Genomic DNA, 128,867 nt, shown 5'->3' with positions numbered 1-128,867 from the left:
ATAATTCTTCAACCTGCTGTTTTATTCTAGACAATATACAAATGTTTTACTTACAAAATTTGAATTTTGGTTTTTTCATTCCAAAATTTGAGGACGATTTTAAAGTTCAATTTTTTTGCACGCAGTACAATATATCATTTGTCTAATATTTAAGAATTGAGAATGAACGAAGAAATTTATTTTTATGATTAAAAAAAAACACCATTGTCTCACATAACCACTAAAGAAATTGGTTTATCTTTTTTTTAAAACTGATTTGTATAGGTTTTCAGCTAACTTTCTTAAAACAGCTTTAAAAAATATTATATAGAGAAACCAGTTTTTCTTTTTACGCTACTTACTCATCGCTAAATTTCTCAACACTCCATTAGCCTTTACAAAGGGTGTCTGCAATTTTTCATAGACAGACATCATTTGCAAATGGCTCTTTTGATTAAAACAAAAAGGGATAGTGTAGTTAGTTTTTCTCAATCTGAATTTAAAAAAACATTTTTCTATTCTTCTAGTAAAATTTTCAAAGGGTCGGTCTAATCAAAGAGAATTTTAGTTAGCGATTGATACTAAAGAAATTGACAGTTTTTGTTTTTGAAATCGGTCATATATCTCTCTCTTTATTTAATACAACAAAAACCACAACTATAATTTCTAATGAAAAAAAAAACAATTATTAACCACTAATAACAATTAATAACCATTAAAAAAACTATAACCATTTAACCAATTCTGTCAGTATCAACAGAGAGAAACAAAATTTTCAGGATAATTGACTTTTTGCCCCAGTTGCCTGTAGATTTAGGGCATTTTAAACGCATTCAAACTTTTTCTTGAAACAATTTAACTGGTCCAATTTTTCATTATTTTCTAGAACATCTTTTGTTTGCAATCCAAGCTGAAACTTGTTTTCCAATTCTAACAATTAGAAGTAATAACATAAAGTTTAATCTTTCAAGTTACTCTCAAACAAAGTTTGTAGCAATTAAATCAGTAATGTTAACCTTTCTTTTTTGTAAATTTTTTGTAATAATGACTTTTCGTCCGAAAGCAGTTTGTCTGAGCTTTCGACTTTTTGTCCAAAAGATAGATAAGCAGGTTAAACCATATAAACTCTGACTAAATATAACAGTAGTTCGAGGATTCAATTCAACTCTTTTTTCATATATAACGACAAATCTGAAATTCGGACGTACATAACAACGTATAAGCATTATCAAAGATAGCATGTGTCAGCAACGATCAAGGCAACAAGTGAAACTTAGACGGCAAGATTTTTTGTTGTTCATATAACAGGTTTTTTTGTCTGATGTCATTGACGTCAAAATCAGTTCGTATTCAAACGGCAATTGTCTAGAAAACTTAAAAATATTAAGCCAAAAACCAGCTTAATCGATTCATATAGTGGTTATATTTACTTAAAATTAGGTTAAAAATTTTTTTCGGAACTTTCTATGTATATTAGAACGTTTTATACGCATTTAAATTCGAATATAAATACTCAATTCTGATTGGCTAATAATTCGTTCATTTACTACGTAACAAACCAGGAGACCAATTAAAGGCAATTTAGAACTCACTCCTCAACTCAACACACTCCTCATCTCATATTTGCTCTAACTCAACCAAGCTCGTTCGATATCACTTGAGATCTCCCAACGCTTCCACCTCTCTCCTCTAGGTAACCCCTCCCAGGGTAAACCCTCCCCGTCCTTCTAATTTATACTCTTTTCTCTAAGCCTCAGCTAAGTACTGACTAACCCCGGTCAGCGATCACAAAAATTCCTTGATTTCATACTGGGTCATGTATGATTCTTAGTAATCATACTAAGTCACATATCCATACATCAAATCAAAGACACTCCAACCCGGAAATACGACCAACCACCAGTCATTTGAGAGCACTTTGCCCGACGTTAGACTTTTGACGAGTGAACCGTCGACGTACGTAAAACGGCGGAGCGCGCGACGCTGTCGGAGCCGTAACTGAGTTCCACTATCCAGGCGGTTGGGTAGTAACCCCTAGGTTTGGTTTCTTCAACTATCCAAACCAAGTCACCGGTCTTAAGGTGTTGCTCGGCAGGCGTCTGCCACTTAGAGCGTCGGTTCAGCGTCGGTACGTACTCTCTGATCCAACGGGACCAGATCGCATAAGCGTACGACTGCGCACGGGCGTAACGTTTACGATGGTCAAACTCATTATTGCCGACAACAGACGGAATACCGGTAGAGTATTCTCCTAAAAGAAAATGGTTGGGCGTTAAAGCGTTCAAATCGCACGGATCAGCGCTTAAGGGTGTTAATGGACGCGAATTGAGAGCATTCTCCACGAGACAAAAGGTGGTATGCAGTACCTCATCCGTGAGGCAACGCGTGCCAAGAATAGTATACAACACGCGTTTGAAGCTGCGTACCAACCTCTCCCAGACACCACCTTGATGTGGTGCGCTGGGTGGATTGAATCTCCACTTTATACCTTTGTGAGCGAGCTCAGTTGCAATGTTGACAACGTTCCACTTTTCAATACTTTCTCGGAGTTCTTTCTCCACTCCAATAAAGTTAGTGCCATTGCCTGACCAAATCATGGCAGGTGTACCCCTACGTGACACAAACCGCTCAACTCCCATAACACAAGAACTGAAACCCATGGATGTAACTATCTCGACATGGACAGCGCAAGTAGTGAGACAGGTGAAGAGGAAGCCCCACCTTTTCTCAGTAGTACGGCGGACAAAAACATAGAATGGCCCAAAGTAGTCGACGCCAGTGCTCGCAAAGGTAGGCGACTGGTAAGCAAGTCTCTCTTTAGGTAAGTCGGACATGATTGGTCGCATAGTAACAGCTTGGAATTCACGGCATCTCAGGCAGTGTGCTTTGATGGAACGTAAAGACGATCTTAGTTTCAGTACTGTATAGTGTTACTGCAATATTGATCTTAAATATTCGACGCCTTGATGAAAATGCTTTACGTGGGTATGTTCAAGGAACAATTTTACAAACGGATGACGTGCATCTAAGATGATTGGGTAATTTACGTTAAATCCAACTTCAATTAACCGCTTGATGCGGCCCGAGGAGCGGATTAGCCCATTTGGACTAATAAACGGTGAATGTGGAGCAATTCGGCTACTCCGTTTAACAGATTTATTGTCAAAAAGATCTTTTCTTTCGGTTGCAAAAGACTCTCCTTGTGCCAAATACTGTAGATGACGTTCGGCTTTGTTAAGCTCAGTAGGGTCAGTAATGCTACCATCGAGGTTACGGTAGCCGGCATGTTTTGGCAAAAACCGGAGAACGTAAGCGGCAATGCGCAAGTACTTTTGATAAGAACTAAACTTATCAAACGGAATATTGAAGGAACGGGAGTTATCTGTTTTTTGACAGATGTAGTCAAAGATACAAGGTCTTCTATAGTGACTGCTTGGTTGACGCCAAGTTTGATGGTTTTAATGACGTTTTTGTTCGGCACAAACGGGAAACGTGAATTAGTTAGGAAACGGGGACCTTTGACCCAACTGCTTAGTTGCAAAATTTGAGCGGACATTCCACGTGTGCCAGCGTCAGCTGGATTATCTTTAGTTGCGACGTGGTTCCATTGGTCAACGCTGGTTCCATTGGTCTACTCCAAAATTTCACAAACGCGGTTTGCAACAAAGATTGGTTGCTTTTCGTTAGAGTTTATCCACTGAAGAACGGTCGTGCTGTCTGTCCACATGAATACTTGGTTAACAGTTACAGTAAGTGCTTGAATAATTTCGTTCTTCAGCCGAGCGGAAAGTAGAGCTGCTTGCAACTCCAGTTTTGGGACCGTCATTACTTTCATTGGTGCCACGCGCTCTTCCCACAAAACAAACGCAAGCTCTGTTTTTACCTTGCCCGTAGGAGTTGTTACTCGGGCTCGAAAAAATGCGACGGCACTAAAAATATCCTGGGAACTGTCACCGAACATGTGCAATTCTACATTATCAAAGGGTCCAGTAAAGTAACTTCGAGCAATTTTGATGTTCTCAAGCTTTGGCAAGTCCGCACTCCCAGCCAAAATTCTTCGAACCATGTCTTGTGGGAGCTCGTCGTCCCACTGATGTCCTGTGACACGCCAGATGTCTTTTAGGAGCAGTCGCGCACCGACGGTAAACGGTGCGACAAGACCAATGGGTCAAAGACTTTCGAGACAAGACTTAGGACCAAGCGTTGCGTGATAGCGCAGCTTGTACCCCTACTCAACAATAACCTTGGGCTCAGTAGATTGAGAGGAACCATCAATTCGGTCAGCCAGATTTGGTACATTGCATGCGAACTTTGTAAGCTTGAACCCACCGAGATGGAGAAGATGTACCAATTCCTTCGATCTATTGATGGCTTTCTCTGGAGACTCCACTGAGTCAAGATAGTCGTACATGTAGAAATTTTCAAGGACGGCTTTTGCAGCTTCGGGGTAAAACTTGGCATTGTCTCTCGCAGTGCGTTGTAATGCATAGGTGGCGCATGTGGGCGAGTCTTTAGCCCCGAATATATGGCGGGTATATTGATACACTACAACGTTAGTTGTGGGGTTCTACCGCCACAGAAAGCGAAGTGATGTTTGATCTGATGGTAACACGCCAACCTGTAGAAACATTCCCTCGATGTCGGCGGAGACGGCATATGGATGTTGTCGGAAGCGAAGAAGTACGTAAATAGGATTTTGGAGCAGATAAGGGCCAGTGAGCAAAGATTTATTCAGTGAGGCTCCATGAAATTTTGCTGCTCCATTGAGCACCCTACGCACCTTACCTGGTTTGTTTGGGTTTAAAATCGGATGGTGGGGTAGGTACCACTCTTTATCAGACCGGCTCTCAACCTTGTGAGCGTCCGGAACCTCAATTACATACTCCTTATTTAGGTACTAGTATATTTCTCTTCCTTGATGGTACTAGTATACTTCTCTCTAAGGTCTTCATCGTTGGCCAAACGTTTTTCGAGCGATTTTAGTTACACAAGGGAGGAGAAGTAATTACTTGGGAGCTGGATGTTGTCTGCTGCCCACAGCATTCCGACGTCGTATCTCAGGCCATTGTGTATGGTGGTACTCTCAAGGATCTCGTGAGCCCTTGCGTCTGCTGCAGATCTGGAGTTGACCTGCTTGATTGCCCCGAATGATTCAATGTCGTACCATGACTTTACTTGACTTGCTAACTCATTGTCATGTTAAATATTCACTTTAAAGCACGTTGAGCTTAAAAAAGAACTTGATGGTAACGGACCGCTTAAGACCCAACCTATGGGTAAGCGTACGGCAACGGGTGAACGCTTCTCATGGGCAGAGAATTATTCTAACGGGCGGATGGCACGATAAACGTCTTTTCCGAGTATCATCTCAATGTCTTTATAGGAATATGTCACGGGATCAAGGACCGCTAAGTGTGGGTAAGTCTCTTGCAGGGCCTGTACATTAATTATATCAGAGCCGACGTTCAGACTCTCTTTAACGAAAGGGTTGATGGTAAATGGTTCGAAATATTGATGTTCTCTTGGTTTCACGGTAACTTCAACAATCCTAGTGTCAACTACTTCTTCGGTATTAACACCCTTGACAGTTAGCTTTAGTGCTTTACCGTGCAACCCGAGTCTCTCTGCGAGACTACCGGCCACCCAAGAGTTACTGCAGGCGGTATCACACAATACTAAAGCCTTGGTATCTAAACCGGACGAATTGACCAACTGCAATTCCGTAACCTGAAGGAGCCCCTTAACATCAGTAACAGATGACATTGTTGCGGTCTTATTAGATGGCTGTTGACTAGTAATTGCTTTACTTTGACCTGTGTTGCCAGAAGACTGGATAGTATTGGGATTTGTTGACTGTTTTGTTGCGAAAACATTATCTGCTCCATGCAACAGTGTGTTATGCGAACTATTGCACCCCTCTGCTCGGCACTTTCTTGGCTGAGGGCACTGGCGGAACGTGTGGTTGCCCCTTAAGCACGACAAGCAAAGTTTGTTATCCGCCACCAACTTAGCTCTCTGGGTTGGAGTCTTTTCCTTGAAAACTCGACACTCCCATAGCCGGTGGTTACCTTTGCATACAATGCACCGAGAGTAAGTGTTTGTGGAAGAAGATGGAATTTGCTTCTTTGTGTCCCTGGTTCGGTCCCGGTTCGCGGCACCATATAAACTCTGACGAAATATAACAGTAGTTCGAGGATTCAAGTCAACTCTTTTTTCATATATAACGACAAATCTGAAATTCGGACGTACATAACAACGTATAAGCATTATCAAAGATAGCATGTGTCAGCAACGATCAAGGCAACAAGTGGAACTTAGACGGCAAAATTTTTTGTTGTTCATGTCATTGACGGCAAAATCAGTTCGTATTCAATCGGCAATTGTCTAGAAAACCGAAAAATATTAAGCCAAAAACCAGCTTAATCGATACATATAGTGGTTATATTTACTTAAAATTAGGTTAAACAACTTTTTCGGAACTTTCTATGTATATTAGAACGTTTTATACTCATTTAAATTCGAATCTAAATACTCAATTCTGATTGGTTAATAATTCGTTCATTTACTACGTAACAAACCAGGAGACCAATTAAAGGCAATTTAGAACTCACTTCTCAACTCAACACACTCCTCATCTCATATTTGCTCTAACTCTAACCAAGCTCGTTCGATATCACTTGAGATCTCCCAACGCTTCCACCTCTCTCCTTTAGGTAACCCCTCCCAGGGTAAACCCTCCCCGTCCTTCTAATTTATACTCTTTTCTCTAAGCCTCAGCTAAGTACTGACTAACCCCGGTCAGCGATCACAAAATTTCTTTGATTTCATACTAGGTCATATATGATTCTTAGTAATCATACTAAGTCACATATCCATACATCAAATCAAAGACACTCCAACCCGGAAATACGACCAACCACCAGTCATTTGAGAGCACTTTGCCCGACGTTAGACTTTTATGTTAGGTTATGTTTTTAGCAGTTGATTATCTAATTCATAAATTTTTTGGAGTTCTCAGAAAAAGAGCGTTTTTTCTTACAAAAAATGGTTAAATTGCATTAGTTTTGTAGACACATTCGTAGCTCCAGCTTCAGACAACCTTGAAAAAGTATCCTCAACATGAAAGCTCTGCGTAATAAAAATTCATGTAAAAATGTATGACTAAAGGTTATGAAATCATAAAAAGATCTACAATTATACAGTTTAAACTCATTTTAAATTTATATTTTATCTTTCTTTTGAGAAAAAAATTCAAATTATTTTGTTAGGCGTTGTTGCAAGTTGTCCTCGTGCCAGCCTGAATTGGTAGTTTGCTAGTTGGTTACATGTCTCCCCGCTCAATGGGTGAGACAATAACGTTATGAGCAAACATTTTTTGTTCAGATCAACTGACAGACCGTCAGAGTTAAAACCGCCATTGTCTGCAAAAACAGCCGCTCTGATGGGTTTTGGTTGCTGATGGGTTCTTTCCGTCACCAACGATTTTAACGAGACATTGCCAAAAGCTTGTGGAACAAGCTCAAGAGAACCTCTCATGCAGCCTGTCTTTACAAAGCTTGTAAACTGCTCTCTTTGCAGCTTCAAACTGGTTGGTGGCAGTGTATCGTACGGTGTATCGTACTGCTGTCACAAAAAATTTCCGGAACGTTTCTTATGCTACCAATGCTGTTTACTTGGGGAAGTGCTCAAATTATTATTCAGATCTGCCAGATCAGTATTGAAATAATCAGATCTATCTGCGTTGATAAAGGAGTACATCATTTGCGCAAAAAACCCTGTACACATCCGTTTAAGACAGCTCCATTGTTTTTGGAAGCAACAGCGAGCCCATAGAGACATGACATTGATCCAGGAGTTTTGTTCAGACCCAAACGGCACGTATCTCAACTTTGATTTGTGGCAGTGACCGATATAGAAAAGACCCCAGGAAAATATTTAGATGGATTTCCATCTTCAGTTGTACCATGAATTTTTATTCGTTCATATTATTTAGATTCAACAACAACATTAGCTCGTTCTTTACGTTGCAAATTTCTCCAAAACACAGACATTCAAAACCAGAAATGTTTGCGTATGATTTAGAAAACATTCATTACACTTGGAAAATCAAGATGGTTATTTTAGTTTGGCCTAATTGTAACTTTCCCTTAGTATTTAAGAGAAAACAAATAAAATCAGAAAAAGTAATAAAAAATGAGAAGAAACAAAATTCATATGATTTCAATAGAAAAGTCAGCCCTTACAGAATTTCTGGAAGTAAATAAACCAACAATAGGGCACAAAAGTATAATCATGAGTTCAGCACTTTTTCACTGAAAAACCAACTGTTTAAATAAACAGAAGAAGTTGATGAGATGATAGGCAATTCATAATTCAGTGACACAAAAACACCGAATGCAGCTGTTCTACGTGTCTGATTTTTTTTTAACTAACTGTTCATAAATTTCATTAGTTGAAACAGTTAATGTTCCGACATTGCTTATCCATATTCTCTCCTTAAATATCTGCCAACTTAAGCAAAACAAACAACAAATTAGACTCTGAAAACAAGTTTTGTCCAACTTTTGTAAAAGAAAATTCATACACTTAGATTCCTCAAGAAACAAAGCTTTATGAATATCCTGTTAATCCTTATCCCCTTTTTTAATTATTTAAAAACTTGCATTCTCAAATAGGACTTCTCAAAAATCAAAATTATATGGCCAAAAACAAAATCTAGTTGAGGCAAAAAAAGACCTCAAATACGCAACTTCTTTGAACAAAAGAGTGTGTAGTACGAATTCAGCAAAAAATGGTTAAAATCAATTTCGACGAAGACAACTTATTAGAAGACAACTGATTAGAAAATCAATTTCGAGGAAGACAACTGATTAGAAAGGAAGAATGAAACAAACAATTTGGACCAAAATCAGTCAGCCAAAATTTTCAAAAAAGGGTTATTTCGCAATACAGAAAACAATTTTGAAATGTAATGGCGGCAAAGCTAAAAACAGAAATCTTTTAAAAAGCAAAGTAAAAAACCTAACCACAGTATCAAATCAAAAACAATTATGATTTTTTACACTTTCTGTAGAGGAAAATACATTTCAGTACAGGGAAATGATTTTTCACATATACATTTTAAAGTTTTCAGTACAAGCAGACAAATGAAAATTGAAAAAAATTGAAAATTTGAAAACAAGCTTCAAAAATTAACTAAAAGTTTCCAAAAGTTAATTCACTAACTTATGTTTAACAGTCAGTAATTTGACCTACAAACCACTTAATCGCTGCAATTAACGAAGGAACCTACAAACCACTTAATCGCTGCAATTAACGAAGGAATCTGGCGAAAAGTACTTTTATAAAGAACAAATAACAAGACAACAACGAAAAAGAAAACTAATACGGACGAAACTCAAAACTCCAGATTTTTCTTATGCAAATTGTCTTCAGAAAGAATTACCTGAAAACAGACGTTCTCAAAGTCATCAAAGGATACTATATTAGCCTCAAACAATAAAAACTTAGAATTAATGACTCCTTATAGTGCCTAATGGCCGTTTCGTTAATGAGACATACTGATGATACGACAAAAAGAACAACAAAATATCGATGGCCAACCAAAAATACATTCTATCGAAGCCAAAAACATGTAATCGACAGATAAGAATGTATAATTTTAATTTAAAACTCAATGAAAAAATTTTGGTAGCGTTCTTCAGCAAGATCTAGAGATAAGAAAACAAAAAAAAAACAAGAAATAAAGGCAAAATGCAAAAACTCACTAAAATTTTGCAAAAACCATAGTGTCAAAGGCAGAAAACTAAATAAAACATACTGAACAGGCCAGTACAGATACTTTATGCCTTCTAAGAGAATTAATATTTTCTTCTTAATCATATTATCAATCGGAGTTTAAAAAGAAAAACTGACGACAGAACTCAAAAACAAAATTTTACACCATATTTTAGAAAAAAACATATATGAACAATAGGTTGAAAAACAAGATTATTCTGGTTCGCTTATGCCTTCTTAAACCGACAATGAGAACTTTATTTATTGATAATAGTTGACTCGGCAACAAAATTCACAACAAATACCAGTAAAACTTAAAAAGTGAAATTGCAAAATTATATATAACTTTACGCTTTGAGACAAACACTTTTAATTGTCACCGAACTCACAGGTTCAGTTCGATTTCTCATTGACGTTAAAAAGTCGATAAACATAAACATAGAGTAGATCCCTAATTTTAAGGTAAAACTGCTATTTAGTAATTAATGAAGTTATGGCTATACATACATCCATGTAATCGAGTGTTCTGATTGACCGGTACATCCCATTTGTCTTCAGTTTTCGGTTCTTGGAGGAAATGTCTTTCGTTCTCAGTTCAAACGTCATCCGAACCCAACTCACCCACGCTTTCGTCTTTCCCGCAGTGAACAAAGCTGCGAGCGCGTTCTTCAGTACTGCGTTAAGCGTGTTGAAGCTCTTAGGGGTCCATATGTCAGCTTTGTGGCTAAAATAGCACTGATCAGAAACTTTTCTAGGAAGTGGAATAATTTACCAATTGAGATCCGAAAAGAAAAAAACTAAAATAAAATTTAAGGAGAAACTAAGCAGCGAAATGGTCAAACTGCATGAACGTGTTCCAATAGATAGACAAGTAAGAGGCTTTAGGAATTTTTCTACTGAAGTATAAAGACCAAACTATTCATATATTTACGAGGCGATTTTGAAAATGTAAATATTTAATCAAACGTTTTTGTTGTGGTTATAACTTTAAATTTACATTTTGAAGATTTAAAAAATGTAGCGAGACAGTGAAATATTGGGTAGTATTTTTACGGTAATTGATAATTGGAGGGGGAGGGGGAGGGGAGGAGGAGGTTGAGGGGTAGGGAAGGGGGAGGGCTAGCTTTACGGGCTACTAGGCTGGGCTGGGGCCATAACATTATGGGGAAGATCCGATCTTTCAGACCACACAAATTTTGCTATTTTGCAAAACCGATAGGTAGAAAATAACAGATTAATGACAAAATTTTGGTTTTTATTGCAATAATAAATAACCTACTCGGGGGGTAGGATATTAGACGAAAACTCGATTAGGCAAACGCAATTTTAGTATTCATTAGAATTTCGATTTAAAGTTTTATGGACTTTAGGTGAACAAGGGGGCTCGGTAATGTCCGCTTGCAGATAATGTTCCGACGCCGCTCATTCACATTTTGATTTAATTGTCTACCAAATTAGGAAGAGATAGAAAACTTTTTTAAAAAATTTTTTATCGTTCATTAAGCAACTAAGTAAAAAAATAGGGGGCTGATGAGACTTGCAATCAACGAGAGCGCCGGACAAAACCAAAAAAAATAAATTAATGGCAAATAATAATTGCGGCCAAAACTCAATATCTCTTTTTACAAGAAGCATTTAATAAAAATTGAAAAAAGCAATCAGATGAAACCTGAACTGAACAAACTAAGCTGTATTTTATTCGATAAGATATGAGACCTGCCATTGATGAGACTCGGTAACTGGTCGACAAAGAAGCGCAAAAAAGGCAAAGTTAAAAAAACAGGCTTCTATTTGTGAAGACAGCCAATTTCAAATTGATTGTAACCAATATGTATAAACTCGGCTCATTATGAAGGTTAATTCATTCCTCATAGGAAACAATTGAGACCTGTCATTTTTCATAATGTCAGAGGACAAAAAAGAAAGCGGTGTCGCAACCGCTAAAACCATATTCTATTGATGGACAACAATGTATATCTTCGAATGAGCGTTTTTTACGCCGACTGGGCCACCCGATTACTGAGTTAATATTGCAAGGAAACAAAAAACTAAGAAAAAGGAAAGTATCCAAAAATCATAATTTTTCTATGAATATAATGGTTGACAAAAACAATATAATCATTGAATTTTGGTTCACTAGAGAGAATGTGGGACCTGCATTGACAGAGAACACGCTACAAAATTGACAGAAATGAGATAAAAGTGACACGGCTCAAAATTCCAATGATATTTTTTAAATCATATATTTAAAAACTGAAAGAAACCATAAGCAGTTAACTTAAAACACACAGAGAATATTTTGCAACCTCAAAGAAAGCACACTGTGCTTAATTTAGGTTAGACTGAGTCATAAGACGACAAAACATAACAAATACAGACAGAAAAGAAATTTTCAGAAACATGATATCGATACCAGTGTAGAAGCCATTAAAACTATGAGACATTGAGAAACGTTTAAAATTTTAAATAAAAAAAATCAAATTTTTTGATTGGGTCTTATTTGTTTTTAATTGGGTCTTCTTTATAAAGGGTCATTTTGGAAAAGACAACAAAAAGAACCACAAATAATGACCGGTATCGAAAACTCTGAAAAATTTTATGAACAGATTTCTAAGCTCTAAAAACAGAATTCAAAACTTAACCATCCGCAACAATATTTCTCAAAGCAAAATCAAGTAGGTGACACCTGTCAATATTGAGACCAATTTGCCTGTTGACGACAATAAGAACAAAAACTGGGGAAAAATTAATTAAATTAAAATAATTGAAGTCATTGATACCGTTAGCTGCAAACTGGAATCAGTAAATACATTCCTTTAAAGATCTATATATTTTGCCATACGACTCCAAAAAAGACGACAATTAGAGGAAACAACAAAAAAAAGTACTAAAAAATTTTTCAAGAGAACGGTTTCGCAGCCATTAAAAACATAGACTATTGATTATAATTTATACAATTTTTTGCGCTTTCTTTCGAAACCTCTGTACTTAGTATTAACTTAATTTTACTTAAATTTTTACCTTAATTTGAAAAAGGGAGCAAACAGCAAATTAAAATATAGACAAATATGCAAAAATCGCAAAGCTTTATCAATTTTTGTAGTAGGAAAGTCAAGAATCCTTCGGTTAAATAAATAACCACTTTGAAAAGCAACTACTAGTTCACTTGGAATAGTTCGTGCTCTGTATATAATGCGACTAATCTACATGTGGACAGAAACAAGATAAAAATTGTCAAGATCAGAAATTCACTAACATTTTATAAAAACAATTGTATTGAATGCCATAAGAGGCTTTTGATAATAACTGAAAGCGTTCCATTGTTCTAATTTTAGCTCCTAAATATCCTATTCGAATCTTCGATTGATATTTTATTATGAACTAATGAGGCAAAAAAAAGAATGGCAAATGAAGGAAAAAAAAGAAATCAATTAAAATTTACTAAAACACATCGTCGTAGCCGTAAAATTATGAATTTTTATCTGAATATAAAATCATATGACCTTAATTTGTTGTTTATGAGACTTGTTGCTGATTTGAAGTCATTATTGCCAGTAATTACCTTAAAAATTATCAAAATGTCAAAATATTTTAAAAAAGATAACGCCCTAGTGTTGTCCGAAAAACTATTGACTATGAAAAATAAGACGAGTCCAAACTGGGCCCTTATTTGTGTTTTCAAAAAAGGCTAATAATTATTCCCTAAGCATGCAAAAGAGGTTGATTAGCAATTGAAATGTTTCAATAAAGTAAAATTAAATATTGCGTTTTATAAAAAAATTAAACTAATTTTTCAAAAAATCTGCAAAAATTTAATTCCTGAACACTCCCATTGAAAACAAAAACACAACTAACCTTTTTGGAGTTTTCAAAGAGCTTTACAGTGGATTTGAGATCTCTAATTCAGGCATGCTTAAACGAAGTGGGATAAAAAAAATCATATTTGGAGCCACTTTTGATTTTAAAAAAGCTGAAATTCGAAAAGTTTAGCAAGAATATTAATAATAACACTCGGATAAAACCTATATGCACGCCTCCATTTTCTGTAAAACGGAAAACTAACAACAATGTTGTTAATAATTTTGGCAAATTGTAGCAAAATTGACTAAAAATTGGTCAAAAAATACGGAAAATGAGAATAAAATAATTCCGTCTAATATTAATAAAATTTTGAACCTCGTTAACTCAATGCAAAAACGAAGATCAAAAACTATAGGTTTTAACTATAGGTTCTACGTTGGACGAGATTTCTTATGATACCAGTCTCAACTCTCTACGATGAATATATGGATCACCCAAAATTGACTAAACAGAAAAACATTTGAGTATATTTGAGTATATAGTTCCTCCCCGCACAAGTGGGTCGGAGCAAAACCAATTAAAACACTTAAAGACGGTACTTTAAATTCCATTTGACACAATCGGTACTCAAGTGTCCCTAAAAATTGTCTCTCGATGTTAGTAGCAGTCAAAATTATCTACTTTTTTAAAATTATAAGAGCTTTGCAGCATTTCAGTCTGGCCCATTCATAAATTATAGCAACATTTTTTTATATGTTCTCTACACTTCTCGCCTATTTTTGCCATCTTTTTTACCGAATATTACAGGGGGCTAAATAATGAAATAACAGTTTGAAAAAGAAGAGCAATAGTACATTTTACATATACTTTGCTAAATCTTTTTTATATAAAGACTATTGTTATATTGTAGAGACAGCGCAAAATATTTTATAGCGTCAAGTTGATCTTGGAGTACCGTCTTTATGTGTTGTATTAGGCATTTGTCTAAGGTCCACACAGATTTGACCAATGACTACAAAAATTGTGTTCGCCTAATCAAGTTTTCGCCTAATATATCATCCCCCGACCTACTCAGCAAAACGGATTAAAGTATTACATCTTTTTTTACCAACAGAGACTCAGGCCTTCAAAGGACACGAGTCATGCTCTTCAAATCCCTGGACCTCTCTCACACAAATTACAGTTCCGCTTTGCTTTCTGCTTTGACTGAACAACAGTTTTTTTTTAAAAGAATGCAGCAGCCATCTAAACTGGAGAATAAAAGTTTGCTTTGTGAGAAAAGGAAGAGTTCCACCCCTGGACAACCAAAGCGCGAAACAGTACCACTACTTTGTTTGTGTACACCGTGCGTTACGTACCCAACCGCCCCTGTTACAGAGCACGTGTCATTGCATTAGTAAATACATTTTTATATAGTTTTTTTTTCAAAAAAAAAAAACAAATAGAAAAAAGAGCTTTTGGAGATCTGTTCACATTCTGAACTCTGTCGATATCTTTATCTGCAAGCAATCAGAGATGCAATTTGACATTTACAACAAGTGACTGGCAGCTTGAATAAATTTTGGAAAAAATAACAGATAGTGTGTATTGAATCACACATTATTTTCGGAGCAGATATTAATTGTTACTGTCGTGTTTTTGTAAATCAATTTAAAGATTGAACAACTTAGAACACCTTGATCTTTTCCAATTGTCATCTTCCCATGAAAGAAGATCGGAAGTTCAAATATTTTGTACCAATATCAGTATTATAGAGTTTCTCTTGCTCGCTACACCGTAACCAAAATTGGTTCCAAAACTGACTTTATGGAAATAAAAAAAGAACTAAGTCTTTGCTTTCCACTGTTACTATTTGCTTTGTGTCCTTGTACCACTTTTAACAACTGCTATCCGTAGCAGGCTGAAGACTTGCTTGTCTATAGCCAAGTTATAGAACTGCTTTTGTTGAGACGGAAATTCTTGAAATTTTTTATTTTGGCATGTGTTGTTAACAAAAGCTCATCAAAACTTTGATTGTTTCAACAGGAGAAAAATTTTGCATCCTGAGCAAATAAACGAGGTGAATTCAGCACAACTGAAGGAGTGTTTGTTAGTTTTGAGTTTTTCATTTACTGGATAAGTCGGATTTAACTGACTATTCTAATCTTTATGTCAGCGTTCTCCAGACCTTTTTTTTAGCAATTTGGTTTTTGCTGATGAGGGAGTTTCTGAAGCGTTTTTTAGTCCTTCAGAGTGTAGAAGTTGAAGACTGGAAAAATAGGCCAAAGTTGACCGATTTAAAAATCAAATTTCTGCCGTATCGGATTTCGAACCGAGCTTTCTGAGTTCTGACAAGCCAAATAAGTTTTTTTTAGTCAGTCTACTATCTTGGGTTAATTAACTAATTGCGGAACAGTCACCCAGATTGCAATACCTACAGTTGCTATGTCGTTATTGGTACAATTAACAAGACAAGTAATTTCACCCTAATTTGTAAGCGAATACCGTTTAATGGTAATATAAGGGCTGGAGTACTCCCATTGGGACGTTGCTTACGCATGCTTTTCTTTTTGCCGCTATTGAGCATTTGCTACTTACTACGCTAGATGAAAATTCTTGGTAGTCGTTCAAAGAACATATATGGTTTCACGAAAGACATGCAAAAATTCTTGGTATGATCTTGCAATAATTAGTAAGAATGCGATATGATATTTTTAAAGTTAGTAAGAACTATAAAGTATCTTTGTATAATTAGAGATCCTTCTAAGATTGCTAGAGTTCCTAAATCTCAGTTTACGTCTATTGAGAAGACTTTTTGAAACTGTTGCAACTGTTGCTGCAAGCTCAATGATAGGGATCTACGAAGAGTCTTCCTCAAGGACCCTAGTTAATGATATGTCATACTAGTTAAGGATACTAGTTAATGATAAAATTTAACTTTAAATTTAGTTTTTTGCCATTTGTGCTTTCGAAAGCAGAGCCGAAAAGCCACAATTGATTTTGGTGTTTTAACATGAAATCAGTAAAAGCTAATTTCAAATATATTCTTGAACATTACGTTTACAACGGTTCTACGGGTGACTTGTAAGAGAGTCGAAGTGAAAAGAGCCGATTGAAAGAGAGCCAAAATTTTATTTAAATTATTGGTCGATAAATTAAGATAAACTTTGCAGCCTATTAAATTGGCTTCTGACATGAGAGTACCAATATTTCAACCAATCATAACCGAGTATTTGAGAAATGAAATTTGAATACTTTCCAGTAAAAGAATCAAAGCGGGTTAATAAAAAATTTTCCTGAAATTATTGCGGGCCATGGCCATGCATTAGAGGCTTATGGGACTTGATATGAAATTATCACAACCAAACATGAGACCAATTAACCCACTTAAGTACTTTTCTTGGTAATCAACTAACAATTTAGGGTAATTAAAGACAACTTTTTGTTTTCGGCTCTTTGTAAATCAAGTCAGGTTTCGGCGTTTTCTAACGTCGGCTCTTTATAACCTCGGCTCTCTTGCACGTATCAGTTCTACGTTGGTGCTTTAATAACGAATATGAAATTTCCAACTCTCAGAAGTCATATTTGGAAGTTAAATGCACCAAATTTCAGTGAGTTTAAATGCCTCGTGCGAGTCTTATTATACTTACACATTTATTTAAGCAAACTCAATTTCTGGGAAAATATTTAATTATTTATATTTAGGTGACGTACAACTATGCCGACGTAATACTATGCCGATTATAAGAGCGCCAAAAATTTATTCAATTTTTATCTTTATAAATTTCTTAACCAGTCATGTCATTTTACGGAGATGACGCAAAAATATTATCGGCCAATCAAAATCGAGAACCAATTTCGGCATTCTGATAAAACTTATTGTTAATTAGTATAAGAAATTTGCATATAGACAAACATTAAGTAAACAGTAGTAATTGCGGGCAATGGCCATGCCTCAGCGGCCCGTGGGACTTGATATGAATCTATCACAACCGAGCATGTGATCAGTATACCCTGAATTTTTTTAAAATTTATTTTAGATCCTCTTGAATTCGCAGAAAGACTCTTTTCATTTTCTCGGTACTCTTGAAATAAGTTTCACTTTCGGCACTCTTAAACGTCGGCATAGTATTACGTCGGCATAGTTGTATGTAATCTCGTAATCTTATAACTATCAGCTGGTTATATTCTCATAAATTACTTGTTTAGAAATCTTCAAAAAGGAAATGTAAGTGGACAAACTAACTCCTCACAAACTTGAGTAGCATCAAGAATGGAGTGCACGTATGTTCTGTTGAGAAGAAAACAGTATTTATTTCTATAAAGTTGAAACCCAACAGGGCAGGTCATTTCCTCTCCACGCCGACTCTCCTGAGCGGTCATCGATCCATTCTGTCTAGCACCTAATCCCATTATTGTTTTCACGTCCGATCCGCAGACCTGTCGAATCCCAGCTACCGCCAAAACGGAGAGGCACAGAATCGAATAGAAACCCATGACACTCGGATTCTACAAAACAAATTACATAATTGCAATTTTGTTACAAATTAAACTTTTTTTCTATTTTTTGTTCAATGGCTAGGGAAGTTTCGCCATTTACTTTTTGAAGGTTTGAATGCTGCTTAATGATTTTTACAGGGTTTCTCAAAAAGTTCGAACATTCCATTCCTCGCTAACACAATGAATAATTTATTATTATTATTTCAGAACTTATTTCACGACTTATTTCAGAATTTACTATCCAAATTGCAAAAAATTGAGCAATTTATCAGCCCTAATTGCATACTTTTTAGCAAATTGTACGTTTCAAACTTTTCAATCAAACAATTAAAATGGCGTTCTTTTTAGAAGTTTCTAACACAAAAAAAAACTTAATAACCTTTACAAATCGGCCTCCGAGAAATTCGATAAATAGATTAAAATGGCGACGCTTTACTTGAGGGCGCAGTTTTATACCTCAGAAATATACCACATAACAAACTAGTTTTACATCTGGCCCAAAATGCGTTCAGAATCATATCTTCATTAAAGGGTGTGGTACAACAAAGTGAACAGAACAAAGTCAAAACATGTATAACGTTCCTGAGTTCTGATTAAAAAAAGGGCTTACCTTTGAGCTTACGCAGCGGGCGGGCAGACATTAAGCCTCTATTTTTGGGGCGTTATTTTATTTGTTCCTTTTTGAGGACAAACAGTCCAGCTGAAAAATCTCCACGACCAAAAATTTTATTAAATCGACTCAGCAGAAACGGAATACATGAGTCTAATTGGGGTGGGTATTTTGGCCGCGCCGAAACAGTAAAGGGAAAAAAAACAAAAAGTACATATACGGCGCAAAATTTTTCATAATTTTATAAGCACAGATTTGAAAAAGTGCGTGAGGCAACCATTATATTTGTAATTTTAAAATTCCAATTTCATGAACGATATGCAAAACCGTTAATTTCTCTACTCAAAAACACTAACGAGATCTCTTGTTAGCAGAATTATATTTCGAAACAACGTACGCCGCAACAGAAGATTTGTTCGGTAGCATCTAGATTTGTATGAATGCCTGAAAAGTATCTGAGGCATCAAAAATTCGCAACAATACCTCAAATTGATGTTGAATTCAATTTCACAAATTTTTTGTAACTCGCGAGATTTTACACGATCGTGGTACACTAAATCATCCCGGAAGTCGCCAATAATCGATGAACAGCCGTCTAGTGACATCATTTATTGAATATATATATATATATATATATATATATATATATATATACATATATATATATATATATATATATATATATATATAATAATAACAATAATAATAATAATAATAATAATAATAATAATAATAAATTGTTCTCGAGTAGGATGTACATTTGTTTGCAACACATATGGTATGAATTATGTACCCAAATAACAAATCTACTCGACAAGTCATCAATAGGTCCAAAAGGTCCTAGTCTAGCGATGAACAGTACCATTACTGTAATCAAGATGTGAATGCGTGGCGTATCATGTTAAGAGAAAATAGGAGGAAACCTCAAAATCTTATTATGAATTATATGAGATCTATGGAGCTTTTGCTAATAAAACAAAGCAAAAAGTTCTAAGTTGTCTACGAAAATATTGTCGCTGAAACTAGATAAGAAATGCTTAAGTTCTTTTGCACTCAGATGTTGCACTTCTAAAACAAAATTAGGATAAAATTTTAAAATGAAGTTAAGCAATTTTCGTATTCTTACTCCTAATCTTTTAGGACCTATATATATATATATATATATATATATATATATATATATATATATATATATATATATATATATATATATATTTATATATATATAAATCAGAATACAAATTAACACACAATCATTAAAAACGTGACAAACGAAAACGTTGCTCAATCTCAACATCAAACAATTGTCCGTTGGAATTAAAAAATTATTAATATTTTTAACATTACTGTCGTCCCTCATCAGTTGGAACAACCACTTCAATAATTTAGAAAGAGTGATTAGCACGCTATTTCAACCCGGCAAACTGGGTAACCTAAACGGCACAGAAAGAGGTACAATTTTCGTGAATGAATCCCGTTTTTACTGAACAGTTGATGCATCGATAAATTTTTCACGATCGCCATTAAAACTTATGAACAGCCGAGCTTTGAGAATTTGTCTCCAAAATGTTAGATGGTACAAAATTAAAAATCTCTACGAGGAAGCAAACAAGCAATTGGGCAGAAAATTTTAGATAAATATAGCCAACGTTGATTTTAATGACGATAATATAGACAAAATGTAGTCTGTAGTAGAGCCAATTCACAAATTCTTCTTCGGGTCATTTTTCCTTTGGACAAGAGCGAAACTAAACGTTATTTAGCAGGGCAGTATTTTGTAGAAATTTAGCCCGCATATGACACAAAAATGTTAAGCCGAATGCAAATAGAAAAGCAGTTGAGACGTTTTTTGCTCATTTTTCTTTCAGATGTCAGACACATACGATGCTTCTCCGCTCATCCTCTATGCTATAAACATATGGCTGATAACTCGCCTATTAAATTTGGGGTCACATAAATATCATTTTATTTTGTGTCTCATTCCATCGTTTTTCTCAGTTCAGCCAGCGGCACAATTCGTTAAGTCTTGACCGCTGAAATGATTATGGAACACAATATAACCCAAAAAAATACTACTGTTACAATATGAGGATTTAAAGTTAGTCAGGATCAGCAACTGCACCCTCCTTTTTCATACCTAGTCATTTTTTCGATGCTCTACTGATTGCATTAAAAACATAAACAATTTTCAAACCAGGAAGTCATCCTATAGAAAGCTGCATGCGTTTGGCTCGTTTGTTTTATGATTCAAGTCAGCGTAGCACTTTTGTTTTTTTTTCTGAAAATGAGAACAAATTTTGATAAAAATTTGTTTGTCATTTTCGTTTCTTAATTTTTTTCATATTGAACTCCAACATCGACACTTTTTTAAAATTGACCAGGTAATTAGGATTTTCATATTTTTGGTATCAAATAATTTTAGTAATCAGGCCGAATAAGCTGTTCAGCCTATGATGAAAAATGCAGAGCTAAGTTGTGAATAACGTTAATATGAAATTGAGCTCATAAGAACGTTATTTCACAAACAACACTGTCTTCTTTGTTTCAATGCTCAACCGGCTCCAGACAGTTTCTTGTTCCGTTACTAACTTAAAAAGAGCGGATTGAAAAAAAAATAAAGAAACTCACTTGCACAAGACTAATTGTTGCAGTTCATTAATACTATACAACATTAATAGAAATGGTTCCATCACCACAATTATGTGGAAGTGTCACATTCTAAACTCAAACTCCTTTCTTAAAGTGCTTTTCTCGAGGAAATTTATGTAATTATTTAACTACTAATTTTTTAAAATATTTAGTCCTATTTTCTTGATCTATTTATTCTACTTTTCATGAAATCTGAAATTCTGACTAAAGTATTAATTTAATCGGGACGGGAATTTAATCGATTAATTTAATCCTATTTTGATGACTATTTCACAAAATATAGCCCAGCGAGTGATGTCCCCCCGACATCATGAATTATCGATTATAGCTCATAAACTCGCTCATAACTCATACGGGTTTTTACCAATCATTGCACGAATAACGGTAACACATTTGAGCTAACTGATGGCAATATTGGTTCAGTGGCTAGTTTGTAAAGAAGCATCGAAATTAACATATTTGGGTCATTTTGTCTAGATCCATATCCTGGCTGATTTGGTACATTTTGGGCGAAACAGGATCAATCGGCGCTTGCTGGTGGATAACAGGGCCTCGGGACAGCAAGGGGACCCTAGATGCGCTACCCACCCTTTTTTTACAATTTTTCCTTTGATAGGAAGGCTCGCCATTTGGAAAATCCTGAAAAAACAGGTATGGTCGATTTTCGGCTAAAATTCGGCTCCAAACGGCTGAAAACGGCTCAGAAACACCTGAAAACGGCCAAATATGGCCCCTGGTCGCCCTGTGTGACCTTCCCGGGTCGCCCTGACTCACTTTCTATCAGCTGGTATCAGTTGTCAGACGCCCCTAGAAAATGCATATGGAAAAATGCAAAAACCGTGTCATGTTGCGAAATTTTTTGGGATTCGAAACTTTCTCTCGAATTTTTTTGAAAAATTGCTTTTGACTTGGGAATCAACTTGCAAGTGTAATCCGTCTTGGCAAAGACTTATAAGACTTGCAGACATGTTTTTAGACGTGAACAGTACTGATATGTGCTTGTAGACTTGCAATTTGACGTGCCCAGTACTGATCTTGACTTGCAGTTCAGTCCGGGATATTTCTCTGGATTTCTGAAAAAAATCAATCAGGACGATCCACCATCTAGTCACATTATGTTAATGTTGCTAGATCTGTAAAGCTTGCAAGTTCTTGAACCATGAGCTTTTTTTCGACTGGGACACTTATCGGCGCGTCTCAAGGAATTTCAGCGCTTTTTGGATAAAAAATAAGGTTTGTTAAAGCGCTGAAATTTTGATCTGGTTAAGTTTATCTCATTTTTGCTTTGAGTTCCTTTTTAGGAATTGCGTGTTATAGGTTTGGTAATTTTGTTGAGTATACCTCTTGAAAAATAATTTAGCAGTGCCAAAAAACGGACATGAATAAAATTGAGTTTTATTTAAACACTTCAACTGTATCAAAATTGAACTTAAAAAAGTTTTTGTTTTTCTCTGTTCGGCATTTTAGAGGTAGTTCTTTAGTGAATAGTGTTCGTGATAGTTTCTCCTCTGTCTCTTTGATTCTATTCCATCATGACCTTAAAGAAGTCGTCCCATCCTATGACTCCATCTCCATCACTGTCTGCTATCTTCACTATCTCATTGATCTCTTCGTCTGTTATTTCCTCTCCCATTTTCTTAAACACCAGCCTGAAAATTCAACTCCTTAGTTAGATGTCTATCTAGACAATCTTGGTTAATGGTAGCATTAGGGCTTTTTCTGGACTCGACCGTCCAGAAAAAATGAGCTCGACCGTTTTGATCGAGTACGAAAATACCCTGTATGAACCCTTTTTTCGTTGACTTTAGCTATGTTCTTGGCCGTGCAATTTGAGCCAATCGTGACCCTCAACTCTACTTATTTTTCTAGTAAAATTTAGATCTTGAGTAGGGTTCTCAGTCAGTTCAAACGACGAATGATTCAATTCACAACACACGAGACACATTTTGACAGTGCTGCCTCACAAACGGATTTCCAATGCCAGCATGTTGTAATGGGGAATGATCAGCTCAATTGAGCCCCTTGAAGTTAGTTTTAGGGTTTCCCCGTTTTTTTGGAAGGGGCCGGCGTGATAAAAATTTTAATTAATCTTCACGGCCAGCACATCAAAATGACGTATTTGTAACTAAACACCTGCGACGCAAAACTAGCATACGAGGCAACATTAAAAAAAGATGTATCGCTTTTTCTTTCCTTCGTTTTTAACCCTTATCATTTTACTGCAATTTTAATTCTCTATATAATTGTAACAATCAATGATGAAAATTATGAATACGTGCTAGAGCTTGGGTTCAGATTTTTGTTGACATATTTTAATACGGGATACATGAGTTGACGAGTTTGCGACGTTGAAGGGTAAATATGAGAAAAGATAAGGTTTATGTTTAGCCGGCTCGGTAGTTTTTGCGCCCGAAATGGTTCAATTTTTTACGTTTTTTTGTCATATTTTCAGTCTTTGCTAGCAGGGTAAAGAAATAATGCTTTCCGAAGTTCATAAAGTGCTTTTTAAAGCCATAAGACTTTTTGACGGTTTTCCCGCTTTATGTTTTGGTAAAACAAAATTAACCACCCAAAAGGATGGCGATTTTTCCAATTTCGTTCAATTTGTTTCTGAAAATTTAATAGTTTTTGGCATTTTTTGAGTTTACCGATTTTAGAGGTCAATTAAACTGCTTCAGGGTGTTAAAATAGGTAACTTGAGTCTCTTGAGAAAACTTATTGGTTATAAAGACAGTATCAAAAATTTTATCAAGTTTTAAATAAAATTTGCATTTTTTTATTTTTTAGTCTGTGACGTTTTTTGAATGTTTTGACCTTTATGGGCAAAAAAACTTTTTGAGACCTTAAAATGGTTACTGGATGGTCTGTAGAGACAACTTATTGGTTATGAAGATAATAAAATCAAGAATTTTAGCAACTTTTTAATAAAATTCGCAGTTCTTTTTTTTAAAGCTGGCCATTTTTGTGTTATGTTGAAATAGTTTTAAAGATATTTGCTTTGGAAACAAATGTTTTCTTTCAAATTTAAAAACTTTTTCGAGTTTTGGCTCTACAGAGAGGAATGAAAGAAGAGTTTCTCGAGAGATTCTAGTGAACATGAAATCGTTTTGATGTTACAAAAATCACGAATTAGAGCGACTTTTCAATATTTAAATTTTTTAAAGTTTTTTAAATTTTTGTTTTCGAATTTTTTAGAGGCCAATAAAACATTTTTTTTTCGAATGAAATCATGTCAAGGAAAGGCTTAGATGCCAAAACTTTTTTCAAAGCTTGTGCTCGGGTTAAATGATAGACTTCAAATGATTAAATTTGGCTATCAGGACTTTAGCTTTAAGAATTTTAGCAATGTCAAAATTTTTAGTTTTATCTAAATATGTGAGACTGTTCGGCTGCCGGTCAGAGACTTTGTTCAATACGTGAGACTTTTTTCAATCGTCCTGTTGGTCAGGTGTAGTATTGTTTAACTTTTCAATCAACTTATTTCTGGATTATTTTGTAGTGAGTAGATTGTCAAAAAAGTCAAAATTTCACAAAGCAGTTGCGCTGACCAAAAAAATCTAAGTCTATTGTATTATTTCCGTGGAAAGTTGAATTTTACAGCTAAATTCACTGCAACTCTAGCAAAAATCACCACATTCACCGCTATTGTTATACATTCACTACATGTTGTGTACGCTTTGCGGTGAAAAATATTTATTTTCAGCGCTCTTCACCGCAAATCAATCAGTGGCTACCTTCAGTGTAATAATCCTCAACCCGGGCTAGGTGGCAAAATTCTGAGTTAATGAAATTACACCTAAATTTTGCTGCAGAATCAACTTTGTTAGGTCTACGCAAAATACAACAATAGCTAAGTAACGCAATCTTGAGGAATCATAGCTAAGCTCCCCGCCCTTCCTTTTGAATGTTTTGACCTTTATGGGCAAAAAAACTTTTTGAGACCTTAAAATGGTTACTGGATGGTCTGTAGAGACAACTTATTGGTTATGAAGATAATAAAATCAAGAATTTTAGCAACTTTTTAATAAAATTCGCAGCTCTTTTTTTTAAAGCTGGCCATTTTTGTGTTATGTTGAAATAGTTTTAAAGATATTTGCTTTGAAAACAAATGTTTTCTTTCAAATTTAAAAACTTTTTCGAGTTTTGGCTCTACAGAGAGGAATGAAAGAAGAGTTTCTCGAGAGATTCTAGTGAACATGAAATCGTTTTGATGTTACAAAAATCACGAATTAGAGCGACTTTTCAATATTTAAATTTTTAAAGTTTTTTAAATTTTTGTTTTCGAATTTTTTAGAGGCCAATAAAACATTTTTTTTCGAATGAAATCATGTCAAGGAAAGGCTTAGATGCCAAAACTTTTTTCAAAGCTTGTGCTCGGGTTAAATGATAGACTTCAAATGATTAAATTTGGCTATCAGGACTTTAGCTTTAAGAATTTTAGCAATGTCAAAATTTTTAGTTTTATCTAAATATGTGAGACTGTTCGGCTGCCGGTCAGAGACTTTGTTCAATACGTGAGACTTTTTTCAATCGTCTTGTTGGTCAGGTGTAGTATTGTTTAACTTTTCAATCAACTTATTTCTGGATTATTTTGTAGTGAGTAGATTGTCAAAAAAGTCAAAATTTCACAAAGCAGTTGCGCTGACCAAAAAAATCTAGGTCTATTGTATTATTTCCGTGGAAAGTTGAATTTTACAGCTAAATTCACTGCAACTGTAGCAAAAATCACCACATTCACCGCTATTGTTGTACATTCACTACATGTTGTGTACGCTTTGCGGTGAAAAATAATTATTTTCAGCGCTCTTCACCGCAAATCAATCAGTGGCTTCCTTCAGTGTAATAATCCTCAACCCGGGCTAGGTGGCAAAATTCTGAGTTAATGAAATTACACCTAAATTTTGCTGCAGAATCAACTTTGTTAGGTCTACGCAATATACAACAATAGCTAAGTAACGCAATCTTGAGGAATCATAGCTAAGCTCCCCGCCCTTCCTTTTGAATGTTTTGACCTTTATGGGCAAAAAAACTTTTTGAGACCTTAAAATGGTTACTGGATGGTCTGTAGAGACAATTTATTGGTTATGAAGATAATAAAATCAAGAATTTTATCAACCTTTTAATAAAATTCGCAGTTCTTTTTTTTTAAAGCTGGCCTTTTTTGTGTTATGTTGAAATAGTTTTAAAGATATTTGCTTTGGAAACAAATGTTTTCTTTCAAATTTAAAAACTTTTTCGAGTTTTGGCTCTACAGAGAGGAATGAAAGAAGAGTTTCTCGAGAGATTCTAGTGAACATGAAATCGTTTTGATGTTACAAAAATCACGAATTAGAGCGACTTTTCAATATTTAAATTTTTTAAAGTTTTTTAAATTTTTGTTTTCGAATTTTTTAGAGGCCAATAAAACATTTTTTTTCGAATGAAATCATGTCAGTGAAAGGTTCAGATGCCAAAACTTTTTTCAAAGCTTGTGCTCGGGTTAAATGATAGACTTCAAATGATTAAATTTGGCTATCAGGACTTTAGCTTTAAGAATTTTAGCAATGTCAAAATTTTTAGTTTTATCTGAATATGTGAGACTGTTCGGCTGCCGGTCAGAGACTTTTTTCAATACGTGAGACTTTTTTCAATCGTCCTGTTGGTCAGGTGTAGTATTGTTTAACTTTTCAATCAACTTATTTCTGGATTATTTTGTAGTGAGTAGATTGTCAAAAAAGTCAAAATTTCACAAAGCAATTGCGCTGACCAAAAAAATCTAAGTCTATTGTATTATTTCCGTGGAAAGTTGAATTTTACAGCTAAATTCACTGCAACTCTAGCAAAAATCACCACATTCACCGCTATTGTTATACATTCACTACATGTTGTGTACGCTTTGCGGTGAAAAATATTTATTTTCAGCGCTCTTCACCGCAAATCAATCAGTGGCTTCCTTCAGTGTAATAATCCTCAACCCGGGCTAGGTGGCAAAATTCTTGAGTTAATGAAATTACTCCTAAATTTTGCTGCAGAATCAACTTTGTTAGGTCTACGCAATATACAACAATAGCTAAGTAACGCAATCTTGAGGAATCATAGCTAAGCTCCCCGCCCTTCCCTCCCGGGGGTTTTATGGTCTTGTTAATGAGCATAATCGAACGAAACCTCGGTTTGGGAATATTTGGGGAGTTTAAAGTACTCGGAAAATTCTCTCCAAAACCACGGCCTAGCCTGCAACAGAGTTCTGCTGCAGTATCGATTTTCTAAGCGTTGGTTACCAAAATTCTATGTTATATATACAATGCATTTTCAAGGGACCTTAGCTCAGCCTGTGAGATGTATTTGTCGTTGTCTTTGTCGAAGCACTCGAACATTCTCTCAATCTCCTCCTCTTCTGTCTGGTCATTCATGTGAACAACCATCATTTCCAAGAACTCCTCAAATTCTATGCAACCACTTCCTGAAATGGTACCTATTCTTTTTCCATGAAAATTTCCCCTTCAAAAGGAACTAACAAAATTGAAGGCAAGGATTTTTTGATTGATGTTTTTACAAAATTGTGTTTTTCCGATAATTATTCCTTGAAACAACGCTGAAAAAACTTGCCAACCTTGCGTTTCAAAAACAATCAAAATCTTAATTTCCTATAATATTTGCAAGGGAGCTAATTACATTTGCATTATAGCAAAACTAAGACGCCTTAATTTAATAACTTTGGTTATAATTTTCCGACAAACAGCTTCAACAAACCTAATATAAACCAACTCAGAATTTACCTTAATCTATGCGAACCGTTATACTAAATACTGTGCTGAAAAAAGAAAAAAATGAAAACCTAATAGAAGAATTTAAAAATTACCTCTACCAAAAATTTGTGTAAAAAATCCAAAAAATCTGTTTTCAAATTTTTGAGTAATAAATGATCTAACCTTGTTTATTTAACATGCAAGTTCCAGTAGATTTTTTCTTCGTTGACAACTTAAACAATGGCTTTCGGTTTTGTTTATTCAATCTAATGAGATGAGTGACGTTTGAGAACAAAAGAATTTAATTAAAACCATGTGGTCAAATGAAACGAAGCAGCAGAGACAAACAAAAACCGAAGGTTAAAAAAGCATTCAAAATAATGCTTTTTACAGAAAGTGTAAAAAAATTGGAACAGCAGAAAAAGCATTTCATGTTTTCTTGGTATAAAATTTTGTAATTTTTTCAAGTAGTGATGAAGTTCAAAAGCTGGTTTTTTTCTTTTTAATCTTAGGCGATAGAGCATTTGAAAAACTACAGATGTTTTTGTTTTATTTAGAAGATGTCACCGCTTGTTTTTGAGTCCTATTTTGTAGCAATTTCAGCAAAAATTAAATTAATTTTCTTACGAATCAATCAAACTACTTTCAAAGAAATCATTTCAATGGTAAGATAAAGCCGCAACAGGAAGAGAGAGACAGTAATGCTAGTATATTTTTATAACCTCTTCATTCAGGAACCTAATTCTGTGCAAAATCAAAATGTGAACAACCCCACATCTATACAGTTGTTACCGTTGCACAGCATCAACCATACCTAAATGTTCATGAAAGTATTACCTGTAAAAGTTAAGAGAACATTTCACGACTGATCATTGTTTTTTGGATCTCCAGGAAAGAAAAAGGTTATGTGTAAAGAAAAATTTTTTGTGTGACTGCTAGCAACACTTCAAGGGAATAGAATTTCAATAACCTAAAAATATTGTCGTCAAAACTTACAAAACAAAGGGTGCTAATTTAGACAAAAAATATTGTGGCAAGGCAGAATTCAAGCAGCAAACTAATTAAATAATTATTTGAGCCATTTTTCAGAATAGATAAAAAAAATTGAGTCTTGCATCCTAGAAGTTTTGAAACTATTAAGGCCAACGGGAAATCAATTTGCATTTATCATAAAATCAACCCGATTCGAAACGGGATCATCACTTTCATATAAGGTTCTACAAGTTTTTTCAGGAAGCTGGTCAAGTTGTAAGAACTTGGAAGTTGAACGTACCAGTTGGAGGTTAACTTGTACAACGTAAAGGTTGAATGCTTAACTTGTAAGAATGCCAGATATTGCAAAACAGTTGGTTAAGTTGTGAAACTCTCGCGAGTTCGTTCCGGTCAAGCGTTGAACCCAGTTGTTTTTCTCTAGAGCGCGTTTTTTCAATTAATGCCCAATGTCGACAAAAAAGAGTTGCGGGCCTGCAATCATTTCATATAAATGTTACCGTGGAAATTAAATTTTTGAACTACATTTTTTCCTTCAGCTAAGTTAACTGTGTTTTTTCCTGTTAAATTTAACTGTATTTCACTTTTTAGCAGCCTCCCATTTCTAGATTTTATTGCTGATTTTCTATCATAATTAACAGTGGTCTGATTATCAATTTTGATCATCAATTTTATTTACCTGGAGAATTCCTGTAACACTTTAACATAAAGCATTAATTCTCTAATATTATACTTCAGTTTCGGCAGAACGTCTATCTTGTGAAAACTTGCTATTTAAAAAAAACTTGAAACTTTTGACCACACAAAGGTTTATGGGATGACGGAATATCTTATAGAAAGTCCCGTTTCCCAACTTAGCCAATAGATTGAAGTTGGATGGTTAACATGAAAGAATTTGTAAGTTGTAAGTTAAACTTATAAAAACTCGCAAGTGTATTGGCAGAAGAACTTGTAAGGCGTTTTTTCACCTTGCAAGAACCCGTAAGAAACTCTCATTTTCTTACAAGTTAACAATATTCAACTCAGGTTGTCAATAAAAAATGCAAAAAAACTGAGCCGGGGGTTGAACTGTATTCGATGCTTGTCGTGGTGTTGTTTTTAAAGATGGATCAAACAAAGATTTTTTTCTTCACCCGAACGACTCCCACAGTAAATGGTTGCTACCTTTGGATCACCCTCAGAGCCAATACTGATAGCGTTGACAGAAATTAAATTTCAAACCAATTTGAGAACTAAACGTACCTAAAGGGACCACCAGGACTGAGGTGACATTTATTTTCAGCGCTGAATTATAGTAACTTTTTTTCTGTAAAACAATCAGCCTGAGAAAAGAGTTCTCAGAAATAAATTCAGCTTGCAAATACTGAATTTACTATGATTTTACTATGAAAATAGCAAATAAATAATATCATTTAGTCCAATAAAAAAATTCAGTCCGATTGCAGTTCTCAAATGGGAAGAAAACATCCTGTATGAGATTCAGCCCCCCCCCCCCCAGTGATGGTATCATTGTGACTGTATTCACAATATAGTGCAAACAACCCTAAAGATGAACGTACTGGAAAATAAAACTATTTCTCAGACTATTTTGAATTGATAGAAATAAATTTATATCCAAAGCTGTATGAAATCATTTTTGAACATTTTTTCGAAATCAATGTCAATTGGGAGATACAGTAACCCATTATGTTCTATTACATAAATTTTAACCTGTTAATGTTTAGTGTTTTATTTTGGTATAGTATTTACCAACTCTACAAGTTTATCATCAGAAAACCTGAAAATTGAAAGTTTGAGGCCCCCAAGAGCACGTGTTTACAAATTACTGTCGTTCAGCTTTTATTTTTAAACATCAGCAAATTTGCGGGCGAGAATTAGAAAAAAATGTGGTTTTCAAAGAAAACCCGTTCTGAACTCCGACAACAGTTTGTCAGTTCTGTGATAGACTTAATGATATTATCCCAGTTCGATGAAAAATCGGAAAAATATGTAAGATAAGCGGTGAATAAAATGTTTTTTCCACCGCAAATTTCGTACATAATTTCGCGGTTAAATTATGTAATTTCACCGCTATAGAAAGCGGTGAACTTACAAAAGGTCACCGAATTTCACCGTCCTTACAGGGGTTTGAACCTCTCACTTTCTGCATGTTTTGCACTTCTTCCTCTTCTGCACCATCTCTCACTAACTTCTAGTATTTTTGTTTTGAATATAAATCAAATTCACTCTACTTTTTCTAGAACATTAGCGGTGAATTTTTCTAAGATTTGCAATTTTCAGAAGTGAAATTACATATTTTAGCTGTTAAATGTGGTGATTTTTTTAAGTTCACCGCCTACTGTATTGGTGAAATTACATAAAGTCACCGCTTAGCGAAAGTGTCAAAAAGATGTAAAATTAAGGGGTAATTTTAGGGGGGGCTTAAATTTAACAATTCCTCCCTTACTCCCCATTAATTGCACCGCAATCACAGCTGGTCTCACACAATTTTAACACTCTTTTCTAAGCGGTGAATTTAAGTAAGTTCATTGCAATCACTGCTTATCTCATATAATTTGGACACTTTTTCAGAGCGTTGAATTAATGTGAATCAGCGGTTAAATTACGTAATTTCACCGCTATCAGGCGATAAAGTTTTTTTTTCACCGCATTCACCGCTTTAAACAATCAATGAGAACAAACCTCGACCAAAACCAACTTTCAAGAATCTTGCAAGATTCTTTCAACATGTTGCAAGATAATCTTTTTTTGCAAAATTTTCTCAAGATCCCGCAAGATAACCATTTTTTTTGCGAGATTCTAACAAGACGTTGCAAGATAATCATTTACTGCGAGAACATTATATGATCTTGCAAATTGACCCTATGAATAGGGTGCAATCATTAGCACTGACCATCTTCGTCGACGTTCCTTATGAGGTCTTCTATCTCATCCCTGGACATTTCCTTTCCCATTGTGGTCATAATATGTCCTAATTCATCTGCATCTATAGACCCTGATCCGTCTGCGTCGAAAGTGTCAAAAGCTGCCTTGAAGTCTGCTATCTGCTCAGCTGTCAGAGCTTGCACTTGCTCAAAACAAACCCACGAGTTAGATGAGCATTCCCCGCTGTAACACCCCTCCCCTCCCCAGCCCATCCAAAATTAATGGACAGGACACCATCCCCACTACCGTCTATATACGGTGGCTATGGTAAAGTGCTTTAATTTCCTTTATGCGTGGTGTGTGTGTTTGTGTGTGCGTATTTGTGTGTGTATGTGTGTGTATGTTCGGGGGGGGGGGGATGAGTGGGTGGGAGGTGATATAAATGGAAAAAACCGAATTAATAGGCGTCTTCATTATTTAAAAACATTTGAGTGGTTGGGGTTAAGTTTCTTCGATAACAGCTCTTCGTCAACGAGCGAGTTTAAAGATGAACGTGTCCGATGTACCAACAAAAAAATTAATTTCCATGGTCTTTTTGAACCCAAAATTTCATATCTCTATTGTACTAAATTGCCATCATTTCAATCTATGACCTTTGCAATAATATGCTTTCAAACAATTTAGACAATGTAGACGATGAACAGCCTTGAAGTTCTTCAAATAAAACTGTTAAACTAATTTCATAACAACTTTTAGCCTAACATTATTAATTTAGAAACGCAACAACGTTATTACCTTTATCGTAACTTTTTGGAACATTTATCGTTAGTGTGTGATTTTTTTCAATTGAAATATTTATAATTTTAATCGATAATTCAATATATCGATATATACATTTTTTTTCAAATTTACGATGATCAAAAATGGAAAGGTTTAAATCCTGTATTATTCTTGAGTTCATAATAGCTTCTAAGGAAAGCGGCAGATTAGTGTTACTTGACTACGCAAAGGACAACTTGTTTGATCGGCTGAAACAACTCATATGTGATATGCACTCGAGAGAAGAGAAGTTTCTCAAAAGATCAAGGTACTCATTCCTGTTTTTTGACCCATCGATACTCTAAACAAGGAGGCTCGCTAATTTGTGTTCGCACATGATGTTCCGACCCGAGCTCAACTACAATTATGACTTAACTTTTAACCAAATGAAGAGCTAACAAAAATAGGTGTTTGAGTTTTAAAAAATCGTTACAAAATCTAACTGCTAATTGAGTTACAAAATACCATGCCTCAATACAGCGTTCACGAGATCTGACGTTACAAAGACTTCGAGAAAAAACAAACAACAAAATAAGCAAAAACAAAATTTTCTTTGCAAAAACTCATTATCTAAATTTAGAAGCACCTAGTAACAACGTCAAAATGCAATCAAATAAAACTGTAACTTTACAAATTTACTTTTATCAGATTGAAATTTTCCTTAACGAGACTAGCTAACAAGTCGACAAAGAGAAGAAAAAATGAAGCACATTTCAAAAATCAGTCAACATTATTTAAACCAAATAAATTCAAAAGTCTTGAAAATCATTAGCTTATAACGAAAAAATTTTTTGATAAATTTACTAAAAGTCCCTATGAAACCAATGGGACCTGTCTTTGGTAATGGTAAGCCAAAGGAACCGACCAAAGTTGCAGAAAAACTCAGAAAATTACAAACAGTTTGCGAAAACAAAAATTATTGGAGCCATTAAAATCATTAGGTATGATCTGAATATTAGGTATTTTTATTTCAAATTTAATTTATACTAATTCAGCTCAAAATTATATTGAAAAAATGAGTAAGTTCATTTGCGCCACAATTAAAAATCATTGAGATCTGTTATTACCCGAATGTGCTAAAAGAAGTGAAAAAGATACACAAATACACCACTCACAAAAACTTTATGAAAACGCATATCGTCCAACAAACAAAACATCAGTTACGACATCATATCAGTAAACATGTTAGTTTTTGCAATTCAAGGAATTGGACGGGATCTTTCAAGGACGAGAATAAGTTACAAGTTCACGAAAAGAACAACAAGAACTGAAAATTTTGAAAAATCTTTGAAAATTTAGAGTATCATAAACTTTAAGACTAACCAATATGAACATACTGCTTCGGTAACATCATTCATTCAATAATTTTTTACTAGCTTATGAGACAGGTCAATATTTTACAGCTACCTGAAGAATAAGAAACAGATAAAAACAGCAAAGTCAAAAAAAGAGCGTGAAAATTGTCGAAGCCATTAGAGAACAAACTTTTCAGCAAAAACTTACCAATTCTCAATTAAATTTTTAACAGCAATGGGCCTCTTCTTTTTCAGCAATATGACTTTAAACAATCAACAAAAATGAAGAAAATACAATCAAACCTCGCAAATGTTGAGAAGCAAAGCCATTATCAGATTACCGTAGTATCGAAGCCATTAAATTCAATAGCTTTTAATGGAAGCCAACAAATACGCCAAAATATGCCTCGATGGGACGACAAGGAGCATTGTTATTCATATGTCATCAAAAAGACAATATATCAAATCACTGACTATGAAAAAGACAAAATATAGGCTAATTTGGAAAATTCACAATAATTCTTATGACTATGAAAACAACAACAAATACAGGCAGAACACTAAAAAATTCAGTAGCGAAAAGTGAGAAGAAAGGGGTGAAGCCATTCATACAATAAGTTTTCCTATGAAAAAATTTTTTATGATTAGTTGAACATCTTCTCAAAGCCAAAATTAAGCTAACGTGATAAGATTTCAAAAGAAACCAATAATCCCAAAATAACCAAGAATTTTTATTTTTTTTGAAACTTTGCGGCTATAAAAACATATAATTAATAGTTAGAAGATAAGACCGCTAACAAGATTAAATTTAATGGCGGTAGGACAGTAGGAAGGAAACGTCCTGTCATTACTGTGATTAACTTACAGTTCACGAAAATAAGTTTATAATTGTCTTCTTTTATTGAACTTTTATTTTCAAAGCCTTAACAGCCAATAGCTGTCTACTCAAAGCACTATATAGCTACACCTAATGCTCATAACAAAATCTAGTGCACATTTAGAGTCTATGCCATAGGACTCCAAAATTTGGTAAAATCTCAAAAGGAAAACCAAGGTTTCATCAAAAATTACAAAAACCAAGATTCGAAGCCAAAAAAACGTCAGAGATTCCTTTAAAACATTTTTTTGTTCATTGTGAATCCATTGATTGTAAAACGTGTTTGTCATTAACAGAAAACTTGATATGAGAAGTGGCTAGCCTTTAAAAAATGAGTTTTTAGAAAGTGTTTTCAAAGAATGAAAAAATATGAGAAGTTTTCTAAAAAAAGCGCTCAAATAGAATTCGAATTTTTTTATAGTCAACTTCCTTATTAGACCATAGCTAGTCTTTTTATCGACTTTCGTCTATTAGAAACACTAAAATTGTTTCATGTTGTAGCCTGAAGTGTAATTTTGAGTTAAATTTTTTAAAAAAAAACTTAATTTGAACAAAAAATACTTAATTTGAACAAAAAAAAACTGAATTTGAACAAAAATTACGCTAAAATTAAACAAAATCATGCCAAATGTCTTGTGTTCACGCAAACCTTTGAACCTCGATAACTCCTCGGAAAAAACGAAATTCAAAAAAATCTTTTAAATTCCTAATTCTACGCTGGACGAGCTTTTTAATGATACCAATCGTATTTCTCTACGATGAGTATATCGATCAGCCAAAATTGTCTGAACAAAAAACCCCATTTGAGTATATAGTTCCTCCACCACAAGTGGGGTCGGATCAAAAAAATCAAGGTGCCCTTTCATTTTTTTCAACCAATCAAGATACTCTGAAAATATCAAGGTACTCTTTCCTATTTTTAACCTATCGATACTCTGAAGAGATCAAGGTACTATTTCCTATTTTTAACCTATCGATACTCTGAAGAGATCAAGGTACTCTTTCCTATTTTTAAGCCAATCGATACTCTGAAGAGATCAAGTTACTCTTTCCTATTTTTAACCTATCGATACTCTGAAAATATCAAGGTATTCTTTTCTAATTTTAAACCAATCGATACACTGAAAAATTTAAGGACACTTTTCTGTTTTTCAACCAATCAAGATGCTTGGTATTTCAAAAAAACTTTGCAATCTTTTTTCACTAATCAAGAAACTGAAAAATCAAGGTTTCTTTTCGTACTTTTAGCGATCAAGATAATCTGAAAAAATCGAGGTAACCTTTCAGACTTTTTTAGCCAATCAAGGTAAACTTCAAAACATGCTTAAAAGTCTCCCCTGATCTCCTTGTATAAAATATACGTCTTGCAATTTCTGTTTAATTTATGGGACAAGCGCAGTTGAAGTACTGGATATAATATAAATTAGCAGTCTCTTCGAATAATTTTGAAAAAATTTAGCTATCAATAAGTGTTTGGGGATATTTATTTGATATCAATTTTGGAAACAAGGTGCTAAGATCTCTTCTTATTGTTGACGATCGATATCAGTCCCGAAACAGGGAATTGGTTTGTTTCACGAGAAAACAAATATTGGCTTATACTGATGCTCTCAGCAAGATGATAAAACAAATTATAGGTTTTCTATAACGTAATATAATTGGATTGAATCCTTTGAACTCAGTCAGCATTTTATTTTAAGTTCACGAACGAGAGAAGTTAGTTTTCACGTGTTCTGCGTATATTGAAAAACAGTGTTGTCAAAAATTGATAAGACTTAGTATTTGCACGAATTTTTGCAAATGTGACCATTTACATCTCGTTTTGGTTTCATTTTTTATTGCAAAACAATACGGAGATTTCTACCCAGCAAGTAAATTTTCTTTAAAAGACACCATAAATCAACCACTGTTTAAACATTGCAAAAGCCCATCAGTGCAAAAGTGTGCCCCTGAAAAAAATTTCTTCTCGTATCAACGGAAAACGAATAACTTCCGAAAATTTCAATTTTTTATGTAAGGGCATCTTTAACCATTCATCTCAGATGACAATTTGCTTTCGTGGAGATTACGGAACAATGACAAATTCACACTATCAAAGTTTTCACTAACTACAGTAATTTGAAAATCAATAATTACGCCGTGAATTACGCCGTGAAAAAAAGTTTGTAAAAATTGCCAATGAGATTCGAGTGCACTTATTAAACACTCTAATAAAGACATTTAATTACATTTGCTAAGAATCAATTTTCGATTCTCAGTTGACTCCAGTAACACCAGCGAAGAAACTACACTAGCCGCCGACAAACAGCAATAGACACTGTACCTGTACTTCGAAAAAAAAATTTCTTTGACTTAGAAGCCTTGTTCTTAAGAGAGAAAGTTTGAGACCACCAACATTTATTCTCTTCTAAGTCAGATTTGAAGTTGCAATCACTATTAAGATTAAAGGAAACAAAACCAGTAACAAGTAACTTACAACCCATAAATTGCGTTTCATTGCACGCTGTATGTCGGTTTAAGTTTATAAATTTCTCAGATTTTAAATCATTTTGCTAATTTTTTGAGCTCTGGTTCATACAGCAAGGTTACGTAATTTTGCTGTCAATTTCTCATTTGTTTGTATTTAACGATATTGGCAGAACGCAGACAAAACTCCAAAAGATTAAAAATTAAACTGACAATCTGGCGTCTCAGAATAGCCGTTAATCAGATGGAAAAATTGTTCAACTTTTAAAAATAACCTCAGGTAAATCATAAGAATTTGAAAAATCTGATGGAATATCAGTGTTGATGTGCCCATACATTGTTGCAAAATATTTGCTGATAAGCTGATGGCTGCATTGTTTTAGTGTGAATTTCAGTTGCCCTTGACGTACAGTTTTCAGTTACTCAAATCAAAATGGACTTTGATTCCTATTCATGTTAAATTCTGGCTAATTTTTGCTAAATCCCGGTTTGAATTAATCACATACTGCGATTTAATATGCACAGTAGGCTGAGCTCCAACTTTGCCCACCTTGTTCTCCAAGGCGAAAAGATATTTTCCACTTAGTAGCACAAGATATAGCTTCACTATTGGCCTTTTGGAAACTCCTTTTTTCGTCCAAATTTCGATCAATTCACAGATCCTTTGATGCTCTCTGTAACTCTATCCAGGTTATAATATCTTCATTTGTCGCTGCCTTTCATTATCCAACAAATTTGTCTTGTTCCATATTTTCAATTTTATTCAACACAAATAATGAAATCTCCCTTATACGATTTGCTTAATTTTAATTTTGTCGGAAGAACTTTCGATGATCGACAAAATTTCATGCGCAAGTAACGTTCTTGTTGCCAAACAACAGGTGATTGATATTCAAAGCTTCTAAATTATTGTCGTCTATACTAACTGGAGTCAACGGTCTTTCATAAAACAATACGCATCGTAGTCGAAAGAACATGTTCCGAGACTGATCTTATGTATTATCGAATTGATGTGACGATGATTTTGAATTCTCTGAACTGAAAACACTGAGAATTAAGGCGTCGTTGTCCGAAACTGTTGGCTTATGATTCGACATAACGAGCTTATAATTCGAGGTAACAGAATATGATTTGAATTAGGGTGACAAAAAGTATGGCGCAGACTGCTTTTTTAACATTTGGGAGCCCCTCCTCCCCCCCCCCCCCACCATCGCAAGTTAAATTCATATTTTCACATTTCTGAGAAAGTGACGTTAAGACGCGACAGGGCACGCGAATGAGTCGATCCAGGGTTTGAACTTTACAGGAGTATGGAGGACTTACACCAAACAGTGATATTCTGGAAGTGCAATAAAAATAAAATGAGACCACTCGAATCAGAGGAGGACCTGTCAGCTGCCATTCTCTACTGGGTCCGGAATGGATTACTAAACATTCCCATGGAGATATATCTACTTGAGAAAAAACGAGCACTAAATGGAGAGAGTTAATCAAATTAAGAAGAGTTCTAACCGTCTTAAAATTGGTTCCACATTTGTCAAAGTAAAACTTTCTATAAAAACTAAACGCCTATTAATTAATTAATTGTAGATTTAAGTTGAAAATGTTTCGACAAATTTAAGTTGTCATCACTTTGGTTTTCAAGCATTTCAGTAATTAAGCTGAGGTATTGATAAGATAAATGTTACTACTAATTAACAGTATTAATACAGAATTAAGGCTAAGCAATATCAATGCTGTCCTTTCGAAATATTGCTTTCCTCTTTTTGATAGAAATTTATGCGTTGCTCAGCAGAACAATTTGTTCATTTGATACAATGTTGAATTTTGATTAATACAAAGGAAAACACTAGCAGCCTTTTGTAAACTGATACCAGGCTCAAGAGTTGTGCTTTACTTTATATCTTAATACCGAATAAATTCAACTACGTTTCGGTTCTTGATAAAAAACACCTCAATTTAACTGTTTTTTCTAGCGCGTTTTCCTTTTGTTATCGAAACTACTAATATCTAGATATTTTGTCTTTAAACACAACCGACCTAAACTAAAGTCCATCAATGATTTACAGAAAATGAAACTTTATAAGAGACTTCAAATTTTTTGAAACCATTAAATTTTGAAAATTTAATACGGGTTCAGAAAAAGATTTTTCGGTATTTTGTTCAAGAGGAAAAATTTGACAAAAATTAAGTCAAAACAAATTGATAGAATAACTGAACAATTTGGCCAATAAGCTCCTCTTTTTGACATTTTCCTTTCAAAGCTCGCTAGTGTAGAGCGAAACAAATTCCCTTTCTTAATAGTTACAAGCAATTGCGTATCAATAGCTGCAGTGAGTCAGCCGCCATGGCCTATTCAATATTAAATACACAGCAGCATTGGGCCATGAATAATGAATTCTTTCACTCAACGCATTTCACGCAGCATAGCTCTCTCTTAATATTCCGTCAGTTTAGACTAAGTCTAAAGTGTTCACAAAGTCGACGGTTAAATAATTATAAACACTCTGTAGTATCGGTAATTGCGGTGGCAATTATCCAATTAGCAATACTACACAAGCAATTGCGGGTGAAATTTGAAATAAATCTTATAAATCTTCATAACTCCTAAACAGATTACCTTTTTTGGGTTAATTTTTGCGTCAAAGTTTTATTTGGAAAACTAATTCAACCCAACTTTAAAAGTGTAGCTGCATTTCAAAATTATTCTAAAACTATTCAAATTTAAAATAAATAATATCATGTTGTGATAAATCATGTTGGATAAATCATGTTGTTCTGCTACCCAATTTGTTTTTATGTTCAGTAAAAAAAATTCGGAACTATTGAAACATCTGGGAATGTAGCATAGGTTGTATACAAAAAGTTGAAAACTTTTTTTCAAAATTAAAAACTCTTAAATGAGAAATCACTTTGATCTAATTTGTTCCAAATAATGATTGCCCCCTGCTTTATGATCACGGAGTAAACACTTGACAAATATTGCTGTCAATTGACAATAATTTTCCAGTGTTTAAGGATGATCAATTAGTCCCAGCAGTTTTGTGGCCCATAATTCAACATTCAATTTTAAATTGCTACATAAAATTAGAAATTCAGTTCGTTCACTATTTAGATTGTAAGAAATTTTACGCCGAGATCTTAAGTTGCAAAAGACAAGTAAATAGTCCAAAAACTAGACACAGTCGTAAAATTTATTTTCAAATTCTTAAGAATTCTTTAGCAAAAATTGATTTGAATTAACTTGAACTCATTTTTCAAAAGCAAGATTTCCATTGCCACCTCCGTTATTAGAATCAGATAACAAGTGATTGGAATACACTTCAAGAAACTAAATTTCAACTGTTAGTATAAATACTGTGGTTAGATATCACAAATGTCAGATACTCGATAACACTGGGAGTATTAAAACCTAATCCACGAAGAAATGAAACCTTGAAATTCAAGCCGACATACGGACCCCAATTATTTTTAATGTCATATTTTGTATTTCTTGCATAAAAAACCAGTTTGAGCTACTAGTTCTTCAACTTATCATTTTTCTCACTTCTTAAACTAATTATTAGATGCTTTCATCAAGTTATAAATTACTGCAAAATGAAAAGGATAATAAATTTGACAAATGTTTTTGATAAATAAAGATGGGACTTTATTCTAGATGAAAAATCTCAAGATATATGAGCAGAAACTCAAGAACTCAATCAGAGAATCGAAATAAATATTCATCTAAGGGTTTCTTATGACTTTAAACAGTAAAGTTTACCTGCTTTTTTAAACTAAAAGGAATTTTCAGTAATCAATGAACAAACTATGCCTTTCATTTACACATGACAATCAAATGTATTCCAAAAACACTTGTTTACTTCTTTATTCATTAAGTGCATTAATAAAACCATAAATACTACTCAGACAAATTTGACTAACTCCAGTTGCGCATTGTGTTTACAAAATTGTGCGCTCAATTTATGATTAAGCATTATAATAACAGGGCGGCGCGGTAATGTGCGATCGCACATAAGGTTCCGACCCCGCTCATCCACAATTTTGGCATAATTGTCTACCAAATGAGGAACAGATGGAAAAACACAAAATTCAAGTATTTTTCAAAAAAAAAACTGGTGTATGAACGAAAAGATAGCCTCCAAAGCAAATAACTCAGTGGAGTAAAAAATGATGCATTAGATTGATGAGAAATGCCGATATTAAGAAAGCAAGCACAGACGAACGGGTAAATCAAACAACAATAACAAACATTAATTACATCAAAAAATTTATGTCCGTTTTAAAAAACAAAACTTAATAACAAAGTTAAAATAGCGTCAGATAAAACTGAAAACAAACAAAATAACTTGTAATTCACCAGCAAAAATGGTTATTCAGCAGTTCATAATAAAGCTTGGTAACAATTAGACAAAAAAGAACAGATACTTTAAAGTTAGAAAATTCAATGAATTTAAAAAAAAAACAATTAATTTCGAAGTAATGAAAACCATTAGGAATCAATTAAAATATCCCATAGGTTTACAATTGCAAATGCTTCTATAGAAGTGAATTAAGAGCTCTTGATATTCAGTTTTTTATGCAGTTACAAAAAGAGCAACTAATAAACATTAAACTAATAATCAACTAAAACTTGCCAGAAAATGCTTTGGAAGCCGTAAAGCCATACTTTGGCGCCCAAAATATAATTGACTGCACCTTCATCGAACAACGATAACGTATTATGTGGCCGCTCATTATTGAAAATAAGCAACAATTAGATAAAGAAGAAAAAACGCAAAATTATACTTGATTTTTTTCGAAAAACATTTATTTCCAAAGACATAAAAGCCATTAATTACAAAATGAAAAAATTGAATAGGTTCGATTATTCTTGCAAAGGAAGCCCTCGAGACCTGCATTTATCCAGAACAAGTCTTACTTCTACAAAAAGAAGGTCAAATATGACAAAAATCAAAAATTAGTTTAATTTTTTTGTGAAAAACACGTGTCGAAGCCAGTAAAGTCATAACGAATTCTTTAAAAACGTTAGATTTTGTAACACCAGTCCCTTTTGACACCTTCCCTTGACATCAATAATGTCATCTTTAACCTTTAATCAACGAGACCAGGTAACAAACAGACAATAAAAGGAACAAAATTGCGAAGTTGAAATGTTTTTTTTTCATTTTGGAAAACAAATGTTTTCAAATTCATGAAAGCCATTATCTATCTTCTAATATCAGAACATCGGCTCATCTACTCTTCCAGGAACAGCCAATCAAACCGGGTCATTGTACAGGAAATTAAATACGACTAAAAAGAAAAAGTAACTACTCTTTCCTATTTTTAACCTATCGATACTCTGAAGAGATCAAGGTACTCTTTCCTATTTTTAACCTATCGATACTCTGAAGAGATCAAGGTACTCTTTCCTATTTTTAAGCCAATCAATACTCTGAAGAGATCAAGTTACTCTTTCCTATTTTTAACCTATCGATACTCTGAAGAGATCAAGGTACTCTTTCCTATTTTTAAACCAATCGATACTCTGAAAAATTTTTTATGTTTTTCAACCAATCAAGATACTCTGAAAATATCAAGGTACTCTTTCCTATTTTTAACCTATCGATACTCTGAGGAGATCAAGGTACTCTTTCCTATTGTTAACCTATCGATACTCTGAAGAGCTCAAGGTACTCTTTCCTGTTTTTAAACCAATCGATATTCTGAGGAGAAATTCTTTACTATTTTTAACCTATCGATATTCTGAAGAGATCATGGTACTCTTTCCTATTTTTAACCTATCAATACTCTGAAGAGATCAAGGTACTCTTTCCGATTTTTAAACCAATCCATACTCTGAAAAATTTAAGGTACACTTTCATATTTTTAAACCAAACAAGATACTCTGAAAATATCAAGGTACTCTTTCCTATTTTTAACCTATCGATACTCTGAAGAGATCAAGGTACTCTTTCCTATTTTTAACCTATCGATACTCTGAAGAGATCAAGGTACTCTTTCCTATTTTTAAGCCAATCGATACTCTGAAGAGATCAAGTTACTCTTTCCTGTTTTTAACCTATCGATACTCTGAAGAGATCAAGGTACTCTTTCCTATTTTTAAACCAATCGATACTCTGAAAAATTTTTTATGTTTTTCAACCGAACAAGATACTCTGAAATTATCAAGGTACTCTTTCCTATTTTTAACCTATCGATGCTCTGAAGAGATCAAGGTACTCTTTCCTATTGTTAACCTATCGATACTCTGAAGAGCTCAAGGTACTCTTTCCTATTTTTAAACCAATCGATACTCTGAGGATAAATTCTTTCCTATTTTTAACCTATCGATATTCTGAAGAGATCAAGGTACTCTTTCCTATTTTTAACCTATCAATACTCTGAAGAGATCAAGGTACTCTTTCCGATTTTTAAACCAATCCATACTCTGAAAAATTTAAGGTACACTTTCATTTTTTTAAACCAAACAAGAAACTCTGAAAATATGAAGGTACTCTTTCCTGTTTTTAACCTATCGATACTCTGAAGAGATCAAGGTACTATTTCCTATTTTTAACCTATCGATACTCTGAAGAGCTCAAGGTACTCTTTCCTATTTTTAAACCAATCGATACTCTGAGGATAAATTCTTTCCTATTTTTAACCTATCGATATTCTGAAGAGATCAAGGTACTCTTTCCTATTTTTAACCTATCAATACTCTGAAGAGATCAAGGTACTCTTTCCGATTTTTAAACCAATCCATACTCTGAAAAATTTAAGGTACACTTTCATTTTTTTAAACCAAACAAGAAACTCTGAAAATATGAAGGTACTCTTTCCTGTTTTTAACCTATCGATACTCTGAAGAGATCAAGGTACTATTTCCTATTTTTAAACCAATCGATACTCTGAAATTTGTTTTATGTTTTTTAAACAATCAAGATACTCTGAAAATATCAAGGTAATCTTTCCTATTTTTAACCTATCGATACTCTGAAGAGATCAAGGTACTCTTTCCTATTTTTAACCTATCGATACTCTGAAAATTTTTTTATGTTTTTCAACCGAACAAGATACTCTGAAATTATCAAGGTACTCTTTCCTATTTTTAACCTATCGATGCTCTGAAGAGATCAAGGTACTCTTTCCTATTGTTAACCTATCGATACTCTGAAGAGCTCAAGGTACTCTTTCCTATTTTTAAACCAATCGATACTCTGAGGATAAATTCTTTCCTATTTTTAACCTATCGATATTCTGAAGAGATCAAGGTACTCTTTCCTATTTTTAACCTATCAATACTCTGAAGAGATCAAGGTACTCTTTCCGATTTTTAAACCAATCCATACTCTGAAAAATTTAAGGTACACTTTCATTTTTTTAAACCAAACAAGAAACTCTGAAAATATGAAGGTACTCTTTCCTGTTTTTAACCTATCGATACTCTGAAGAGATCAAGGTACTATTTCCTATTTTTAACCTATCGATACTCTGAAGAGATCAAGGTACTCTTTCCTATTTTTAAGCCAATCGATACTCTGAAGAGATCAAGTTACTCTTTCCTATTTTTAACCTATCGATACTCTGAAGAGATCAAGGTACTCTTTCCTATTTTTAAACCAATCGATACTCTGAAATTTTTTTTTATGTTTTTTAAACAATCAAGATACTCTGAAAATATCAAGGTAATCTTTCCTATTTTTAACCTATCGATACTCTGAAGAGATCAAGGTACTCTTTCCTATTTTTAACTTATCGATACTCTGAAAAATTTTTTATGTTTTTCAACCGAACAAGATACTCGGAAATTATCAAGGTACTCTTTCCTATTTTTAACCTATCGATGCTCTGAAGAGATCAAGGTACTCTTTCCTATTGTTAACCTATCGATACTCTGAAGAGATCAAGGTACTCTTTCCTATTTTTAAGCCAATCGATACTCTGAAGAGATCAAGTTACTCTTTCCTATTTTTAATCTATCGATACTCTGAAGAGATCAAGGTACTCTTTCCTATTTTTAAACCAATCGATACTCTGAAATTTTTTTTATGTTTTTTAAACAATCAAGATACTCTGAAAATATCAAGGTAATCTTTCCTATTTTTAACCTATCGATACTCTGAAGAGATCAAGGTACTCTTTCCTATTGTTAACCTATCGGTACTCTGAAGAGCTCAAGGTACTCTTTCCTGTTTTTAAACCAATCGATACTCCGAAAAATTTAAGGTACACTTTTATGTTTTTCAACCAATCAAGATACTCTGAAAATATCAAGGTACTCTTTCCTATTTTTAACCTATCGATACTCTGAAGAGATCAAGGTACTCTTTCCTATTTTTAACCTATCGATACTCTGAAGAGATCAAGGTACTTACTCTTTCTGATTTTTAAACCAATTGATACTCTGAAAAATTTAAGGTACATTTTCATATTTTTCAACCAATCAAGATACTGTGAAAAAATCAGGAAAACTTTTCAAACTTCTTTTACTAATCAAGAAACTCTGAAAAATCAAGGTAACCTTTCATACTTTTGAGCCAATCAAGGTACCCTCAAAACATGCTTAATGTCTCCCGTGATCTCCTTGTATAAAACATACGTCTCGTAATTTCTGTGTTATTTATTGGGCATGCACAGTTGAAGTACTGGAAATAATATCAGATAGGAGTCTCTTCAAAAATTTTTTAAAAAATTTAGCTATTAATAAAATTGTATGAGGATAACTCCTCGGAAAAAACGAAATTCAAAAAAAATCTTTTTAATTCCTCATTCTACCCTGGACGAGCTTTTTGATGATACCACTCGCATTTCTCTACGATGAGTATATCGATCAGTCAAAATTGTCTGAACAAAAAACCCCATTTGAGTATATAGTTCCTCCCCCACAAGTGGGGTCGGATCAAAAAAATCAAGGTGCCCTTTCATATTTTTCAACCAATCAAGATACTCTGAAAATATCAAGGTACTCTTTCCTATTTTTAACCAATCGATACTCAATGTCTCGAAGAGATCAATGTACTCTTTTCTAATTTTAAACCAATCGATACACTGAAAAATTTAAGGACACTTTTCTGTTTTTCAACCAATCAAGATGCTTGGTATTTTAAGGAACCTTTGCAATCTTTTTTCACTAATCAAGAAACTGAAAAATCAAGGCTTCTTTTCGTACTTTTAGCGATCAAGATAATCTGAAAAAATCGAGGTAACCTTTCAGACTTTTTTAGCCAATCAAGGTAAACTTCAAAACATGCTTAATGTCTCCCCTGATCTCCTTTTATAAAATATACGTCTTGTAATTTCTGTTTAATTTATGGGGCAAGCGCAGTTGAAGTACTGGATATAATATAAATTAGCAGTCTCTTCGAATAATTTTGAAAAAAATTAGCTATCAATAAGTGTTTGGGGATATTCATTTGATATCAATTTCGGAAACAAGGTACTCGGCTCTCTTCTTATTCTTGACGATCAATATTAGTCCAGAAACAGCAAATTGGTAAGTTTTACGAGAAAGTAAATTTTGGCTTATACTGCCTGCTGCTCTCCGCAAGATGATAAAAGAAATTGTAGGTTTTCTATGACGTAATATAATTGGATTGATTCCTTTGAACTCAGTCAGCACTTCATTTTAAGTTTACGAATGAAAGAAGTTAATTTTCACGTGTTCTGTGTATATTGAAATGACCTAGTATTTACACGATTTTTTGCCAATGTGACCGCATTCACATCTCAATTTTTTATTTCAATTTTTCAATGCATAACAATACGGAGACTTCAACGCAGTTAGTAAATTCTCTTAAAAAAGACTCCAAAAATCCACGACTGTCTAAACATTGAACAGAAAAAAAGTGCCCATCAGTGCAAAAGTGTTCCCCTGAAAGATTTCCTTCTCGTATCAACGGAAAACGAATAACTTCCGAAAATTTCAATTTTTTATGTAAGGGCAATTTTAACCATTCATCCCAGATGACAATTTGCTTCCCTGGAGATTACGGAACAATTATAAATTCATACTATCAAAGTTTTCACTAACTGCATTAATTTGAAAATCAATAATTCCGCCGTGAATTTTATTAGCCCATTGCCTCCGCTAACCTTACAGAGAGTTTCAAAAAAGTTTGTAAAAATGGCCAATGAGATTCGAGTGCACTTCTCGAAACACTCTTATAAAGATATTTATTTAAATTTGCTAAGAATCAATTTTTGATTCTCAGACAACTCCAGTAAGACCAGTGAAGAAACTACACTAGCTGCCGAAAAACAGCAATAAACAGTCAGATTACTTCGAAAAAAAGTGAGTCAGTTTTTTACTTCGAAAAAAGTCAGATTAAAAATTAATAAAATTAAAAAATTTAAAATCTAATAAGTCAGATTAAAAATTGCAATCACTATTAAGATTTAAAACAAAACGAGTAACAAGTAATTTAAAACCCACGAAATGCGCTTTATTGCACGCTGTATGTAAGTTTAAATTTCTCTGATTTCAAATCATTTTCCAATTTTTTGAGCTCTGATTTAAACTGCAAGGTTACGTGATTTTCCTGTCCATTTCCCATTTGTTTGTATTTAACGATATTGGCAGAATGCTGACAAAACTGCGAAAGATTAAAAATTAAACTGACAATCTGGCGTCTCAGAATAGCCGTTAATCAGATGGAAAATTTTTTTAACCTTTAAAAATAACATCAGCAAATTCATAAGAATTTGAAGAATCTGATGGAATATCAGTGTTGATGTGAGCATACGTTGCTGCAATATTCTTGCTGATAAGCTGATAACTGCATTGTTTTAGTGTGAATTTCAGTTGCCCTTGACGCACGGTTTTCAGGTACTCAAATCAAAATGGACTTTGATTCCTGTTCATATTAAATTCTGGCTAATTTTTTCTTAATTCCGGTTTGAATTAATCATACTGCGATTTAATATGCACAGTAGGCTGAGCTCCAACTTTGCCCAGCTTGTTCTCCAAGGCAAGAATATATTTTCTATTTAGTAGCACAAGATGTAGCTTCAATATTGGCCTTTTGGAAACTCCTTTTTCGTCCAAATTTCGATCAATTCACAGATCTTTTGATGCTCTCTGTAACTCTATCCAGGTTATAATATCTTCATTAGTCGCTGCCTTTCATTATCCAACAAATTGGCCTTGTTCAATATTTTCAATTTTATTCAACACAATTATGGAAATCTATCCCTTATGCGATTTACTTAATTTTAATTTTGTCGGAAGAACTTTCGATGATCGACAAAATTTCATGCGCAAGTAACGTTCTTGTTGCCAAACAACAGGTGATTGATATTCAAGGCTTCTAAATCATTGTCGCCTATACTAACTGGAGTCAACGGTCTTTCATAAAACAGTACGCATCGTAGTCGAAAGAACATGTTCCGAGACTGATCTTATGTATTATCGAATTGATGTGACGATGATTTTGAATTCTCTGAACTGAAAACACTGAGAATTAAGGCGTCGTTGTCCGAAACTGTTGGCTGATGATTCGACATAACGCGCTTATAATTCGAAGTAACAGAATATGATTTGAATTAGGGTGACAACAAGTATGGCGCAGACTGCTTTTTCAACACTTGGGACCCCCCCCCCCCACCCTCGCAAGTTAAATTCACATTTCTACTACCCCAGCCCGGGTTGCACTGGAGAAAGTGACGTTAAGATGCGACAGGGGAGAAAGAGTTGATCAAGGGTTTGAACTTTACAGGAGTATGGAGGACTTACACCAAACAGTGATATTCTGGAAGTGCAATAAAAACAAAATGAGACCACTCGAATCAGAGGAGGACCTGTCAGCTGCCATTCTCTACTGGGTCAGGAATGGATTACTAAACATTCCCATGGAGATATATCTACTTGAGAAAAAACGAGCACTTAATGGGGAGAGTTAATCAATTTAAGAAGAGTTCTAACCGTCTTAAAATTGGTTCCACATTTGTCAAAGTAAAACTTTCTATAAAAACCAAACGCCTATTAATTAATTAATTGTAGATTTAAGTTGAAAATGTTTCGACAAATTTAAGTTGTCATCACTTTGGTTTTCCAGCATTTTAGTAATTAAGCTGAGGTATTGATAAGATAAATGTTACTACTAATTAACAGTATTAATACGGAATTAAGGCTAAGCAATATCAATGCTGTCCTTTCGAAATATTGCTTTCCTCTTTTTGATAGAAATTTATGCGTTGCTCAGCAGAACAATTTTTTCATTTGATACAATGTTGAATTTTGATTAATACAAAGGAAAACACTAGCAGCCTTTTGTAAACTGATACCAGGCTCAAGAGTTGTGCTTTACTTTATATCTTAATATCGAATAAATTCAAGTACGTTTCGATTCTTGATAAAAAACACCTCAAATTAACTGTTTTTTCTAGCGCGTTTTCCTTTTGTTATCGAAACTACTAATATCTAGATATTTTGTCTTTAGCACAACCGACCTAAACTAAAGTCCATCAATGATTTACAGAAAATGAAACTTTATAAGAGACTTCAAATTTTTTGAAACCATTAAATTTTGAAAATTTAACACGGGTTCAGAAAAAGATTTTTCGGTATTTTGTTCAAGAGGAAAAATTTGACAAAAAATTAAGTCAAAACAAATTGATAGAATAACTGAACAATTTGGCCAATAAGCTCTTCTTTTTGACATTATCCTTTCAAAGCTCGCTAGTGTAGAGCGAAACAAATTCCCTTTCTTAATAGTTACAAGCAATTGCGTATCAATAGCTGCAGTGAGTCAGCCGCCATGGCCTATTCAATATTAAATACACAGCAGCATTGGGCCATGAATAATGAATTCTTTCACTCAACGCATTTCACGCAGCATAGCTCTCTCTTAATATTCCGTCAGTTTAGACTAAGTCTAAAGTGTTCACAAAGTCGACGGTTAAATAATTATAAACACTCTGTAGTATCGGTAATTGCGGTGGCAATTATCCAATTAGCAATACTACACAAGCAATTGCGGGTGAAATTTGAAATAAATCTTATAAATCTTCATAACTCCTAAACAGATTACCTTTTTTGGATGAATTTTTGCGTCAAAGTTTTATTTGGAAAACTAATTCAACCCAACTTTAAAAGTGTAGCTGCATTTCAAAATTATTCTAAAACTATTCAAATTTAAAATAAATAATATCATGTTGTGATAAATCATGTTGGATAAATCATGTTGTTCTGCTACCCAATTTGTTTTGATGTTCAGTAAAAAAAATTCGGAACTATTGAAACATCTGGGAAGGTAGCATAGGTTGCATACAAAAAGTTGAAAACATTTTTTCAAAATTAAAAACTCTTAAATGAGAAATTACTTTGATCTAATTTGTTCCAAATAACGATTGCCCCCTGCTTCATGATCACCGAGTAAACACTTGACAAATATTGCTGTCAATTGACAATAATTTTCCAGTGTTTAAGGATGATCAATTAGTCCCAGCAGTTTTGTGGCCCATAATTCAACATTCAATTTTAAATTGCTACATCAAATTAGAAATTCAGTTCGTTCACTATTTAGATTGTAAGAAATTTTACGCCGAGATCTTAAGTTGCAAAAGACAAGTGAATAGTCCAAAAACTAGACACAGTCGTAAAATTTATTTTCAAATTCTTAAGAATTCTTTAGCAAAAAATGATTTGAATTAATTTGAACTCATTTTTCAAAAGCAAGCTTTCCATTGCCACCTCCGTTATTAGAATCAGATAACAAGTGATTGGAATACACTTCAAGAAACTAATTTTCAACTGTTAGTATAAATACTGTGGTTAGATATCACAAATGTCAGATACCCGATAACACTGGGAGTATTAAAACCTAATCCACGAAGAAATGAAACCTTGAAATTCAAGCCGACATACAGTCCCTCATTATTTTATGTCATATTTTGTATTTCTTGCATAAAAAAACCAGTTTGAGCTACTAGCCCTTCAACTTATCATTTTTCTCACTTCTTAAACTAATTATTAGATGCTTTCATCAAATTATAAATTACTGCAAAATGAGAAGGATATTAAATTTGACAAATGTTTTTGATAAATAAAGATGGGACTTTATTCTAGATGAAAAATCTCAAGATATATGAGCAGAAACTCAAGAACTCAATCAGAGAATCGAAATAAATATTCATCTAAGGGTTTCTTATGACTTTAAACAGTAAAGTTTGCCTGCTTTTTTAAACTAAAAGGAATTTTCAGTAATCAATGAACAAACTATGCCTTTCATTTACACATGACAATCAAATGTATTCCAAAAACACTTGTTTACTTCTTTATTCATTAAGTGCATTAATAAAACCATAAATACTACTCAGACAAATTTGACTAACTACAGTTGCACATTGTGGTTACAAAATTGTGCGCTCAATTTATGATTAAGCATTATAATAACAGGGCGGCGCGGTAATGTGCGATCGCACATAAGGTTCCGACCCCGCTCATCCACAATTTTGGCATAATTGTCTACCAAACGAGGAACAGATGGAAAAACACAAAATTCAAGTATTTTTCAAAAAAAAAAAACTGGTGTATGAACAAAAAGATAGCCTCCAAAGCAAATAACTCAGTGGAGTAAAAAATGACGCATTAGATTGATGAGAAATGCCGATATTAAGAAAGCAAGCACAGACGAACGGGTAAATCAAACAACAATAACAAACATTAATTACATCAAAAAAATTATGTCCGTTTTAAAAAACAAAACTTAATAACAAAGTTAAAATAGCGTCAGATAAAACTGAAAACAAACAAAATAACTTGTAATTCACCAGCAAAAATGGTTATTTAGCAGTTCATAAGAAAGCTTGGTAACAATTAGACAAAAAAGAACAGATACTTTAAAGTTAGAAGATTCAATGAATTTAAAAAAAAACAATTAATTTCGAAGTAATGAAAACCATTAGGAATCAACTAAAATATCCGATAGGTGTACAATTGCCAATGCTTCTATAGAAGTGAATTAAGAGCTCTTGATATTCAATTTTTTATGCAGTTACAAAAAGAGCAACTAATAGACATTAAACTATTAATCAACTAAAACTTGCCAGAAAATGCTTTGGAAGCCGTAAAGCCATACTTTGGCCCCCAAAATATGTTCGACTGCACCTTCATCGAACAACGATAATGTATTATGTGGCCGCTCATTATTGAAAATAAGCAACAATTAGATAAAGAAGAAAAAACGCAAAATTATTTAATACTTGTTTGTTTTCGAAAAACATTTATTTCCAAAGACATAAAAGCCATTAATTACAAAATGAAAAAATTGAATTGGTTCGATTATTCTTGCAAAGGAAGCCCTCGAGACCTGCATTTATCCAGAACAAGTCTTACTTCTACAAAAAGAACGTCAAATATGACAAAAATCAAAAATTTGTAATTTTTTTGTGAAAAACCCGTGTCGAAGCCAGTAAAGTCATAACGAATTCTTTAAAAACATAAGATTTTGTAACACCAGTCCCTTTTGACACCTTCCCTTGACTACAATAATGTCATCTTTAACCTTTAATTAACGAGACCAGGTAAAAAACAGACAATAAAAGGAACAAAATTGCGAAGTTGAAATAATTTTTTTCATTTTGGAAAACAAATGTTTTCAAATTCATGAAAGCCATTATCTATCTTCTATTATCAGATAATCGGCTCATCTACTCTTCCAGGAAAAGCCAATCAAACCGGGTCATTGTACAGGAAATTAAATACGATTAAAAAGACAAAGTAAAAACTACAGTTAAAGAAAAAATTTAAAAATTCCATTAAATTCTTCGAGAAAGTACTGTCGAAGCGGTAAAGAACCACAATCTATATCATTAAGGATTTCAATATTATCAATTTTGCGTTATTTTGAACGCGAAAAATGTGATATGTGAACTGACAAAAACGTGATAATTTGACAAAACTAAAAAACATAATTCAACATTCAATTTTAAATTGCTACATCAAATTAGAAATTCAGTTCGTTCACTATTTAGATTGTAAGAAATTTTACGCCGAGATCTTAAGTTGCAAAAGACAAGTGAATAATCCAAAAACTAGAAACAGTCGTAAAATTTATTTTCAAATTCTTAAGAATTCTTTAGCAAAAATTGATTTGAATTAATTTGAACTCATTTTTCAAAAGCAAGCTTTCCATTGCCACCTCCGTTATTAGAATCAGATAACAAGTGATTGGAATACACTTCAAGAAACTAATTTTCAACTGTTAGTATAAATACTGTGGTTAGATATCACAAATGTCAGATAACCGATAACACTGGGAGTATTAAAACCTAATCCACGAAGAAATGAAACCTTGAAATTCAAGCCGACAAACAGTCCCCAATTATTTTATGTCATATTTTGTATTTCTTGCATAAAAACAACAGTTTGAGCTACTAGCCCTTCAACTTATCATTTTCTCACTTCTTAAACTAATTATTAGATGCTTTCATCAAGGTATAAATTACTGCAAAATGAAAAGGATAATAAATTTGAAAAACGTTTTTGATAAATAAATATGGGACTTTATTCTAGATGAAAAAACTTAAGATATATGAGCAGAAACTCAAGAACTCAATCAGAGAATCAAAATAAATATTCATCTAAGGGTTTCTTATGACTTTAAACAGTAAAGTTTACCTGCTTTTTTAAACTAAAAGAAATTTTCAGTAATCAATGAACAAAATATGCCTTTCATTTACACATGACAATCAAATGTATTCCAAAAACACTTGTTTAGTTCTTTATTCATTAAGTGCATTAATAAAACCATAAATACTACTCAGACAAATTTGACCAACTACAGTTGCACATTGTGGTTACAAAATTGTGCGCTCAATTTATGAGTAAGCATTATAATAACAGGGCGGCGCGGTAATGTGCGATCGCACATAAGGTTCCGACCCCGCTCATCCACAATTTTGGCATAATTGTCTACCAAACGAGGAGCAGATGGAAAAACACAAAATTCAAGTATTTTTCAAAAAAAAACTGGTGTATGAACAAAAAGATAGCCTCCAAAGCAAATAACTCAGTGGAGTAAAAAATGATGCATTAGATTGATGAGAAATGCCGATATTAAGAAAGCAAGCACAGACGAACGGGTAAATCAAAGAACAATAACAAACATTAATTACATCAAAAAAATTATGTCCGTTTTAAAAAACAAAACTTAATAACAAAGTTAAAATAGCGTCAGATAAAACTGAAAACAAACAAAATAACTTGTAATTCACCAGCAAAAATGGTTATTTAGCAGTTCATAATAAAGCTTGGTAACAATTAGACAGAAAAGAACAGATACTTTAAAGTTAGAAGATTCAATGAATTTAAAAAAAAACAATTAATTTCGAAGTAATGAAAACCATTAGGAATCAATTAAGATATCAGATAGGTTTACAATCGCCAATGCTTCTATAGAAGTGAATTAAGAGCTCTTGATATTCAATTTTTTATGCAGCTACAAAAAGAGCAACTAATAGACATTAAACTATTAATCAACTAAAACTTGCCAGAAAATGCTTTGGAAGCCGTAAAATCCTTTGGCCCCCAAAATATGTTTGACTGCACCTTAATCGAACAACGATAATGTATTATGTGGCCGCTCATTATTGAAAATAAGCAACAATTAGATGAAGAAAAAACGCAAAATTATGTAATACTTGTTTTTTTCGAAAAACATTTATTTCCAAAGACATCAAAGCCATTAATTACAAAATGAAAAAATTGAATAGGTTCGATTATTCTTGCAAAGGAAGCCCTCGAGACCTGCATTTATCCAGAACAAGTCTAACTTCTACAAAAAGAACGTCAAATATGACAAAAATCAAAAATTTTAATTTTTTTGTGAAAAACCCGTGTCGAAGCCAGTAAAGTCATAACGAATTCTTTAAAAACATTAGATTTTGTAACACCAGTCCCTTTTGACACCTTCCCTTGACAACAACAATGTCATCTTTAACCTTTAATTAACGAGACCAGGTAACAAACAGACAATAAAAGGAACAAAATTGCGAAGTTGAAATGTTTTTTTTTTTCATTTTGGAAAACAAATGTTTTCAAATTCATGAAAGCCATTATCTATCTTCTAATATCAGAACATCGGCTCATCTACTCTTCCAGGAAAAGCCAACCAAATCGGGTCATTGTACAGGAAATTAAATACGACTAAAAAGACAAAGTAAAATCGACAGTTAAAGACAAAATTAAAAAATTCCATTAAATTCTTCGAGAAAGTACTGTCGAAGCGGTAAAGAACCACAATCTATATCTTTAAGGATTCAAATATTATCAATTTTGCGTTATTTTGAACGCGAAAAATGTGATATGTGAAATGACAAAAACGTGATAATTTGACAAAACTAAAAAACATAATTCAACACTCAATTTTAAATTGCTACATCAAATTAGAAATTCAGTTCGTTCACTATTTAGATTGTAAGAAATTTTACGCCGAGATCTTAAGTTGCAAAAGACAAGTGAATAGTCCAAAAACTAGACACAGTCGTAAAATTTATTTTCAAATTCTTAAGAATTCTTTAGCAAAAATTGATTGGAATTAATTTGAACTCATTTTTCAAAAGCAAGCTTTCCATTGCCACCTCCGTTATTAGAATCAGATAACGAGTGATTGGAATACACTTCAAGAAACTAATTTTCAACTGTTAGTATAAATACTGTGGTTAGATATCACAAACGTCAGATACCCGATAACACTGGGAGTATTAAAACCTAATCCACGAAGAAATGAAACCTTGAAATTCAAGCCGACATACAGTCCCCAATTATTTTCTGTCATATTTTGTATTTCTTGCATAAAAAAACCAGTTTGAAAACATGAAAAATGGGCAAATAACAAAAAATTAAAAAATTGTGAAATCCAGTAGTATCAATGCCAGAACACCATAACTTAAGGCGTAAAACCGCAATAAAGACTAATTTTGAATTCAGCAGAAAGAAGGAGCACTCTTTGAATGCTGACACTAAGCTACAAGTTGACCAAATTAAGAGAAAAATGGAGGCAAAGTTCAATAAGCCAGTTTTTATTTAAAAATCAATTATTTTAAAGATCAAAACGACCATAAGCTTTCAAGCAATCAACTAGATAAATTAATTTTGAGCTAATTAGGAAGCCAATAGGACCTACAACTAGTGAGCTTTGATTTTAATTGTTCTGTTATTTAATTATTACAAAGATATCGAATTTGTTTTGGATTGTAACGGTCCAAGATTGGTACAAAACTAGTCCTGCTAATGCTGATTGTCCATTAGGAATATTTAGCTTTTGAAATGTAATTGATATAGATATTTTGTTAGTTAAAAAATCAAATATAAATGCTGCGTTTTTGATAATCAACGAATAAAGTTAGCAAAAAACGGCAAAGTTTTATTTACAGAGCACTCTCAACGAAAGTTGAAGTGGAATTAGCCCCTTTTCAGTCTACAATGATTGTGTTAGTGGTGTTTGGGTGTGCACTTCCTGCAAATTTAATCAGAGTGGACTAAAGAAAGTTATTTCGTGCTGTTTTTGATGAGAAAGTCTGAATTTTGTGAAATAGTTAGCCGGAATTTGTGACAAAAACAATTCAATGAAAATAACCGACAATATAATTTGTCTTTAAACGTAAAATCAACAACATTTTTTGAAAAATTTTATTAAATTTTACCAAAATTGGCGAAATTTTAGTCAAAAATTCCGAAAAAAGGTGAATGAAATCAACGGAAGTCACTCTATTTTCTCGAAAGTTTGAACCTCGAGTATATCTCCCTGCCACAGACAAAAATCAAGAAAAATCTTTTTAATTCCATATTCTACGCTGGACAAGCTTTCTAATGATACAGTACCAACTCTCTACGATGAATATATCGATCGGCCAAAATTGATTGAAGAAAAAAAACCCATTTGAGTATATAGTTCCTCCCCCCTCAAGAGGGGTCGGAACAATTAGGATTTTAAGTACACATAACTACTAAGCCCAACTACGAGAATTGGTCTAACGAAAACCGCATTTGTGATTTTTCAAATGAAATATATGTCTACTATGAAAAATAATGTGTCGTTTAGGTTCCTGAAAGTTGAGCATGAACCCCAACAGAGCAATCTAAAACTTGCTATTTTTCAATCTGGACGGTATTATAAAATGGTTCTTGATAACTTACAGACACGTCGACAATTTAATCAGAAGCTATGTTTGTAAGCGATGACAGCGGTGCAGTAGAGCTTAGCCTGAAGTTTTCTTTAGTTGGTTCTACCATTTCAGAGTTTTTTTCCTTCAGCCAATTTGTAGAAATGTTTTAGCGTGCGTCTTTCGTCCAATCTAATTTTTAGCCTAAGTTTTCCTATTTAAATCAACTAGCAAAAAAGAGTTGAATAAACACCTAAGCTGAAGTAGATATCTTGAACTTTGCGAATTTGAAGCAGATATGTAGCATGTTTAACACACGTATCGACAATCACTAAAACTTTTAACTTTTTTATTTTGTTCAATTGCGATTAGTTAGCACGGTGATCCACTTAACCCTCAAAAGTATTAAATTTAGAGACCAATAATCTGTTCCACTAAAGCGTTTAATTCTTAGATATATTAAAAATCTTACCTCTGAAACCATTTCGATGACGCGATTATTGCTTTATTCTCTCGCAGAAAGCGATGTCCAATTCAAGTCACAGAGCCACCCCGTTAAGTGACAAACAACAGTTATTAGCTATCAGTTCATCAATTTATGCTGTTTTCTCTTACCATTAAAATGGCTCTAATAGTCTTAATACACGCACAGCGTGAATATTGTGCTAGTAAGTGAGAGAAACAATAAAGGACAAAATTGTTCATACCTCTTTGACATAGGCCGAGTTTTGGTAATTAAAAGCCCCCTTGGGTGACATCTCAAGCGTGGTTCAAGCCCAAATTATCAATTTTTATTGTCAAATAAACTTCTTAACAACTCTTTTGATGTATTGTGGTCAATCTTTAAGCGATCTTAAACCAAAATGCAAAATTAAAGCAATGAACCATTTTTTTTTTCAAACCAGAGCAGTGAATATACACTTTATATATACAAATAACGTATTCACTTTCTCTAGTTGTAAAAATCAGATTTGAGTGTAAAATGTTCGATATAACGTAGCTAATATCAACTTTTATTTAATCGACTAATATGGCTAACCACGCATCGTAAAAACCGTGGCACCAAATAAGAAGACGTTAATTCTGCATTAAAATTTAAATTAAGATTTTTACGTACGTGTAAAAAGCTTTCACATAATTGAGAAAATTATTAGAAATACAATACAATTCAACAGACCAAAACGAACACAATCAAAAACAATTTCGGAAGACAGACAAAATAACCGACTGAAGCCGAATTAATTGCTCTCAAACGATAACCGTGATACTATTGATACAGAAAAGTATCTTCACGATGAAAGAATGAAGATAAATTACACCAAAATATATTAGAGGTCGCATAAAACTAATTATTTGATTATGATTGAAATGCACCCTAAACAGTTAAAGTGAAGATTCAGGTTAGGATTTTAAGTAAAATTAAGTCTCAAAAGAATTCGGATCTATTGTGTTTTGGCTCCCACCCGTCAGCTTAGTGGGCTTATATCTTTTACGCCCCCACAGGCGCATGTGCTATTTTTTACATAGTAACGCGCTATGTAACTTGCAAGGGGGGGGGTACACTGGTGGTTGGGGTCAAAAACACTGGTGAAGGGGGGGGGGACAGAATAGATCCAAGAATTCATAGGACTTTAAAAGCCACTTGTCTACTTCACACATAGCTACTCTTTGTACTGCTAAGTTTTCTTTAAAGAGCTAGTCTACAGACTAATATCATCAGAAAGTCACAATGCAGGAATTCTAACTAAATTATGATTACAATTGAATTTAATCATCAGGTATCAATGCTTGGTCTTCTCCTTCGTAACTTTTATGTGCTTGGTCTTCTCCTTCGTAACATAAACCGACTAACGTCGAACAAACTACTATCGAAAAACAGGTAGGGCGATTGAATTCAGAGGCGTCTTTAGCGTAGATTAACTTCCCGGACTTTGGTCGCAGTACGTTTCGGCACTGTACCATCGATTGTTTATAGTAACCATTACTGTACCAGACAAAAGAGTATAAAAACTTTCGTCAGTCTGCCCAGACTCCATTAAGAAACATCTCAGCCGTTTGGTGCATGACCTCAGGCTGACTATCCATTCGAGCCCACTGTCCCTCATATTGGCAGCCTCATTTACATTATTTTTCAACACTACACAGAAAGCGTCACATTTCTCTCATCATCAGACTGTTCTTACAGAAAACATAAAATTATGAAAATTTCGAATAACTCGCATGAAGTTTTTAAAAATGGCGATACCGGCGAAAGCTACTCTAGCTCGAACTATTGACAAAATCGACCGCCTGACAAGTGTACGAGAGACATGCCCCATGCTGCAGATGCGATGCCATATATTGATGCATTTACATCTTTGTGGTGGAGGTGGGTGGAGTTGGAGGTGGTGGAGTGGAGGCAGAGGGCGGGGGTGGTGGATAAGGACAGCAGTGAGATTGTGGTCGGCGTAGAGGCGGGGGATGGTGTCAGAATCAGTTTTAACGGAGTAGTACACTCCAGGGACTTCAAAAAGTTGGGCATTTCAGATTTACTGGCGACTGTTTGTGGTCAATACCCGTTCGTTGTCTGAGAACCTGCGTTAATCTTGAAGAATATTTTGAACATTCATATTCAAGAATATTGAATATTCAAGAATATTCATTTGTATATTCAAGAATATTGATACAATGGCAAAAAGTATTAATTCACCTACAATTGTTGGAAGGTCTACCTGAGTGCACTACGCCTAGGCTGTTAGACATGGAACTAAGAAAACTCATGGAGTTACTCATTTCGCGGCATATGATCCTGTTGTACATAGTCATTTAATCTGGTGCAGTAAAATTCCTATACGATGTACTTATTTATTGATTGTACTTAATCCTGAAGGACATGTGATAAAAGTCAAGTTAAGTCCATGGTTAACCCTTTATTATTTCATGTGTTAGTCTTACCCTAATTCCCGCATAGGAAAATCATTGTTTATTCGAGTTGTGACCTCTGCGAACCAACTTTGTAATTTGTTTCACTCTTTTCGTTTTGCATCTCGAGATCAGTTGCTAAATTTAACTTACTTTTTGATAATCGTTTTCACTTACCTAGTAAGACAGACACGTGAAAGATAGGCAATTCGCTAAGATAAATTTGCTTAAGTGCACTCGACACACAAGATAGCTCAACAAGAAATCTTACAGTGATTTGGATCGCGAATATTTTACTCAAACCCAAGCCCGAGAATGTTCAACTTCCTTCAGAAACGACTTACAAAAACAACCACTGGTTCCTCTGCCGAAGCAGAACGAGAACGTCTAGCTAGAAATGCACAGCTGAAAATGAACTGGGAGAATCGGTGTCAAAAACAATGAGATAGGAGTCATGTGTGGTGATAAACCATGGATACAAGCTGATCGACAAACTGTCTCTATGTTGCACCTCAGTCTGGACACCGAAGGGAGACGAATTATATGCAGTAGAAACCCGCACCTCAAGATGGATACATTAACGACTGAGGAACTCTGGAAAATCATGGAGGACACATTCGGCCACGCAGCATCACTGTTGACAGGTAAATGCTTCTCACCACCAAGCAATCAAAGGGAGAATCCATAGAACCTCTTTGGCAAATTTAAGGAACTGTCAGAAAATTGCAAAATTGGGAATCAAAAAGATACACTAATCAGAGATCTCTTCATCGCCAACAAGCAGGATCCCGGAATTCAGAGGGAATTACTAAGAGAAACTGTCGAAACCGCTCAAGCATTACGTTTAGCCATCAACATGGAACTTGGACAGTGGAATCAGTTACAAATTTCAAGCAATCAACCTACTTTGCAAGTGAACGCAATAACACCACAACGGCCATTTCGTCACCCGAATCAACGGTAAAATTTTTCAGTCTCAACTCGACAAACAAATCAACTGTGTCGAAACTGCGGTCTTACTTGGTCAGCAACTCACAAGGATAAATGTATTGCAAAAGGCAAACGGTGCAATAACTGTGATCTACAAAATACTTTCTCTCTAATCACACTTTTTGATAGTGATAATGAATCGCGAGTACGCTTAACTCAAAATCAATTAACACTCGCTCAGCAAAACTCTATTTTACCACTACAATCACATAGAACACATACCACAAATACCTCGTTTGCAATTCACACTAGCACACCCCCAATAGGGTCCTCCACCCGCATCGCATAGTACGAATACTATTTATTCTCCACTACAAATTGAGGCTGAAATACAACAATTTGATACTCAAAAAACCAAAAGGGCGCCACTCGGTTACCAAATTCAACTCCAATTTAATGAATTAAACCACTCTAACTTGTCCCTCACAAAAGAGTCAATTTCCTTCCCTAATTAGCACTAAAAACTCAAATCCTTTAAATACTCCACGTGCTCAATCGACAAACAAACAAAAGTCGCATTTTGCCTACAAGTATCTGCTTTGAAAAGAAAATCCTCATCTCAAAGAACAACCACTAGAACTTCGCACCGCGTGTCTTTCACAGATGACGCAGCACAACACATGCCCCGCCAATCACCATCACATTCCAGCTTTAGTACCCCGCTTACTGACAGCCCTTAGGTTCTGTCTTTTGCTAAGGTGATTGCGAAAGTGTTCAATACCAACTTGATTGCTTCACTCACGAGCAAAGATGCAGTGCTCATAGAAGTCAGGGACTGCATCTTTCGGTACGATAAATACAGGCTCAAACAACTAAATTTATACCAGCACAGCTATTGCCGGGATCTACACGTCAGTAGTGGCTGTATATGTATGGAAGAGAAGGTGGCCATCTCAAACGCTTTGAAAGACGCATTAACAGAGACCCCCCATGCTAGTCACCCGGGTAGCTGGTGCATGGCATGTATGGCCCAACACTGTTGGTGCCCATACATGAACAGGGATCTACTGGTTCGCGTAATAAAGTGCAAACCTTGCACCGCAATAGGTAAAAATTTAAAATCCATCATTCCCGCAAAGCTATTTCAAGCACATAAACCATGTATAGTCCCGAACCAAAACAGATAGATTTTGCAGGCCATATTAATAATGAAAAAAAAATCATGAAATTTATATTTTAAGATGTATTGATAGTTTTTCTAAATATCGATCTGCTGAATTTTTTGATAACGGAAACGCGTCAAATGTAATTAAATTTTTGGATAATTATATACAAATCCACGGCGCTCCCCGTTCTTTAAGATTCGATCAGAGCTCGTTGTCCTATAGGTTCCCAAATAAAAAACAATTGCACAAAGAATAACAGAACTTTAATTCCTGCTCCAGCAAATGACTGGGCTATCGGTTTAGTAAAAAGATTAATTAGTACCATTAAACAATCCCTGGCATGTATAAAAGAAGCAAATAAAGAGATAAACTTGTTCACCATTAAAGCAGCACTTAAAACAATACTCTACCAGCTCCGCAAACGCATACACAAAAACTACAACGATTTCGTCTTTCGAATCTCACTTGGGAAGACGGGCTAACATCCCGTTTAGTAATATTAGTACAAAACCCCATTCTTCTGATATAAGTTATAAAAAAAAGATGAAACTTATTTAGACGAAGAAATTGTAACCCCAAATGAACTGTTTTCGGAGGACCGTTGGGGCAACTACCGCAGCGATGAAGAAATTGAGAGAAACATGTGCAAGGCAGCTCAAGATGCTCTCTCACACGAACGACTCGATGATGATGAATCTCGTTTTCTTTGCTCGACAAAGACACATCGAGCAATCCCACTAAAAGAGCCAGCAGTTCAACTGAACATCGCCCGAAAACGTCACCCAATTAAGCGCTCCAAGAAGAACCTCGGTGGTTTATGCGAGGTACTGGCTCCTGGTTCAGTGGTTAAAAATTGGACCAACACAAATCGGTGATTCCAGAACCGGGAAAATTAGATGTCACCATTCGCAATAGCGACATAGCAAAATTTGGTACATGGGACGAGCGCAAAACGAAGCTTTCAGAGTATATAAACCGAAGGGGACCACGCATTATAGAGAAATGAACAGAGGCTAAAATCCTTAGTCACACCAAGGAGTTTACGAGAATCCAGAAGGGTGATCGTAATATGAAACACAGAAAGAGGACCACAGCGAGTGGAACTTCGTCCAATCTTGCTCGCGCAATGCAAGTAAGAATGCAAAAAGTGCCATCAAAATTTGGGCGGGGGAGACTACTAAAATAGAATCAAGTTCCGCACCGCAAATCCAAGCTCCACAAAGCTAAGAACTAATTGCACCACAGCTCACGAGCGAAACTGCAGAACTTATGCTACCCTCTACTTTTGCACATATGGAGGCCTTACAAGTATTACCACGATCGATAAAAAGGGCACGGAAAAGCCCAAATTATTTTGGATATGGTAACGATGATTCGTCTGTGGAGTCAACCAACTCCTGCACGCCAAACCTGACACAGCCTCGAAAACGCCGAGCTGGTGACATTGAATGCGTACAACCTTCAGTTGTTCAGACCATAGTAAATACAGCAGCACAAGTGGAACCCATCTACAATCCTTACCCTTCGCCAATCATAGGAGACGATTCACCAACTGATCCTAGTATTTGACAAGCAGATCAGAGCCCTACTGAAAATCTAGTAATCGACGAGGAAGATATGTAATTTCAAACTCGAATTTCTTTAAAACTGGATATACTATTATTTATGATTAGCTAAGATAACCAGTTAATATATTGTTGATAATTATTTAACCGGTGAGTAAGTATTAATATATAACCAAAATTGTAACTAAAATTTTCAATTTATGCAATTTCAATTCTCTTAGAAGGGGAGAAATTTTTATAGTCATTTAATCTGGTGCAGTAAAATTCCTATACGATGTACTTATTAATTGATTGTACTTAATCCTGAAGGGCATGTGATAAAAGTGAAGTTAACTTCATGGTTAACCCTTTATTATTTCATGTGCTAGTCTGTTACCCTACATCCCGCATCGGGAAATTATTGTTCATACGTGTTGTGACTTCTGCAAACCCACTTTGTAATTCGTTTCACTCTTTTCGTTTTGCGTCTCGAGATCAGTTGCTAAACTTAACGTATTTTTGATAATCGTATTCACTTGACTAGTAAAACAGACAAGTGAAAGATAGGCAGTTCGCTAAGATGAATTTGTTTGAGTGCACTCGCCGCACAAGATAGTTTAACAAGAAATCTAACAGTGTTTGGATTGCGAAACTAGTACACAATATCGTTTGTGTACGACATGGCGCAGTCAGCAACAGCGGACCCAATTGGCATCGAATTCTTTTGGGAACAACCCAGCCCAGATCCCACTTTAAAGTGGGAAAAATGGCAAATGCAGGTGAAGTTGGCTCTTCCTTCAAAAGAAAACAATGCATTGGATACTTTACTCAAACCCAAGCCCGAGAATGTTCAACTTCCTTCAGAAACGACTTACAAAAACACAACCACTGGTTATTGTGCCGAAGCAGAACGAGAACGTCTAGCTAGAAATGCACAGCTGAAAATGAACTGGGAGAACCGGTGTCAAAAACAAAGAGACAGGAGTCATGTGTGGTGCTAAACCATGCATACCAGCTGATCGACAAACTGTCTTTCTGTGTCGATTACTCTACTTCTGCACCTATGGAGGCCAAACAGTATTACCACGATCGATAAAAAGGGCACGGAAAAGCCCAAAATATTTTGGATTTGATAACAATGATTCGTCTGTGGAGTCAACCGACTCCTGCACGCCGAACCTGACACAGCCTCGAAAACGCCAAGCTGGTGACATTGATTGCGTACAACCTTCAGTTGTACAGACCATAGAAAATACAGCAGCACAAGTGGAACCCATCTACAATCCTTACCCTTCGCCAATCATAGGAGAAGTTTCACCGACTGATCCTCGTATTCGACAAGCAGATCAGAGCCCTACTGATAATCTAGTTATCAACGAGGCAGATATGTAATTTAAAACTCGAATTTTTTTAAAACTGGATAAACTATTAATTATGACTAGCTATGATAACCAGTTAAAATAATGTTGATAATTATTTAACCGGTGAGTTACTAAAATTTTCAATGTATGCAATTTTAATTCTCTTAGAAGTGGGAAAATGTTGTTTATAGTCATTTAATCTGGTGCAGTAAAATTCCTATACTAAGTACTTATTAATTGATTGTACTTAATCCTGAAGGGCATGTGATAAAAGTGAAGTTAAGTTCATAGTTAACCCTTTATTATTTCATGTGCTAGTCTGTTACCCTAAATCCCGCATCGGGAAATTATTGTTTATACGTGTTGTGACTTCTGCAAACCCACTTTGTAATTCGTTTCACTCTTTTCGTTTTGCGTCTCGAGATCAGTTGCTAAACTTAACGTATTTTTGATAAACGTATTCACTTACCTAGTAAAACAGACAAGTGAAAGATAGGCAATTCGCTAAGATGAATTTGTTTAAGTGCACTCGCCGCACAAGATAGCTTAACAAGAAATCTAACAGTGATTTGCATCGCGAAACAAGTACACAATATTGTTTGTGTACGACATTGCGCAGTCAGCAATCCAAAAGCGTACCCCATTTGGCATTGAATTCTTTTGGGAGAAACCCAGCCCAGATCCCCCTTTAAAATGGGAAAAATGGCAAATGCAGGCGAAGTTGGCTCTTCCTTCAAAAGAAAACATTGCATTGGATATTTTAATCAAACCCACGCCCGAGAATGTTCAACTTCCTTCAGAAACGACTTACAAAAACACAATCACTGGTTCTTCTGCCGAAGCAGAACGAGAACGTCTAGCAAGAAATGCACAGCTGAAAATGAACTGGGAGAATCGGTGTCAAAAACAAAGAGACAGGAGTCATATGTGGTGCTAAAGCATTGATACCAGCTGATCGACAAACTGTCTCTCTGTGTCGATTACTCTACTTCTGCACCTATGGAGGCCAAACAGTATTATCACGATCGATAAAAAGGGCACGGAAAAGCCCAAAATATTTTGGATTTGATAACAATGATTCGTCTGTGGAGTCAACCAACTCCTGCACGCCGAACCCGACACAGCCTCAAAAACGCAAAGCTGGTGACATTGAACGCGTACAACCTTCAGTTGTACAGACCATAGTAAAAACAGCAGCACAAGTGGAACCCATCTACAATCCTTACCCTTCGCCAATCATAGGAGAAGTTTCACCGACTGATCCTCGTATTCGACAAGCAGATCAGAGCCCTACTGATAATCTAGTTATCAACGAGGCAGATATGTAATTTAAAACTCGAATTTTTTTAAAACTGGATAAACTAATATTTATGACTAGCTATGATAACCAGTTAAAATAATGTTGATAATTATTTAACCGGTGAGTTACTAAAATTTTCAATGTATGCAATTTTAATTCTCTTAGAAGTGGAAAAATGTTGTTTATAGTCATTTAATCTGGTGCAATAAAATTCCTATACTATGTACTTATTAATTGATTGTACTTAATCCTGAAGGGCATCTGATAAAAGTGAAGTTAAGTTCATGGTTAACACTTTATTATTTCATGTGCTAGTCTGTTACCCTAAATCCCGCATTGGGAAATTATTGTTCATACGTGTTTTGACTTCTGCAAACCTAATTTGTAATTCGTTTCACTTTTCGTTTTGCATCTCGAGATCAGTTGCTAAACTTAACGTATTCTTTGATAATCGTATTCACTTACCTAGTAAAACAGACAAGTGAAAGATAGACGATTCGCTAAGCGATCTCAAAGATTAAATTGTGTTAAGTGCACTCGCCGCACAAGATAGCTTAACAAGAAATCTAACAGTGATTTGGATCGCCCAGATCCCCCTTTAAAATGGGAAAAATGGCAAATGCAGGCGAAGTTGGCTCTTCCTTCAAAAGAAAACATTGCATTGGATATTTTGCTCAAACCCACGCCCGAGAATGTTCAACTTCCTTCAGAAACGACTAACAAAAACACAATCACTGGTTCTTCTGCCGAAGCAGAACGAGAACGTCTAGCAAGAAATGCACAGCTGCAAATGAACTGGGAGAATCGGTGTCAAAAACAAAGAGACAGGAGTCATGTGTGGTGCTAAACCATGCATACCAGCTGATCGACAAACTGTCTTTCTGTGTCGATTACTCTACTTCTGCACCTATGGAGGCCAAACAGTATTACCACGATCGATAAAAAGGGCACGGAAACGCCCAAAATATTTTGGATTTGATAACAATGATTCGTCTGTGGAGTCAACCGACTCCTGCACGCCGAACCTGACACAGCCTCGAAAACGCCAAGCTGGTGACATTGAAATCGTACAACCTTCAGTTGTACAGACCATAGTAAAAAACAGCAGCACAAGTGGAACCCATCTACAATCCTTAACCTTTGCCAATTATAGAAGTTTCACCGACTGATCCTCGTATCCGACAGATCAGAGCCCTACTGAAAGTCTAGTAATCGACGAGGAAGATATGTAACTTAAAACTCGAACTTCTTAAAACTGGATATATTATTTATGATTAGCTAAAATAACCAGTTAATATATCGTTGATAATTATTTAACCGGTGAATAAGTTTTATTAAATAACCAATATTTTTACTAAAATTTTCAATGTATGCAATTTTAAATCTGTTAAAGGGGAGAAATGTTGTTAAAAGTCATTTAATCTGGTGCAGTAAAATTCCTATACGATGTACTTATTAATTGATTGTACTTAATCCTGAAGGGCATGTGATAAAAGTGAAGTTAAGTTCATGGTTAACCCTTTATTATTTCATGTGCTGGTCGGTTACCCTAAATCCCGCATTGGGAAATTATTGTTCATACGTGTTGTGACTTCTGCAAACCTACTTTGTAATTCGTTTCACTCTTTTCGTTTTGCATCTCGAGATCAGTTGCTAAACTTAACGTATTTTTTGATAATCGTATTCACTTACCTAGTAAAACAGACAAGACGATTCGCTAAGCGATCTAGTAAAACAGACAAGACGATTCGCTAAGCGATCTCAAAGATTAAATTGTGTTAAGTGCACTCGCCGCACAAGATAACTTAACAAGAAATCTAACAGTGATTTGGATCACGAAACAAGTACACATTATTGTTTGTGTACATTGAATTCTTTTGGGAGAAACAACGCCCAGATTCCCCTTTAAAGTGGGAAAAATTGCAAATGCAGGCGAAGTTGGCTCTTCCTTCAAAAGAAAACATTGCATTGGATATTTTACTCAAACCCAAGACCGAGAATGTTCAACTTTCTTCAGAAACGATTTACGAAAACACAATCGCTGGTTCTTCTGCCGAATCAGAACGAGAACGTCTAGCTAGAAATGCACAGCTGAAAATGAAATCGGATAATCGGTGTCAAAAACAAAGAGATAGGAGTCATGGTTGGTGATAAACCATGGATACAAGCTGATCGACAAACTGTCTCCAGGTTGCACCTCAGTGTGGGCACCGAAGGGGGACGAATTATATGCAGTAGAAACCCGCACCTCAAGATGGATACATTAACGACTGTGGAACTCTGGAGGACACATTCACCCACGCAACATCACTGGATAAGATAGCTTAAGAAATCTAACAGTGATTTGGATCGGGAATCAAGTACACAATATTGTTTGTGTACGACATGGCGATGTCAGCAACCCAAAAGCGGACCCCACTTGGCATTGAATTCTTTTGGGAGAAACCCAGCCCAGATCCCCCTTTAAAGTGAGAAAAATGGCAAATGCAGGCGAAGTTGGCTCTTCCTTCAAAAGAAAACATTGCATTGGATATTTTACTCAAACCCAAGCCCGAGAACGTTCAACTTCCTTAAGAAACGATTTAAGAAAACACAATCGCTGGTTCTTCTGCCGAATCAGAACTAGAACGTCTAGCTAGAAATGCACAGCTGAAAATGAACTGAGAGAATCGGTGTCAAAATCAAAGAGATAGGAGTCATGTGTGGTGCTAAACCATGGATACAAGCTGATCGACAAACTGTCTCTATGTTGCACCTCAGTCTGGGCATCGAGGGAGACAATTATATGCAGTAGAAAGCCGCACCTCAATACATTAACGACTGTGGAACTCTGGAAAATCATGGAGGACACATTCACTCACGCAACATAAGATAGCTTAAAAAGAAATCCAACAGTGATTTGGATCGCGAATCAAGTACACAATATTGTTTGTACGACAGTTCCAGTAGAGAGCCACTTGAGCCGTCAAATCACAGATGTCCCGGAAGAGAGCACATGGAGATAAAGGTGTGATGGGTTTAAAGGCAATTACTGTCAACAGGAATTAGGGGAAAGATATGTAATAGCCAGACATGTTGCAGGGGTCTATGAGATGTTTATTGAGACAAAGCTGTGTGAATTGTGTGAATTTAAGATAAAATGTCCTGCAAATCCAAAGCAACATTGTTAGGGCCCAAAAAGGTGAAAGTGTTGTGAAGGAGGAAGTTGTCGATTCGGAATGGGATTCTGTGGTTGCAATTTAATGTCAAATGTCTGGCTTCGTTGTTTTGGCGTTGACTGTTAATTGTTTTAGTTCGTTTTACTGTTTGTTTTAGAGGATGGTTATTGCGAGCTGGAAATTGGAATAATTGATTGCAGTTTATTAAAACAACGATAAACGTTATTTGCGAGTACATAACATAATGCTATAGTCGAGTCTCGTGTAACCATTCTCGTGATACCATGCTTGAGAAAAATTAAAACAAAATCGTATTGTATTCGATGTTCAGCTTAATTCATTTCACAACGATTGGTCGGGCATTTTCAATTATGGGCACAGTCTTTATTTGGATACAATTCACTGATGATGCAGCAGAATGTTCAAATGTTAGCTGTAAAAATAATTGCAATCAATTGACTTTTTACCACTCAATTAATTGTTTTGAATAGTCCCCATAATCAATTAATTTTTAGGCATAATTGCAATATATGGAAAACCCAATAAATTTTTCTAATTCCTGAGAATTTCACTGTTCAATTGCTGTAGTTTGTTATTGTTTACCTGTTCAGGTGACTAGTGGTGCCAGGAATTAGAGCTTAACGGGGAGAGAGCCGAATGGAAAAAACTAAAACAATAATATGAACGTTTTCAATTGAAGTAAAGTAAATGGAATAAATGATTATCTAGGGTTTTCGGTCGAGTTGAACTTCACTTGAACTCTGTGGCCTCAACCCCTTGACGGGTTGTAGTTGGTTGGATGGGGGAGGTTGAGTGGTGGTGGTGGTGAGTGGGAGGTTGGGTGGGGGTTGGGTTCTGTTGTAAGACCAAAAGAAAACGATAGTTTTCAGCTGTGGTTCAAACTTACAAGTAGAGACAATAAGATAAAAACGTTTAAAGTAGAATAAAAATGCATTGTTGAAAAGATGCGAAGGCGTCAAAAAAGCTAGTATACTTGAAGTAAAGGTGGGGGTAGTTCGTCACAAAACTACGGCCTTTCGGCTCTAATGGCGTCCACCTGACTCAGCGAAGTGAAGCAGAGCTTTAATTTAGGTCTGAGCTAATGTCTGTTTTTATCAGCCGTACTCATCATTTTTAGTTCTGCTTCAATGATATTTGTTTGAAAATCATGTTGGTTAACTGAAGTGTTGTACTGAGTCCTGTTATCACTCGCTAGCATGATTTTTAGCTTTTTATCTGTGGAGAAAATTTAATTGCCCCTAGAGTAGAGTTAACCACGGATAATTAGGTAATTAAGCACCGAAAACACAGACGGCACTTTGCGGTTAGAGGTCATCCAGCAAATTGCTGAGCACAGTTGAACAACAGTATGTTTGAAATGCATGAGCAAAACAAAAGAAAATGACTCATAGGGCGCAAAATTGCAGACTATACTTTGTAAAGTGTGACCTGATCAGAGTAATGCACAAAAATCAAGCTGTTTTTACTATCTTTCTAGCGCTGTATTCCAATGCGCGGTAGGTCTGGGTTACGGGTGCAACAAATCTCCGAACAATGAGGGGCCCTAAACTATGCCCTCACGAGTCTTTGACGCAATCATTTTCCACTCGGCTATACGGGTCTGGCAAATGCTGTTATCACATTCAATTTTATTTTAGCAGCAGACTTAAATTCTGAATGCGTGCAATTCAAATCACTCATAAAGATTAAAAAAGCGCAAAAAAAGTCACTCAAGAAGAGGAATCGGTAGAATGTTCTAGAAGAAAACGGTCAAGAGAAAATTTTGCATAAAGACGAACACAATTACAATAATTGCTTCCAGTTCCAGAGCAAAAAAAACTTTGAATGAACTCAAAGTGATTCCATTTGCTAATGACGGTTTTTTTTTAAAAAAAAAAACCAATTGGCTGAACCACAGTATGAAAATTAACTAATTCGTGGTTGAAACTGGTCCTGTTAGACACAGAAGCAAAGATAAGATAGCTTAACTTTCAAGCAGTACCTTGGAATTACTATTGACAAACATTTTAAGTTTACTGAGTTAATTTCGTTATTAAAGGGAAAAACTGAACAGGTTACCAAGCATATTAAATCAGCTGGAGAAAATACTGACCGTTTTGTAGTTAAACTTTTACATGGTATGTGTACATGAAACTGTTGAGTATGCTGTAATTTTATACGGGACTGCATGTATAACACTCTTGAATTTTAAAACACTAATTGTTCTCGAATTTGGGGAATAAGATTTCTGAAGCTGGATCAAAAATTAAATTTCAGCAACGCGTCTTTGATAAACGAACATAAAACTTCGCTTGACTAAGGATAGCCTTTTAAAAACTGTAGATGGCCGTTACATAAACTGTGTTTGCATTTATTTAACAACGTGTCAATGGATTTTAAAACCAAATTATTATTAATAACGCGATAGAGCTTCCACTTAGAGAGCCTAAAATAGCAAGTAATCAAAGAAATTGTTTGTTTAACATAGATCAAATTAGTTATTTGTGATTGTTCACTAAAATTAAAAACAGAAAACGAAGAAATTCAATTTTGTCGAGGAATTTCAAAGGTGAGATTAGTTTTAGCCAAATCTTATGGGCAACAAAAAATTTTATGGCGTTTTTGCAGCTAAATCTAGATGAAGTATAAATTATAACTAACATTCCTTTTAGTTCCGTGGCGCATTCGTAAACTTCTCGCTAGCGAAGAGATCGCAAGTCAAAATTTAAAAAATACGTTAAAAGAAGTTTTAAAAATCCGAACCACAAATATTAAAGCGACAACTTTGTTCGAGAGCAGTTAATCAGCTGCAGTTCGACTCAAACTTGAAATATATCTGAAACTAAATAAATTTTAAAACTTCAAAAACTCTCAACTCAAAAGTCAAATAATTAAGCATTAGATCATTACGTCATTAGGAGTTTCTAACGAGTCTTCCATTTTTGGCGACAGTATTTCCCAATTTGAAGGTCTTTCGCGTTTTTCAGGTGACAATTTTTCCATTTTAATTTTAAAATTTTCACGAATTTCATCTGTTTCGTCAGCATTATTACCAGAAGCCTCGGCGCTAGCTTGTTCCATTTTTATTTCAGCTGGCGGTTCTAATTTTACTTCAACTTTCGAGGTTATTCTTGAAGGTCCACTAGTCGAAGAATCGGCTTCCGTTTCCGAATCGGAATCAAGTTCGAAACGACGACCTTTCGCGACCCGTTCGCCAGCGTGTTTAGCGTGGGCTACTATTAAATCTGCTATGTTCTGCGACACGTTGCTTATACATTTTCTAGTCAACTCTTCGATATCGACGTTTGATAAATTAAAAAGACCGTCGTTGGTCGCATCGCTAACAATTTCATCTTTAACGTCAGGATCGGTTTTCGACGCTAAACAATCCGCGCATTTCATTTCTCCTGATTTAAAATCAGTGACAAAAATGATACCATTCGAATGCTGTACACATGTTGACGAAGAACAGTTAACACATGAATATTTTGCACGTGCATTGCATACATTACAAAAATGGCAAGGGCAAATCCATTTTTCTTTCAATTTTGACTGTTTATCTTTCGCAGAAAGACAAATTTCGTGGTACGCTCTCGTACAAGCAACTCGGTCGCATTTAAAAACCAATTCTCCGCCTTTTTTGCATTGGAAGCACGTTTCATCGTGTGAATTTTCGTTGTTGCTTTGCTGTGAATTTCTATCACTTTTTGTACGGCCTTTACTTGGTCTTTTGGTTGACGTCTCCTCGGCCAGTTTAGACTTGACTCCGATGTATCCAGAACAGCTTGGAGCACTACAGAAGCAGCGAATTTTTGTTTCTCCTAAAAATATATATCCGAATGAATACCTTTGTCACAATACTATGAGTAGCAGTATAACACGATACGTCCAATACAAGATCTCCAATATTCTATCTTTCAGGCAGAAACATACAAAGAAAGAAGAGATTAAAAATAAATAGCCCAGAAGAGTCTTCATACCACCTTGTTGCAGCTTATTATAGCCCAACAACAAAAATTAAGAAGAAAAATTAAACCAATTTAGGCTTACGTTTCCTTTGAGTTTTAGTAGTAAACAACCGCCAGTTTAGTAAAATTGTAAATGAGAAAACTAATTGATCACAAAAAAATCAGAAGTCAGGCGCACAAAATTCAATAGTAAAAATGATTAAATGAACCAAGAAAACATAGCCCCAAGACTTGACGACTCGGAACAATAGCAGCCGAAAGAAACCATGAAATTATAAAGAAATTACAAATTGAGAAAATTCCAATGAAAAAGCAACAAAACTTACAGAATTCAATTAATCGCGATGCAACAAAAAATTATATTCTCTGCTTTCATTAAAAAAGTATGTCGACGAAATAAAAACGGAAGAAGACGGTAAAATAAAAAAAACAACAGGAAAATGGGCCCACATTTGATTCAATTCGCAATATTTTCAATCTCAAAGCACAAAAACCATAAAAAAACTAAGTGCAATCATTAAAACCTCCTTAGAGGTTGAAAACTTTTAAAAATGACAAAATCCGCAGCAAGCCCTCTTACAGGTCGAAAGTGCTACAATACCATCAAAAGCAAAAACCTAAAGTTTGCTTCAAAGCATTAAAGTGCCAATGGAACGCCCTAAAAGCAACAAAATCATATAAAAAGTATTTAAAATAATATCAAAGACTATTAACAACTTTTGGAACAAATTTTAAACTTTTTAGAAAAAATTCACAGGCGAACGCCTGTGCGGTTTTTTTAGAAAAACACACAGGTGAACAAAAAAATTCTCTCAGCAAAGAAATATTAAGATCAATTATATCTTTTTTCGAAAGATCTTTTTCAAAAGGCTCTACAATAATTGCTTCGAACGGCAATTAGAAATGCACCCGTTCTGATAACTTAATTTAATTCAATAAAAAGGATAAGCGATGAAAGCCAGGACAAATACCCATTGAAGAAACACCTCAGGTGACAAAATAATCAAAATTTTACCCTATTGGTATCAGAAAAAAAATCAGCATAATATTTAGAAATTGAATTTGTTCTGTTCTGTAATTAACATGAAAAAAGAGCAAAAATGCAAAGATATTTTCAAAAATCACAGCGACTGATTACGATCCGAATTTATTTAGGACTGTAAAAAAACAATTAGAACAAAACTAGCCTTGCCATTGCTGTTTGTCCATCACGTAATTATTCCAAATACTATGGAACAGGATAATTTGACAAAAAATGTCATCATATCAAAAATAAATTATGGATTTTAGATAATTATCTAGTTAAGTTAGCACAAAACCGGCAAAAGTTTAATTTAAGAACACTCTCAATGGAAGCGAAAGTAAAACCAGCCATTTTTGGGAGTAATTGAAGATTGTGTCCGCAGTTTTTAGGTGTGTTAATCCGGCAAATTAACAGAAATGACTAAAGAAGCTTCATTCGTGCATTTTTGATAAGAGACTGAATTTTGAAAACTTTAGCAAAAATTAGATGAAATGTAGGGGCCACATTATAGAAGCCTAAAATCCCATTAGTGGTCATACTTTGCGCTACAAGAACATAAAAACTAACCTAATGTCTCTAAATTGTAATTGAACGTCAGTTCTTCATTCTTCTCAATGTCCCTTAGGGCAAAAACGCCCACTCGTTGGTCCCCATTAACAGTCCACACCTGCGTTTGGCAATTCGGCTCACAGCTGTGATTGATAAATCTGAGATGATTTCCTTTCTTCGAAGCATCAATGACACGATCTCTATCCAAAACACAAAAATAGAAGTTATAATTCTGCGTCAAGTTCTGGTTGCGAACTCTCGCTTTGCATTCATTTTCGTCTATTAATTCACCGCAATACTCTCCAACAAAAACGCCGCAGGAAATGTCATCAGACGCCCTTAGCCCCCAGCCTTTATTTTCAGACTTAAATATGTCAGTGGGCGAGTACTGAAACATCGCGAAGCGCTGGTTCTGACACTTATCCGCCCCGGCCGGGCAAGTAGCGGGGTGGCATTCATACTGGGTAATTCTGTTCATACAATTGCTATCCGGACCACACGGATCAGGGTCCGTAGACTTGCATGAACAAACCGAGTTTTCACTCACAGCGCACGTCTTGACTTTGACGGGGTAAACCGGTCTATTATGGGGCATGTATTTATACGGAGGGGGTTTGTCCGAATCGTCAATTTTTCTTTGCGCGTCAATAATTTTCTGCTCGTTTCTGGCGCAGAATTGTTGAAAAGCGATTACTGCTTCTTTAACACCTCGAACGTATTGTTGATTAAGCCCTGAGCCTCCACTGGAATTGTTGCTCTTAGTTTTATCGTCGTTTTCTTCGTACAGGAAAACCCGATGGCCGGGTAACCATGAGTAGTTATAAGTACCCAAAAAGTAAACAACATACTCGCCTATACTGCTATGAGACCTCATAACTTGCTCTGGAATAAGCCACGGGTGAACTATTTGTGCAGGCCACCACCGATAACTGGCAAGTTTAGCCCAAACAACGTCGCCGTATTTGGGAAAACTCCCACATCTGCAATTTTCACACAACCAGTGCTTTTCATCACTTATAAATTCATCGTTGGGTAAACAAGCTCGGTGAAATGCGGCTGGGCAAAATTCACAGCAAATCAAGTCACCACCTTTCGCGCAGAAAAAACACCAATTTACATTAACGTGCTTATTTGGGTATTTAAAATGCAACGGGCAAACTAGGTACGAACTGGATATGATGTTAGAACCCGCAGGTATGCAACTGTCGTCGTTTATTGTATGGTAAGCTAATGGGCATCGATGGCATTTTATGAATTTTCCACGCGAATGATTGGAATCGTGAGGGTCAGCGACATAACACGTTGCACATATATGTTGTGGACATACAAACTTGTTATGACCATTTTTATGACCATCGTTACCATAACAAGTCATCGCATCTGTCAAACCTAACTCTTCATGCTCAGTTTCATTAAATCGCAATTTGTATTTCTCAGCGCACTTTTTGTGGTAAAACTTCCGGCAAAATTTGACAGAACAAAGCAAAATATTTTCGCTATTTTTTGGTTCTTCTATTTCTTCCATGCAGGCAAAACAAAAAATTTCATTATTTCTGCATTCTTTACATATAAATTGAGACGAATCACTACTTTCAAAATCATTGTATAGATCTTGATAGCAATGTCTGTGGTAAAATAAAACACAATTTCGACACAAAAGCAACTCGCCCGGGTGCTCACAAACAACACAAACACTATTTTTGTAAAATTGCGGGTTCGAAATGATTGCCGACCACTGAACTAAAGCCGTTTCCAGATCTGACTGTTGATTTTTTGGTCGACCTTTAGCGGTTCTTTCTACAACCGAACCTAACTTCGGGTTTCTGCTGAGGGCTTCCAAAGTTGATTGAACTTTCAATGGAGCCAATTCCGCCGAAAATGTTTTCAGTTTCTGTTTCGCTTTCCGACCCTCAACCGAACTCGTATCACTCATTGAATCATTCTCACTGTTTCCTAAACTTTGACAATCATCGGCAGAGGCGGTTCTCAAACTAGCTGCCAATTTTCGCTTCCTCGAGTTCTGTATGGCTAATTGAAGCGACCCGGTTTTCGGCCCTAGATTAACTGAACAAACCGGTTTGGGCTCAAAATGGAGCTGTTTCACCAACTCTTCGGGCAACGCATACTTCCTATTAGGGAACTTTTCTGTAAAGAGTTCAATTCTAGCCGAGTAATCAGAAACACTTTTCAATTCATTAGCATCTAGAATTGCTCTTTTCCACGGCTGCCTCAAATCTTTCGGCACCTTTTGTTGGCAATTTCTCGTGTTTTTAGTTTTCTGACTTAATAAAGCGTAGTCGACAACCGAGTTATACCATTGTATATTTTCTTTATGTAAACTGTGAATTACTGGGTTTAAACCTAAAGTTGAAATCTGACAGAAATTCGGTTTGAGAAAATGTTCACTTGCGTGACTTGGCGATTTCAAAATGCTTGAGCTATCTTGCAAAATAATCGACGGCCACCAAGGCAAATCTTTTACTTTCGCCCAAACTACGGACCCTATTATTGACGCATCGTTTTTAATACTTTGCTTAAAATTTCCGAAGCCGTTATCAATGCAGGAATTTAACTGGAAATGGGCGGGTTGAGTTAATTCAAAACATGACTTTTTAATTTTATCTGAAGGTTCACATCCCGTAGTCTTATGCAAATCAGTCGATGTTTCATCTTGCATAATCTTTTCTGCTGAAACGTCAGCTAGATGATCGATATCTTCATTTGGTAAATTAGTCGTGACGTTCGCTTCTTGTAATATCATAGTCGATTCGCTATCTGAAAACAGAGAACTCCGTTGACCATACCAAATCAGCGATATATAGACGCTACTAAGAAACAAAAAGATGTTAATTTAACGTTAGATAAAACGATACCATTGGCTGCTATGATCAGATTTTGAGTACTTTGATTTTTTTGCTCCAACCTCAAAATTTATTTGTGGATCTGGGCGGGGGGATTAAGAACTTAACACTAAACTGGCTTCTTTGTGAAGTCAATGTTCACCGAACGATTTTCTTTTGCTGTTGTTTTATTCACGTGCAGCGATTTGACTTAATTTCGCTGCTTTAACGGATGAATTTTTCTTTAAAAGCTACCAAAAGTGTAGAGCTTTAATTAGTGCATAGTAACAAATATTTTTACCCCTCGCCTTATGATCATTGGCTTATATATTATGTTTTCATAAAAGATTAAATACTTTTGGCCTTCTTTTCTTATTACTTAATCTCATAGATAGGTTTTCTAATGAGTTTGGCACCTATTTGTTGCTCTGATTGTTGTCTTAACAAACTGTCACCATTGTTGACAAATGACATTGGTTTCTAGAGAAGCATGAGGTTCAACTGTTTAAAAGTGTCGGTTTATTGTTTCTAATTGTTCATAAAAACAATTTATTTTCTTATAAAACTGAGCTTTCGATTTTTTAATAGTTTTGTTGCCCTTTTTGTTGTATTAATGATCGGTCTCAGTAATGATAGTTCCAATTTTCTGATTAGTCAGGTTCATATCAAATCATTTTAAATCTCCAATTTAAAACTTATGTTATCAGTAAAAGCTTACCGAAATTACGCGTTCTTAATGTAATTACTATTTTTCGTGCTGTCTTATGGCTCAGTCCCGGAAATAAAGTCATAATTACTTTCTTTGTAGTCGTAAGTGAACTTAATTCATTATTCCAAATGACATTTGGTTTTCGAATTGAACTGATTTCGAAGGATATGCTCTAGGCGGAAAGTTTGCTTTGATAATCTGTGTTAGAAAGCAAGAAGTAAACACAATTGCAACTCCGAAAGAACAAGTAAATGAGCCCTGCAGCCTTCACTACGCCTGACATATTTACTAATTAAATATATAAATCAGAGTAATTCAAAAATAACCTCTCACACGAAATACAGTATTGAGATGAAACACTTGAAATTTAGCAATGAAATCCCAGAAACGATTTAAAACGAAGAGTTGTAGGGGCAACAATTAGTAACAATTGATCTAAATCAGTATGACTGGTAGTTACCTAAACCTTTAGAAAACTGAGGTTGACCTGATACGAGTACAAGAGCAAAAAAAACTTGATTAATTAATTAGGAAACCTAATTAAAAAATTGGAACATTCTGGCACTAGCAAGTTTTGATGAAAAATTCTGGCAGCACCCTCTGCGGTTACTGGCGGCAGCATGCACCTAATTAGCGCCCGAGGAACGGCAAGCGAACGTCCCAGGCAAGGATACAAAACTGCTGGTGTTTCTGTAAAGAAGTACATTGTAAACAACTGTCTTTCAAATCAAAAACAAAACTTCGAAACTGCTCCAACTAACTCAGAAAAAGATAAGTAAACACAACAAAAAACAGTAACAAAAATAAAGTCCAAATATGTGCTTAGCTAAATCTTCGTTTTGAAGTTTATAAAGTAATTAACATTATGGCGAAACCTCTTTTACTGGCACAAATTGAAAGATGTGATGTTTTCAAGAATGACATCCTTTTTGCTTAAACTGCTAAAAATCTAGCTGCGCGATATTTAATGCAATTGCGTTGAATTTTGCGTCCCCCAAGTGGTTCAAAAACACGCTTTGTTTTCTGCAGACGGGTTTCTCTCAAATTAAGATAGATTCTAGAGAAGAGCTACAACAACCGTAAAGAAGCAGCCCATAGTGAATACTAGGTTTAATACTACTGTCCGTTCTTTTTCTCTTACTATAGTTTTGTTCAAGAAAAAGCGAGATAAATTTTTTCAATTAATTGCATTTATCTGAAAAACTCGTTCATAAATCATTTATTCTTTATCCAAACTAATTACCTATATCTAGAGGCCAATCATAATCATGAGTCCCAGACGATTATGAAATGAGGTTAATTCCATCAGAAGCAAAAAAATCAGATAGGCACTTTAAAAATGGGACTTCAATATCACGTTTCCCCGAACTCACTTTCCATTTTCTCCTATGCCCTATATTTTTACATATCATATTTTCCCATTTTCACAGAAGACACAGGAAAAGTTCTGATTACATTCTATAGAGCGACTGAATTTCTGACAAACCGCAAGCATATTGTAGCGGATTTTTTCAGCGGTAGTTTGTTCGAACTTTGATTCTGAATTTAATAGGCGCTTCGATTATACACGCCACATATCTTATACTCACCCAAAAACCCATGATACTTTACCAGCAGCGGATTGAATAACAACTCTCAATTTATATTATGAGTCAAGCTAAGTACATGATGCGAGGGGGGGGGGGGGGGTGTCCAATGGGTGGAAGCACAATAGATCACCTTAGGCGTCAATTCTGTTTTTCAACAATTCTTCTAATATCATGCAAGACTACATCCTTCAATTAACGAAATATCAGCAGTAAAGCAATTTCATTCCATAAATTCACAATTTCTGTACACATTCTACTTCTATTGTCAGACATTTGGGGCAGTCTGTTCATGTACAAACCCCCAGACGTCTTGAGAAAAAACACCACTTTCAACTTCAACGTGTATTAATTTAAGAGCTGAACGGATAAAAGCAATACTTTTTAATGTATTTCTATATATCTCGATAAGCAAGGGTAACTACAAAGTATTATTATAAAATAAGCAATAAGAGAGAAAATGTGCTTTTTAGCACATATAGTAGGTATAGTCTTTCAGTTGGATTTTATCACGCATTTCGGAGGAATTAAGTTCAATTACAGAGCCAATTTTATGCGGTCGATTCAGGAAAATAACTAATTTGCGTTCAATTCTGTAGATCGTAGTCAAACGACACAATTAATTTGTCTATAATCCTCTGAGAGAAAACGTCTGTCTAGAGGAAACTGCAGCGGCAATGCTCATTTGTAAATGAAAACCCCCAATTTATTTTTTTTTAAAAAGAATGGCAAACGTGATAATAAGAGAAAATAAAATGAAGTACCATGATCGACCATCTTCAAATAGAACTAAATTTCGAACATGCGAGATACACGTTTGCAAACAAACTTAAAGCCAACGGCAAATTTTTACAGCGTGAGCTAAAAATGCAATTATTTCACTAAAAATGCAATTATTACAGTAAATATCTATGTTTATATAACAAAATCAACCGAAGCTCAAACCATTGTACGTGAAATTTAAGCAAATTTTCTAGAACTTGGCACATTATAACAATTTTAAAAACAAAAGTTTTAGGGTTCAGAGGACTCGTAACACCCTAATCCAACATAAACCGAACATAAGTCGGCTTTGCGTAATAGTCAGTTACTATTCATTAGATGATAAAATTTGTTCCAAGATCAATTGAGTGGTGGGGGAGCTACATACCCGAAAGACAATTGCTGTCAAGTAAAATGAGGCCAATCAATATTTCACGTAGAAAGATGAGCGTAAAATGATAGTAATATCCGTTATCAGAAGAATATTTTAATTCTTGATTTCGGAATTTTTAGCTGTAAAATGGCCAGTTATTGTTCCTACCCCACTTGTGGGGGGAGGAACTATATACTCAAATGGGGTTTTTTTGTTCAGACAATTTTCGCCGATCCATATATTCATCTTAGCGAAATGTGAGTGGTATCATTAAAAAGCTCGTCCAGAGTTAGGAATTAAAAAGATTTTTTTAATTTCGTTTTTTCCGAGGATTTATCGAGTTTTAAATTTTTGCGTGAACACACGACATTTGGCAAGATTTTGTTCATTTTTAGCTTAATTTTCGTTCAAATTAAGATTTTTTTCATGAAAATATCAATTCAAGATTACATTTCATGCTACTGAATGAAACATTTTTTAAATCTTAATAGACGAAAGGCGACAAAAATGCTAGTTTTGGTCTCATGGGTAAGTTTACTATAAAAAAAACTAGTCACTTTCCATATCAAGCTTCAGCAACGACTAACCTCACTTATAGTCAAATGAAGCCCAATGAACAAAAAATTCGTTTTCGAGGGATCGCACATTTTTGGCTTCTACTCCTACTTTTCGTAATTTTTAATGAAAATTTGATTTTATTTTTGAAATTTTACTAAATTTGTGAAGTCTTATAGCATATAATCCATGACTAAAAATGACATAGGCTTCCTAATGAGCATTAAGTGGATCTATCTAGTGCATTGAGTTGATAGCTAGTGGCTGGTAAGACATTTAAAAAAATTTTCGATTTTTTTGAACATTAAGCAATCTTAAACCTATCTTTCTGAACTGTAGGTCATTTTCAGGACCTCCCTCCTTTCTACTGCAACCGATATTAATCTGGATAGCAATTTTGACTTCAAACTATTGGTTTTATGACTTCGATGCCACGAGTTTTCATGATTTTTTATTAATTTTCGGATATTTCTCATTAATTTGGTTCTTTTTTTAATGTTATAACAATATCATAACACTGATAGTTCTCATTTGCTTAGAAAAAACGTTAATAAATGATAGAGAAAATTTTCAGAGAAAGGCTTATGGTTTAAATGGCTCCGACAATTTCTCCTCACACTTTTCTATCGAATTGTTTATTTTTTGCCTGTATTTGTTGTTTTCATAACCATAAGACTTACTGTTATAGTTTTTTGATGACTTATGAATAACAAACACCATAGTATTCCCATCAAGGCATAATCTAGCGTGTTTATCGATTTCCTTTGAAAGCTATGGAATTTATGGCGTTGATTTTACGTGTTTTTAGTAAAAATTTCGTGGTTTTGATATACTTGTTTATATTTGTTGTTTTGAAGTCATTTTTTAAACGAAGAAAAATCCCATTGCGGTTATAAAATAATTGGAGATAGAAAGTTTCTACTTTGCTGTTTTTGACTGTTTTTTACTCTTTTTGTAGTCGTATGAGAGGTCTCATAAACTTCTAATTGGGGATAGAATGAATGATGTTACTCAATGCAGTCAGTTCATATGGATTAGCCTTAAAGTTAATGATAATCTTCGTTTACAAAATTTTTTAAGCTCTTCAGTTTTTGTTGTTCTTCTCGTTAACTTGTAACTTATTATCACTGAGAGGTCCCATTTAATTCCATGTAATTCAAAAATTAACGTGTCTATTGATATCGTTTCGTATATGCAGTTTCGTTTGGTGGACGATATGCGTTTTTATAAAATTTTTGTTGCTGGTCAATATTTGTGTTCCTTGGTCTGTTTTTAGCACATTCGCGTAATAACAGATCCCAATGATTTTCAAATAAGGACCATGTGAATTTATTTAATCGTTCAGTATATTGTCAGCTGAATTAATATAGATAATTATTGAAACAAAAGAAACAATATTCAGATAAAGCTAATGATTTTAATGGCTTCAATAATTTGTGTTTTCGCAATTTGTTTGGGTTTTTTTAGTTTTTCTATAACTTTTGTTCATTTCTATGGCTTAGTCTAAACAAATACAGGTCCTATCCGTTTCGTAATAACTTTTTAGTGAAATTATCAGGAATTATTTCGTTAAAGGCTCAGGGTTTTTGAGACGTATGAAGTTAAACGTTTTTAAAAACGTTGATTGATTTTTGAATTTTGACTCATTATTTCTTTTTTTTCGACTCGTTACCCAGTCCCGTTAAGAAAAAATTCTATCTGCTGTGTACTTAAGAAAGAGTAAATTTGTGTAGCTAAGGTTTTTTTGATCTGATAGCATTTTGGCGTTGTTACAAGGTGCTTTTAAATTTAGTTATTGAGTTTTTGGCGTGAAATTTTTGTTTTTGCTGATTTTGTTGTTTGTTTTTTTTTCTCGTAGTCTTTTTAATGGCAGATTTCGTGACCGCTTTAATGAGGCCGGGCATTATGTAATTCAATTAGTAGTTTGGGTGTGCAAAGATTTTTTTAACTCAAACATATATTTTTGATTATCTCTTCATTTGGTTGACAATTCAGACATTGCGTCAAACTCTTTCGCGAAACAAACAGCAAACCATAAAACGGACTTAGTTTTGACTTGAAAGATTAGTTTTTCCTGTGAGCCAAATATTGATTATGAGAAAACTCTTTTAACAAGTTGATTTGCCTGCAAGCTCGACTTGTCAACACATGTGTGGTCTGAATGTACAGAGATAAAGTGTATTTCTCTATTAAAAGTAAAATGTACAACAATGAAATGAAGTCTTAAGGAGCAAATAAGGACACAAGAGGTTATCATATATACCCTATGTCGAGAGTTTAAGAGCAGTTGATGGAATGGTTAGCGCACTATGCTTGGATCTACAAAATGCGGGTTCGAATCTGGTAAATTTGACAGTAGTTGCGCAAGCTCAGACTCCCACCAAAAGTTCTAACTACGACATTTATGTACCCATAATAATTAGAGCCACTTGTTTAGACTTTAAATGGTTTATGGATTTTAACGAAAATCGACTTTTACTTCTTTCTGAAAATGGAGGAACGAAAACGAACCACAGAGAGGCTTAAATGACTATGACTAGACCTTCAAAAAGACAAGCACTGTCAAAATTTGAAATTAATTGGCGGATTTCTCATTTTAAATAATTTTGCGGTAGTGCCAATTGTTTAATTGCCATTTTGAGATGAAAAGAGAAACTCAACAACATACAGTCTAGACTTGGGTACAAAACACACACCAATCAGCATTTGATCTTATAGTGTGAAAACAGCACTTGTGCATTATAGGCATTAAAATTAGGAAAAGGAAAAAAACAAAAATTACGGAAATTGTTGAGAACTAATGATACGGAAAATGGGAAATGATTTTTCTTAGCTCTTGGAAGTTTTAACAAGACAATGCAAAACAACTGTAATACCGACAAAAACGGCTGATTACAATAATGGCTCCTAAAAAAACATTAATACAAATTATATCAATTTATGTTCAAGCAACAGCAATGAAAAATGCTACATGATCAACAAATGTCTCATTCAATATATACGGTCAAAAATAAGGGCAGCAAGCAGGTAAAATATTTTCAAATCCAGTTTTGTCGATATGCTACAAAACATATGATGATTGTCAAGTTCAAATAATGCAGAGAAAAAACGAGCGAACTAGTATCTGGCAATGTTAGGGACTAAATTCAACAATTGGTATCCGAGTCACTCATTGTTCTAACTCGCAGTACAAAATTGGGGTTTATGACCCTTTACGCCAGCTCAACGTCTTTGTTTAGCCAATTTCAGCTGATCGTCAACGTTAGCGAAGATAAAATAGCGGATTGAAAATTAGCGGGATTTCATTCTAACACTTCATACAATTTTTTTACCTTATCGCATATGCTTGGGTAGTATAAACATTCAATAGAAAAATTATAAATATTATCAGTTTCAAGAAACGTACCAAATAAGTAGTACCAAAATATAACAGTTTTAATAAATCCTCCCTTCAAAAAAACTGATCAATTGCCATTATCAGATGAAAAGAGGAAATGAAATGAATAACATACATTTTAGATTGCGGAAAGTGCGGAAGAAAATCAAAACAAGAACTCATGGCAATTGTTGAGTTGGAAAATAGGGAAAAATGAGTTCACTTTCAATAAAAGCAGAATAACTCCAAAGACGTAAAACAGCTGGTTACATCAGAGACGCTTACAGGCACTCACAAAACTTTCTCACACGTTATATCAATTTATATTCTTGCAACAGTGATGAGAAAACGTAATACGAACCACAGGGTTCTAAAAACGCATCGTTCCATATATAAGGTCTAAAAGGGGCCAGTTAGCATTAAAAAAATTAAAATTATTGCCAGTTTTGTCTTGATCTTACTTAATGTATGATGATTGTCATGTTCAAATAATGCAGATTTGTAAAAACGAGCAAACTTATAACTGGCATCCTTAGAAGCTAAATGCAAGAATTGGTATTCGAGCCACTTGTTTCAACTTTCAGCACTTAATTGGAGTGTTATGACTTTGTGCCAGCTCAACATTTTAGTTCAGCCCAATTTAGCTTATCGACAGCGTTGGCGAAGATACAATAGAGGTATCAATAGAACCTTCTTCAAAAAATGGATCGATATTTATTGACGCTATTTCAAACTTTTGTTACTCCAAAAAAGTGGATTGAATTATTATGCTTTTTAAGCCTTTTCACATTTATATGCTTGGGTAATTTCAACAATCAAAAGAAAAAATAAAAATTTCATCAGTTTCACGAAACAAAAACAAGCCTTATGGTTTTTTCTAATAAGAGCGATTTCAGGCTCGTTTCAGATTTTTCAATTGAATTTCTTGCGATTGAAAATACTCTTGTGGCACGATTTTAGAACTTTTAAAAAATCTGCTTAAATACAAACTCTTTTAGGCATAATTATTCGAACAATTATGTGTCCCAAAAATGGTTAGCTGAAAACCAAGCTACATCTGTTCAATCTGATGCAACCAAAGGGAACTTAATCGCAAGCACTAAGTAATTATAAAAAGAATCTATATTTTGGCCTTTTCGGATTTCTGTCTAGGGATTTTCTGGCTCAACCCGTATCGGTATGGTACTAAACACTGTTCAGCAGAGCTTTGAATAGGCTAAAAAGTATGTAAGAAAATCAAAAAATCTACACAAATTGAGAACCAAATAAATTGCCTGTCTTTCTGAACTTCGACCCGTACTTTATGAAGATGTCATTGGCAGTTTGGCGTAGATTTAACTAGTCACGTTAATTGAAAGCAACTGGAATGTAAAATACTGTTTGGTAATTTCAAAAATCAATAGAAAAATTATACATTTCGTCAATTTCACGAAACAAAAATAAGATGCAGCAAAAATACAATTTCAGTAAATCCTCAATGCAACGCTAAATCCATGTAAGAAAAATTTCGAAAAACTTTTTTAAGCAGCGTGCTTCCCATTGAAAAGTTCAGGATGGTTCCTTCTAATAAGAAAGATTTTCCAAAGTTGCTTCAGATTTTTCCAGTGAATTTCTTGCGGTTGAAAATCATTTTTTCGGCACAAGATTAAAATTGTTCCCAAATAATTTTTTGACAGTTTCTAGAAATATTAGATAATCTGCTTAAATACCATCTCTTTTAGGCATAATTTCCAAAAAAAAATATGTATCCTAAAAATGCTTAGCTGAAAACCAATCACCATTTGTTCAATCTGATTCAAGCAAATGCAACCTATTCAAAAGCAATTGGTAATTGTAAGAAAGAATCTCAATTTCTACTTTTGCAGATTTCTGTCTTGGGATTTTCTGGCTCAACCCGTATTGGATATAATACTAAACAATGTTCAGCAGAGCTTTGATTAGGCTAAAAAGTACCCAAAACAATCGAAAAAATTCTACACAAATTGAAATCCAAAAAAAAAACGTTTGCTTGCTTCGACCCTTACTTTAAGAGGATGTCATTGGCAGTTTGGCGTAGATTTAACCAGTCATGTTAATTGAAAGCAACTGACAAGCAAAAAACCGGGTGCAAATTTTAGATTGAAAAGCACACTGTACCATAGAGCTCTTTGCTCTTAATTTTTTGAAGATTGCTTTTTTGTTAAGATATATCCTCTCGTTCAAACTCCAGCCACTACGGTCCAGTTGAAATTTTGAGGAAGTCATCGAATATAAACAAATCATCAGAAAATACAGCTGTCAAGTTTTGTTTTAGTATGAACTCAGTTTAATTTTTTTAATTCAATTTTCCATATTCGGACAATTTGAAACTTTGCATAGTTTAAATACAACAAAAAAAAACAATTCGGTTCCATACGTACGTGCCAACGAACAACAATTACAATTTTTTCGCGCCTTTTATGTTTTTGAATGCCGCTTAGAGAGCCGATTATGTTTTTTGAACATGTTAACAGTTGAAACGATCTCAATGAGGTAAGTTTACAAGGCATAAAATCAATTTGCGCTAAATAAAGTTGCGCATGAAAATGTTTCATCCCAATTTCTCACAGTTCCGGGTGACTGAAATTGGCGGTGAGCTGGAGGTAAACTGACCGCTAAAATTCCAAATTACCTGAAGCAACAGGATCCATCAATCAATCAACAGAATTTATAAAAGTTAATTTTTCTGAAAAATGAAAAAGTTCGACCTTTCTCACTAGTAAGTGAAAAATTATAACAATGATCCCAGACCTGTGCTGTTGAATCAAATAGTATCTTTCATAGAGGTCCTCCTTTGCATGCCAATTATTTTGTTCGAAAAGCAAAAGAAACTAACAAAGAGATCAACAAAATTTATCCCGTGCTTTTTCTTTGTCTCCAGAAAATTTTTAAGTAGTTTCGTGGTTGTTCATTTGGGTACGACTTCAGGTAAGTAAATCGGAGATACGAATTATAATGACCAAAAAACTTTTAAAATCGCAATTATGGCTCCAAAAAGATAAATACATGTTCTCCATTTTATAAAAAATTTATCGTCTGTTACACTTTTCGATTCCAATGTCTTTATCTCAAGTTTTTATCTTTTGGTTGAACCAAAAATCATTTGAGAAACAAAAAAGTACGAGCCTCAAATGGGTACTAGGAAAAGAGAAAGCTCGCGAAAAAAGGTTATTTTTGTCCGCTTATTGTTTTTTCAATACTAATTTTTTTAAGAAAGTCGTTCTTGTTTTGCTTTGAAAAACAATCATTTAATCAAAAATAACTACACATTAATATGTAGTTTACTACAATTTTTCAAGCAATTATAAATGTAATTCAATAATTTAGTATCCTCCTGAACGCCCCCCCCCCCCCCCACACACACACACACACACGCACACACACACGCACTCACAAACACACGCGCGCACACACACGCGCACGCACACACACAGACACACGCAAACAAACACACACACAAACAAACACACACATACAAACACACACATACAAACACACAGACACGCAAACAAACACACATGCACAAACACACGCACATACAAACGCTCACCTACACACAGACACACGCACACACATACACACACGCACGCACACACACTCGCACAAACACATACACACACACACCCACACACACGCACAAACACACACACGCACGCATAAACACACATACACGTGTACACACACACACACATGCGCAAACACACGCACACAAACGCTCACCTACACACAGACACACGCACAAACACACACGCCCGCACACACACACATACACACACACATACACAAACACACGCACGCACACAAGCTTTTTCTTTTTCTTTCATTGTTTTCTTTCAATTCTTAAGCAGCTCCCATTTTCAACTAGCAATAAAATTACTCTTTTTTATAAAAATCAAAACTAGCCTCTAAGGGCTTCAAAATGGTTGTTCTCGTTTTTCTCTACAATGCGCAAAAGTGAAAAATTGACAGAAGAAAAAAGCCGGCCTCGCATATATTTCCTCATTTTGAAAAAAATGGAATATTAGCGCAAGTTAACTTCTAACAGAATATATCCGCCTAATCACCATCCAATTACAACTTTGGTGTAATTAATAGGTACTACTTAAGAAAACAGCCTACCATTTAATAGCAATCTTAAACAAAATTATTTAAAAAATTCGCATTTTGCGGCTTGGCTCTAACAGAATAAACTTCTGAGAAAAATTGATTGTTTCGAACGACATAAGAATGAAATTTAACACATTTCACCAAACATGTCATTTTTGTCAAAAAACAGCCATTACTACAGCAAAACTCAACTATTCTTATCGAGAGTAGTTTTCATTGACTATCTTTAATTGAAGATAGCGCAACTTCCAATGAGATATATATTGTGGTCAAACACGAAAAACGACAAACAAAAAGAACCAACCACAAAGACTCCCTTAAAATTGGGGAATCATTCAACATCAATTCATACACGTTTGCGCCTCAAGGAGGAAACCTAGCTCAAATAAGCAAATTAGAGTCACATTGGTGCAAAACCGGGTAAAATAAAACAATAGAAACAATTAAAGCAAAACAAAAATTGCTTTAAAAACTTACGAAAGTCTGAAAAAATATCGCTAATAATTAAGATTTATTGCCACATTCAATTTGATATTTCAAGTCTATCTCATTTGTCAAAAACCAAACACACCTCAAAAAATACATCAATTGCCGTACGCTTGTCTTTGTTCCATTCAATAGCTTGCATGATCATTTTGAATTCCATTCTCTGCTTATTGCAACAATAATTGATGCAGAAATAACAAAATTTATTTCTTTATTCCAGAGAGAAATAAATAAGCACTTACTTAGTCGTCAATCTTTGATTTATTAAGCAAATAAATTTCAGGGCGGAGTTAGTTAGTACGTCAAATGAAATGCATTTAATTCATATTTTACACCCAATCAACTTTGATTAATTTCCAGCTGAGCTATTTTAATGGTCAATATTGAAGTTGGGGTGAGGCGAAGAGGGGGAGAGGGGGGAGGAGGGGCAAAGAGGCCTTGAGCTGATCAATTATTATCAAACTCTTCAATCAACCGAGACCCATTTGAATATTTGAAGCATTAATCAACAGCAGCATCTAAATTCAAAAACAGGTTGTTAATTATTGAGGCGTGTTCACACAAAGGCGTCTGCTCTGCACAGGTACAAAAATCGATTGAAAGAGGGAAGATTGTTTTGGTTTCCCGTTCTCTTTCAATTGCTAATCCTTCCAATATAGAAAAAAGGAGGCCTTTTATTGAATAGATTCTGACCAAAACGACTGTAGCAGACAATTTAGATAAATCAAAGAACAAGAACTGAAAACATCAAACGTCCAAGTTTTGTTTTATCAAAATGGGCACGGACTTTATTACGCGAGAAAAATCCATTATTATTCGGTTTGTAGAATAGTAAAGTAGTCGGATTTAAGAAACTAAATGTCATATCAAAGCCGCGGAAAGCATTAATCTTCAAAGTTATGATTAATCCTAAAAACGACCTCTTATAATATAGTTAAAAAACTTGGCTCTCTAGAAAAAACATACGCCCTGTCTTTACAGAACTCAAAATTTAACACACTACTTTATGAAACCAGTGTTGAAGCCATTAAATCTATGAGATATTAAAAACAATTAAAAACAATAATGAAATGAAGGTATTTTAATTTTTTACTTGGATCTCATTTGATCATCAACCGGTCCTCTTTGTTAAGGGTCTACGTCAAAAAGAACAGAAAAGAACATGAAAGGTTGACCATTGAAGGAAACTCATAAAAATTCTTATGAAAACAAACTGTCCAAGCCCTGTAACCATCAGTTAAGAAATAAAACCAAAAATTAATGCTTTCTTCAGCAAAAGGTTGTTAGTACCGATCAATAACGGAACCAAAATAGATCATGTCGAATCGAAAATCAAAAAGTTCGAATAACCTTTCTTGTAAAAAAAAGAGTTTTATCTGAAAGTAATTAAAACCATTAGCTATAATAAAGTAAATTTGTTCATTCATTCATCCGAAAGAAACCATTGAGATCTTTTAAGATTTAGAGTCTTTTCAACGACTAAAAAAGAACAACAAACACTGCTTGTAAAAACTAAACAAATTTTGCTAAACAACTGTCGCAGCCGTCAAAACCACAAGATATCTCCAAGAAAATCAAAAATATTGCGCATTCTTTATACGCATTCTTAAGACGTCATTTGACCTGTCTTTAATGTCATAATTTGACATGCAAATAAAATTGAGCTTCAAAATGGGCAAACATGCAAAAACAACAAGTAATTTTTGGAAACTCAGTACCAATGAAAACTCAGTGCCAATTTTTGGAAACTTAGTACCAATGCGGAGAACCAATAATTAAAATTAAATCCATTATAGAAATTAAATTCAATAAAACATGAAAAAAATTGAGTTGTCTTTACTGAGACTACTCTACAGAAAGGCAGTAGCATGATACTGAAGATTCATAGGTCAGAAGTTCACTGATATTTTCTCAAAACAAAAAAATACTAAGTAATAAGAGCCGTTAGATAACAAATGAAAACACGATATATGTTTATTTGAAAAAATAAAGAATGTAATTGGATTTTGTTGATTAATGAGACAAAGTCATTGGGCTGCAAAATGAACAAAACGTGCAAGCAAGACAACAATTTAATTAAGTTCTTTTAAAACGCTTTGTCGAAGCCGTAATACCCATGTGCTCATACTCAAAAACTAAAAAATTATGTTCATTGGAGCTCATTTTCTTGTAAAGCGGACTTGCTTCAAATGAGTCTGAGCATGTAATCATTTCAGTCAGTAATTAACTTTAAAAAATAGCAAAAATAATTCGAAAAGACCGAGCCCAAACAAAACCCGAACAGATTTTGATTATAAGAATCCAAGAAGAGAACAAATCTGGCACTGATATAGCTGCACGCCCCACTATTCACCTAATTGTGCAATTGCTCCCAATATTGGCGAAATAAATCGTCGCATAAATGATGCATTTTGGATACATATCAAATTAAATTGGCAAAAGCGGGCAAAATTTCAATTCTAGGAGACCCTTGTAGGAAGCTGAAACAGAATTAGCCCTCTTTTGAAGTCGAAAAAGATTGTGTTAGCAGGTTTCAGGTCTCTAATTCTGGGAAACTTAAACAAAGCCGGCTATTAAAGCATATTTGGCAACGTTTTAGACGAGAAGGTCTCTAATTCAAAAACATTAGCAACAAATTAAAAATTCGGATCAAACCAAAAATTGACTGAACAAAAAACCCATTTGAGTATATAGTTCCTCCCTCCCACTAGAGTGGGGCCGGAACAGTAAGACCAAGAGTGAAAAATGAAATTGCGGCAGAAACATTATTTGACCTTTTAGCAGAATTTTCGTCATTCCTAAAACTTAATTAACTTTTCATAATGTGTTCTCAGAACGACTAGCCAGCAGACCAAAAAAACCTAAAATTTATTACACATATTCTGTTCCACTCTACTTGTGGTAAAAAAAACAAGTAAGATTTTTTGTCAAATTTTTCATCTTTACTACCTTCATAAGTGCTAAAATTGTGCAAAAATAATCCCTTTTGCTAATATTTTTTTCGCCGAAACAGCACACGGTAAAAAAGTGCAGAAATTTTGTTTTTAAGAATCTGCCCTAAAAACAAATTAACATTTCAATTTATTCAGGGTTTAACTCAAATACTGTTATTAAAATTTGGATTTCTTCCCGATACTTTACACAACATTTGAATTACTGGCTTACAATGCTAGAAATTTCTGCAGTAAAGACAACTTGTTATCCATGAGACAATACTCTCCATCAAGAACCAGTGCCAAATGAACAAAAAATTCCGATATGGTTTTGAGGTAAACCCCAGCCTCGCACAAATATTCCCCCCATTTCTTTAAAATAAAGCAATAAAAATTATAAGGCTAAAATATTATTCAACTAATTATTCTGTTCATATAGAATTATAAAAATAAAAACATTTTTGCTTTGGCACTTTGTTTCAAGGGGGGCAGGGTTCAGTAATCACTTCTTGCTTTTTTGTGGCCCTCTCAATCTGCCGATACTTTTTTCTAAGCTGGAACCCTTAACTTCATATTTTCTGCGCTGCATAAAACTACTTGCAGACGATAGTAGCTATTTTAAGAAATGGTTTTAATTTACAATTATTTTTCACTTTTCAAGGGCGGAGAGACTATTTTGTAGGAATTAAGTGTTAATCACAAACACATCAGTCCTCCATATTCACTAGACCAGACAAGGTCAGCGGAAACAATTTTTCCACAAGACTTCACAAAGCAACATTTTGCAATCATTAAGGAAATAGTCACAGCTATTATAATTGATTGGTGCTATATTCATTGCGATAATTCTAGTCAAGATCAAGTTATCAATTGGCGGCAGATAAAACCTCAAAATGAAAGTTTGTCGGTCCCTTTCGCGACATTAAGCAGTCTATAAGCACTTTTAGCACTGCGGTGATAAAAGCCTCGCATCACTAAGCATTTTTGAACATATTCAAGAAAAAACTCAAATACTTTCTCAGCTTTTTTCCCCACTTAATGCAGACCAATTGCAAATAAATAGGGATAAGAAGACGAAGCTGGTCATTTGAAATTAAACGCCTTCCAATTAACAAACTACACTTTTACCCTTCAGCTCTCAGTGAAACTGCATTTCCATCATTACCCAGGATAACTAGGAAAAACAGCCAAACATGGATAGATAAGCCAGCTCATTAGAAGGCTTGTCTGCTCAACTTCCGAAGCTAAATATATTTAATCTCATTTAAATTCCCTTTTTAGTAATTGCATTCTTATGGGTAATAGCGTCTCGGATAAAACACAGCGGGATTGCAAATGCCTTACAAAGCGATTTTGCCTTCGACCCTCTAGGGATTAAAATCGCTCAACAGCGAGTCATGATTAAAGGCTAAATCAAGACAAATGCAATTGTTAATCGCTTCAAAATGAGCAGTATTGGTAAATTTCAAACGGTTCTTCTTTTCAACAAGCAACATTCCACATCAAACAAAAATAAAATCTGTGTTTTCAAAAATCAAATTGTGACGATGATTTTTGAATAAATTCCTTTCACCAGTTTAATTTGTTCGCATCGCGCCGGGATACAAAAGATCAAAGATTTTATGTGAAAAGTGAACTTAATCATCTAAGAGTAATGGAACAATAAGGATCAAATATTAGGTAATGGTTCGTAATTTTCAGAATCGACAGTTTCAAGACAAACATTTGCAAACTTCACAAAAAGGTCGCTTTTCATCAATTTCGAAATTTCTTCGCCTTTATTCTCGGCTCTGTTGCATCTTTCAATCAATTCCTTTAATTGTCCATCTTTCAATAGCGCTTTCAAAATCGGGTTATGCTCAAGCAATCGTAGCTTTTCCAAAGGTATAAAATCCGGGGAATCGGACTCGAATTCTTCGTCGTCAGGTCCGGTCACTAACCGTTCCGGTAACGGTTCCTTTAACTCTGGTTTTACTTGTTCACGTGCACTAGGGGGCGTTTCCAAAAGGGTGCAGGTCTCTCTATGGGTATGATTGCATGCTACACTGCAATATGGCAAAAAACACTTAGGGCATTTATACTTGGATTGCTGCTGTTTGCACACTCGGCATTTTCGTGGCTTCATTTTCACAATCTCATAAAATCTGAAAAGAAAAGCACGATTACATAAATTCACGGAGACTTTTTTTGTTCTTGATAAACGAAGCGAAAAAAGGGGGCGTCTTACACTAGACAAAACATCAATTTTTACAGGTTAGAAACTCAAATGCTTAACAAAAGGCTGATAATATTAAACTGACATTTGGAGCTCATAACTGGAAATTCAATTACAACTGCGCCCGCCCACTTGAACTGAATTCTGCGAAGTTTCTCAATCCACTGACGTTGCTAGATTAAATATTTAACACAGTGAATAATTACGTCTGCTTCATTTTAAACTGCTGCAGTACACGAACGAATGGAAAAAGAGAATTAAATTAAGCGGTATCAAGGCCAAGATCAAAGCTGAAAGAATAAAAAAAGTTTGCACAAAAAATTTTTAAAATATGACCATAATATCACAACTACTCGAGCGTAGATGTAATTTAAAATGGGAGCATCATATACTTCAAATATATTTGCGCCCAATTAGGACAAAATAATTGTTCAATTGCCATATGTTTTACTTAAGTAAAAAAGTTGAACTTCTTTTGAAGTCTTGACATGATCGCATCGAAAAACCGCAAATATATAACATGGTGAAAATGGTCATGAATGGAAACCTTTTACTGAGGAAGTAATTCCAAAAATCAAAGCAACCTGATTATAAAATTACTTAATGCTCAACTTGTTAAAATAGCAGGAGCGCAACAACGTTCAATTCTAACTCAGGATAAGGATCGAATACAAATTTTTTGAATTCCAGTTACAATTTCAAGTTTTCAGAATTCGACAAATCGTTTGTAATTTGACGGGTTGAAACGCTATCTGCCAAAGCACGTTGCCGATACAAGAGGTCTCTAACTTTTCGTATTCATCAATAATAATAGTAGTTACATTAAAAATCTGTTTTAATTGAATGAATGTTTAGCATTCGTAGCGGGGCATAAAAATTGTAAAGTCATGGTTACTATTCATTTTTTAAGGAAATTCACAATTTACTTGAAATTGTTACAAGATTAATTGCCTCGCCAAAATTGCTCACGATATAGGCCGTTTGATATATAGAGAGAATCTGTATGCAGAGAGATGAAACGAGGAATAAAAAAACATGAAGTGTTATCAAGTTTCCAAAAGTGGTTTTAAATTTTGAACGTTTATCCATGAAGATAAATTTTTGAAAGCTCTTATCGACAGACTGCAAATACCATACAGTAACTGGAATTCAAAATCAATTGTTCTACAGGCATTGAAAAACTTATGCAAAATCAAATTTATGGCGAATATTTCAAACTTCTGAGTGCATCTGCTACTGATTTAGACAAATACTCCCAATTCTTATATTGTGAGGCATTCCAGACAAATTGGAGCAAAAAAGAAACGTTGCTTGAAGAAGGCCAGAAAACAGCCGCGATAGCTTCGTAATCAGCAGTTTTAATTGATGAGATGTTATAATTTTATTAGGAATCTGCGTAACTTATTGCAGCTTCAATTAGCAGCTCTCAGGTAGCATTCAATTAGAGTTGACCTTATCTCGAATTTAAAAAAAAAGAAAAGTGAGAAAAGTCATTTCTGAAGTGAGGTAAGCCACGTGTGACCAAAAATTTAATCATACCGAATGAACAAAAAACTAGCTTCACTAAGAGTGAGAAATTTATTCACTCAAGCAGTTCAGTCCAAATTACACTAAAGAGTGAACAAAAAGGAGATCGTGACGTTATATGGTCGTAACTAAAACATCAACGAAAAAACAGCAGGTATAATCCTGAATGACAATTCAGAAAATTATCAACGACTAAACAAAAAATTAGACCTAGAAATGACTAGGATTCAATTCGGAAAAGCATTTAAAAATCCTATCAATAAAACATAAAAGCAAAAACCCAAATCAAAGTGCCGCACATGAACAAAAAACAGCATAGAGATCGCAATTATTTCACACACGCAATTGTTTGTTTGAGAAAGCAAATTGTTGTTCATCAAAAATTGTACGCTTCAAACCCATTTACTTTTTAAATCCATTTCATTTTTCACTGTCACCAAAATCATCACTTCAATTTGACTTCGAAGATCATGAATATGTGTGAACAGATATTAGGAAGAAGACAACACCACAATACAATTAAAATTCTTTTAATTGTAAAAACCAAGAGAAGGCCAATGAAAGCCCCCGCTATCGCATTGCGGTTATTAATCTCAAACAGTATATTTATATTTGACGGTGTCTCAGAAACTTTTAATTTAGTTGAACGGAACTTCAGTAACGAAAACATAAAATTTTAGACGTAGAAATAATTTCTCTTCAATGCAAAACTGGAAATGCTCTTACTGGAAAAATTCGATCTCGGAGGAAAAATTATATTATTAAATTTAACATCTTTTTCAGTCCTGTTAGAGATCATTTTGTAGTTTTGGAATAATCATTTGATATATATTCTACCACGCCTTCCAGTACTTAACTGAGAAAAGACGAGAAATGTCCAAATTTTGAGAAATGCAAGCCTAAATCGGAAGAACAAATACGGGGATTGGAACAAGTCTGTCGTATAATTTCTGACTTTAACAACTTTGAAGAACTTGCAATATTCTGAATTACTATCAGTACCAATTTACGAAACAAATTAAAACGTATGCTCCACAGTATATTCCATTTAGGGTCCAGAACGTCTGAGCGACGAGGATAAAAAACGAAAAATATTTTTTGCGAAGTGTAAAAAATGAACTTCTATGTGAACAAAAACCAAAGTAAAATTTACAAAGACAAATGCTTGTCCAAATTTTCGGCTTCATGCAAAGGGTAATATTAAAGTGCACAAACGTGACTTAACAAAGAGGGTTGAATATGATTCGTTTTGCAATTTAATTCCAACCTTCAACGTGGTTAGACCAGACCTACCACATAATCAGAATAATGACGTCAACCAAATAGCAATAAAAACTTCAAAAACTTATACTCTGTTCAAAATAGTAATAAAGAAAACTTCTAGCAAAACTTATACTAAATTTTATTTTCACTACAACTTTTAAAATCTGGTTTTAGCTACTTAGCTCTGATAAAATGAAACTACTGATATTTAAGATTTATTCTGTTACTTCTGTATTCAATTATTAAAATTTATTATAGCTACGTAACAACTGCCCGTAAAAAATACATTCATGAAACCAGGCATTTTTGCATTGCACTGAGCGAATGATGCGAATAGAAAAGACTAAATCGAAAGAAGGACGGCTGGCGCAAAAACAATCGAATTAGATTTGCCGAAACATTCGCACTTCTATCTGTTTTTCAAACAGCTTAAGGTTCTCAAAGCAACTCATTCGTATATGTATTTGCGCCCAAGTAATCAGATTAAACCACTAAAAATGCAGCTACAAAACAAATACTAATTAGCGCCTTTAATTCTCATGCATAAAAATAGTTTCAAAACGATTAAGATGACAACTGAATGCAATTATTTTTTGAAAAACGCCAGTTGACAATTAAACTTTAAAGCATCTAAGCAGCTAAATTAAATCTTAGAAGCTAAGCAACGCCTTATACGCCAACCATAACTTTATTATGGTTGCTGGATCGTTAATATGCGCTTAAGTTGAAAAACTGAAGGCTCTTAGGAATTTGTTGAAAAATTCAACTCTGGTTTAAGTTTTAATCAACTTATAAGAACTTTCTATAAATGCAAGCCCAAGTACCTCTTGTCTTACCATTTAGTTTCTTTGATTCAACATCAAAACGAAATTTAACTCAGTTCTACGTAGCTCTAATTTGAGACAATTTTATATATGTTTGCGCTGATAGCAACCTAAAGCTTTAAAAAACGCTTAAAAAGTCTGTGTAACTACAATCAGTACTATGTTTTATAAAAATAGAGTACATAAACATTACTTGAAAATCTACAAAAAATTCGTGATAGCTACAAATACCACACTCGGTCGATGAAGTTGCCAAAGCACAATTAAAGCATTCAAATGTGGTTTCGACAAACACTAATTTTACTCGCGACGGCTCACTAGTTGAGCATTTTTGAATCAATCGGTGTTATTTCCCTTGATTTGGATAGGAACAACTGATTAAACTTTAATAAGTGTTAAAAGTCATATAGAGAAAATGAGAAACATAGCAGGACAAGTCCTGACACACTAAAATTTTTTTGATCGACTAAACAAAAAAACTTGACCCAGAATGGCTTATCAATGGATTGAGAAAACCATTTAGAAAATAATCAGATAAAAAATCGAAAAAAATTAGTAAAAATAAATGTCGAAATTCCACATGTAAACAAAAAACCACTAGCAAAAGTTTTTGTCCAAACAGCTTTTTCTCACTCTATTTGCAAATTAAAGCGGGAAAAATGTACGCCGTGTAACCACTCGCATTCTCCCTCCACTTCATGTTTCAGCGTGACCAAAATCATCACTTCAAAAATCAAGAAAATGTGTGAACAGATCTTTAAAAAAATACAGCGCCCCAATAAATTTCAAGTTCTTTAAATGGTAAAAAAAAACTCCTACTGCGGTGTGAAACAGTCCTATTGGGTTATGGATTTTCGCAAGCGGAATAAAAAGCGTTTTTAATTCAATAGAAAAATTAGTTTCTCAAAATGAGAGAAAGAAAAAATGAAATTTTACAGTAGAATTTAGAGATTTACAGGAGATATCTGATTATTAGATCAAGATAGTGATTTGATTTTGGGGATGAAAAAAGGCTCAAAAATCAGCTGTATATATCCATTATCAGTGCGAGAAAGTCAAGATGATTTACAGTGGGTGTCGCAAGGGTTACCCAATACGGTTTGCTTCTGCAAATTTCCTAGAAATCAGTCACAAGAGAAACCATAAATAGTATGCATTTACACTTTTCGAAGAATTCGTTCACATTTCCGGTAGTATCATGATCATTCAATACATGCTGGGAAGATTTTACATCAAATAATCTCACTCTATTAATAGTTATCTAGATTCACCAGTTTGAATCGAATATTGATTTAAAGCACCATTTCTTGACGATTCATTTATATAAATTTTAAGACTAGAATCAATTTACTCTTGTAGTAGTAATCTGGTTAGAAAAACTTTCTTTCTAATAATTTTCACTAAGTTCAAGACTATAGTTTGATCGAAATTCTAACAAGTCCAAAAGAAAAAGCCCGAGATGATTAAAGAACAGGACAAAAGCCATATAGCTAAGCTTAACATACCGCTTCAATAAACAGCTTAAACTGCTTTTTAATTTTGTTTCCAGCAGTTGACATTAATACATAAGATTTGAAGTATAAACTTATCATCAGCTTAAATATTTTTTGCTAACTATCAAAAGGTAAACCAGGTGTGAGCTTAATCAAATCATACCACACATGCCTTTCTCCGATGAACGTTTCAGGGAGGTCAAAAGCCAGAGAAAAAAGGCTGAGATAGCATAGAACTACCGGTAATTATACGAGGCCACACTTAAACAAAATTCGACTGATAGCCAAAATAGCAAACTCACCCGAAACTTTGTTTACTATATACATACATTATTCCATGCCTAGTAGAACATATTAAACATTGTCTTAAGGGATTAGGCCAGCCAATTATACGTCGGACATTATACGGTAATGTCAATTTTTATTGTTTTGAAAATGCCATCTCGTGAAAGCTGGGAACTAATTATGCAAAAGCAATTGACGTTCAACCCACCTTGTTTACTATTCAACATTTTGAGTAACTCTTCCAAACCTTATTTTTTTCTGTTACATATATTCAACAGCAATAATTACATACACATGTGCAAAATATAATACCTTATCTTTTACCTTACCTTTTCTTGTGTTGCATTCATTCAACATCCACTTATTTTGCCTCGTTAAGCTCATTTTTAAATTTTCTGTTAAATGGAATCGTATAGATCCGACGCATTTCTTCTAATTTATCCATTTTTCAATCGACATCATCCTATTATCCGTGAAAAAACTTACATGTCCCAATTATGACTCTGTAATGAACCAATACATGCTTAAATTACGCACATGTGACTAGACGTTCAGACCTGAGGGCCTTCAATTTGTAAAACATTGTCCACTCACTTACTATACAATAAAGAGGAAAATTAGGTAAATATGTCAGGACCATAACAACAAGAACTTCCTTCAGGCAATCTCGGTATTGTCTGTCTGGCTTATAGATGTATTTCCATAAAGTATTGTCGTAAAATTTCCCCAGATAGAGATTAATTTGAAGAAAGCAAAGCTGCATTTTAGCAACAATACAATATTTCCAGTAAATTTTCATGCATCACTCAGCTGTCACGAAGAATAATAAATGCAAATAAATTTTACCCGAATGAGGCCAAAAAACTCTCAAGCTATATTTCTTTCAACAATAAAGAGACGCTCTTTCACAAAAAACAAAAGGCTTGGTATTTTGCGTTTGCGCATAAGGTTTGCGTTTGCCAAATGAGGACGAGAGAGGAAACTTTCAAAAATTCACATGACGTTCAAACAATTGGTGTCCGAACAAAAAGTTTAGAGCCCGATGAGACCTGTCATTAATGACACTAGGAGACAAGATAAACAACAAAATAAAAACGGAAAAAATAACTACGGGAAAAACTCAATAACTATTTAAAACTTAGTAACAAATCAAAATAGCATCAGATAGATCCTAAACTAATCAAATAAACGTGCAACACAAAAAGAAAGTAGGTAACAAATCGACAAAAAGAATAAAAAAGGGGAAATTCAGACATCCATTGATAATTTTGAAACTAATTAACTTCAAAAGCTACAACAACAACCATCAAATTTAAACTAAATGATTCGGAGATTAACTAATTAACAAATGAATCCCTACGAAGCCAATAGGAGATGTCATAAGTTAGACTATACCACCTGAAGTAGCGAGAATAAGTCATAAGACTACAACAAATACAAGCAAGACTCCAAAATTTACTAATTGTTTACAAAAACAGTGTTGAAGCCATTGAGATCATAAGCTAATAGCTGAAAAGAACATATATGTTCAGTTGGACCTCTTTTGAACACCAATAGGGCCTGTCCGAGACGGACCATGCCAAAAGAGAACAAGAAGAACCACAATATCGACAAGAAAAAAAATTTTAAAGAAGACAACTCATAGTGAGGAAACCATAAAAGCATCGATTAAAACACAAACCCAGTAGATTAATGTGTGATGTACAATGAAATGGATTCCACCTGTCAAATTGTAACTTAATTTTATTAAAATTAAGTTACAAAATGACAAAAAGTATTTGCGAACAAAAGTTTAAAGTCATTGAAACCATTATTCGACAACAGAAGGTAGAAAAGAATTTCACTTAGACCTCCACAGGAGGCCACTCAGACATTTCATTACTCAAAATATAACATACGACTACAAAAGCATATCAAATACAGTCAAGAATATAAAATTCAATTAAATGCTAAAGTGTCGGAGCAATTAAAACATGCCAGATATTCAATGAGAACAAGATACATTCAATTACGCCTGCTTTCAACGGCAACCGAAAATGTCATTGATGTGATTATAAGACAATGGACCAAGAAAGAAACAACTATAGGGGGCAATATCCAAAAAAACACAAAAAAACTCGTAGTATCAAAGTATTAAACCATTAGTTAAAAGATAAAACAGAATATTTTTTCACTGGACAGAGGATAGTGCCTATAATTTATTAGACTAAGCTACCAGTTGACCGAAGTAATATTTGAAGCCATAAAGTTCAAAAATTCACTGATATATTTTTTCGAAATTATATTCAAAGTCTTAAGAACCATTGGGTAATGACTGAAAGCACTAGATGTTTTCACTTATATCTCTTTAGATAACCAATTGGACTTTTAAGTAAGTCATGAGACTGCAAGCAAAACAAGATTTCATTAAGACTTTACGAACCGAAGCAACTCATAAGCTGAAAATGAAAGTGTTGTCAACTTTATGCTGCTTTCGATTTTTAAAAAATGATTAACAATCACGAAATCTACTCTGCCCCACTCTAACCCTACAAATTATATAATAAGTTAAAATGGGAAAAATGGCACATGCGCCCGGGGGGGGGGGGTTAATTTTTATGCCCAAAATGGCATTGTGTTGCAATGGTTAAAGTCAAAGCGATGCTCATTGTTAGAATTTCGATCAAACTATAGTCTTAAACTTAGTGAGAATTAGAAAGAAAGTTTGACTTACCAGATTAGAAAGACAAGCAATATGATTTTGATCAAAGAAATTATAAATGAATCGTCAAGAAATGGTGCTGAGAATCAATATTCGGTTCAAATTGGTGAATCTAGATAACTATTATTAGAGTTAGATTAAGTGATGTAAAATCTTCCCAGCATGTATTAAATGATGATGATATCTCCGGAAGTGTGAATGAATTCTTAGAAAAGTGCAAATGCATTCCATTTATGGTTCCCTTTGCGACTGATTTGCAGAAGCAAACCATATTGGGTAACCTTTGCGACCCCCACTATAAATCACGGTGCTAAGATTAGTTTTGTATCTTGACTTTTTCACACTGATAATGGGTATATATACAGCTGATTTTTGAGTCCTTTTTCATCCCCAAATTCAAATCACCATCTTGATCTAATAATCAGATCTCTCCTGTAAATCTCTAAATTCTACTGTAAAATATCATTTTGTTATTCTCTCATTTTTGAGAAATTAATTCTTTTACTTAGTTAAAAACGCTTTTTATTCCGCTTGCGAAAGTCCATAACCCAACAGGTTATGGGCCCAGCAATTTTCTAAGTCATAAAATTAATTTCCAAAACAAAACTAATTTGTTGTTGACAGTCATAATCCTTTTCTGCTTATTACCTTTTCTTTTCACAACTGTTTTGCCTGCTCAAACTTCAATGGATCAACAGACAGTGAAGCTGCTGACCTACACAGGAAAGGCACAGGACTTTCCAATCTGGAGCACAAGATTTGTGGCGATGATGCAGACGAAGGGACTCTACAAATCACTACTGGGGACAGAGGAGCAACCCAATGAGCCTGCGCCACTGGCCAATGGGGCAACCAATGATGAAAAGAAGAACCACAAGGTGCTGAAGGATGCATATGAGAAGGAAGTTGCAGACATCAAGGAGAAACGGAACAATGTGTGGTGCCATCTGGCACTGACTCTAGATGCAACAACCCTCATGCTGATGAGACATGACTGTGTGGGAGATGACGGCATTGGAGATGGAGCAAAGGCTTGGAAGCTTTTGCAAGAGAGATTTCAGAGTGTGGAGACGCCGACAGTGGTGACTTTAGTGGCACAGCTTGCTCGACTGCAGCTCGAGGATTCTGAGGATTTGGACAGCTTCTTCATCAGAGGACAGGAGTTGCTCACAAGGCTACAAGAAGCAGGGGAAGCAGTCTCAGAGACCCTCTTCAACGCCTTGGTCCTCAATGGTCTGCCAATGACGTATGAAAGTTTTGTTATACAGGAAAGCTTCAACCCGGCAACGAACTTCACAGAGTTGAGGAAAAGGCTGCAGAACTTTCATGAGAGCACGGTGCAGAGACACAAGGGACAAAGTGGTTCAGTGGCACTGGCAGTGAAGCGTGACTTCAAGAAGGGACCCAAGAAAGGAAACTGCTTTGTGTGTGGGATCCCTGGACACTTTGCCAAGGACTGCAGGAGGAAGGAGACAGCACAACGCAGCAAGTGTGGTGAGAAGGGTCACCTAGACAGGGCATGCAAGAGACAAAGAGATGGAGGCAAACATGAGTCAGTGGCAATGGGTCCAACATTGGCTACACCAGACGAGGAATGCTGGGCAGCTCTTACCCAGTGGAAGACAGCAGGCATGCTAGTGGACAGTGGTTGTACAGATCACATAGTGACGAACATCGATGCGTTTCCGGACTTTGTGCCCATTCAATCAGTGGTCAGAAATCCCAACGGAGAGGCTTCCAGAGTGGTGGGCAGAGGCTGTGTGAGGATCAGCATACCCTCAAACAAAGGGGAAATCCAATGCGAACTCAAAAATGTTCTGTGTGTGCCGGACTATTCTTCAAACCTCCTATCAGTCTCAAGATGCACGGAGTGGGGACATAGCTTCACTTTCGAGAGAGGAAACAGCTGCATGAAACTCCAGAAGGGAACTCGGGTAAAACTAACACAAGAAAATAATTTGTTTTACTTACCCTGCAGCGTTCTAGAATTCAAGATGAGTTCCAACAGCGTGAAACTTGACAGTGCAAGGAAGTGGCACAGACGATTGGGTCATTTGAATCAAGCAGATGTGGTCAGGAATGCACCAGAGACAGTGGGGGAACTCGATGATGTATGCAATGTGTGTGCATTGGCCAAGATCACAAAGACTCCAGTACCAAGAGTGGCAGAGACCCAAGCAGAAGAGAAGCTGGAGAGGGTGTTCACAGACGTGATGGGACCTTTCAGAGTAGAGTCACTGTCAGGGTTCCGGTTCTGCATAGTGTTTGCAGACCAATACACGAAGTTTGTGTTTGTGGACTTGCTTAAGGCAAAGAGTGAAGCACTGGCCAGCCTGAAGAAATTTGTTCTCAGTGTGGGGACGCCCAAGAAGCTGAGGCAAGACAATGCGAAGGAGTTTCTCTCAGAGCAGTTCGAGACGTACTGCTTAGATGCAGGCATTCTACAGGAGAAGACCATACCAGAGACGCCACAACAGAATGCGTTAGCTGAGAGGTGCAACACGACACTGCTGGAGATGGCAAGATGTTTGCTCATTGACTCAGGACTTCCAAAGATGATGTGGGGAGCAGCAATTCTTCACGCAGCAAGGATCAGAAACTTGGTTGTGAGACGAGGAGAAGAAAAATGCCCAGCAGAGCTGATGAGAGGTATAAAACCTAAGCTTCCAATTAGTAAATTATCTATTTTTGGTTGCACAGTCTTCATGAGGAAGAGGGACAGAGAAGTCAGCAAACTTGAACCCAAGGCACTGGAAGGAAAGTTTGTGGGTTACACTGAAGGAGAAAACGGATACCTGGTGTACATACCCAACACACGCAAGGTGATGGCAGTTCGAGATGTGATCATCAAGGAGTCTGAAGTGGGCTCAATCCCTGACAACAAAGAAACGGCGGACCTACTAGATGATGGGTCGGAACTGGGAATCTGCCACCCAGATGATGGTCATCAAGACGATGACAACAGAGAACGACAGGACACATCTACTGCAATAAAGGAGTGGCATGACGCAGGGAGCGTGAATACTCAAGAAACAACACTGAGACAAGAGGCCTCGGATGTTGGAGAAACAGCACTAGATGAAGAATCTACTGCAACAAGAGGGAGTCACAGAGACTCAGATTCACTGGAAGACAGTGACACAGAAGACTTCTCACAGTTAGAGACAGTTGACTTCAATGAAGATGCACTGGAACACGCGGACAGAGCAGAGCCCAGACGAGGGACACGAGCAAGGAATGTTCCGCAATTTTTTGGAGAAGTCAGGACCCATCTTGCTGTGACTGAGGGCGACTATGTGGAACCCAAAACAGTCTACGAAGCCAAGCAAGGTGACGATTGGGACCAGTGGCACCGGGCAATGAAGGACGAGGTCAAGGCACTCCAAGAAAACGAGACTTGGAACCTAGTGAGACCACCCACAGACAGGGACGTCATACCGGGCAAATGGGTTTACAAAGTGAAATTGGCACCCAGTGGTCAAGTGGACAAATACAAAGCGCGCTATGTGGCGAAAGGCTTCAAGCAAGTGGAAGGACTGGACTACTTTGAGACTTTTGCGCCTACCTGTAAGCCAGAGACATTCAGGATTCTACTTCAACTATCAGCGAAGCAGGGCCATGTGATGCACCAATTTGATGTCAAGACTGCTTTCCTGCACTCACCAATCGAGGAAGAAGTGTATCTGGAACAGCCACAGGAGTTTGTAAAACGCGGATCAGATGGGGAGAAGTTAGTATGTCGACTAAATAAATCAATTTATGGTTTGAAACAGGCTGCTAACAACTGGTACAAAGAGCTGGCAAACTTCCTACTGAGACAGGGGTTCACCAGAAGCAGGAACGATCACTGCTTGTTCGCAAGATCAGAAGCAGAGGATCACACCTTCATCTTGGTCTGGGTTGACGACATCATAGTAGCATCAAGAAGTATGACAGTGGTCTCTGATGTCAAGAAGGCACTAGAAGCAACCTTTCACATGGAAGACAGAGGGAGACTACACTGGTTCCTGTGTCTTAGAATCAGACGAGAAGAGGGCAAAGTCACAGTCGACCAAGAACGCTACATAGAAACAATGCTTGAGCGGTTTCAAATGGATCAATGCAAACCCTCAAGAACTCCAGCTGATTTGAATTTGAAACTTCAGACAGCACAGAACGGAGACGAAGTGGACCAGAGGATCTACAGAAGCTTGGTTGGATCACTTCTGTATCTGGCCAAACAGACGAGGCCAGACATCATGTTCACAGTCAACATTCTCTCCAGACACATAAATGCACCTACCAATCAACACTGGATGTGCGGAAAACGACTTCTGCGATATCTTCAAGGTTCAAAAGGTTTAAAACTTACTTACACAAAAGAGGCTAGTTATGATTTAGTGGGGGAAAGTGATGCAGACTGGTCTGGAGACGTGAACGACAGAAAATCAACAACGGGCTATTACTTCAAGCTCAACGGACGTGGCGCAGCACTCAGCTGGGGTGTCAAGAAGCAGGCCACAGTTGCTCTTTCTTCATCAGAAGCAGAAGATCAGGGCATGGCAGCAGCAGTTCAGGAAGCACTCTACCTGAAACAACTTCTAGAGGATTTTGGCATCCAACAGAAACGTCCAATAGCAATTGGAGAAGACAACCAAAGTTGTATCAGACTCTGCCAAAACCCAGTCATGCACAAAAGGAGCAAGCACATCGAAACAAAGTTTCACTTCATCCGGGACAAAACGGAGGATGGGACTATTTCAATTCATTACGTTCCTACAGACAAAATGGCAGCGGACATCTTCACAAAGTCCTTACCCGTTTCGAAAGTGGAAACATTCAGAGCAGTTTTGATGGGAACAGACTCTACGCAATCAGCTCAAGTCTTAGTATTAGAATTTCGATCAAACTATAGTCTTAAACTTAGTGAGAATTAGAAAGAAAGTTTGACTTACCAGATTAGAAAGACAAGCAATATGATTTTGATCAAAGAAATTATAAATGAATCGTCAAGAAATGGTGCTGAGAATCAATATTCGGTTCAAATTGGTGAATCTAGATAACTATTATTAGAGTTAGATTAAGTGATGTAAAATCTTCCCAGCATGTATTAAATGATGATGATATCTCCGGAAGTGTGAATGAATTCTTAGAAAAGTGCAAATGCATTCCATTTATGGTTCCCTTTGCGACTGATTTGCAGAAGCAAACCATATTGGGTAACCTTTGCGACCCCCACTATAAATCACGGTGCTAAGATTAGTTTTGTATCTTGACTTTTTCACACTGATAATGGGTATATATACAGCTGATTTTTGAGTCCTTTTTCATCCCCAAATTCAAATCACCATCTTGATCTAATAATCAGATCTCTCCTGTAAATCTCTAAATTCTACTGTAAAATATCATTTTGTTATTCTCTCATTTTTGAGAAATTAATTCTTTTACTTAGTTAAAAACGCTTTTTATTCCGCTTGCGAAAGTCCATAACCCAACACTCATTACAGAATCCGAACCGGTTCTGCATATAAGCAATTCAATTCACATGCTTAAAAACTAATTGCTTACTTAGGCACAGACGCCCAAGGTCCTTAAATACACAACGCTCATCGGATTAATATTTTGAAGTGTTATTACCTTTATAATATCTGCTGAAAAAACAACATATTTAGTCTTTCCTCAAGCATCTGTGCAAACTCGACTTTCAAAAGGAGCACTTTTTTGCAAAAAGATAATTAGCGTGCTTTCCACACGAAAGGCGTAGGCCTGAAAATCAAACATCCACGTCAACTTCCTTCACAAATTAAAAGCAATTTCTATTCGAACCTTCAAAGAAAACTATTTTTAATGAAATCCTAACGATTTGGAGGAAATAACACATTGATTATTGGGTCGAAGCGCCACTCAAGAAATAATTAAACGCACATTTTTAACACTCAATTACGGCTGCTAAAATTTCAGGTCATCGGATGTTCAATTCTAAAAATTTCCCCAGGTAGGCGAAAAATGAGGAAATTAAATCCTACCGTAATTGGAATCCCTTCGCGCAAAAGGTAGGAAACGAAACGCTATGGTATAAATTAATTCAGCTAAGCAACCCATCTATTTAATGCTTCGCTTAGTGTTCTAACGAGCCGGGAACATTTTATGGGAGATTTCTAATTCATTAACACTGTTAATGGCTTCAATGAGGAAAAATTCACCGGGGTCTAAAGTCATTAGTGCGCGTAAATTTTTTAACGAAAGGATTAGTTTCCAGAAAATGTACTCCTGTTGCCTAAAATAACAAAGGTTGCGGCAAGTTCAAAAGGCTCCGAGATATTTCCTCAGCAAAAATTGAGATTATCCAAGTTTAGAGGGTATCCAGGAAAAACGTGAAGGTCCCGATGCGTACAAACAATTCTTACGGCAACACGTATAAATCACAACGAGGTAAATTGTTACGCTTAATAAACAGCGCCATTCAAAACAAAACAGATAATTAGAAGGCGATGTATGGCGGTTTAAGACTGCGTATAGCTAGAATAAAATGAGGCTCGGTAACAAAAATAAAACATTTAAAAGAAAAACGTTGAGAACTTGATGACACTTTTTTGCCGAATCATCATCCCGAACTCTGTCAGAGAATGAGCTAAAAAGTGAAGAGTTCAAAGTTTAAAATACTGGTTTGTCGACTCAAAATCTCATCTTTCTTGCCACAAAAAATATAAGAAAACAACTGTTCTTGTTTTTGCAATCCAAGCATAATCTGGCAAACAAAGTTGGTTGAGAAATTAACCAAATTAAAAGATTTGACTGGCCCTCAAAACAGCCTTGCTATCGACAATTAAAAAGATCTTTTAACGTACAATCAACACTCTTCCCTTCATTTAAAATTACTCTTGGTTAATAACGTGAAGCGGCTCGAACCATAGAAAGATAAAAATAATTATTTGCCAAAAACAATTGTAAAAATTTGAAAACAACCATGAGGATTGTAATGTGCGTTCGCATAATGATCCGACCCCGCTCATCCACATTTTTAACTTAATGGTCTACCAAGTGAGGAAGAGAAAAGTTTCAAAAATTCACATGACAACAAACCCCTAAAGGAACAAAGTTATGCCACAATAGAGGGACGATGATAGCTGCCTGTAAAGAGACAAACATTATTTGCACTCGAAACTCGGATGTCTGTTTTTAAAAGAATAGCAAATTCAAAATGACATCCAATAACACGTAAATTATACAAATTAACGTATACATTGCTGAAAAAGATATGAAACTTGTCCTACATTGACCTAAATGCGACTCCGTAACAAATCGATAAAAGACTACAACAAAAGGAACGTTCAAAATTAAATATCCATTACATAAATAAGCATTATATTCTAAGTGATTAAAACCATAAGGTATCAACTGAAATCATTAAAAAGATTAATTTATACCACTTGATGTACAATTGAGAAAGCAGTCGAGATCTGTTAAATTATACCTCTTAAGAACGCAATTAAAACCTGTCGTTATCCAGATTATGTCTTAGGACTACAAAAAGAACGACAAAAGAGGCAAACAATTTTAGCAAGCATTGTATGATTTGCTACAATTAGATGATTTGCGGCATAACTTTTTCAAAAATAGACTCGTTCTGAATCTCAAACAGTTAAAATACCAGTTCAATAGAAGACACGGTTTGCCTCATTTAACACAACAACACCAATAAGAATTATCGCCGGAGAAACTCTGCTCCTCCTATAGGTGAGCCAAATGATATGCAAGACTGCTTCAGCGGGTGGGTGTGCAATGGGTTCACTGACGCTTCAAATTGGGATTTAACAAATTATGAAATCAATTTTGGAGCAGTTTTCAAACAACATTCTGGTAAACTGCCGCAATTGAGATCAGCTGTTTAAAAACTCTGAGCGAGCGCAATTTAAATCAGTAAAATCTCAAAAAATCAAGATAAAAGTTTCAATCAAGGTAACAACATGAGCAAAACAACAACATTCCTTAAAACAGAGGCCCGAGTGCAGAGGCCCGAAATTGCCAGAAAACAAACACTTGTGTTCTTTTGTAATTTTTTCAAACGATAAACGGTTTTATGTTCTAGCTCTTTGACACTAACATTTACTCAAATTATCGCTGAATTTCATTACAAGGGTTCGAAAGATTGTCAAAAAGATAATATAGCATTCAATATATCAGTTAATTATGGAAAAAAATTTGAAAATTCTATCCACGCGAATTATCAGTATCATCATGAAAATAATCGATACTTTAGGTTCTTGGTAGTAGGTAGTAAAACTCAATTAAAATTATAACATTGAAATCTTAGAGATAACAATGCTGCATCCAAAGGAAAGTGTAAGAACTGCCATTCAAAACACGTCTCAACTGACAAGTTATTAAATAGATTATTAAATAGGACAATTTAGAGACGAACAAGCAAGCTCGGTAATGTGCGTACGCACATAATGTTCCGACCCAGCTCAGCCACATTCTTGACTTAATTGGCTAACAAATGATGAAGAGATACAAGACTTACACATCGTTCAATAAACCACTAATGAAATACAATAATGCCATGCTAGAAGACCGATGGAACTTGTTGTTAATGGGACGACTAGAAAAGACAATAAAAAAATCAAATAAACAACATTAATTACACCCAAAATTTAATGTTTATAATAAAAAATCATACCAAAAAAACTTGCATCAGACAAAACCTAAACAAAACATATTAACCTATACTTCTTTAGAAAAGATTTGGAAACTGTCCTCAATGCGACTGGGTAAAAAGTCGACAAAAAAATTTTAAAAAATGGCGAAGCTCAAAAATCCAATTGTTTTTTAAAACAAACATTTTCAAAAGTCAGAACAGACAGAAGAACATAAACGGGTATTCCTTATAAAGGACTACGTAGAAATGAAATCAAAACATTGATCAATATAGGTATCTCAAATTTTTTTTTGTGAACTTAAATGGTTGAAACCTTCAGTCAAAACATATAGCCAAGCGAGAGAATATTGCTTGAATCAATAAAAGTAGTTGAGATTTCTTATTATTAAGATTGAGGTGACAAAAATTCAAGCAAAAAGGAGACAGTTGAAAAAATCGTTTTTTTTTGAAAGTCATAAAAACAATTAGCTACAAATTGAAATCTTTGAATAGGTTCAGTTATACGTCCAGGGGAAGCAATTGGGACCCTATCACTATCAAGTATAAGTCGCATAAAAAAGAAACAGAGGCGAAATCCAACTCGACAAAATCCACCAAACTATGAGAGAACTGTGTTCCAGCCCGAAAGCATAAACTATTCGACAAGAACAATTAACATACCCAGATACACCTTTTTTCAACTCTGTGCGTTTTCCCAACTATTCTTTTCCTCAATTGGTCTGTCAATAAAGTGACAGTACGACAAAAAACAAATTGAACTAAAAAATGCACTTATGCTCAAAAAAAATAAAAACTCGTAATATCAAAAGCACGAAACCGCTTAATAAACAAAAAATATACAAATAAAAGATTATAACTCACAAGAAATTGATTTTGGATGTTTTAATGCGACGACGTTTGAAGTCGAGAAAATAATATAAAATAGTGGCAAAAATATGAGACCAAATAAAGTGGCAAAAATAAAATAAGATCAAAAATTCACCGATATTTTTCTTAAAACAAATAAATTCAAAGCAATAAGATAACAACTGACACCATTTTCAAGGTTCACTCATACCGCGTGAAAAAGCCCATTGGATCTTTGATTGTGGGGACTAAGTCATTGGGACTACAAAATAACAAATGAAAGCAGAAGAAGTCAAAAAAATTTTGAGAAAACATTTGGAAAGAGCGATAAAAAACATGAGATTAACTCTGAAACCATAATATGGTCGTCGGGCCTCATTTTTTAAATAGTATCTGTCAATAGTTGAGTACTGATTTGAAATTCTTGTCAGTTTAATATTATTAATGCCGAAAATAAAGGCCGAAAATAAAGGCCGCGCCTTTATTAATGCCGAAAATAAAGGCCGCGCCCCATTAAGACCTAAAAATTTTTTCACCTGGAAGATCCATGCTGAGATCAAGATCAGCTCTGATATTGCTGAGCGGCTAAGAAAACACTCGATTGCTCAAATGATAGCCAAATAGATCAATTTAAAAACAAAGCTTTTCAGTTTATCAAAAATAAATAATGTATTCTGTAAAATTATCGAGTTTAAATATGCAAAAAATGGCAAATTATAATTCTAGAAGACTTTCAAATCCAGCGGAAGTACAACCAGCTCTATTTTTGAGTTAACAAAGAACATGATTGCAGTCTGAATTTTGAAAAATAGAGAAAACATTCTAGCCAAAAACAAACTCTTTCAGCGACCATTTCAGCAACCCTTCTCTATCCTTAAAGAAAAAATCAATATCACTACCGTTAGAACTTTAACATATCTGACAACAATTTCGTCAAAAATGCGGGAAAAGTGAACAAAAGCAACGGAATATTGTCTCTTATTCACAAAACTTTAAACCTTGATAACTGCCTGTAAAAAGCGAAATTCAAAAAATCTTTTTAACTCCATATTCTAAGCTGGACGGGCTTCCTAAATATACCACTTCACAACTTTCTGCAATTATTATATCGATAGGCCAAAATTAACTAAACAAAAAAACCAATAGAGTATATAGCTCCTCCTCCCATTAAAGTGGATAGGAACAATAAAAAACAACTCATACCTATGGTGATACCTTACTCTAGCAATAAGTTCATGGAAAAGCGTTTTTAAACAAAAAGAATCCTAAACCTTTGGCTTTTTAGGACAATTGATATCAGAATACCAAGATACATAAATGACGCCAAGAGTTTGTTTCTAGCAACAATAAAAACAAACAAACTTAAGATAGATTCAGACCTAACTTTTCGAAAAATGTTAAACGTATCGAAGTCTTAATTGGAGCAATACCCGTGCAATGTGAGAATTTCAATTATATGTCCTTTTGACATTTTGCCAAGGAACGACAAAAATAATACTAAAACCGCTTTTTAAAAAACTTAAAAACTCAACGTTGTAAAAATAGGTGTGTCAACGGACTGATACCTCATTGAATATTAGTTAGTGTTGCTGTTCCATTAGAGAAAAAAAATTGGCAGTGACTTCATCAGTTTTGTTTTAACGTGACATTTTTCCGCCATGACTAGATTCAAAGTCGTGGCAAAAATCGAAAGCTCGAAACAAACAGACTGAAGTCCGATGAATTTCGCTCGAACGACTGGCTACGACACTTTAAAATTTTAGCTTGATTTAGCAGGGAGGGGGCATCACAGATACATATATACTCCTATTTTGTTACATCAAATAACTCATGTTCGCTTTCAAACTTCAAGAGATAAAGGATATCATCACTTAACTCTTTCAAATGCAGTCTAGGCTATAACCATGTTCGCAAAAAAACTTTTTTGTTCAAATTTAAATATTTTTCTTTCAAAGCAACTTTCAAAATTAGGCAAATTCTTTTTCTCGTTGCAATAATGAACAGAATAAAAAGGTCTGCTTTTAAGTGTGTCAAAGAGAATATGGTTCGGGGGGGGGGGGGGGTGGAAACTTTAACTTTTGATATTTTTTATATTTATCCATATAAGGTTTCCTATTCTGTGTAAACCATCAACAACAACGTCTGAATAGGATAAGAATGTTCCGTCTACATAATTCAAACACCGCTAATTTACAACCACAATTAATCTTTTATACCTCATGAATTTAATGCATCCTCACAATATAGCCACAAATATTTCTAAATGTCACTTCAACTTTTCCGGGTTGTCTGTCAACGCAGCATGAAAAGTCTCAACAAGAGGAGGAAGCACAGTTGATCATGCGTACCATTACTACTTTTCCCAACAAATAACAAAAAGTACATTCCTTTTCCACAAAATAGTAACAAAAAAGTTATATTTTCTCCAGGTTTATTGTTTCGCAAATGCAAAATGCAGCGGTAATAATTTTCCGCTCTTTTTAATAGATATAATCAAATATTAATATTAAGAAACTGCAAAAGCCATTGTACATATTATACTCAACTCCCTTTGTCAGAGCTATAAAAACCTTTTCAAAAATAAAAATCAATTAATGCAATGCTTTTTAAAGAGACAATTGAAAGCATTAAAAGCGACATTATGCTATAAAATTGACAATTTACAAATTCTACTTTGAGGAGCTTCCTCATGATTGTTAAGCAAACGAAATAATAGAACATCTATCTATGAACAACAAAATGGTTTTTTCAACAGCAAAATTAGCTCGCTTCTGTAGAACGAATTTCCAAATAGATATACAATAGGGTTCACCACGAAATTCAGACAATAGGTCAAGTAACACACCAATTTCACTGAAGTGTTTACTCTAAGCGATGATTTGAACCCCCCGATTAGGGGTACGTTTTCGATAAGTTCCACAAACGTGTAGGGAAGGGTCACGACTATGAACATAACGCTGACGAAGAATAAGGTCAAAGTTACCCGACGCTGTCGGGTCGCTCGGGATCTCTGGGACGAGGTTAGGGGGGTCGTGGCGTTCGGGGTGGCGACCGTGGCGGGGGTGATAACATTCATTGCAAACGATTCGTTGTTCATGAGCAAAGTGCTTTTCGACGCTGATAAATGTTGTCGGTTACAATGTGAGGCTTCAGCTGATTTGTTTTTGGTGTAGAGCAGAGGTCGTTTGTTATTATTGGACGACTGATTGTTTTGTCGAGTTTGATCGACACTTTGATGTTTCGATTTCCACGAAGATTGATATCGCTTTTTGGCTGAAGTTTTGAGGTCATTTTGGGAGGCTTCTTTGTTTACTGCGCCTTTTTGTAACCTGAAAAACAAATAATTGGTTATAGTTTTTTTTTCAATTCAAACATGTAAATTTTAGGAGTATACCCAAACATTAGACAATTACATTGACATGTGACTCCATGTAATTCAAATTACGTATTATCATAACTAAAACTATAATTATTAGAAACAATTATATCTCGATTGAACAATGGTTTCTTTTTTTTTGAAGATAATTGAATCCGCAATGAGGATTATAGATTGCTAGGGAATTGGGGCTATTTTTCGTAGATAAATAATTTCAAAATTATAACTGAAAAACAACATAACTGATAATTTATGATTCTGTAGCTAAAAGTAAAGCAAAATTGCTAGACTAGTATCATTGCATAGAAAAAGTGAACTTGTCCTGTTTTCTAACTGTCAACATCAAAATTAAAATCCCATTTTCAGAAGTATCTGATTACTTTTACATATTTGGCTTGAATTTACAAAATCACGTACGATTAGTAATTAAAAAGCAGGATCTATTGGTTCCTGCGGATAGAGAACAACACATCCGATATTTGATGGCATTAAACGTTAGCCCGTTATTTTCAAAACGCAATTAGTACTCAACAGAGGTCTTAATGACGGGCAACAAAAATTTTCATTTAAAAAGTGATGAAAACGAGAATTTGAAGTACACTCAAGGTCTAGACGACGCCTTCTAATTAGCAAAGCTATTTAAACCCAACTTTAATTCTATTCTTTCAACGAGGCTCATTTTTAAGTCCTTCAAAAAGCATGGCGCAAATTCTGGCAAATTAAAAAGGGCCAATAACTACCGCACAAAAAGCAGTTTTCGCTCAAAAATATGTGGCATTTTTCTCCCGATGTTTCAACAAAAAAAAAACTTGCGTAGCAGTCTCTGCGGCGACATTAAAATAGAGCAAGAAGTTTCAATTAGAGGCTCATTCCATTATTATTTTCACCCAAACGAAAATTATCCGCGAGAAGTTCAGCCATATTTTTGACGCCTGCGAGAGGCAATTAAAATTCCTGAAACGATTTCGGAGCCCATTATTCATCTAATTTCTATGACAAAAACGATTTGTTCTGAATAGCTGAAAATATAGCCGCGTAATTGTTTAGTTTAGCTCAACATCTACGCAATAACTTATATGCGCCCGATAAATATTTAGAAACTCTTAGAAGTGCCGAAACTTTGCTTTTGGATTAGACTTCGTAAGGAAATTGACCTCTGAGCTGCCAGAGTCAAGAGCAATCAAACATTACTACACGGTTGCTATCGCTCTTTCGAAGTTACAAAATTCGTCTCGGATTTGAAAAATTCTCTAAAGCAATAAAAACTGGGTGATAATTTTGCTTCTGTGAATGGCAATATTTTATCCATAGTCAGGCATCAAATGTTGTTCCTTATTGACTAACTTGTAAAATCAATAGTATTTGTCAAATGAGAAAAATCAATATTGTCAACAAGAGAAAGGACGAACACTAAACAGAGAAAAACGCCAACCCAAAACTTAAAGAAACATGTTGCCTAATGGTTTTGGCAATGTTAAAAATATTACTGCATTGAGAGACAGTAATAAAGTTTTGGGTCGGCGTTTTTTGTTTGGTGTTTGTCCTTTCATATGTAATGCATGAACTATATTACAGTCCTTCTGTTTCTTTCTCGAGTCATAATCTCTGAGTGACCAAATTGTCTTTACTCTGACAGAAAAAGCATGGTTTCACCATAGCCTAGCCAAGAAGAGCAACAGTTTGATTGTTGAATTGTGTAATCCTTTTCTGTGGAACTTTTTATTTTTCTCTCTTTGGCTTCAAGTGGTCAAAAAATAGTGGAGAGATCTTCCAATTGCTTCAAACTGTGTCTTCCGACAAAAAAAACGTGCGTTGAAGATAAGAAATTTCGTAGTTACTTTTCTTAGTTACTTGGAAATTTCTTAGTTACTTAGTTTCTTTTCTATCTTTTCTAAACTGCAAAAGCCATTGTACATATTATACTCAACTCCCTTTGTCAGAGCTATAAAAACCTTTTCAAAAATAAAAATCAATTAATGCAATGCTTTTTAAAGAGACAATTGAAAGCATTAAAAGCGACATTATGCTATAAAATTGACAATTTACAAATTCTACTTTGAGGAGCTTCCTCATGATTGTTAAGCAAACGAAATAATAGAACATCTATCTATGAACAACAAAATGGTTTTTTCAACAGCAAAATTAGCTCGCTTCTGTAGAACGAATTTCCAAATAGATATACAATAGGGTTCACCACGAAATTCAGACAATAGGTCAAGTAACACACCAATTTCACTGAAGTGTTTACTCTAAGCGATGATTTGAACCCCCCGATTAGGGGTACGTTTTCGATAAGTTCCACAAACGTGTAGGGAAGGGTCACGACTATGAACATAACGCTGACGAAGAATAAGGTCAAAGTTACCCGACGCTGTCGGGTCGCTCGGGATCTCTGGGACGAGGTTAGGGGGGTCGTGGCGTTCGGGGTGGCGACCGTGGCGGGGGTGATAACATTCATTGCAAACGATTCGTTGTTCATGAGCAAAGTGCTTTTCGACGCTGATAAATGTTGTCGGTTACAATGTGAGGCTTCAGCTGATTTGTTTTTGGTGTAGAGCAGAGGTCGTTTGTTATTATTGGACGACTGATTGTTTTGTCGAGTTTGATCGACACTTTGATGTTTCGATTTCCACGAAGATTGATATCGCTTTTTGGCTGAAGTTTTGAGGTCATTTTGGGAGGCTTCTTTGTTTACTGCGCCTTTTTGTAACCTGAAAAACAAATAATTGGTTATAGTTTTTTTTTCAATTCAAACATGTAAATTTTAGGAGTATACCCAAACATTAGACAATTACATTGACATGTGACTCCATGTAATTCAAATTACGTATTATCATAACTAAAACTATAATTATTAGAAACAATTATATCTCGATTGAACAATGGTTTCTTTTTTTTTGAAGATAATTGAATCCGCAATGAGGATTATAGATTGCTAGGGAATTGGGGCTATTTTTCGTAGATAAATAATTTCAAAATTATAACTGAAAAACAACATAACTGATAATTTATGATTCTGTAGCTAAAAGTAAAGCAAAATTGCTAGACTAGTATCATTGCATAGAAAAAGTGAACTTGTCCTGTTTTCTAACTGTCAACATCAAAATTAAAATCCCATTTTCAGAAGTATCTGATTACTTTTACATATTTGGCTTGAATTTACAAAATCACGTACGATTAGTAATTAAAAAGCAGGATCTATTGGTTCCTGCGGATAGAGAACAACACATCCGATATTTGATGGCATTAAACGTTAGCCCGTTATTTTCAAAACGCAATTAGTACTCAACAGAGGTCTTAATGACGGGCAACAAAAATTTTCATTTAAAAAGTGATGAAAACGAGAATTTGAAGTACACTCAAGGTCTAGACGACGCCTTCTAATTAGCAAAGCTATTTAAACCCAACTTTAATTCTATTCTTTCAACGAGGCTCATTTTTAAGTCCTTCAAAAAGCATGGCGCAAATTCTGGCAAATTAAAAAGGGCCAATAACTACCGCACAAAAAGCAGTTTTCGCTCAAAAATATGTGGCATTTTTCTCCCGATGTTTCAACAAAAAAAAACTTGCGTAGCAGTCTCTGCGGCGACATTAAAATAGAGCAAGAAGTTTCAATTAGAGGCTCATTCCATTATTATTTTCACCCAAACGAAAATTATCCGCGAGAAGTTCAGCCATATTTTTGACGCCTGCGAGAGGCAATTAAAATTCCTGAAACGATTTCGGAGCCCATTATTCATCTAATTTCTATGACAAAAACGATTTGTTCTGAATAGCTGAAAATATAGCCGCGTAATTGTTTAGTTTAGCTCAACATCTACGCAATAACTTATATGCGCCCGATAAATATTTAGAAACTCTTAGAAGTGCCGAAACTTTGCTTTTGGATTAGACTTCGTAAGGAAATTGACCTCTGAGCTGCCAGAGTCAAAACTGTTAACATAAACAGAACTTGCACAATAATCAAAACCAAGAGACTGCTACAAAGTCAAAATGAATTGATGATTAGCAACTGGTCACATTCGAGCAGAGCCCCACTGTTGCTGAGCTAAGAGTGGCGGAAACTAAAAGCGGCGTAAGTTGTGCAACTGTTGTAATCGCAACGAGAGTTAAAAATATAAACCGACTAACGTCGAAAAAATCTCTCGAATGACAGCGGCGCAATTTAATTAAGGGCTGTAGCCTAGATAAAATTTTCTTTATGGGTGCAAAAACATCAGCTCAAGTTAGGATTCGAACCTCAACTTCCTGAGTCCGATTCCGTTACATCGACGCAGGTATTGGCCTCTCGGCTATCCGGGCCTTGTAACCTACTCTAACAATAGTTTTTTTATATCAACAAACTTGATTTCAGAGTGAGAGCAATTGAAACCACTTAAGAATCAAGAAGTGTGTGAAAAGTCACTTGAGAAGTCCAAGATTACTCTAGAAGAAAAGCGCAAAATGGTCAAGCAAAAAATTTGCATTAAAAAAGACACACATTTACAATAATTGCTTCTCATTCGAGAGCAATCAAACATTACTACACGGTTGCTATCGCTCTTTCGAAGTTACAAAATTCGTCTCGGATTTGAAAAATTCTCTAAAGCAATAAAAACTGGGTGATAATTTTGCTTCTGTGAATGGCAATATTTTATCCATAGTCAGGCATCAAATGTTGTTCCTTATTGACTAACTTGTAAAATCAATAGTATTTGTCAAATGAGAAAAATCAATATTGTCAACAAGAGAAAGGACGAACACTAAACAGAGAAAAACGCCAACCCAAAACTTAAAGAAACATGTTGCCTAATGGTTTTGGCAATGTTAAAAATATTACTGCATTGAGAGACAGTAATAAAGTTTTGGGTCGGCGTTTTTTGTTTGGTGTTTGTCCTTTCATATGTAATGCATGAACTATATTACAGTCCTTCTGTTTCTTTCTCGAGTCATAATCTCTGAGTGACCAAATTGTCTTTACTCTGACAGAAAAAGCATGGTTTCACCATAGCCTAGCCAAGAAGAGCAACAGTTTGATTGTTGAATTGTGTAATCCTTTTCTGTGGAACTTTTTATTTTTCTCTCTTTGGCTTCAAGTGGTCAAAAAATAGTGGAGAGATCTTCCAATTGCTTCAAACTGTGTCTTCCGACAAAAAAAACGTGCGTTGAAGATAAGAAATTTCGTAGTTACTTTTCTTAGTTACTTGGAAATTTCTTAGTTACTTAGTTTCTTTTCTATGTTTTTTAAGCTACGTTTTGAAAATTTTTCTCTGCTGTTATGTTGCTCTTATGGGCCCAAAAACAATTTTCGTTCCAAAAATTTATATTTTCTACAGAAATAAAGCGAACATCGAGCCGAGAGGCACACTTAAGATAGCTCCAATATTTTTAAATGAAAAAGCTTACAATGTTTCTTAAACGACTATATGGCAGAGAATGGCTCCAGTTTCAACACGCGGAGAAAAATACTTAGAAAATAATATGTACCGAATCGACCACTGATTATAATGTCAATATGCTAATGAATTTCATCGTATTTTCATTCCTCATAGGTTATTTCGCAGTAAGGGCTCAAAATTCATTTATTTTTTTGTTCAAGCATAATGTTGCAACTTTCTGTGCCACGCAGAATCGCACGGGTGGGTACTAATTGTCGAAAAAAGAAAAGGCTTCTACATGCTCTTATTCAAAGTTTAATTCAGACGCTTCAAAAACGCATCTTGACGATTCGAAAACAAGCACCTCCCCTCCTCCCCCTTCCCAGAATTCATCATTCATCATACCCGCTTTAGAGCAAAATAATCAATACAGGCACTCCCTGGGGGAAAAATCTAAATTTCAGAAATCAGCACTGAACCTAGCTTTCAAGTTGTTCGTATACATTTATTTATTTATTTTATTAGCGCTTCTGGTTGAAATTTCGTTGCATTATAATGGGAATATAATTCGCAAATGAATCGCATTTTTCACAAATGCTATTTCAAGGATAAATCCATAAAGCCAAATCAAACGAGAAATACGCGGAAAATGCCCTGGGCAACTAAGGTGGGAAAAACAACATCAATTTTCGATTGTACTCAAGCTCAAAGCTTGCAAGATTACATTTGGCCTGCTGCCGTATTATTAGACTAGAGAGGTTTAAAATGCAGCCCAGGAAAAAGAGAAAAAGTCAAGGCTGCAAAAGTAAAGGGTAATTTGTGGGGGCGGTTCAGAATGTTACTTATCGTTTGATACTTTGTTTATTCAAGTCTATTTCAACTTTTATGTATTTAATCAAATGACTTAGGAAACGGTGAGCGTTGTGATTTAAAAAGAGCACCATGAATAAAAGCGGTTCAGCCCCATCTACCCTCCCCTTCCCGCCCGGTAGATAATAGATCCTCTATATTTATTTTTTTTATATCTTTATAAGAGTATTTGTAACTTGTAACTCTTATTAGATAACACGCATTAGTTTCTTCACACAGTGTTATGAAAAGCACAATTTTGATCACAGGTGGAATAGAGAAAAAAATCCCAAATTTTATTTTTTTGATGAAGTGAACTAAGGTAAATCTGTTGGAAGCAGGAGAGATCCATGTTTCACCAACTTGACAGGCGACAATAAACAAGACGCATGTTACAAAAAGCTATTACATTATACATCACAGACTTCCACATGACATATAACATAATAATAACTACTTAAGTTTGCAATTTGGATCGCTGGCTAGCAGGTGATGAAACTTGAGCAGATTTTAAACAAAAGACCAGACGGCATTACATTGTGAAGAGCGAAATTAAGATTCATTTAAATTTCCAAAAACAAACAAAAATGGAAAGATATCCATTTAGAGAGGGTTTACTCCTCACTTAATGCTACCAAGAATGAACTAAGTAGCACTTTACTGAAAATTGTATACTTGTATGTAACACGATACATTTATTATTTGAATTCTACTGCACTTCATGCGCTTCTACTGTTTTCAGTTCTTCTAGAGGCAAAAAATCGATTTCAGTTAATAAAAATAAATTGAAAAAATAAATACATTTTTCTGATAAAAATTATTGACGGTACAATCTCACTCTCGTCAAACTTGAATGGTAGTTTAAGACGAGTTTCTCATGACGAGGAGATGAAATAAGAAAACTTTGATTGAGTCAAAATTACAAAAATGAGCCACCCGATCTCCATTGGAAAAACCTTTCAGGTTCCAAAGGAACCTGAAAGGTTCCTTTTATTATGATCAAATTATGATTTCGCTTCCTAATGTGAATCATTTTCTCTAAACACCTTTAACATTGTGCATTACTTATTACTAATAAATTACATTACTCGATTCATTCACGATCTCATTGCATGTACATCTATTAACCATGTGACGACCATGAGGGATTTCGCTGATAGCGCTAAAAAACCAAAACAAAAAGCTCGTGTTTTTCAAACACATTAACATCCAGGTGTAGCAGAGTTGCGCAGACAGAAAATAAACGTTATTGTTTTGAATTAAAACACTTCAAAGAAATAGTCTAGAAATTGGAAAGCATCGAAAACGTAGCATTGTACTCCAACTTTCTAATTCTTTCTGATTAGAATATTCACGGCTGTCTTTTTTGTTAAATCGGTTTAACGGATATAAAAAGGTCTAGCATCGAAACTGGACTGTCTAAAATTTCAAGGCTTCAAAATATAAAATCTTATTAGGTTTAAGGCATGTATAGGATGCTCGAGACAAACTTATGGATTACTGAAGGATTCAGCTTGCAAAAATAGATCACGAACAAGCATACATCGGCAATCTTCCTGTTTTACTGAAAACAAGAAACTAACACAGAATTATGCCTATTTTTTAAAGGTCATTTTGCAAACACTGGGACAGTGAGCATCTTAAAATCAAGCTATAGAGAAAGTTGTTGTGAACGAAATATGTAATCTGTGTCTTTACTTAAAACAAATCCAAAACGATAAGTGATACTGTAAGTAATCTCGTAACAAATCATCCTCTAGTGTTGATAATGCGAATAACACCTAGAGAAGCATAGATCAATTGTTACCATCCCGCGCTTCCGGTGAACATGTCTTTTTGCATGAGTTTTTCCCGCGCTCTTATCGCGAGCAAAAAATATTCCATTGCATAAACAGGGCTCTAAACTAGATGAAAATAATTAACGTCCTATATCATCATTGACTGTTTGGAGCAAAATATTTGAACGAGTAAGGTGCAACCGAGTGTTAACTTCTTTGGAAGAAAACTGTTTTATTAAAAAACAGTTTAGCATTAGAACCAAACATAACACTTTTGACGCCTTAGTTGAATTGACAGAGGGGGCAACACTAAATAGCCAATTGAACACTGCAATAAAATTCTTCTTCGTAGACTTTAAAAAAGCTTTTGCTACCTTAAATCTTGATATTCTGCTTCTGAAGTTAGAAAGATATCGCAAAAGAGGTAGATGTCTGGAACGGGTTTAATCTTAACTGAGTAATAGATATCAGATATAGTGCATGCAAATGGTGTTTTCTCGGAGTGGCAGGGGATAACTACGGCGTTCCACAGGAATCGATCTTGTGGCCAATACTCGTTCATATTTGCAGAAAAGATCTACCTAAAGTCTGTGAACGTGCTGGGTTGCTCAAAAATGAGTTGTATCAAAATTGCGTCACTTTGTTGCCAGGAAGCAATCGATTGAAACCTTCAGTACTACGACTATCCCAATTATTTAAAATGGTGCAATAACTTATTGCTGCTGTAGCTACTATCTCCCAGTTATAGATTCTAAAGAAAACTCTAAAAATTACTCATTTCAGAAAAAATTGAATGCGACGACCTGTTCGCATGAATGCGGAGACTTCTTCATAAACAATTCAATCAGTACAGCGTATGGTCGACATATATACGAACTACTTGAGCATGTTTTAATCTCAATGAGTGGAAAACAAATTCAAAATTTGTTTAATGAAAATTTCTCGTTGAACAGCAAAGACAACAAGATACAGCGATTGAAATTTCTTAATTGAACCCCCGTTTACGCGCAAAAATTAGAGACTCTCAATTAGGTACCGAGATGCTGTAATATTTCATACGTTTTTTCCATTCCTCAGTTCTTTCATAAACTTTTATGCAATTGGCAAACCTAATTTTCAGTTAATAAGCGTAGCTTTCTCATCGTTAATAATCATTTTTGTTGTCTTTAAATTTATGTCAATGTTGTGAACGGCCAGTTCGAAATAAAAGGTTAATCAACCTCCGAAATTGTCGCTGTTGTTGCTTATTTTATCTGACACTAAACAAATTCTTTCTTTCTAGTGTGACGCATGCACAATTTCAATACCTCTTTCCATGCTCTTTAAATTAGGTGTGTATTATGTCCTTCTCATTGCATTAGACTACAGATTAAAATTCGAAAACTAACACTGCGCTTGTTTTGAAAACCAGCAGTCAAAATACCATTGATTATAGGAAGACATTACAAAAACGAAAAACAATTTTGAGGGTTTTTTCGATCGTTTTCTGTGACGTCTTAACTTGACTTAACAGGAAAAGTCAAATATGTCTTTAAAACCTACCCTCAATTAAACATCAGTTAGCATAACAATCTCTGTTGACCAAAACGCTTTCAATTAAAGTAAGCGTAAATTAAACTTGGGAGGGATGTCATTGGCGGGCCACAAAGAACTTACGAAGCAAGCAAAAATGTCAATCCAACATTTAAAAAAATCACACACTTAGTCAAAAACGAGCATCAATAAATGAACTAAAGGCTGATCTGATGTGAGAAAACAAGGAAATCAAAAACAACCCACCCAGCTATTTCTATCGCAGCTGTTAACAAAGCATGAAATTATGCCCCAACGTTGAATATCCCTAATAAACAGCCTACGTATAGATGCAACCAGAAAATAATTTTTGCTTGTTTCAATCGCTTGCCATTTGTGTTTTGGCAATGCTGGTTGCCAAAACACAAATGATACCAAAGTCAGCGGTACAATTCATTCCGAAAAACATCAATTGCGTACAAACAAGAACTAATAACAGATGAAAAATTTCGAAGATGATTAGGCTAAAACTAGACCATCAGGCCCAATAATTCCAAACCAATTTCCATAGTTCAAAAACTGCTTAAGAATTTCGTCAAATTCTCCTCGCTAATATAACTCAATGCCGCTAAACAAGACTTGTTTCAGCAACTATTTAATTTATGGTAAAGTGCGAATCAGAGAAACTCCATGAGAACAATACGTTGCGATTCTTTCTCTTAATTTCTTTTTACTATCGTTCTTCTGATACCTATTTGTTTTATATCGAAATATATATGATAACTTCAAATTTCAATTTCAATGTGGTTTGAAGAGGAAAAATTTTGCGGAATATTGCAACTCTTGCGTAGAAAAAGTTCACAGCAAGCAAGTGCCAGTGAGATTGAAGAAATCTGAAAACTAATTAGCTTGAAAACATTATTTTAACACACAATGTTGACATTAGCGCATTGCGTGAAGAAACAGATCAATAATCTTCTGTAACTTCAAATCAATAAGCGTTCCCACAAATAATTTTTTAAATACCCGCGCTGTTCTTTGAAATTGAAATTCGATAGCAGATGTTTGCCACAACATTGTACGACAACCTTATCGTACTTTTCAAATGTCAGTTTGTTAAACCTGCGATTTCCAATCTCTATTGTACATATTATCGATGATCACCTTAGTAAAATTTTATTTAGAAAAAGTTGAAATAATTAATTTGGCGGTTATCCCAGTTTTTCTTCAAAAAGAGCTTAAAAGTTTTATCGGAAAGTGTCAAGCAGCATTACAGGTAAAATCCTAAACGGCAATATGTAAGCTTCAAAAAAGTAAAAAGTAGCGCTGAGGCTGAAGTTTTGTTACCTTTTGCGCAGCGCACCTATTTTCACATATATTTAGAGTTCATCAAGAAATCACAACAGAACTTGTTGTGAAGTATCTCACCTAATCAGGTATGCCAGCAGGTCCACTTGGGTCAATATTTAGGTTTAATTCTTTCTCCCAGTCCTCCCCCTCTATGAAATCAATATTCCTATCTATTGACTGGTTATTGACAAGCGCCTGACATCCCTCAGGTTATACAACCCCGGATCCAAACGTCCGCTTTGATTACAACGAACCTTTCTCGCCATAAAGAGTAAACTCTTCAAAATCTGAAGAGCAATGAACTCATTTGAGTTCATCCACAAAACCTTATACAATATTCAGTGTTAAGTCGTAATTTAAATCCATAAGCCTATATACATGAAAGTACATAATACAACCAAGCACAGGTGTGCGATATCGTAAAATGCGACAAGTAAGGAATTAAAACCCATAAATTGTACTAAAATCCCTCCTTCACTCAAAACACGAATCGTAAAATGGGAAGATAACATTGTTCTAATCAGCCTCTAATCCATGTATATCCATTACAGTCCCAATAGTTAATTCAGTTTTTCGACCAAAACCAGGAACAGATTAAATTCATCCCCCATTTTGATTTGCAGTGCTTTTTTGAGTATATAAAGAAATGTAATTATCGTTCTAAATATGATGGCTCAAAATACTGCTAAAACTAATTCAACTTTGCAGAGCTATCTGAATTAAATTTATAATCATAACACCCGCTGTCCATTCAAAAATGGTCACAGTAATGTAGTCGAGTGATTGTTCTAACCCTCAACATTTATTTCGTGCTAAGAAATTTATAACAGCTGGACAATTTGGCTGATACAAAAGCGGTTTCACTTAAGAACTCTTGAAAAAATGACTTGAGTTTTTTTATGCTTCCTAATACCTAGCCCCCCCCCCCCCTAAAATCGCCCTTCAATGGCAGGCTAAACTAGAACAAAGTTTTTGTAGAAAAGAGCAAAGACTTATTCTCTTTCACGTTTTAGGTGAAACTCATTTTCAACCAAAGTGCTTAAGTTCTACCAAAACACTGAAGACAATTTCAATTTCTATGATGATTTTGGGGACACATGCATTTAGTTTAAATGAGTGAAGTGAAAAAAAAACTCAAACAGAAAACTTTCAAAACTTTTTACTTAAAGTGAAGTGTTTGCCTGAATATTGGCAACTGAAGAAACGGTTGAATACGTAAGCTCAATTCTACCGATACAATTTAGCATGAGACGCTTAGCTTGATACACAAAAAAAACTGATTAGATGGGCAGAACTGAAATTGAGCAGCTTTGAAAAATTTGACTAAAAATCGAAACGATCCTTGGAAAAATAACATCTTTCATACTGCATATTGCCCGTTAAATTTACCCCCCCCCCCCCTAAAATCGAAGTGCTTCAACCAAAGTGCTTCAGTTCTACCAAAACACTGAAGACAATTTCAATTTCTATGATGATTTTGGGGACACATGCATTTAGTTTAAATGATAAAAGTGAAAAAAAAAACTCAAACAGAAAAGTTTCAAATAAACTTTTCACTTGAAAATGACAATTGACAAAAACTAATATTTATAAAAAGTGTTTGCCTAAATATTGGCAACGGAAGAAACGGTTGAATATGCTCAATTTTACCGATACAATTTAACATGAGACGCTTAGCTTGGTACACAAAAACAACTGATTACTGACATCCAACGAATTGCTCTCAAACAATCAACAAGGTGGGGACAACTTGATCGCGGCTTTCTTCAGTCGTGAGAAGGGGT

At 34.9% G+C, this 128,867-nt stretch overlaps 6 protein-coding genes across 8 annotated transcripts in view; 1 reads left to right on the top strand and 5 right to left on the bottom strand.

The window, feature by feature from the left end:
* Nucleotides 1-7,230: 7,230 nt before the first annotated feature.
* Nucleotides 7,231-18,437, bottom strand: LOC142354105 (uncharacterized). Its single transcript, XM_075406376.1, has 4 exons — nucleotides 18,416-18,437; nucleotides 17,783-18,045; nucleotides 10,264-10,480; nucleotides 7,231-7,602 (listed from the first exon to the last, which is right to left on the bottom strand). The coding sequence occupies exons 2-4, from the start codon at nucleotides 18,031-18,033 to the stop codon at nucleotides 7,231-7,233; spliced, it is 840 nt and encodes a 279-aa protein (XP_075262491.1). The 5' UTR covers nucleotides 18,034-18,045; nucleotides 18,416-18,437.
* A 4,237-nt stretch (nucleotides 18,438-22,674) lies between these two features.
* On the bottom strand, nucleotides 22,675-58,319 carry LOC142354649 (uncharacterized). Of its 2 annotated transcripts, none has more exons than XM_075406994.1 (4): nucleotides 58,131-58,319; nucleotides 31,904-32,081; nucleotides 27,593-27,734; nucleotides 22,675-22,944 (listed from the first exon to the last, which is right to left on the bottom strand). In XM_075406994.1, exons 1-4 carry the CDS (start codon nucleotides 58,179-58,181, stop codon nucleotides 22,818-22,820), a joined length of 498 nt encoding a protein of 165 aa, XP_075263109.1. In that variant the 5' UTR covers nucleotides 58,182-58,319; the 3' UTR covers nucleotides 22,675-22,817. The 2 variants fall into 2 exon arrangements, with proteins under 2 accessions (XP_075263109.1, XP_075263110.1); XM_075406995.1 differs by lacking the exon at nucleotides 58,131-58,319 and adding an exon at nucleotides 57,896-58,093.
* Nucleotides 32,615-49,568, top strand: LOC142354650 (uncharacterized). 2 transcript variants are annotated; one of them, XR_012761107.1, is made up of 2 exons: nucleotides 32,615-32,962; nucleotides 38,639-38,968. XR_012761107.1 is itself a non-coding variant. In XM_075406996.1 (2 exons), exons 1-2 carry the CDS (start codon nucleotides 32,799-32,801, stop codon nucleotides 49,216-49,218), a joined length of 348 nt encoding a protein of 115 aa, XP_075263111.1. In that variant the 5' UTR covers nucleotides 32,615-32,798; the 3' UTR covers nucleotides 49,219-49,568. The 2 variants fall into 2 exon arrangements, 1 of the variants encoding a protein (XP_075263111.1); XM_075406996.1 differs by lacking the exon at nucleotides 38,639-38,968 and adding an exon at nucleotides 49,035-49,568.
* A 14,297-nt stretch (nucleotides 58,320-72,616) lies between the features above and the next one.
* LOC142354489 (histone-lysine N-methyltransferase, H3 lysine-36 specific-like) lies at nucleotides 72,617-78,095 on the bottom strand. Its single transcript, XM_075406805.1, has 2 exons — nucleotides 75,343-78,095; nucleotides 72,617-73,604 (listed from the first exon to the last, which is right to left on the bottom strand). Exons 1-2 carry the CDS (start codon nucleotides 78,083-78,085, stop codon nucleotides 72,682-72,684), a joined length of 3,666 nt encoding a protein of 1,221 aa, XP_075262920.1. The 5' UTR covers nucleotides 78,086-78,095; the 3' UTR covers nucleotides 72,617-72,681.
* Nucleotides 78,096-94,589: 16,494 nt separating this feature from the next.
* On the bottom strand, nucleotides 94,590-95,501 carry LOC142354104 (zinc finger HIT domain-containing protein 3-like). Its single transcript, XM_075406375.1, has 2 exons — nucleotides 95,491-95,501; nucleotides 94,590-95,213 (listed from the first exon to the last, which is right to left on the bottom strand). Exons 1-2 carry the CDS (start codon nucleotides 95,499-95,501, stop codon nucleotides 94,739-94,741), a joined length of 486 nt encoding a protein of 161 aa, XP_075262490.1. The 3' UTR covers nucleotides 94,590-94,738.
* A 19,931-nt stretch (nucleotides 95,502-115,432) lies between these two features.
* Nucleotides 115,433-128,867, bottom strand: part of LOC142354103 (uncharacterized) — a 33,332-nt gene continuing 19,897 nt past the window's right edge. The window contains exons 2-4 of the mRNA XM_075406374.1: nucleotides 118,356-118,948; nucleotides 116,555-116,570; nucleotides 115,433-116,190 (exon numbers count right to left, since the gene is read on the bottom strand). Of these exons, the coding sequence (XP_075262489.1) occupies nucleotides 115,587-116,190; nucleotides 116,555-116,570; nucleotides 118,356-118,948 (1,213 nt within the window). The 3' untranslated portion in view covers nucleotides 115,433-115,586. The remainder of the gene's footprint in view (nucleotides 116,191-116,554; nucleotides 116,571-118,355; nucleotides 118,949-128,867) is intronic.

The sequence above is a fragment of the Convolutriloba macropyga genome, chromosome 15 (genome assembly GCF_964194025.1).
Source record: "Convolutriloba macropyga chromosome 15, txConMacr16.3, whole genome shotgun sequence".
NCBI classification, from domain to species: Eukaryota; Metazoa; Xenacoelomorpha; order Acoela; family Convolutidae; genus Convolutriloba; species Convolutriloba macropyga.
Note: the sequence above shows the minus strand (reverse complement) of the source record. Positions and strands in the feature narration are given on the sequence as shown.

What these genes read in the sequence shown, in the direction of transcription:
- LOC142354105 (XM_075406376.1), bottom strand. Translation starts at nt 18,033, where the DNA reads ATGGGTTTCTATTCGATTCTGTGCCTCTCCGTTTTGGCGGTAGCTGGG. An exon ending in GCTACTCAAGTTTGTGAGGA is followed by an intron (nt 10,481 to 17,782) that starts GTTAGTTTGTCC and finishes GTGCTATTTTAG; the next exon opens with CCACAAAGCTGACATATGGA. An exon ending in GAACACTCGATTACATGGAT is followed by an intron (nt 7,603 to 10,263) that starts GTATGTATAGCC and finishes TTTTTGTGACAG; the next exon opens with CAGTACGATACACCGTACGA.
- LOC142354649 (XM_075406994.1), bottom strand. Translation starts at nt 58,181, where the DNA reads ATGTCACCCAAGGGGGCTTTTAATTACCAAAACTCGGCCTATGTCAAA. An exon ending in ACTCGGCCTATGTCAAAGAG is followed by an intron (nt 32,082 to 58,130) that starts GTATGAACAATT and finishes GTTTGTTTTGAG; the next exon opens with CAAGTGCAAGCTCTGACAGC. An exon ending in AAGGAACGTCGACGAAGATG is followed by an intron (nt 27,735 to 31,903) that starts GTCAGTGCTAAT and finishes GTACCATTTCAG; the next exon opens with GAAGTGGTTGCATAGAATTT.
- LOC142354650 (XM_075406996.1), top strand. Translation starts at nt 32,799, where the DNA reads ATGGAAAGGTTTAAATCCTGTATTATTCTTGAGTTCATAATAGCTTCT. An exon ending in AAGTTTCTCAAAAGATCAAG is followed by an intron (nt 32,963 to 49,034) that starts GTACTCATTCCT and finishes TGAACTTTACAG; the next exon opens with GAGTATGGAGGACTTACACC.
- LOC142354489 (XM_075406805.1), bottom strand. Translation starts at nt 78,085, where the DNA reads ATGATATTACAAGAAGCGAACGTCACGACTAATTTACCAAATGAAGAT. An exon ending in TTACAATTTAGAGACATTAG is followed by an intron (nt 73,605 to 75,342) that starts GTTAGTTTTTAT and finishes ATATATTTTTAG; the next exon opens with GAGAAACAAAAATTCGCTGC.